Source organism: Lynx canadensis, chromosome C2 (genome assembly GCF_007474595.2).
Source record: "Lynx canadensis isolate LIC74 chromosome C2, mLynCan4.pri.v2, whole genome shotgun sequence".
Lineage (NCBI taxonomy): Eukaryota > Metazoa > Chordata > Mammalia > Carnivora > Felidae > Lynx > Lynx canadensis.
In genome coordinates, this window is record NC_044311.2 from 76,067,611 (window position 1) to 76,203,776 (window position 136,166).

At 49.6% G+C, this 136,166-nt stretch overlaps 9 protein-coding genes, 3 non-coding genes and 1 pseudogene across 23 annotated transcripts; 9 read left to right on the plus strand and 4 right to left on the minus strand.

Annotated features, from left to right (window-relative positions):
- Positions 1-4,705: 4,705 nt before the first annotated feature.
- Positions 4,706-13,885, plus strand: PSMD2 (proteasome 26S subunit, non-ATPase 2). The gene is made up of 21 exons (XM_030330276.2): positions 4,706-4,867; positions 5,327-5,383; positions 5,737-5,901; positions 6,798-6,919; positions 7,083-7,307; positions 7,596-7,754; positions 7,911-8,055; positions 8,241-8,301; positions 8,799-8,945; positions 9,114-9,220; positions 9,415-9,542; positions 9,767-9,854; positions 10,632-10,794; positions 10,914-11,015; positions 11,428-11,573; positions 11,828-11,911; positions 12,141-12,309; positions 12,397-12,491; positions 12,707-12,833; positions 13,273-13,391; positions 13,544-13,885. The coding sequence occupies exons 1-21, from the start codon at positions 4,733-4,735 to the stop codon at positions 13,724-13,726; spliced, it is 2,727 nt and encodes a 908-aa protein (XP_030186136.1). The 5' UTR covers positions 4,706-4,732; the 3' UTR covers positions 13,727-13,885.
- A 582-nt stretch (positions 13,886-14,467) lies between these two features.
- Positions 14,468-14,905, minus strand: LOC115523976 (ubiquitin-like protein FUBI). The gene is given in 2 exon segments (XM_032594720.1): positions 14,468-14,659; positions 14,662-14,905. Coding segments are annotated over 2 exon segments (432 nt in total). The 3' UTR covers positions 14,468-14,471.
- A 3,627-nt stretch (positions 14,906-18,532) lies between these two features.
- EIF4G1 (eukaryotic translation initiation factor 4 gamma 1) lies at positions 18,533-37,983 on the plus strand. Of its 7 annotated transcripts, none has more exons than XM_030330272.2 (33): positions 18,533-18,650; positions 19,470-19,526; positions 19,751-19,844; positions 20,143-20,229; positions 21,331-21,507; positions 21,731-21,830; positions 22,929-23,041; positions 23,862-23,954; positions 24,159-24,225; positions 24,505-25,332; positions 25,613-25,701; positions 25,797-25,983; positions 26,078-26,211; positions 26,336-26,494; positions 26,663-26,848; positions 27,282-27,479; positions 27,703-27,849; positions 28,075-28,311; positions 28,477-28,581; positions 28,704-28,863; positions 29,067-29,167; positions 29,769-29,871; positions 30,102-30,204; positions 30,435-30,667; positions 30,798-30,916; positions 31,047-31,219; positions 31,521-31,646; positions 31,794-31,875; positions 33,897-33,995; positions 34,110-34,244; positions 34,355-34,436; positions 34,578-34,718; positions 37,357-37,983. In XM_030330272.2, the coding sequence occupies exons 3-33, from the start codon at positions 19,785-19,787 to the stop codon at positions 37,539-37,541; spliced, it is 4,809 nt and encodes a 1,602-aa protein (XP_030186132.1). In that variant the 5' UTR covers positions 18,533-18,650; positions 19,470-19,526; positions 19,751-19,784; the 3' UTR covers positions 37,542-37,983. The 7 variants fall into 7 exon arrangements, with proteins under 7 accessions (XP_030186132.1, XP_030186128.1, XP_030186133.1 ...); XM_030330268.1 differs by having other exon boundaries at positions 18,546-18,650; positions 26,660-26,848; XM_030330273.1 differs by lacking the exon at positions 20,143-20,229 and having other exon boundaries at positions 18,546-18,650; positions 26,660-26,848.
- Positions 25,393-25,467, plus strand: LOC115524377. Its single transcript, XR_003972079.1, has one exon. It is a non-coding gene; the product is annotated as a small nucleolar RNA SNORD66 (small nucleolar RNA).
- LOC115524378 lies at positions 28,344-28,409 on the plus strand. Its single transcript, XR_003972080.1, has one exon. It is a non-coding gene; the product is annotated as a small nucleolar RNA SNORD66 (small nucleolar RNA).
- LOC115524376 lies at positions 28,913-28,988 on the plus strand. The gene has a single exon (XR_003972078.1). It is a non-coding gene; the product is annotated as a small nucleolar RNA SNORD66 (small nucleolar RNA).
- Positions 37,984-38,592: 609 nt separating the features above from the next.
- Positions 38,593-47,273, plus strand: FAM131A (family with sequence similarity 131 member A). Of its 5 annotated transcripts, none has more exons than XM_030330282.1 (6): positions 38,593-38,784; positions 39,987-40,047; positions 43,374-43,467; positions 43,716-43,898; positions 44,100-44,216; positions 45,529-47,273. In XM_030330282.1, the coding sequence occupies exons 3-6, from the start codon at positions 43,398-43,400 to the stop codon at positions 46,002-46,004; spliced, it is 846 nt and encodes a 281-aa protein (XP_030186142.1). In that variant the 5' UTR covers positions 38,593-38,784; positions 39,987-40,047; positions 43,374-43,397; the 3' UTR covers positions 46,005-47,273. The 5 variants fall into 5 exon arrangements, with proteins under 5 accessions (XP_030186142.1, XP_030186140.1, XP_030186141.1 ...); XM_030330280.1 differs by lacking the exon at positions 39,987-40,047 and adding an exon at positions 41,052-41,194; XM_030330279.1 differs by lacking the exons at positions 38,593-38,784; positions 39,987-40,047 and adding exons at positions 40,097-40,395; positions 41,052-41,194.
- An 87-nt stretch (positions 47,274-47,360) lies between these two features.
- CLCN2 (chloride voltage-gated channel 2) lies at positions 47,361-61,884 on the minus strand. Of its 2 annotated transcripts, XM_030330277.1 has the most exons (24): positions 61,747-61,884; positions 59,315-59,471; positions 58,998-59,129; positions 58,493-58,621; positions 58,272-58,405; positions 58,087-58,164; positions 57,925-58,003; positions 57,675-57,800; positions 57,490-57,574; positions 57,296-57,397; positions 55,700-55,784; positions 55,407-55,562; positions 54,960-55,029; positions 54,619-54,729; positions 54,154-54,367; positions 53,709-53,842; positions 53,300-53,472; positions 53,071-53,185; positions 52,782-52,855; positions 52,501-52,560; positions 52,321-52,359; positions 52,044-52,148; positions 47,955-48,041; positions 47,361-47,809 (listed from the first exon to the last, which is right to left on the minus strand). In XM_030330277.1, exons 1-24 carry the CDS (start codon positions 61,816-61,818, stop codon positions 47,615-47,617), a joined length of 2,712 nt encoding a protein of 903 aa, XP_030186137.1. In that variant the 5' UTR covers positions 61,819-61,884; the 3' UTR covers positions 47,361-47,614. The 2 variants fall into 2 exon arrangements, with proteins under 2 accessions (XP_030186137.1, XP_030186138.1); XM_030330278.1 differs by lacking the exon at positions 52,501-52,560.
- Positions 61,885-63,786: 1,902 nt separating this feature from the next.
- POLR2H (RNA polymerase II, I and III subunit H) lies at positions 63,787-67,632 on the plus strand. Its single transcript, XM_030330284.1, has 5 exons — positions 63,787-63,987; positions 64,954-65,037; positions 65,122-65,215; positions 65,761-65,844; positions 67,265-67,632. The coding sequence occupies exons 1-5, from the start codon at positions 63,915-63,917 to the stop codon at positions 67,380-67,382; spliced, it is 453 nt and encodes a 150-aa protein (XP_030186144.1). The 5' UTR covers positions 63,787-63,914; the 3' UTR covers positions 67,383-67,632.
- Positions 67,633-70,718: 3,086 nt separating this feature from the next.
- On the minus strand, positions 70,719-77,502 carry THPO (thrombopoietin). The gene is given in 10 exon segments (XM_030330309.1): positions 70,719-71,701; positions 71,945-72,112; positions 73,590-73,676; positions 73,976-74,103; positions 74,328-74,485; positions 75,839-75,945; positions 75,947-75,985; positions 75,988-76,038; positions 76,041-76,082; positions 76,085-77,502. Coding segments are annotated over 10 exon segments (1,503 nt in total). The 5' UTR covers positions 76,145-77,502; the 3' UTR covers positions 70,719-71,038.
- Positions 77,503-78,080: 578 nt separating this feature from the next.
- LOC116738293 (chordin-like) lies at positions 78,081-80,256 on the plus strand. Its single transcript, XM_032594582.1, has 6 exons — positions 78,081-78,228; positions 78,459-78,562; positions 79,095-79,224; positions 79,375-79,503; positions 79,593-79,692; positions 79,816-80,256. The coding sequence occupies exons 1-6, from the start codon at positions 78,081-78,083 to the stop codon at positions 79,910-79,912; spliced, it is 708 nt and encodes a 235-aa protein (XP_032450473.1). The 3' UTR covers positions 79,913-80,256.
- Positions 80,257-80,674: 418 nt separating this feature from the next.
- Positions 80,675-87,438, plus strand: LOC115523986 (chordin). Its single transcript, XM_032594721.1, has 15 exons — positions 80,675-80,827; positions 80,904-81,051; positions 81,200-81,306; positions 81,430-81,549; positions 82,763-82,919; positions 83,265-83,485; positions 83,936-84,049; positions 84,392-84,655; positions 84,739-84,832; positions 84,950-85,006; positions 85,293-85,396; positions 85,847-85,949; positions 86,370-86,524; positions 86,695-86,794; positions 87,020-87,438. Exons 1-15 carry the CDS (start codon positions 80,732-80,734, stop codon positions 87,073-87,075), a joined length of 1,896 nt encoding a protein of 631 aa, XP_032450612.1. The 5' UTR covers positions 80,675-80,731; the 3' UTR covers positions 87,076-87,438.
- Positions 87,439-134,212: 46,774 nt separating this feature from the next.
- Positions 134,213-134,731, minus strand: LOC115523945 (annotated as a pseudogene).
- Between the last annotated feature and the right edge of the window lie 1,435 nt (positions 134,732-136,166).

The window sequence follows — 136,166 nt, forward strand, 5'->3', positions numbered from 1 at the left end:
AACCAGAGAAAGACAGTGGAAAGAATCATCAGAGTTGCTTTTAAAACTCAGTGCTCTCCAAAGTCTAAACAGAGGTGTGTCTGTTGAGTTTGGAAGGGTAAGTGAAGCTCTGGCAGTGATTACTGCTGAGGCCCTGATCCCTGGGTATTGGCACATGTGCCTCACAGTCTGTGTCCTGTCCCCATAAAGAGCTGTATGTGGGCCCCTGTCATGTTACTTGGAGGTGCTGCCTTCTCAGAAAGGAAGACGGTGGCCTCAGGATCTCTAAGACCAAGGGAAAACATGGCTGAGCCTCTGAAAGCAGGACTCTGGGAGAGACAGCAAAGCGTATTGGAGAGAAGAGGGCCATCATGCCTGGAGACCTGGTTCTGGTTCCAGCTCTGCCACTTCTTAGCTGTGTGACACTAGGCATGGCTCATGCCTGCTTCAGGGCTCAGTTTCCTTAGCAGTCTGTAAAACAAGTGGGTTGGATGAGATGATCTGTGGGGACCAGTTCAGTATTAGTGTTTTAAGCAGTGAATTCATGGGCTTAGCAAATATTCAGAAATATTAGGAAGTAACATGTGAAGTTTGGGTATTGCACAGAGAATGAGATCTATAATGTCAGAGATCATAATGGGTGAGGAGAGAGGGTTGGCAGCTCTTCCCTTTACATCTGATTTCAGAGGCCAGTTTAGGATGCTGACTAGTGGGCCACTGTGGCAGTGAAGCTCCATATGTGCAAAAAGGCCAAAGGTCAGCTTTCATTTACTAAGTCCCTATTTTGCTAAGCTGGTTCTAAGTACTTTAAAATCATCTCATTAAATTCCCACAACAACTTATAAGAAGGTTCTGTAATTGTCTCTATTTTACAAGTGGAGAAACTAAGGAAAAAATTAGGTAATTTCCAATGTCAGATAAGACAGATTGCATTAAAGTCAGACTTGGAGCTCAGATGTTCTTAATCACCACCATTTAGTCTCCTAGGTCGTGACTGAGTTTAGACTCATGCGTAAACATCTGTCTTCTGGTCAATGTCACTGCACTTCTGTGTCAGACCATCACCAGCAGGTGCATTTCCATGCCATCTAGCTACCCTGGGCCAGGCATATGAGACAACCAGGCAGCTGCAGGGAACCTAAACACATGTTGAGTTGAAATTAAGCCAGGTAGCACCTGTTTGTTGAACACTCTGCAGGTGCTTGGTTCCAGAGGCAAGGCAAGGTGAACATCAGGTAACAGATGTAATCTTCACCCTTAGTGGCCCTGACAAATTGATGAATATGCATCTGTGATATGCTCTGATGTGTTAAGGCGGAAGGGGAAATAAAGTATACTGCTCCCAGGTGGACACATGAGAACAGTTGTTGGTAAGGTGCTAGGCCATCCCCTACACTGTCCCATTGAGAAGTCTGACTAATTCTCATGCCCGATAAGGCAACATATGCCAAACAATATGATTTCACACTTGGTAGCATTCTGAAAATTTTAGGTTGGAAGAGAGTCCCTGATAAAATAAGCAGTTTCAGTGGGCCTATCATGATTCACAAATGGAGAATCCAAACAATTTAAAAAAATTTTTTTAAATGTTTATTCTTTGAGAGAGAGAGCAGGGCAGAGAGAGATGGAGACATAGAATCTGAAGCAGGCTCCAGGCTCTGAGCTGTCAGCACAGAGCCCAACATGGGGCTTGAACCCATGAACCATGAGATCATGATCTGAGCCGAAGTTGGACGCTTAACCGACTGAGCCACCCAGGCGCCCCGCCAAACAGTTTCTTGATGTCCAGCTCTGAGCTCCAAAGAGACTCCTAATGGGCCATTATTTTACATAAAGATGACCTGAAGCTGAATGCAAAATGAATTCATTCATTCAATAAATATTTGTCAAGGCTTACCACAAGCCAGGCATTAGGTTGGTGCTAGGGGCAAAAGATGAATGAGAAGCAGTTCTTGTCTTCTAACAGCTCAAAATCTAGAGAAAGAGAGATATGTATCAAGCATGGTGGGGGGCAAGAAATGAAAAACTTGAAGAATAGAACAGGAAAAGCTTCTTACATAACATTGAGCTGGAGTACAGAGGATGGGAGGATTGCTAGCTGAAAAACAGTGAAGGGCATTCTATACAGAAAGAATAGCCATGTGAAAAGGCCAATCATCTTGAAGGGGCAGGGCATGTTCAGAAATGGTGAAAGGTTTAGGATGATCAGGTGAAAGGCACATGATGAAAGGTGAGAGTCGGGAGAAGGGAAGTTGTAACAGTGCTTATGAAAAGAGGAGGCTGTAACATCCACTGTCAGTCCTGGGAATTAAAAGTCAGAAGGGCCACAATGCAATCTATTTGAGAAATATCACACAAAGAATGTAGCAACCCAGTGGATACAGTGCAATGCAGTGTCCTGCCAGGAGCACTTCTGGTGTTATGTAAATCATGCTTTGGGTTGAATGGTTTTCAAAGGTGTGGAACCATACACAAGATGTGTAGCTCTATAGCTCAAGCCATGAGTTTGGGGGTAGTAGCATGGGTGGCTTATGGATGCAGTTTGAAGGAAGGTGGTAGGAAGGGACAGGTGATGGGATGCCCTTAATTAGAGAGCAATGTGGCCACAAGGCTGGGAGTTCGGCCAAATGATAGGAAGGAGTGTTTCTAAGAGGGCAATTTGACGGAAAAGAAGTTTGAGGCAGGACATCAATATTATCACGGGGCCTTGGAAATAATTGGCAGACATTTATATTTGGCTAGAGAGGATTGGAGGCTTGTGTAGTTGGAAGTGGGGAGCAGGGGACAACCATGTTTATTTCAGTCTTGAAGATTTGAGGTAGTTGGAAAATGACAATTGGCTCCTTTCCAGTTGCCAGGCACCCAGCTAGGCACTTTATATACATTGTCTTATTTCATTTTCAACACACAGCTTACAAGGGAGATACTTTATTACCCACATTTCATGGAGACAGAAACCTGTCTGAGAGAGGTTAGAGAGCTTGCCTAAGTATCACAGCTAGTGAAGGGCAGAATGTGGTTTTAAATACCAGGTCTGTTACTCTCTAAAGCTTATGTTCTCTTACCCCCTTCCCCCTGCCCCCTACAACTTTTTATTTTGAAACATGTCAAACCTATAAAAAAGTTGAAACATAGTACAATAAACATCCATTTAGTTTTCATCTGGAGGCACTAGCCATTAATGGCCTGTGCTTTGTGTGTATCACCCCATCTCCTCTAAGGTACTGGTTGGGATGTGACTGGTATAAAAGACAAAATCTGAGATCTGATAGAAGGAAGTCATGGAAAAAGGAGAGATTTAGGAGAAATACGTCTACAAATGACTGAAGAAAGCATGACAATGTATGGACATCTTGAAACCACAGATAGACTAGGCAGAACAGCTATGGACTGGCCAACTTCGTTCAGCAGACCAGAGCTAGTCATTGGTGATGGAAATGGAAGGTCATCCCCAGAATCCAACCACTGAGTGAAGAAAGCAATAGGTTTTAAAATAGGCTTCAGATCTTTACATTTATATCTATACAAATATTCAGCCAACATTCTTTCAGAGCTAGCATCATCCCCAGAATCCAACCACTGAGTGAAGAAAGCAATAGGTTTTAAAATAGGCTTCAGATCTTTACATTTATATCTATACAAATATTCAGCCAACATTCTTTCAGAGCTAGCCACACTGTGCTAGATGTTTTGTTTTGTTTTGTTTTTTAAACAAACATTTTCTGCATTCTTTAATGCCCCAGAACCCAGAATAAAGACCCCAGGCCAAATGGTAAGTGTTCCCACCAGATGAAGGGGGCTTCCTCTTCTTTCACCTTCTAGATGCATACACGTGGTCCAAGAAGAAGAAGAAACATGGAGGTTTGCTTGAAATAATTACCAGCTTGAAGACTGAATGATCAAGGTTCAAATCCTGATTCTACTACTTACTATATGATTTCTTCTGTAAAATGGACATAACCTTACCAAATTCAAAAGGCTGTGAGAACGTCATGTATCATTCAAAACCACTCCTGACATAAACAGTGACCTTCGCACACCTTCCAAATCGTAACAGAGGAAGACCAAAAGACTGCCTGAAGTTTGCGCAAAGACCTTGTCTTGATCTGGTTTTAGTTCCAGAATTTAGCATTGGAGTATAGGGCTATATTTATTGATTTCTACTCGAAATGGCTCCACAGGTGGATTTAAGATTTATCGTATTCTTAAGGTAATATTAGAACACTCTCCTTCAACCGGGGGGAGAATGTTATGAGGTTAATATTCCGCCATGGTGTGGGTGTGTGGGGAGGCAGTAGATACAGATTACAGATTTCACACAGTGCGGGATTTGAAGAATCTCGTCCGTCTGTCCCACTACGGGGCTAACTGGGGTGTCACTGTGTGTACTATTCACACCGCTATGAGGAGACCTATGAACGGTTTCGTCGGCTCTCAACTTGTTCAGCTCCTACCACAGCTAGCTGGCCCGGATCGAAGACCGCGGTCGCGTGGCGTTCAGGAAACTCCCGGTCCAAACCCAGGCCGCGCCTAAGACGCGCTGGGGGCTGGAAATTGTAGTTTTCGGGCGACTTCCGTGGGCGGGGTCCGAGGGCTGGGACTCCCACGCCGCGGGGGTGAGTGGGTTGTAGCGGCGTTTCCGGTCGCCTGCTAGCTCAGGAGGAGGAGCTCTGTGGGCCACCCGCGCAAGGCCGTATGGGAAACGGGGCGGTGCGAGCGGTGCGCGCGCAGCAGGCCGGTAGTGGCCGTGGAGATGGAGGAGGGTGGCCGGGATAAGGCTCCGCTGCAGCCTCAGCAGCCTCCGGCGACGGCACCGGGCATCGCGGACGAGAAGCCGGGCGGCAAGGAGCGGCGGGATGCTGGCGACAAGGACAAAGAGCAGGAGCTGGTGAGGCGCAGCCCTGGGAGCAGGCGGAGGAGGCCGCGGGGCTGAGTCACGGCGGCTCCGCAGGCCTTGGGCCCGACTCCCAACGGCCCCGCAGCGTCTGGGAGAGGGCGGATGGGGCGACCCTCGGGACTCCTGGCGCTCAGCCTCTCTGCCCCTCATCCTCCATTCCGCGCTGTGTCGCCTTCGCCGACGTCACCAATACTCACCACCGACTTGTGAGGTGGGACCGGGGAGGTCATGTCACCCCTATTTTTTAGTACTACATTCACGCAGCCTGGCCCAGAAGCCAGGTTGCCTTCTTTCCTGCCTTCCAGCCAGAGTGCCATTCCTCCTCTCTTTTCGTGCCCACCTGGTCCCTTCTAAGGAGGCAGGTTCACTCTCTACCTGCCCCAGGGTGAATGGGAGGAGGATGTGTTTGGGATTCCTTCTCTTGATGAACTTCTTCCCCCAACCCTTCAGTCTGAGGAGGACAAACAACTTCAGGATGAACTGGAGATGCTCGTGGAACGACTGGGGGTGAGTCATGATGTTGACACGAGTGGGTACATATTTGGATCTTTGCTGCATGTTGCTTCATTCCATTTTGGGGCAACAATTTCTATGTGAGGTATAGGGAAAGATGGACTGTTTAGGGTTAGCGTTATGGTGATGTTGTGAGAGAGGAGAATTACAAAGGATATTTGGAAGATTGTGTAGCTTACTACAAACTCTCAACTGGGATCATTTGTTTTTGTACCAGGCAGTGAGCAGGGAGTTGGGGAATCACAGATGAATAAGACAGTCACTTTCCTAGGGGAGTTGGTAAACACCTGTGTTTGACTTGAGAGATGTGGCTTCTTCTTGTCTGAGCCCTAACATCTCCTGAACAGGAGAAGGACACATCTCTGTACCGACCAGCCCTCGAGGAACTGCGGAGGCAAATCCGATCTTCTACAACTTCCATGACTTCAGTGCCCAAGCCTCTCAAATTTCTGCGTCCACACTATGGCAAACTGAAGGAAATCTATGAGAACATGCCCCCTGGGGAGAATAAGGTAAAACGGTTTCAGAAGCTGGTGGAGGTCTAGCTTAGGAATTCCTTTTCATCTAGACCATGGGGCTCATGGTGAGTCACAGGAAGCCTAAGGGATTTGAGATCTGAGCTAGTTGAACACAGTTGATCATGCCAGTATGTTTTTTACTGGGATAAAAGCTGACAGGAGGATTGCCTTCTCAGAATACACTGTTTTCTGTCATTTATGGTGGACCTTGGGATTTCTTTTTCATGATCTGTTGTTTTTCTTTAGAGTACTCTCTGTGCCCAGGGTGGGTCTCAAACTCACAACTCTGAGATCAAGAGTCACATGCTCTACTGACTGAGAGGCACCCCTCATGATCTATTTTTAACTTATATTTAACTTTGATCTTTCTGTTTCCTTCATATCCCATGTACATTCACTTGTTTTATTTCTAAAATAAACCCCTCGTTGAGTCACTTCTCTGTCTAATGGTGCAACCCTAATCCAGGAAATCTTCAGTTCTCACCTAGAGAACTGCAGCCGTCTAACTGGCTGCCTTCCTTTTGTTCGTGACTTATACAGTTTGTCTTTCGTATAGCAGCCACAATGGTCTTTCTAGATTGTGAAAATCTTTTCTTCTTAAAACCTTTTAATAGTTCATTATTGCAGCTAGAATAAACTTTAGAGCCTCCATCTTTTTCCATTCTCTCCTTGTTATCATTCTTCAGCCATGTTGGTTTAAAAGGGAGATAGCAACACTAACCTTAGGCTTATCTTGAGCCTTAGCTTAGATATAAAGTATGTAAATTTCTAATACAGAGATTGGTGAAGAGTTACAACTTAATTAGAGAGATAGTGACCTTAGCCTTGACTCCATAATGTCCCACTACTCTCACCCTGGACTTGACTTTAAAGCACTGGTTTCTTTGTAGCGTTTTGCTGCTGACATCATCTCTGTTCTGGCTATGACCATGAGTGGGGAACGTGAGTGTCTCAAGTATCGGCTGGTGGGCTCCCAAGAGGAATTGGCATCATGGGGTCATGAGTATGTGAGGTAAGACCTTTCTTTCTTGAGAATCTAAAAGCGTTTTGAGACACAATTCTGAGTTCTGTCTTGGAGTACCTGTGTATTGCGTTTCCCAAATACTGAATTCCTTGAACCATAGAAATGCTTCCTGTGAAGTTGTGCCCCCTTAATGGTCTGGGCCTATCCATAGGCATCTCGCAGGGGAAGTGGCTAAGGAGTGGCAGGAACTAGATGATGCGGAAAAGACACAACGGGAGCCACTGCTGACCCTGGTGAAGGAGATCGTCCCCTACAACATGGCCCACAACGCGGAGCACGAGGCCTGTGACCTGCTCATGGAAATTGAGCAGGTAGACATGCTGGAGAAGGACATTGATGAGAATGCATACGCCAAGGTCTGCCTCTATCTTACCAGGTAAGTGAACATGGTAGGGATGGGTAGTAGGCCTACCCTCCCCAGTATTTCTTTCTCAGTTGTGATTTCTCTGTTCTCTCAGAGCATCTTTAGCATCGGGCTGCTGTTGATTTGTTGATGTCTGTGAGCTTCTTGAGGACAGAGACTTATGTCTCTTTAGTAGTCTAGCATGTAGCATAATGCCTGGTATACAGTAGTCATTTAGTATTTATTTTGGATAAGTGAATTAAATGGGGTAAATGAATGTTCCAGAACTTCCTGACTCCTTTGTTATTTCTGTCTCTGTAGCTGTGTGAATTATGTGCCCGAGCCTGAGAATTCTGCACTACTGCGCTGTGCTTTGGGTGTGTTCCGAAAGTTCAGTCGCTTTCCTGAAGCTCTGAGATTGGCATTGATGCTCAATGACATGGAGCTGGTAGAAGATATCTTCACCTCCTGCAAGGACGTGTATGTAGAGAGGAAGTTGGCAAAGGAAGACATGAGCTCATGGATGGGGCATTTGTATGAAGAGCTGGGACTTGTAGTTTCTGGTTAAGGCTGGAGGGGCTTTTCAGTCCCCTTAGTGGACTAGGGCTGAGCTGATATGATGGCTCTCTCCCACAGGGTAGTACAGAAGCAGATGGCATTCATGCTTGGCCGTCATGGGGTGTTTCTGGAGCTTAGTGAAGACGTGGAGGAGTATGAGGACCTGACAGAGATCATGTCCAATGTGCAGCTCAACAGCAACTTCTTGGCATTAGCTCGGGAGGTGAGACCCTTTGCCCTTTTCCATCAAGGCTTTTTTTTGGTTGTGGTTCTACTCGTCATTTCACCTCCCTGACTATAACTTTAACTAGATTCTCATTGGTTAGAATTGCTATTCAGTGGGAAAGCAGAAGGGGACAGCTGGGGGAGTAGTGGGGGAACAGTTGTGACCCTCTGACTTCTCTTCAGCTGGATATTATGGAGCCCAAGGTGCCTGATGACATCTATAAAACCCATCTAGAGAACAACAGTGAGTAGCCATCTCCATGTGTGTGAGGACTGGAGAATTATTATTATTTTTAAATGCTTCTTTCTTTTCTTTTTTTTTCTTTCTTACAGAAAGAGCAAGCAAGGGAGGGGCAGAGAGAGAGGGAGACAGAATCCCAAGCAGGCTCCATGCTCTCAGCACAGAGCCTGATGTGGGGCTCAAACTCATGAACTGTGAAATCATGACTTGAGCCGAAACCAAGAGTCGGATGCTTAACTGGTTAGCTGAGTCACCCAGGCACCCCAGGACTGGAGGATTCTTAATTATGAACCTTGTATTTGGAGTGGTGGCTTGGTCCAATGTATTTATCCCTTAGAGCTAAGAGTTCCTACATAACCTTTTCTCCAGGTCACTGTTGGGGGCATAGACAGAGGATTCTGAGGGGCCGGTTCAGAGCCAGAGACCAGCCACCATGCTGTGTTCCTTTATTGTGCTACTCTAAACCTTTCTGCCTTTCCTTTCATTTCCCTCCTGTGCAGGATTTGGGGGCAGTGGCTCTCAAGTGGACTCTGCCCGCATGAACCTGGCCTCTTCTTTTGTGAATGGCTTTGTGAATGCAGCCTTTGGTCAGGACAAGCTGCTGACTGATGATGGCAACAAATGGCTTTACAAGAACAAAGACCATGGTATAACTTTATGCCTACTTTATCTTTGTTTTGCTTTGGTCGTTTCTTTTGTCCTAGTTTCATGTGTTAATGTGATGGGTCCCCAGCGTAGTTTTTTAGAGAGCTCTTTGTAACAATTTTCTTAGGGTAGGATCATTTTGAGATTGATAGATTTTTTCCTTGGTGTAGGAATGTTGAGTGCAGCTGCATCCCTTGGCATGATTCTGCTGTGGGATGTGGATGGTGGCCTCACGCAGATTGACAAGTACTTGTACTCCTCTGAGGACTACATCAAGGTTGGTCTGGGCATAGCCTGATAATGGGGACATTCTCCTACCATGTTCTAGGGCCTCAAGGCCTCCCTTTCACTGGTAAGATCTCTCTGTTTTCAACTCCAGTTAAGGTGGAAGCTACAATGAAGTCCATGTTGTATCCTTTGTGGTGAGGAAGGTACAGTAGCCTGAGGGAAGAATCTATTTGCATTTTGCAGTCAGGAGCCCTTCTGGCCTGTGGCATTGTGAACTCTGGAGTCCGGAATGAATGTGACCCCGCACTAGCACTGCTCTCAGACTATGTTCTCCACAACAGCAACACTATGAGACTTGGTTCCATTTTTGGGTAAGGCTTCTTGCTTCTTCTGGTAGTACTTAGCCTGTAAGCTTTGTGAAGACAGGAACTGGGTCCTTTTCATCTTTGTTTTGCCAAGACTACCACCATATCTGTTGAGTATTTGGCTCTTGGTGACTGTTGAAATGATGAATAAATGACCAGTCCTCTTTTTGTTCCTTCTTTGTCCTATCCTTGGTTGTGTGTCGGGGACTGCCTTTCCCTTGCTTTTGCAGGCTAGGCTTGGCTTACGCTGGCTCCAATCGTGAAGATGTGCTAACACTGCTGCTCCCTGTGATGGGAGATTCCAAGTCTAGTATGGAGGTGAGGAGAGGCTGTTGGACTTTTAGGGGAGGTAGGGAAGGTGCTCTGTGTCCTACCACTCTGTGATAAGTAATGAAAACTGTGTGTGTGTGTGTGTGTGTGTGTGTGTGTGTGTGTGTGAGTGTGCACGCACACACACGTGTTTATGGGGGTGATATGTGTCACTTCAATGGAATCTCTTGGAACTGGTGGTTCCACCTAGGTGGTGTTGAGGTTAAAGAGGTAACATTTTGGTATTGAGTTCCAGCCCTTGAGGTCCATGAGGAAGTACTCGGCTAGAGTGGGGAGTAGCTTAATCCAGCTTGGGGTGGCTGATTCTCATTCGTTGTTTTAGTCATTGGCCAACCTTAAGTTTTCTTAGTTGTGGAGAGTCATATTAGTAATAGATAAATTTAATATGGTGGCTAAAAGCATAGCTTTAGTCAGAAAGACCTCAGTTCAAATCTTGCCGCCTCTGCTTACAAGCAGTGTGATCTTGGACATGTTACCGAGTCTCTTTAGGTTACATTTTCTTCATCAATGAAAGAATAACAGTAGTAGGACCTGTTTCATGGGGTTATGAGAATTAAATGTTAATAGCGTACAGAGCAGTTGATGTGGCTGATAAATCATAAACATTCAGTGAATGGTTGCTCTTGTTATTTTGACATGCCATCAGAAAGGGATCACTACCTAGTGTGGTTACAGTGGCCTGAAGGAATTGGCTATCTTGAATCGAGGTAGGTATACAGCTACTTTAATAACTTACGTATATAATACTGATTCTCCTATTTCTAGGTGGCAGGTGTGACAGCTCTAGCCTGTGGAATGATAGCAGTGGGATCCTGCAATGGAGATGTTACTTCCACCATCCTTCAGACCATCATGGAGAAATCAGAGACTGAGCTCAAGGACACCTATGCCCGTTGGCTTCCTCTTGGACTGGGCCTCAACCACTTGGGTGAGGGGATATCTCTCTGGGCAAAGGCTGACAGTAACTGGATACAGCAGAGGTCTTATGTGTTAGGCTGTGCTGGATGGAAGGAAGTGTCCTCTTGACTCCTTGAATTTGTCCTGTAGGGAAGGGTGAGGCCATCGAGGCAATCCTGGCCGCGCTGGAGGTTGTGTCAGAGCCATTCCGCAGTTTTGCCAACACATTAGTGGATGTGTGTGCCTATGCAGGTCTGTGTCTTTGTGCCTCTCCAGTGACTCCTTACTTCTCTCTTGGACCTTTTTTCAGACTTTTTTCCTTTCTCAGTAGTCCTTTATTTATTTATTTGTTTATTTTTAAGTTTATTTATCCTGAGAGAGAGGGAATATGCGCATGTGCATAGGGGAGCAGCAGAGAGAGAGGGAGAGGGAGAATCCCAGGCAAGCTCCATGCTGTTAGCACTGATCCCCATGTAGCACTCAGTCACAACCGTAAGATCACGACATGAGCCCAAATCAAGAGTCAGAGGCTTAACTGACTGAGCCACCCAGGCGCCCTCTTTCTCTGGTTTGCTTTTGGATTCTTAACTTCTGTTACTGGAATAAACTTTTCTTTGGTGCCTTCTCCTTTCTACTCTTTCTCACCCTTACCACCATGCTGCAGGCTCTGGGAATGTACTGAAGGTGCAGCAGCTGCTCCACATTTGTAGTGAACACTTTGACTCCAAGGAAAAAGAGGAAGACAAGGACAAGAAGGAAAAGAAGGACAAGGACAAGAAGGAAGCCCCTGCCGACATGGGAGCACATCAGGTTCTGTGTGCAACTGGGCACTCTCTGAGTCAGGCTCTGAGAAAAGATACCTGTGCAGAGGAGCTGGGTTTGGGTTTGTTTTACAGACCCTGTGGGTGGTGCTGTGTATTGAGACAGGCATTAAGCAGGGTTCTATACATAAGGGTCAGGGTGTGCCCCCACAGGACAGTTTTTTTTTCTTACATGGGACTTGAGTCAAGGGTGAGCTTTTTGTTCCCTGAGCTTACTGGATTCTGGTGCCTCTTCGATTGCAGGGAGTGGCTGTGCTGGGGATTGCCCTTATTGCTATGGGGGAGGAGATTGGAGCAGAGATGGCATTACGAACCTTCGGCCACCTGGTGAGTATCACATGGAGGAGATTGGAATATCTACTGGTTTTGGTGCTTGGAGTTCCCCAGAGGAGACTTTGCTGATGGGTTTTCTCCTTTCTCCTGGTTGAGAAATAGTCTTTTTGCTATGCCCTTTCTGTAATATTTGATAAAGGCCTCTATTACCTATCAAGTCTCTTCCTATAACTGAGTTTGTACTGCTTTCTGCGATGCTCTTGTTACTCTCTTTTATCACCAGCTGAGATATGGGGAGCCAACACTCCGACGGGCTGTGCCTTTAGCACTGGCTCTAATCTCTGTTTCAAATCCACGACTCAACATCCTGGATACCCTAAGCAAATTCTCCCATGATGCTGACCCAGAAGTTTCCTACAACTCCATTTTTGCCATGGGCATGGTGGGCAGTGGTGAGTATCAGAAAAAGGTCAGAAAAAGAAGTAGCTTGAGGGAATGTTTGAGGCCCATTTTTCAACTCTAATGGTTAACATTTCCAGGTACCAATAATGCCCGTCTGGCTGCAATGCTGCGCCAGTTAGCCCAGTATCATGCCAAGGACCCCAACAACCTTTTTATGGTGCGCTTGGCACAGGTAAAGAATAGAACTGTTTTCCTTAAAGTGTGCCAAGGGAGGTATCCGTGGTGATGGAAGGGGGACATGTAGTGAATGACCTCAGGGGACTTTGAGTTCAGCCAGGAGGGAGTGTATGAATGAGTTGGGGTCTTTCTATATGGCCAGGTTAGGTGATGTCTCCTCAGATGTGACCTTCACTTCTCTCTCTGTTGTTGTTTTTTTTTTTCCCCCAGGGCCTGACACATTTAGGGAAGGGCACACTCACCCTCTGTCCCTACCACAGTGACCGGCAGCTTATGAGTCAAGTGGCAGTGGCGGGGCTGCTTACTGTGCTTGTCTCTTTCCTGGATGTCCGTAACAGTGAGTTCCTGTCAAGAGTCTCATACAGTGGCACATGACCCTGTCTCCACCCTTACCAGAGCCACCTTATAATTTAGGAGCAAGACTCCAAATTAGCTCTGTACCATTCTGGGTCCCAATGTTCTTTGGGCCTGTGATGGGCCTAATGGAGCTCATCTCCCACAGTTTTGATCTGGCTCAAAGAGATTGTTTTCAAGGATGAAGAGCTGATCCCAGTTTCTGCTCCAAAGTGACTGGGGGAAATTGATGATCAAGTCTGAAGGCTGTGGTAGAGTAAGGTGGGGGCATCTCTGGTTTGTAGTAGGGGTATATGAGGGGAGGAGTGTTGGTTCAGCTGAACGACTGAGGGATTAGAGAGTCAGAGCTGGAGTGGAGTCCCAGGGTTCAGGCCACGCCTGCCTTGATGCCTCTAACTGTTTGTCCCGTGTTCTTCCCTCAGTCATCCTAGGCAAATCACATTATGTATTGTATGGGCTGGTGGCTGCCATGCAGCCCCGAATGCTGGTTACATTCGATGAGGAGCTGCGGCCACTGCCGGTGTCTGTCCGTGTGGGCCAGGTGAGGGGTTGAACAGACGGGAGGGCTCTAGAACTTGGGGAACGCACACGTACCTGTTTCTCTGAAACTGGTATGGGCACTGGGTTGTTACTGCACTCCCATCTGCACACTCCCATCTGCTACACCCCCATTTCAATTTTCTCACCCTACAGGCAGTGGATGTGGTGGGCCAGGCTGGCAAGCCTAAGACTATCACAGGGTTCCAGACACACACAACCCCAGTATTGTTGGCCCACGGGGAGCGGGCAGAATTGGCCACTGAGGAATTTCTTCCTGTCACCCCCATTCTGGAAGGTTTTGTTATCCTTCGGAAGAACCCCAACTATGACCTCTAAGTAGCTACCAGGGACTCTGAGCTGCTACTGATAGGCCAGCGGGCCATGCTTCCTGTTGTCAGGCATGTGCACTGCTCTAGACCTTTGGGGGAATTGGTACCTCCTGTTATTTTGTTACTGAGTGAGATAACTTTGTTGAATAAAGACCTTTATCCCTGAGGTCCCTCTATGTCTGTTTTCTGGGGTGTTGTGGCCAGAGGCCAGACTGGGGTGGGGAGTGGATGTGAAAAGGCATTGTTTATAGCAACTCTGAGCCGAGGCTAGCAGGGAAGCTGCCCTGAATGGAACAAATTAAACTCCATGCCTTTTTCCCCTCTTTCTTAATCATCCTAAAATAGTGATTCATCTTTAGGGGCATGGACCCCTAAGAAGCTGATAAGTGCAATGGATTGTCCTTCTAGGAAGATTTTAATACCAAAGTTTAATACATTTAATACATTTTAATACTGTTACAAATAATATTTTGATACAAACTGTTACAAATAACTTTCTGAGGGGCTGTGTATCCCATCCCCACCCCCACTCCCACCCTGCCAATGCACATCCACCTCAAGCCCATCATTCACTGACTTTGGGTGAAGAATCCCTGTTCTAAGCAGCAGCAGAGTCGGCCTTACTTTCTAACTTCTCTGCTGCTAAATGAAAGGGATATATATATATATATATATGTATATATATATATATATATACATGTATATGTATATGTATGTATATGTATATACACATTTTTTCTTTTTTGACTGGACTATGTGGCTTTATTGGGGAAAGCCAGGATTACAATGGATTTAAGAGTTGGCATTGGGCCCTTCTTGCCAAAGGAGGGCACAACATTGACTAAGCTCTGGTTGTACTGCATCCACTGCTTGGCTCGGCTTGTCTTCTTTTTCTCCTGTTTGACCACTTTGGAAGTCTGCTCTCTTACTTTCCCAACATGGCCAGGAGACCATGGACTTTACCTCCAAGCATGTGGCCAGCTACTTCCAGGGTGGTCAGAGCCTTCAGTCCACACTGATCTAGGGTAGCCTCATCCTCTAGGGGCATGCCTGCCAGAAGTACGACTTGATCTTCTGAAGCGATGCCCTCCAGAGAGGCTACATGAGCCTTGATCTGAGCAACCGTCTGTCTCCTGTCTGGTGACCTTGAGGTGTATAGCTCCCAGGCACAGACAAAGAGCTGCATGTCTGTGACTGAGCAGCCAGGGACATTTTTATCTCCTGTGATCCTCTGTGCCTCTTGGAAGGCTTCTATTGGAGAGGTTTAGTCATGTTCACATCTACTGGGCTATCTTTGCAGAAACTGGATGTAAGAAAGCTTGACCCTGACTTTCCTCTTAGTGTAGCAATGGGATAAAGGAGTGGCCTCCTTCCTGGGGTGTAATCACTTTTGATCTTTGTGGGGTTGGTATGAATATAGCTATGCTGCCAATTGGGGCTCGGACCCCTGTGGATGCAGTGCAGAAGAACATATGGCCCTGCCAGATAATCATAGCTAGCTAACCAACGCTTTCTGTAGGTTTAGTTTACAAGCAGTGCCTGGCACTTAATAGGTCTATAAATGTCGAAAGAATAATCGTTCTATATACCTCAGATACCTCACAACAGCTCTAAGGGGTAGGTATTATCTCCGTGTTTTGGTGAGGGATATAAAGTTTGAAAAGAGATTCACCCAATTTATCCAAGATCACATAGTAAGTGGTGGAGCCAGGATGGGAATCTAAATTTGTTTGACTCCAAATCTGTCTCTGTAGCCTTGGAAACTTGTGGACGCTATCGTAGTCCAAGGTTTTGAGTAGCTGGAGAGTAGTAACTTTGGATTAGTGTCTCTATTATCTTCTTTCTGTTCTTATTTGGCAGCCTGTATAAAACCTGTATTAAAAGTTAAAGTACTGGACCTGGGAGTCAGTAGACCTACCTGTCATACCCCTTTAATGGAATTTTCTGTAGTACTGGGCAAATCAGCATGTCTGATGAGCCTCTGTTATCTGTAAAATGGGAATATGGTAATTGCTTTCTCTGATATGCAATGGTGGTGATATAAAGATAAATTAGAAAGTGATTTTTAGGGGTGCCTGGCTGGCTCAGTGGAGCATGCAACTCTTTACCTCAGGGTTGTGAGTCTGAACCCCATGTTGGGTGTGGAGTCTACTTAAAAAATGATTTGTAAACTGCAAAACACTCTAAATAAAAGGATAATTCTTTGGCAAATCAGTGATTGTGCTTTAGGGTAAATTTTCATAATGACTCTTAACCTTTCGCTTTCAGTCATTCATTCAGCAACAAATATCAATGGAGCCTTTTATTCTGCATTGGACATTATTTTAGTTTGTGGGGATACAAACATGAGGGAAAAAAGCCAAACCCTATCCTCAAAAAGCTTATTTAATGGAAAAGAAAACAAAGGTGATATATTGTTACCAATACCATACTGGAGTGTGAAGAAGCTACCCTGGGATCCTTAATGTGGAGCCTTAATGCCTATGTAAGTCAGGGGAGAATTTTGCAGTAAATGGGACCTAGAGGAAGAGGAGTTTGTCCAGAAAAAAAGAGGGTAGAATATATCTAAGGGAGTAGGGAAAGGAGGAAGGCGGAAAAGCTATTTATTTTCAGAAACCATGGATAGTTTGCTTTGGTTAAGTGTACAGGGCCAGGAAAAGTGTGGTAGGAGATACAGTAAAGAGACCCAAGCTCAGATCGGGTTTGGAAGAGCTTTGTTGTGTTACGAAGTTCACAGTATCTCTCAATAGAGACCACTGAAAGAGAGCAGGGAAGTGACATCAGTTATCTGGGTGAGAAAGCTCACCATGAAGGCTGGGAGACCAGGCAAAGGAAATAAATGCCTGAACTAGGGCATTAGAAATGGGGAAGGGCAGGAGAAAGATTTTTTTTAAAGATAGTCAATAGGACTTGAATTTGATCCAAATACCGAGGGGACCTGGTGTCTGATTACAGGTAGTATGTGGATGGGAAGGAATGGAGTATTAATCCCAGATTTTCAGCTTGGGTGCTATTCATGGGTAAAGAACACAGGGGCACTTGGGTGGCTCAGTCAGTTAAGCTTCCAACTTTGGCTCAGGTCATGATCTCATGGTTTGTGAGTTTGAGCCCTGCATCGGGCTCTCTGCTGTCATCACAGAGCCTGCTTTGGATCCTCTGTCCCCCCCACCCTCCCTATGCTCTTTGTCTCTTTCTCTCAAAAATAAAGTTGGGACGCCTGGGTGTCTTGGTTAAGCATCCGACTTCTGCTCAGATCATGATCTCGCCGTTCGTGGGTTTGAGCCCTGCGTCAGGCTTTGTGCTGATAGCTCAGAGCCTGGAGCCTGCTTCAGATTCTGTGTCTCCCTCTCTCTCTGCCCCTCCCCCGCTTGCACTCTCTCTTTCTGTCAAAAATAAATAAACATTAAAAAAAATTAAAAACAGTAAACTTAAAAAAAAATCTTAAAAAATAAAAATACACAGGCACCAACATGTATGGGGTTGAGGTGGAGGACTCTTGCATAAGGAGAGATGATAAGTTCCTATCTGGGCATACACAATTTGAGATACCTGTGGGATGATTAGGTGGAGATGTCTTTTAGGTGGTACCTTATTCTAACTGGAGTTCGAGAGAGAGGTTTCTGAGTTGGAAAACAGATTGGCATGTAGGTAGTAATTGAATTTTATTTATTAGTTGGCTTAGGGAGGAAGAGAAATGAGAAGAGTAGAGGAAGGGGTCATACATGATCGAGTCAGAACACTAGATCTACATATTCACTCTCACTATAGTTCCTCTGCCATGTGTCTGTCTACTTTGCTGCTTTGGAGCTTCAGTTCCTCATATACAATGGGAAGAATAATACAATCTGTTTTATAGGAAATTGTGAAGATTGAGATCAGATAGGCCATATATATTGAACCACCACTCTATCCTTGGTACAGAGAAAATTTTTTCTTACCTTCTGAGATTACATGTGTACACATACACACACCTACACCCCAGATCACACATGGGTGAGTGAGAGCAAGTGTGTCTTTGCTAGGTACATAGGCACTGAAGCCCTTTCACATGAATTAACTCCTTTAATCTTCATAATCCAATAGAGTGAGTGGATGTTGTCATTGGTAAAGAAAGCAGGGTGGTTAAAAGTTTAGATTTGAGTCAGACTGCCTGGTTTCAAATCTTCCCATTTTTACAACAGTTATTAAGTAGGTGGGTAGTAGGTACATGGCCAGGAAGCAGCAGAGTTTGGATTAAAACCCAGGCCATCTGAGTACGTGTATTTGGCTCTAGGACGGTTCCTCCTGGTGCCAAGTCTTTTGGCTGCAGGGAAGGGGTTTTGGGATTACTTCTTTCGTCATTATTCTGAACTTTCCATGATTGACTTTTGTCCCTCCCTGGGAGTGGCTGATCTTTGGGAGGCAAATCTACTCATACTAATTTCTTAGAATGTTTCAATCTTTCTGGCCTAACATTCAGTTTAATAAGTATTTCAATCACCTTATCTTCAAAGGTTGCATAATTTTTATTTTCCTATTTGTATCATGATTTATTTAGGCAGGACTGAGTCTTTAATGAATTTCGCTACTCTCAGCCCCTGGCCAGCACTTCGCCTCGTACTTAGTATGCACTCAATAAATGCTCTAAGTATGAATGAACTAAAGAACCGCGGAACGGAGACGCAGATGGGGGTCAGTCTGGAAGTTCCAAAGTTCGGGAGGGGACACGGGGGCGGGCAGTGACTGTCACATGACCAGGCGGGGCAAATCTTCTGTGCTCCGCGGCGCCGGGCGTAGCTCCTCCCTCTGCGCCGGTCACGTGGGGGCGCCGGCTGCGCCTGCGGAGAAGCGGTGGCCGCCGAGCGGGATCTGTGCGGGGAGCCGGAAATGGTTGTGGACTACGTCTGTGCGGCTGCGTGGGGCTCGGCCGCGCGGACTGAAGGAGACTGAAGGTAAAGCCGCCATGTCCGGGCCCGACCCGGCCCCCCCACCCCCTCCCCCCGCATCCGCCGCCATCCGGGCCGGGACCGGCCACCCTGCGCCGCCGCCCCGGCGCCCTGGCCCCGCGGCCCAAGCCCGGGCCCCGGCCCGCCAGGGCCCGATCCCTGGCCCACGTGTGCCCGGCCTGGCCCGGCCTGGCTGCTGGGTGGGGGTGGGGGAGCGCAGGGACGGAATATGCGGTCCCCGCTGGCTGGGAGGGCGCCGGGTTCGCCGGCCGCGAAGTGCCACCTCGGTCTGACCCGAGGGGCCCCCGCGGGCGCAGGCACCGCGGCTCCCGGCCCGCCGCCCCCTCCCCCCTTTGCGGCCCGGCCGCCGGGAAGTGACACGTTGTTCTTTGGCACTGGCCGGCGCTGCGCAGGGAGGGCGCAGGGGAGGGAGGCGGCAGCGGCGGGCAGGGAGGAGCCCCCGGCCCCGCCCGCCCTCCGGGCCGACCCTCACTTACTAGAAACCGGCTCCTCTTCGGCCGCCGCCCGCCTGGCCTTTTACGGCCCGACTCCCGCCCTTCCTGGTCTCCACTCCTGGGCGGCGGCAGGCCTCGCGTCTGGCCCCGCGCGGGTGCCCCTGCGGCCACCCGCAGCAGGCGTGCCTTGGTGCCCCTGGGCCTGGCCCCGAACCCGGTGTCCCCAGGTGGGGGGTGGGGACACCACGGCCGAAGCTGCTAGCTCCGTTTGTGATCCGGGAGCCTGGTGCCAGCGAGACCTGGAATTTCCGGTCTGGTTGGTCTTGGGCCCCGCGGAGCCAGGTTGATACCCCTCACCTCCCAACCCCAGGCCCTCGGATGCCCAGAACCTGTAGGCCGCACCGTGGACTTATTCTTAACCGAGGGGGTGAGTGAGGGGGCTGTTTCAGCAGATCAGGGGGGTGGTTGGAGGTGATGCTGGTTTGACAACGTGTTGGTGGGGACATAAGCTGGATCTTTTCTGCTCTTTCAACCCCTTCGCGCCTCCGGGACTCGGTGTGGAACCCGGCCCTTGCTTCACCCCCTCCCCCCACTCCATTTGCCTTAAGCTTGGGTCCCTTCTCCTTTCCGAGCTCCACTCTTTCCCAACAGGTGCTGGGGGGACCCTGATGTGGCACCAAATGAAATGAACAAAGCTCCACAGCCCACAGGCCCCCCACCTGCCCCATCCCCTGGACTCCCACAGGTAATTAGGGAGGAATTAGCAGAGACTGGGGTGGGGGTGGGGGAGACCAGGCAGCTGGTCAGGAACAGGTTCCAACCTCTGGATTTTCCCACCCCCATCTGTGTCAGGGCAAAGTGCAGCTTCCTGCTGCCAAATTGAGACAGGGCCCCTGGGCTGTTCCCAGGGGCTGTCATGGGGAAGAGGGGGCATGTGGACTGCTAAAGCTCTTGCCACAGGTCTGCTCCCCTTACTTTACCAGCTTGGGTTTCTGCCCCACCCGGGTTTCCCCTCTTGCTGAACTCTGGTCTCCCCCCTTCAGCCAGCGTTTCCCCCGGGGCAGACAGCACCGGTGGTGTTCAGTACGCCACAAGCGACACAAATGAACACGCCTTCTCAGCCCCGCCAGGTGAGGGGCTGTGGGGAGGGGAGTAGGGTGCCTGGGTGGGAGCCATGGAAACCTTAGGCCAGTTTGGGCCTCGCATGGAAACTGTGGAGACCCTGTATCTGCCCCAATTTCCTGATAGTTGCTCTGTGTTCTTTCATGTGTCTCTGCACTTTGTGCTGTTGATTACTTACGGTGACTGGCCCCTTGGGGAGTATGTAGTCTGTGGGGTGGCATTAGTAGGGGTCCTGGTGCCTTGAGAATTGGGAGCAGTGCTTTGGGCCCCGCTGCCAACTCCTGTTTTCTTTCCTATTTCCTTCTTTTACTGGGAGGTAGTGGTTGCTCCATTTCCCTTCCCTTCTTTCTCTTTGGACTATGGCAAAGTAAACACTCCAGCTGGTTCTTGCCTTTCTCTGTTCCCTAAATTCTTTCTCACTAAGTGGCAGCATTCTTGTCCTACTTCCTTCATTTTTCCCCCTCATCACCTTGGAGATAATTCTCTTCTTTCCTGTCCCCATGTGCTCTCAGGGAGGATTCAGGTCTCTGCAGGTAATACCCCTTTGCTAATCCTGGACCCTCTCATAGTCTCACCATTATCCTCCGCCCTAGTCGAGGACTAGATACAGGGACTGGGGGTCTTCAGGGTGGGGACATGTTTGCTGTTAAGGTCCTCAGTCTGAGACTGACCGATGCATGTTAGAGGCTAAGTCTTGCAGAGTGCATATCTGGGAACTGGGAGACTGTTGCATGTTAGTGGTTAGTTTCTCAGTACCTTAGGGTGGAGCAATGCATGCTGGGGAGTATGTTGCCCAAAAGGGCTTCACTTAGGCATGATGCATCTGGGTGTTAGGAAGCCTCTGCAGAGGGTAGCCTGGTGGAAGTGACGTGAGTATGCACGGCAGTGAGGGAGTATATTCATGGAGTGCAAAGTGTATACCTGAATGTGGAGAGTATGTGTGAGTACAAGAGGCCACTTAATCATTAGTTGGTCAAGTGAGTTAGGATTGGTCCCTGTGCTCCAAAGCCCCCAGTATTTCTCTCCAGAGTAGAGACATTGTGGAGTGGCCATTTTGCTGTCCACTTCCTTCCTTTCCCAATGCCAACTGCCTTCCTCGCTCTTGACAGCACTTCTACCCTAGCCGGGCCCAGCCCCCGAGCAGTGCAGCCTCCCGAGTGCAGAGTGCAGCCCCCGCCCGCCCTGGCCCAGCTGCTCATGTCTACCCTGCTGGATCCCAAGTAATGATGATCCCTTCCCAGATTTCCTACTCAGCCTCCCAAGGGGCCTACTACATCCCTGGACAGGTGAGGTTGGAGGCTTGGGGACTGGAAGCCATGGAACCTTAAACCCGAACCCCCACCTCCCCTACCCTGACCCTCCAGTCCCATCTCTTTTCCAGAGGTGGGACTTCGTTTTGGTCATTGCCCATAGTTGACCTGTCCTGTCTTGCCCTATGTTCTCTTTGTAGTTTGATATGGTACTCATAGCTCCCTCAACTGCTCTCCCCTCCTCCCCCTTCCCCACCAGGGGCGTTCCACATATGTTGTCCCGACACAGCAGTATCCTGTACAGCCAGGAGCCCCAAGCTTCTATCCGGGTGCAAGCCCTACAGAGTTTGGAACTTATGGTAAGCAGGGGAAGGAGTCAGGTTGAGAGTGAGTCCCACGGAGCATCTAAACTCACCTATAAATTCCTAGACCCTTCCTAGGCTCATTCCTTGGTCTAAAAATGATAGGGTTAAGTAGGGATTGGTGCTTAATATGTAACTTGTTGGGTGAGGGGCAGGTAGTGTTTTATCCTATTGCTGAGAGTTAGGAGTCCTTCTCAGGTCAAAGAATATAGGGTCATGCACAAGTTTGAGGGCCTGTTAGTAAACATTTCCTGTGACACTTGTTCTGTGGTTGGTGGGAGCCCATGTAATGTGGATTTGAGAGGATTTTGTAGCTGCTTTTCACTTATATTCTAGGAAAGGATTAGTCTTTTTTATCGCAGTCGTTTCCAAAATTTTCTGATCATCTCAGGAAATATTTTGAGTGTGTACCTCTAATATGTGTGTTTTGTTTGTTTATACATATGCATCATTTAAACAAATAACATGTTTGTCAAAAACAAACAAGTGGATATTATGGATGAGATTAAAGAATGCATCCCATTTTAGAGACCATTGCTTTAAGGAATTAATTTTTCCACTTCCTGGGCCTGGTTCATAATGTTACTCTTTGTTTCCTTGCCCCTTAGTAAAGGGCTGGAGACTGGAACTGGACTCAGGTTGAGTGGGACAGGGTTGGCAAATCTGTTTTTCTCATTCCCAGCCAAAGACCTGATTCTGTTTCAGGTTAAGTAGTTGCTGCTCCCTCAGAATACATGTGTGTGTGTGTTGCTGGGGGTCGGAGGCATACATTATATCTTATAGGGTAGAAGAGAAACAGAAGTTCCTGGTAGTGGTAGCTGGTGTGGAGGGGAAGGAGTGTGCGCCTATAAGGTGTGTGTGTCAGTGTCAGGAATTCTTGTAAACGCAGTTCAGACTGGTTCCCCAGCTTTGATAGACACCTAACTCCCTTGGGGAGGTGGGTGGGGCAGGGCGAGGGGCCGGCCGTGGGTGATGAGAGGTTCTGGGGATGGGAGGTGTTCAAGCAGGCATTTGTACATGGTTGGGCCCTGACACTGCCACCATTCTTCCTTTCTGTGTCCCTTCTATCCCCCTTCGCCCATCCCCCCTCCCAAGCTGGCGCCTACTACCCAGCCCAGGGTGTGCAGCAGTTTCCCACTGGTGTGGCCCCCGCCCCAGTTTTGATGAACCAGCCACCCCAGATTGCTCCCAAGAGGGAGCGGAAGACCGTGAGTAGCAGCAAGGGGCTCTGGGACATCTGGGAAAGGGAGAATCAAGGTCAGACATATTGTGGGTCAGGGAGCAGAAAGTTGAGGAAGGAGATCTTCAGCCGGGAGCGGTTAGAGAATGGGGATCTGAAGTGCTCAGGTTCTCTGTAAAGTATAAGGTACTAAGACTTCAGTGTAGAAGCAGCTCATGGGAAGAACTGAAGTGGCTAGTGCAGGAGTTCCTGAGAGACCAAGGTTCTGGGGTCTATAAGATATACGTTCGGTTTTGGGTTTCTGGTGGCTTGTCTTGGAAATGGTTTGTTTTCTGTGGCCCCACCCCCCACCTCCCAGTCCTGGAAGCTCTTGAGGCCTCCGCCTCTGCTCAATCCTCAAGCCCTGGGCGTGGTGCCCAGAATAGGGTGCCAGGGCTGGGGAAGCCGCTGAGTCACCCTGGCTCCACCCACTGGATCTGGGCCCTGCCCCCAGAGATCAGGCAGACTAGCCACAAGTGAGCCGGATGGGTGCTAGATGGGGGTCCTGGGCTCTAGGGTGTGCAGCCAATTGACTTGGGGACTGCTGGTGGGGCAGGGATGAGGGAGGGAGGGGCATTGTGATGTACGAGATTGCTCTGTGAGGTCAAGGGTCTCTTAGGGGTGGGGGCCAGGGCAGGGAATACAAGATGAGCTGGATGGGTTGACAGTAGAACTCATGGGGTTTCTGGCACTCACCCACCCGCTTCCCAGTGGGGAGTGGGGGGTTGGTGTGGAGTCTTAGGAGTGGGACAGGGTGGAAAGGTGGGCTCCCCTTGCTTCCCACTCATCCCGGAGCTTTCTTTCCCCAGATCCGAATTCGAGATCCAAACCAAGGAGGGAAGGATATCACAGAGGAGATCATGTCTGGGGCCCGCACCGCCTCCACACCCACCCCTCCCCAGGTACTGTCTGCTCTTTGAGTGAGGCCCTGGCTACGATGGCTGTTCTGACCTGGACTCTCAAGTCCTTTGATCTTTTTTTCCAACTAAGCGATTTGTTTTCCTGTTTTCCTGGATTTTTAGGCAGACTTAAAGTAGAAATGGCTCTAGTAGAGAAGGGTTGTGGGCCTCTTCAGGGCAAACTTGGTAACTCTTTGTGTCTTGCAGACGGGAGGCGGTCTGGAGCCTCAAGCTAATGGGGAGACACCCCAGGTTGCTGTTGTTGTCCGGCCAGGTAGGTAAGCAGGTGGGGCAGAGCTTTTATGGTGAAAAGGAGTGTGACAGTTTCAAATGCTGAGGAGGTGGAGTGACTTGACCTGGGTGCCAGGGAAGAATGACTTAGGGTTTAGGTAGTGGGATTTTGCGGGTGGATCAGATTTTAGGTGAGAAGGGAAAAGGCTTAGATAGGAGAAGATTGCGGGGGTGATTTAGGCCGGGAATGTCTTAGCTGGGAGGAGGAGGAACAACAGCACTGAAGACCTGCTTTTAATTACTTGTCTTTTTTGTGGTGCAGATGACCGGTCCCAGGGAGCAGTCATTGGGAGCCGGCCGGGGCTGCCTGGCCCAGAGCACAGCCCTTCAGAATCCCAGCCTTCGTCACCTTGTCCGACCCCATCACCACCCCCAATCTTGGAACCGGGGTCTGAGCCTAATCTTGCAGTCCTCTCCATTCCTGGGGACACTGTGACAACGGGGATGATCCAGATGTCTGTAGAAGAATCCACCCCCATGCCCCGTGAAACTAGGGAGCCATATTGCCTCTCTCCAGAACCCACTCCCCTCGCCGAACCCATACTGGAAGTAGAAGTGACACTTAGCAAACCGATTCCAGAATCTGAGTTCTCTTCCAGTCCTCTCCAGGTTCCCACCCCCCTTGCATCTCACAAAGTGGAAATTCTGCCTGAACCTAACGGCATGGTCTCATCTGAGGATCTGGAACCAGAGGTTGAGTCGAGCCCAGAGATTGCTCCTCTCCCTCCGCCAGCTTGTCCTTCTGAATCCCCCGTGCCCATTGCTCCAACTGCCCAACCTGAGGAACTGCTCAACGGAGCCCCCTCGCCACCAGCTGTGGACTTAAGCCCAGTCAGTGAGCCACAGGAGCAGGCCAAGGAGGTTACAGCATCAGTGGCTCCCCCCGCCGTCCTCTCTGCCACTCCAGCTATGGCTCCTCCAGCTGCTTCCCCCGCCCAGGAGGAGGAAATGGAGGAAGAGGAAGAAGATGAAGAAGGAGAAACAGGAGATGCTGAGGGTGAGAAAGGAGGAGAGGAACTTCTTCCCCAAGAGAGCACCCCTGTTGCAGCCCACCTGCCTCAGAATTTGGAGGCAGCAGCAGCCACCCAAGGTAAGGTGTGATGGGATGGTAGAAGTGGGGCGGACTGAAAGGTGTGGTTTTTTTTTTTCTCTTTATTGATGACCTCTCATTTGTGCCACTGTGTCTGGGTCATAGAAGCCTTGTCATGGACCCTAAGAGCTAAAATTCCGAGATTAAGGAATTTTAAGTCCACAGTGGGTATGTTGGAAAGAGGAAGTACTATACAGTAGCTGCTTTGTATTTCCCCAGTTATTCCCACTTTTGTTCCCCATATAAGTTATTCCCACTTTTTCCCCCCCTAAATAAATAGTGGCAGTGTCTGTGCCAAAGAGGAGACGGAAAATTAAGGAGCTCAATAAGAAGGAGGCTGTAGGAGACCTTCTAGATGCCTTCAAGGAGGTAAGGGAGCAGAAAGTAATGGAGGGGAGAGGGCAGAGTGTGGGTATGGAACAGTGATCATACTGTAACCAAAATGGGGTGTCCTGTGGTTACAGGTGAGCCCAGGAGTACCAGAGGTGGAAAATCAGCCTCCTGTAGGCACCAGCCCTGGTCTGGAGCCTGAGGGCAGCAGTGTGCCCCCCCGGCCTGAGGAAGCAGATGAGACCTGGGACTCAAAGGAAGACAAAATTCACAATGCTGAGAACATCCAGCCAGGGGAGCAGAAGTATGAGTATAAGTCAGGTATGCTGAGGGAAAAGTTGAGAAGGGTTGTATATTCTTGCCAGGCCCTCAGGAGACCAGTGTATATGATTGGTTCATCTTGTCTTCCTCGTAGATCAGTGGAAGCCTCTAAACCTTGAGGAGAAAAAGCGTTATGACCGTGAGTTCCTGCTTGGCTTTCAGTTTATCTTTGCCAGTATGCAGAAGCCAGAGGGATTGCCCCATATCAGCGATGTGGTGTTGGATAAGGTTGGTAGGCTTGAGGGGGAGGGTCAGTTTGGGCTGGCGGGCTTGCTGGGGGAGGTGCCTGAGGTCCTGAGAGAGTAGTCAAGAGCCATAACTGTTTCTCATGCCTTCTGCATCCTCTTCACAGGCCAATAAAACACCACTACGGCCACTGGACCCCGCTAGACTTCAAGGCATAAATTGCGGCCCAGACTTCACTCCTTCCTTTGCCAACCTTGGCCGACCAGCCCTTAGCAACCGTGGGCCCCCAAGGGGTGGGCCAGGTGGGGAGCTGCCCCGAGGGCCGGTGAGTGGGACTGGCTAGAGGGACAGATGGTCAAGGGGGTTTGGGGGATGGCTCCCTTGTCTTGTTGAGAGATGGGGAGAAAACTGCCCTGGAGATGCGTGGTGGCAGTGTCACAGGTTGTGCTGATTGGCTTTGTGTCTTCACTTGTTCTTGCCCCTTGCTTAGCAGGCTGGTCTGGGACCCCGGCGCTCTCAGCAGGGCCCCCGAAAGGAACCACGCAAGATCATTGCCACGGTGTTAATGACTGAAGATATAAAGTTGAACAAAGCAGAGAAAGCCTGGAAACCCAGCAGCAAGCGGACAGCTGCTGATAAGGATCGAGGGGAAGAGGATGCTGATGGCAGCAAAACCCAGGTACTGACAAGTGCTGTTTTTGGTCTCCAATTTTTCTTTTCAAGGTCTGCCCTCTGAGTCAACTTTGCCCTCTCTGTTTCTGTTCTTTTGTTTGTTTGTTTAAATGTTTATCTGTCTTGAGAGAGAGAGGGAGAGTGCATGTGCATTTGGGGAGGGGCAGAGAGAAAGGGAGACCGAGAGAATCCCAACCAGGCTCCTCACGGAAAGTGGAGAGCTCGGCGTGGAGCTCTGTCTCATGAACTGTGAGATCAGACCTGAGCTGAAATCCAGAGTCAGATGCCTAACTGACTGAGCCACCCAGCTGCTCCTGTTTCTGTCATTCTTATCACTAGTGTCTACCTGAGTCCCTACCACCCTCTACTGTTCCTCCCAGCGACCTCTGTTCTTCTGAGAACCTCACTGGATCCTGTGTCTTCTCTGTCCCCTCTGCCAGGACCTGTTCCGCAGGGTGCGCTCCATACTGAATAAGCTGACACCCCAGATGTTCCAGCAGCTGATGAAGCAGGTGACACAGCTGGCCATCGACACTGAGGAACGCCTCAAAGGGGTCATTGACCTCATCTTCGAGAAGGCCATTTCAGAGCCCAACTTCTCTGTGGCCTATGCCAACATGTGCCGCTGCCTCATGGCGGTTAGTTTCCACTGTTACTAAACCTTGTGGTCTAGTTCCCTACTTCTCTTCCTGAGACTCCTTGAGTCCAGCTTCTTGGTTCTCTTCCAGCCTGTGCCGTTGATGGCAGCCAGAAGGAGGCAGATTGGGGACCAGAGGTCTTCCTGGGTTAGGTAGTTAAAGACTCTTGGAGGGCCTTCCCACTTGGGACCAGTGTAAATGTGACATTCTCTTTGACATACAGCTGAAAGTGCCCACTACAGAAAAGCCAACAGTGACTGTGAACTTCCGAAAACTGTTGTTGAATCGATGTCAGAAGGAGTTTGAGAAAGACAAAGATGATGATGAGGTTTTTGAGAAGAAGCAAAAAGAAATGGATGAAGCTGCTACGGTGAGAGAAAACCCACCAACCCACTATCCATCCGGTTGCTACTCTGCTATGGAATTGGGGGTGGGGATAAGGGAGGGGTGGGGGTTCATGGTGTTTTGGAGGTTTCTCTGCCTTAAGGCATGAGTAGTTGCTGCTACATTTAGGAATCCAAATGCAGTGGAGGAGAGACGTTTTAGCCCAGTGGCTGGGTACCTTTTTGATGGATTTCTATCCTATAAATGGCAGGCAGAAGAACGAGGACGCCTGAAGGAAGAGTTGGAAGAGGCTCGAGACATAGCCCGGCGGCGCTCTTTAGGGAATATCAAGTTTATTGGGGAATTGTTTAAGCTGAAGATGTTAACGGAGGCAATAATGCATGACTGTGTGGTTAAACTACTTAAGAACCATGATGAAGAGTCTCTTGAATGCCTTTGTCGTCTGCTCACTACCATTGGCAAAGATCTGGACTTTGAAAAAGCCAAGGTAGGGTTCCTGGGATGTGGAAGGGACGACAGATCCCTTGTTGGGCTGTCATTGTGTGGGCCACTGAGCCACAATGATGGAGCTGAAGGTCTGAGGAGGGGCCAGGCCTACAGTTGGAGGTGAGGTATTACAAGTTCCTGACCTGATGCCTTTGCTTCTTCCTAGCCCCGGATGGATCAGTATTTCAACCAGATGGAAAAAATCATTAAGGAAAAGAAGACTTCATCCCGAATCCGCTTTATGCTGCAAGACGTGCTGGATCTGCGACGGGTGTGTGTCCGCTCCTTCCCACTGCTGGTCTGCTTCCTGTACCCCACAGTCCCCAGTTCCCAACACGGCTTTGTCTGGCCATCTGATGTAATTACTTTGTGACTGGCCTTCTCTACCCACAGAGCAATTGGGTGCCACGTCGTGGGGACCAGGGTCCCAAGACCATTGACCAGATCCACAAGGAGGCTGAGATGGAGGAGCACTGGGAACATGTAAAAGTGCAGCAGCTAATGGCCAAGGGCAGCGACAAGCGTCGGGGTGGCCCTCCAGGCCCACCTATTAGTGAGTTTGAGGCTCAGATTAAGGAGGGGGCAGAGTAAGGGGTTAAGCTTTCCGTTGATGACTTCTTGTTAGTGCCACGTGTCTGGGCCACTGAGACCATGTGATGGAACTGAGGATCTGAGGAAGGGAGGCTGGGCTGGCCCCAGGTGATATGGCTGCTAGGAGTTACTCATTATTGCAATATGCCCTCTTCTTTGTCCCAGGCCGAGGCCTCCCCCTTGTGGATGATGGTGGCTGGAACACAGTCCCCATCAGCAAGGGCAGCCGCCCTATCGACACCTCACGGCTCACCAAGATCACAAAGGTAGGGGTGTGTGTATTGGAGGGAGGGGTGGTGGTCATGGGAGGGTGAAGAGGGATCAAACAGACATTGAGCATAGGTTTGGATCTCAGTCCCCTCATTTTCTGAGGTTGGGAAGGCGACGGCTGAATTTTCCCTCTTAGACTATCTAGTTAGATTGCTAGTGACAGGGCTGCCAGATCTAGCCGGGGTTGTATTCACATCCGTCTGGGCCAGTGTCAGCAAACTCCCAGCAAATCTGGCCCATTCCTTGCTTCTCTACATTTCACAGCTAAGAAATGGCCTTCGTGTTTTTTTAACGGTTGAGAAAAATAAAGCAGGTATTATGTAATATGAAATTATTCAAAATGTAAATTTCAGTATCCGTGGTTTTATTGGGATATAACTATTCTCATTTCCCTGAAGTATTGTGCATGACTGCTTTTGTGCTACAGTGGCCGAGTGGAGTAGTTGAAATAGCAACTATATGGCCTACAAAGCCTAAAATATTTACTATTTGGCCTTTTACAGGAAAAGTTTCCCCTGGTCTAGGCAATTTGCTACCTTGTGGCTGCGGGCTTTGGCCAGATTAGACTCATGACTCCACTCCCCTTTCCTTCCTCAGCCCGGCTCCATTGATTCTAACAACCAGCTCTTTGCACCTGGTGGGCGATTGAGCTGGGGCAAGGGCAGCAGTGGAGGCTCAGGAGCCAAGCCCTCTGATGCAGGTATGGAGGCCGTTGTAAGGAGCTGGGTGGCTATTCTCTCTTGAGGGCAGAGCCTTGTCTATAAGGGAGGTTTTTGGTACAAAGTGGTTAGGTAGTAATGGGAGGCGTATGTTTGGGGCTGGGGAATAAACTGTGTTCTTTTCGGGACTAGGACCAAGTGTCCTAAACAGTAGGAGATAGAATGGAAGACAGTAGCAAGAGATTCTGATCCGGGCTTTTTGCCTCCCCAGCATCAGAAGCTGCTCGTCCAGCTACTAGTACCTTGAACCGCTTCTCAGCCCTTCAACAAGCAGTACCTACAGAAAATACAGATAGCAGACGTGTGGTACAGAGGTGAGGTTTCCTGGATGTTTTTCTTCTTTATGCTGTGAGAGTGCTGTGATTGGACTTTGGTGGTTGCTATAGGAATCCTCACACCTGTAATGCTCAGAACCTCTGGCTAGATGGGGCACATTCCTGACGCCAGGAACTAGGCCCTGCAGTTGCTCGGCATGTTGGATAGTTAATACAAGAGAGCAGCTAGGCATATAGGTGAGAGGTGACGTGCCTGCTTTTTTCTCCAGGAGTAGCTTGAGCCGGGAAAGAGGTGAGAAAGCCGGGGACCGGGGAGACCGCCTAGAGCGGAGTGAACGGGGAAGTGAGCGTGGAGACCGGCTCGATCGCTCTCGGACACCTGCCACCAAGCGGAGCTTCAGCAAGGAAGTGGAAGAACGGAGTAGAGAGCGGCCCTCCCAGCCTGAGGGACTGCGCAAGGCAGCTAGCCTCACGGAGGATCGGGACCGTGGGCGGGATGCTGGTAAGGGGCTGGAAGAGGAAGGGAAGGGTATGTTTGGGACTAGGCAGTCCCCAGACCATCTTCAGAGCTCTGGGCCCTTCTTTCTAGGAAAATTAGAACTGAAGTCCTCAATCTGTTTTTTCCCTTTCAGTGAAGCGAGAAGCCACCCTGCCCCCGGTGAGTCCCCCAAAGGCTGCACTCTCTGAGGAAGAGCTGGAAAAGAAATCCAAAGCCATTATCGAAGAATATCTCCATCTCAATGACATGAAGGTAGGCATTGGGAGGGGTCTGAGTGACAGCAGAGTGGGCAGGGAAGGACGTGTGTGGACAGGCATGGAATATGGGGTCTGGACCAGACAGACGGTGACTGCCCTCTCCCTCCTGCCCCGCACACCTGCAGGAGGCAGTGCAGTGCGTACAGGAGCTGGCCTCACCCTCCCTGCTCTTCATCTTTGTGCGGCATGGCATCGAGTCAACACTGGAGCGCAGCACTATCGCTCGTGAGCATATGGGGCGGCTGCTGCACCAGCTGCTCTTTGCCGGGCACCTCTCCACTGCTCAGTACTACCAAGGGTATGCCTTCTTAGGGCCTCCTATTTTTCCATACCCACAGACTTCCCTCCTTTATAGGACCCATGGAACCTTGGAGTTCCTCAACTGTCCTGGTTAACAGATCTTTTGGCAGGGATAGGGGTGTACCATGTAAGGACCGGAGTGTGGCTTTAGCTTGAGATAATTGCCCCGTGCCTAGGAAGTGCTCCCCAGGGGCTCCACAGTTGATCCTTTAACAATGCCGTGATGCCCCAGATGGAGGGTGGGAGGTCTGGCTGGTCTTTCCTAGAAGGCCCTGACTTTGAATTCATTTCATCTGCAGTTTGTATGAAATCCTAGAATTGGCTGAAGACATGGAAATTGACATCCCCCATGTGTGGCTCTACCTAGCAGAACTCATAACGCCCATTCTGCAGGAAGGTGGAGTACCTATGGGGGAACTGTTCAGGTAAGCCCCTTGAGTGGGATTCAAGAGAGGTAACGTATGGCAAGAGAGGGACGTATGGCAAGTTTGATGCCTGGGTTTAGGGAGGGATGGGGTAGTGTGTTGAGAGGGCTTTGGAGGTTATCAACACTCCCTGTAATTTTCTTGTAGGGAGATTACAAAACCTCTGAGACCCATGGGCAAAGCTGCTTCTCTGTTGCTGGAGATCCTGGGGCTTCTGTGTAAAAGCATGGTGAGTGAGAGCCTTTTGGGGGTGATGTGTCAGGACTTCCCTTCCCACCATCCGGTTTTGGCTCCTTGCTGTGACCCTGAAACCTCATGGTCCTTTGGTGGGATGGGGTTAATGGTGATGGTAGTTGTGTGTTGGTACCTGGGAGAGGAAATGTTGAGACTGGCACTGACCAGTTCCTGTTGAGTTCTCGCCAAGGCTGGAGGAGAATGGGAATCTAAGACCCGAAGCCCTTGATTGATTGATTTGTTCAGCTAGCATTCTTTTTTTTTTTTTTTTTAATTTTTTTTTTCTTTTAATGTTTGTTTATCTTTGAGAGAGAGACAGAGTGTGAGCAGGGGCGGGGCAGAGTGAGACAGAGACACAGAATCCGAAGCAGGCCCACGCTCTGAGCTGTCAGCACAGAGCCTAACGTGGGGCTCGAACTCACGAACTGAACCGTGAGATCATGGCTTGAGCTGAGGTCAGTCGCCCAACCAACTGAGCCACCCAGGTGCCCCGGTTAAGCTAGCATTCTTTAAAAACATTTACTAATCACATACTAGGCACTGGAGATACCACCGTGAATAAAACATAGGAAACCAGCTGGAAGAGAAAAGTAAGAAATGACAGCTTAATAAAAACAGCGTTAAGTAAAGCGTGAAATAAAATAGTCAAAATGGAGTGTCTTGAGTACTGTGAGGTTGGTAATGTTCATGACAGAAAGCCTTTCCAGAAGGGCGCTGGGACTGCTTTGTGAAAGTTAAGTGGTGACTATAAAATGTCATAGTGGAGAGATGGGAAAGGCAAGTTGGGCAGGGTACTCTGGTAGTGAGAGCTGGGAAGGGCACTTTTAAGAGTTTAGCTTCCCAGGGCGCCTGGGTGGCTCAGTCCATTAAGCTTTCGACTTCAACTTCGGCTCAGGTCATGACCTCACGGTTTGTGAGTTTGAGCCCTGCTCAGGCTCTGTGCTGATGGCTCAGAGCCTGGAGCCTGCTTTGGGTTCTGTGTCTCCTCTCTCTGCCCCGCCTCCTGCTCGCACTCTCTTTCTCTCAAAAATAAATAAACGCTAAAAAAAAAAAAAAAAAAGTCTAGCTCCCCTGGGACCTGGACAAATGAGACTTTAGTGGAAAGGACTTGCTCTTTCAGCGTCCTATTAATCCTTTTGGGTAGAAATGTGTAGCAGGGTAGTTTGTGTTTAAAAAGAGAGAAAAGTAGTTTGAACTACCGCGTTCATTAAATCTGGTGTATTAGGTTATAGGATGTGTTATTCATGCACTGTTAATAAAGAAAAAAACTTATGGTCATTTGTTTAAATGTAATATATCAACTGTGAGGCAGTTCAATTTTAGTGGTGTTGGAGGCAATTCAATTTTAGTGGTGTTGGAATGAGTATCTTTAAAATTCGTGAAGTATAATCATCTTATTTAGGATTAATGTCATCATTTTGAGTGTCGGTTATTTTAAGAGTAATGTCTTCAGAATGCCTTGTTCCCTAACAGAAAATGGGTTCAGACTATTGTTTATGTGAGGATTTCTGATTTGCCTTGGGGGCTGTGGGAGGGATAGATCTGTATCTAAAATTTTCTGGACTTAATAACTAAAAAGGCATATTTGTTAGAAGTTGTCCTCTCCCATGAGCGTTTGGTAAGTTGGAATAATGGAAAACTAAGCAATTTTAGAAAAAGAAACATCGAGGAATGTAGAAGTCTGGGATGAGGTATTTGGATTTGGTTGTTTACCTTTTTCAGTAAAGGCGGTCTTGTGAAAGCTAATTGATGTCTTTCATAGAGGCTGTTAGGCTATTCTCCCCACCGCACCCTACCCCCCGCCTCAGTTTCCTAGCACTGTGGTAGATGAGTTCTTGTGTCTTTGGGTGGTAGTACCAGTCTGTAGGCATGGAGAGACTGTGCCTGTTGGTATCTCTGTAACAATTTGAAACCTTAGGCACCTAATGGGCTTTCAGTACATATTTGCTAGATGACATTTGTGGAACTATGTCTTAGAGGGAGAGAGGGTTACTGAATTGGTCTTACATTTTCTAGGGTCCCAAAAAGGTGGGGATGCTGTGGCGAGAAGCTGGACTCAGCTGGAAAGAATTTCTACCTGAAGGCCAGGACGTCAGTGCGTTTGTCGCTGAACAGGTTTGCGGCTGGAGTTAGGTTAATTCTAGCATTTGGGACTGGCCATTCGTCTCCCTCTTCCCTCAGTGACTCACATGGTATACTTACCTCCTATTTGGGTCTTTTCATTTGTAGAAGGTGGAGTATACCTTGGGCGAGGAGTCTGAAGCCCCCGGCCAGAGGATGCTGTCCTCTGAGGAGCTGAGCAAACAGTTGGAGAAGCTGCTGAAGGAGGGCAGCAGTAACCAACGGGTGTTTGACTGGATAGAGGTATGTGTCTCCTGGATATTGGGAGAGAGGCATACAGGAGAGGCAGTTTTTGGTGTGCGGGTAGGGACAGAATTCAGAACATATAGGCCATTTGTTTCTCTTCTGCACAGGCCAACCTGAGTGAGCAGCAGGTAGCATCCAACACACTAGTTCGGGCCCTCATGACAGCTGTCTGCTATTCTGCAATTATCTGTAAGAGGAGCCAGGGAGATGGAGGGGCAAGGGTGGGCCCAGCAGATGGAGGGAGGAAGGTTTTGGTCTTTGCCTCCTAGTTGTGGACTGGACCAGGCTGAGGGTGCATTGTTCTGCTTAACCCCGTCTGTCTTCCTGTAGTTGAGACGCCCCTCCGAGTGGATGTCGCGGTGCTGAAAGCTCGAGCGAAACTGCTACAGAAATACTTATGTGATGAACAGAAGGAGTTGCAAGCGCTCTACGCCCTCCAGGCCCTTGTAGTGACCTTAGAACAGCCCGCCAGTAAGAGCCGGGCTGCAGGGGTGGGGTGGAGGAGCTGCCAGAGAACAGGAGGCAGTAATTGCAAAGGGTCTCAACCCAAGAAAGGGGGCTGGTCATAGGAGAGCAAAATGCCCTGGTGATTGATTCCTTCCCCCTGCACTGCTTATTTCTTTGCCTACAAATGGAAGAAGTTAGACTCATCGTGAAGATTACTTGACTACTGTTCTGTGCCAGGAGCATGGAGGTGAAAAGTGATAACAGTTTCTAAATACTGAGTGCTCTGGCATCCTGGCATGGGGTTGAGATGATTTTCTTTTTTTGCCTTATTTAATCTTCACAACTACTGTTTAAGGCCGATGCTGTTATCCCCTTTTTCTTACTGGGAGACTGAGGCTCAGGTTAATATGCCTGAGATTATGCATTCAGCAGATAGGTATGTGCCAGAGCACTGGGACATTGGCAGTGATAAAGTCCAGTACAGTTCTGTGTTGGCATAGAGTAACACAGTGGTGATGAGTGTTGGAAGATGGGTCCTGTGGGGTGCTCTCTGGGGACACCTAGTCTAAAGGATAATGAGTGGGAAGTGACAAATGGTAGCTAAATGACCAGTTGGAGGGGGAGATTTGAAGGAACTGTGTGTGTAAAGGAAGACCCTGAGGCAGAAAGTACTTGATACAAAGTAACAGAACTGTTCAAGAAAGGCCAGTGTGGGCGAGCACAGCAGCCAGTCCTATGTGAGGCAAGATGGGGCTGGAGAGATGGATGTGGGCTAGGTCATGCAGGGCTGTCTAAGCCGTGGGACAAGTTTTGGCCTTCAGCCTAAGGACAGGAAAAGGCTTTGTGAGATTTTAGTTTTTAGCTCATCTGGGCCTTTGGTAGGAAGAATGGTTTGGAATGGGTTAAGTGTGAACATGGCAAGAGCAGCAAATTAGGAGTGGGTTGTGTTGCTGGTGGCAGTGAAGCTGGGAGGGGTGTAACTACAGTTAAGACATAACACTGGCCTAAGGGGGAAGAGGTGATGAGACAGGTTAAGTTAATGTATGACTCTCAGGATGCTTTGAGTGAGGTGATAGTGTGGTATACTGTTCACTCTGGGTGTTGGGAACACTGGGTCAAGTTGATTTTGGTCATAATTGGGTTTGTGGTCCCTGGGTGGGGGTGATCAGAGATGTCAGGTAGACAGTTGAGTATGGGAATTCATTTGGAGAGGAAGAGGTCAGGGTTGGTGGCTGATCTGTGAGAAGCTGACACAGGGCAACACATGTGCAAGTCCTCAGAGGATATGGGATTGCCCAAGGGAGAGCAATGAGAATATGGAGTAGAGCCTTGAGGAAGTAGAGGACCCACAGGGAGGGACCAGAGGAGGACAGGGCCCTGTGAACAAAGGACAAAGTAATTTTAAGAGGGGGAAGTGGTCAGTAATGCTAGATGCTGCTTGAGAGTTCCATAGGAGCAGAGCTGACGGTTTAGGGCCTTTGGAGTATAAAAACATGGAGGCCGCTCTGGCATAAACAATATTTAGTAGAGCAGGGGACACTCTGGATTGGAAAGGACTGAGGAATACTTGAGTGAGATAGGAAAAAAGGAAAACAGCAAGTGTAGACAAAGTGTTTAATGTCTCGTCCAAAGACAAAAATCTTTTGTTTGACTGTAAGAGATTGTGGTTGTGATGGAGGCCTTTTGTGTTTAGATGGGAGAAACTTGGGTTTGAAGATGCAGGGCAGAGTGGATAATTGATTGTGTAGGGTCCCCAGGGTGGGATGCACTGGATTTGGAGCACAAGTTTGGGACGAATGCTCTGCTGCCATAGGATGGGGCTGGGGGGCTGTCCACAGGTGGTGGTTGTGGATTTGAGGGTGTGTGCGCCCTGAGGAACATCCTGGTTTGCAGCTTCTCATAGATGGCTGTCAGCGTTTCACCCAGGCCTGGACTCTAGAACCTATGCTTTATTTCTTTATTCAGAAGAAATGTTTCACTACTTGGCCTCCATTTGCTTTTGGAAAGATTGGCAGTATAGTATGGGGAATGGGACAGGTTGTGTTCAGGCCTGATAGGACAAGCGCTCGGGAGGGCTTCACTAGAAGCCAGGTTGGGGAGAAAGAGGGTCAGAGGAAGGGGTGCTGGAATTGAACCTAAAAGAATTCATTAGGAAGGTGACAAGAGAAAGATGATCCTGGCAAAGGATGTGGCACACGTAAAAATGTCAAGGCTAGAGAGGATGTGTATGTTCAGATGTATGGAAAATAAGGGGAAATGGGGATCCAGTTTGTCAGAATCTGTAATGGTGGCCAGTGAATGTTCCAGGTTATAAACCCTTGACTTTGGTGAGTGATATATCTGGGACTTTTGTGATTCCCAAATTTAGGAGTACGAGTTCTGTATATAGTTTTCCTCATTAAATATATCATGAATGGAGAAGCTGCCAAGGTAAGGCAGGTTTGTAAGGTTCTGCTGTGATTTGTTCCTGTGCGTGCAGCAGTCTTAGATCGTAAAGTAAGATTAACACCTTGTTAGAGACCTACCTAGTCACTCTAATCAATGGTCAGACACACAAATGTCAGGATGATGGGTCAGGGCCTTGATTTTTAACAGTGGAGCTTGGGAGTGGGTTGGGTGGTTGTGGGCAGCACTCCTTAACTGCTGTCCTGCCTGCTTGCAGACCTGCTTCGGATGTTCTTTGATGCGCTGTATGACGAGGATGTGGTGAAAGAGGATGCCTTCTACAGCTGGGAGAGTAGCAAGGACCCCGCTGAGCAACAGGGCAAGGGCGTAGCCCTTAAATCTGTCACAGCCTTCTTCAAGTGGCTTCGTGAAGCGGAGGAGGAGGAGTCTGACCACAACTGAGGGCGGGTGGGGCCGGGGACTTGGAGCCCCATGGACACTCGGATGACCCGGCCAGCCGCCCGGACTGCAGGGGGGGGCGGCAGCAGCGGCGGTGGCAGTGGGTGCCTGTAGTGCGATGTGTCTGAGCTAATAAAATGGCTGAAGAGGCAGGATGGCGTGGGGCTGCCTGGGGCCCCCCTCCAGGATGCTGCCAGGTGTCCCTCTCCTCCCCCTGGGGCACAGAGATATATTATATATAAAGTCTTGAAATTTGGTGTGTCTTGGGGGGGGGCACCACCGCCTGCCCCTGGGGTCCTTTTTTATTTTCTGAAAATCACTCATGGGACTGCCGTCCTCGCTGCTGGGGGCATATGCCCCAGCCCCTGCACCACCCCTGCTGCTGCCTGGGCAGGGGGAAGGGGGGGGCACGGTGCCTGTAATTATTAAATATGAATTCAATTAAGCTCACTGCCTCCCTGCTTTATGGCCTACTCCCTCTGGAGAAGGGATATGGATAGGTGGGCAGTCTCCTTTCCAGAGCTGGCACTGTAACAGTTCCTGTACCTGGCACCCCTCTTGCCTCTTCCCCTGTCCAAGATTGTGGGAGTTGGAGGGTTACTTCGCTGGAGGATTGGACCCTTGAAGCAGACATGGTGGGATGTCCTGTTGCTTGGTAGGGGAGAAGAGAGAGACAAATAGCTGTGGGGTACCTTTAGACACACTGAACTCCTGGAAGAATGTGATCTAGACCCCAATAACGTGGAGGAGGCCTTGGGTTTCAAACTGTTTATAGCCGGAGAAGTCCTTTATGGTTTCAAGGTCTCATCTGTGAAAGGATGGGGCTGGATGCAACGACTTTGACCGTCCTCATTCTGTGTACCTGGCAGCCCGGGCCCAGAGCGTTCCCTCCCACCCTTGCCTTTCGGGGTCGCTGCGCAGTATGGCCTGGGAGGAGGGGACGAGGTGTTTCCGGACTCGGCCCCGGGCCGCCTCTGCGTGGCTGTGACGTGTTTCGCCCCGCCTGCCTTGGGTGGTGACGCGAGTGGCCACGCCCCCGTGCTGACGTCACCGGCCCGGTTCCCTCTCCGGGGAGCGGCGGCGGACGCTCGGCTCCCACCCCCTCCCCTCTCTCGGGCTCTCCCCTCCCCGGTGGCGGCCGCGGCCCGACCCTCTGCAAGGCGATGGCCCGAGCCCCGAGCGCGGGCTAGCGTGCCTGGGTTCCCGGCCATGGGCTGTATCGGCTCTCGGAGTCCGGCGGGTCAGGGTAAGAGGCGGAGGCCGGGCACGGGTTGGAGAATCGGGTTGCGGCTGCCCGGTGCGCGGGCCGCGGGTGGGTGGGGGCCTTGAGGAAGGGGCCGGTGTCGGGAGGGGGAGGAGCTTGTACCGGGGAGGCGGGCCTGTTAAGAGGAGGGAGCGGAAAGGAGCGGGGAGGGGGCTAAAGCGACTCGGCTTCGCTCCCACGGCCTGCCTGCTTCTGGGTTTTGCAGGGTAGACTCGTGGTCTTTCCGCCTGGATTCCCACCGCTGAAGGTGGCAGGAGGTGCACAGCCTTGGGAGGGGCAAGTTGTCCATGGCAACTGGCCATCCACGCCCACACACTCGCCGCCCCCCAGCCTACACCTCTCCTCTCACTGTCCTGGGAGTGGCTCTCTGCTGGGAACCTGCCTCTTCTAGCTGCGTCCCAATACCCTTAAGGAGGTAGCCTGCAAAGGCTGTCAAGCACCCCAGCACGGAGTTTTTGTACTCCCCCGCCCAGAGTCGGCTAGTTTATGAAGGAGACTGAGGCCCCATTTGGGGCACCTGTGAGCACCTGATCACCTCTCACCTCGTAACTACTATTTTAGTTCCTTTTCCCCACTCCCCACAAAAACATTATCCTACCTTGTGTAGAGAAAGAGGAGCCAGGAGAGAGGCCGTCAGGGCTTCCTACAACTGCTGATCCCTGCTGCTTGGGCCTTGGTTCCCATGGATGGTGGGTGGTGCATGCTGTGGCCTGGCCATAGTCCTATGCATCTGAGGTCCAGCAGCCAACTTAAGTGTCCTGGGTGTCTCCAAGCCCAAAGCCAGGCAGCGTTGTTGTTGTTGTTTTTTTTCCCGTGAAGTTGAAGGCTAGGTTTTGGAATGGGTCCTGGGCTTTCAGGGCAGGTGGTCAGTCATACAGGCCTTAGAGTGGTTGGTACTTGAGATGTTTTGAAGCTAAGACTAGCTGAGATTTGTACTTTCCTTGGTTCCCATGAGGAATTCTGGGATTTGTAGTCCTAAATTAACCTCATGGCTTTTGAAGCTGAGAAGCAGCAGGCTGCTCTGATCCCTCTGGCCCTGCTAAGGCTTGGGGTTCAGGAAGTCATTCCTCCTGTAGTCAGGGGAGAATTTGGCTGACCTTAGGACTGGCTTTGAGAGCCCTGATTAGGTACCAGCCTGGGGCCAGGGATGGCCTGTAACCTTGTGTCTTCCTTCTGGTTGGTAGCATTTCTGGGGACCACCAGCTGGCTGAGGCTCAGGGACAGAGACGGCTACTCCAGCTAAAGGTCAGTTGTGATGTACATTGCCTATTGGCACTGTCTAGGGGATGGGCCTCAGCTCCCTGAGCTTCAGAGAGCTCTGCTGGGCCCCTGGCACTCCCACCTCCTCAAAGCCATGAAGCAGGAGTGTTCTCCTTCTGTGACTAGGCACAGGTTCCAAGTGGGGAGGGGACTGGCTCAGCATCCGGAGCCAAAATAAGAATAGAACTGGGAGCTGAGCCTGGAGCAGTTCTGGGCTTTTGGTTCTCTGCATCAACACAGCCAGCATGCCTATGATTTCTGTGCTGGGCAAAATGTTTCTATGGCAGCGTGAAGGGCCTGGAGGACGATGGACTTGTCAGACGAGTCGCAGAGGTGAGACCAGGGACTGTAGATGTGATCTGGGAGGTAAGGGGAAGCTGAGGAATTGGGTGCTCAGGTGGCAAAAGGAAAATTACTCTGGTTTAGATAGTGGGAACCAGGATGATACAAGAACAACCAGGCTGGGGCCAGACAGGGCATCAGGAAAAAAGCCTTAGGGGACTGGGATGAAAGTAAGAAAAAATCATGGGTTTGTCAGAAGAGAAGAGTAAAGAGCTGCATACCAGCTGATGCTGGCGAGAGGAAAGAACCAAGAGAAGGAAGGCAGCAAGGCTGTAAAGGGTCCAAGGTGGTAGTGGGGAGGAGGATGGCGATGGTGGTGGAAGATTGCGGTGTGCTTTCCAAGAGGAATGGGTAGGCCGAGAAACCCAAGATTCAGAATTTATGAAAGTGTAGGTTTCATCCCTAGGGTTCTGACGGTAAAATGTATCCAGAGGAGGAAGGGGGCCAGTGGGCTGCCACAAAGTGGTCCCAGGGGCCTGAAGGTCAGGAATGTGGGATAGGGGCTTTCAGAATTGTGGAGAGCACCAGGTGGTTGCTGATATTGGGAAGGGGAGAGGGGTGAGGAAAAATGATATGGCAGCGCGATAAAAATGAGGATTTTGGCACAAGTGAGAGCCCAGGTGAACAGCCTTTCCCCCACCCCTCAGTGGCCTCGGACCCGGCTTGGGCTGTGGAGTGGATCGAACTTCCTCGGGGCCTCTCTCTATCTTCCTTGGGATCTGCTCGGACCCTCCGAGGCTGGAGCCGATCCTCCCGCCCTTCCTCCGTGGACAGCCAGGACTTGCCAGAGGTGCTGGGCCCCTGGTGTTGGTAGGGGGAAGGGGGGCCGCATTCACATGAAGGGGATCTGTATCCCCCACCTCCGCCTCGACAGCCTGCTTCTGGCTCTCTTTTCCTGCGAGCGGAGGCGCTATCCGGCCGGCGGGGCCCGAGGCCGCCCCCGCGCCGGTCTGCTCTGCTCGGCGTGGTGCCAGCGGGCGGGCTTTGCTCGCGCCTTGGGCGCTGACGTCAGCGCATCCCAGGCCGTATCCCGGGAGATCCTGTTGCATGGTGATGGGTTGCCAGGGAGACACACACCTTTTCTCTGGGCCTGGGCCGCAGCTGCGCGCAGCGCAGCGCCGGGCACGGATGGCGGTGGCTGGGGGCAGTGAGGGGAGGGAGGGAGAGCCAGCCAGGAAACACCCAGCAGGTGCTCCTCCCCCCAGGCCTGGCCGGAAGCTAACGGCGCCACCCTGGGGCCCATGTAAGCCAGGTACTGACGCCGGGGAGGGGGGGGGGCGGGGGGGGCGCGGTGCGGACAGAGGGTGGGCCTGAGGTCAAGGGAGGAGGTGGAGTCCCTCTTGTGAGGGGTGGGAGCTAGGCAATGCCAGGGAGGGGTCATGTGCTTCCAACTTCATTCATTCATTGAGGGAAACATTTGACGGGGCTTGCCGAGGAGCACTGAACCAGGTGTAGGGTGGAGGTAGGAACCTAGGTGAATCAGTCAGGCCCTGCCATCCTGAGATCCCTCAGGAGAGATGGAAGGGCAATGCTGAGGTGGGTGTGGGGGCGGGGAGGGGGGGTATCTAAGAAGAAACAGAGAGAAGACTGGACTGAAAATATAATAGGAGGTGACACTTGAGTCAGGCCTTAAATGGTAGGGAGCATTTTGTCAGGCAAGGATGGCGTTCTTAGCCCAGGGGAAAGCCAGGTTCCTTTGCCTGGTGGCAGGAGGGATGCTTGCTGACAGGGAAGGTGAAAGTGGGGTTTTATTGGGCAGAGGAGATCTGTCATGGATTCCAAGGCCTGGAAGGAGGCAGGGGGCTCACAGAGTGGGCTCATTCTGTGCCTTGCTGTGAAACTAGGACTTCATTGGACAGCAGAGGAGCCCAGAAAAGATTTTAAATAGGGACACGTGACCAGTTGCATTCCAGGAAAATTATTTGTTTACATTTATACTTTGCCTCATTCACTCAGCCTATGTGTTTAGAAAGGTTACTGTGTACCAGGCACTGTGCTAAAACACTGGGGTGCAGCAGTGACAAAAGAGACCAAATTCCTTCAAGAGCTAAAGATCAGTGAGGGAGACCAGCGACAAATAAGGAAACACACAAAGTGGGCCATGATTACACACACAGGGTACGTTTATAGAGGATGGTGACTTGTTACAGAAGGAGGATGGAAAACTGGTTGGGTGGCCAGGAAGACCCTTCTGAGGGAATGATGTTTCAGCCAAGACAAAAGATGAGAAGGAGCTAGCCAGCCATGGGGAGGAGGGAGAGGAACACTTACACAACATCCTAGGCTAAGAAAATAGCATGGAATTGGAGGAGCTCATGGGTGTCCAACTATGCTAATCTGGACACGGAGTATTGAGGGCTTCAGGAAGGGAAGGCAGGGGCAGTGGGAGCCGAAAGGATGAGCAAAGCATAGGGGAGAGTTGACGGTCATGCTGAGGCTTGGAGCCAGACTGAATGGGCAAATGCGTGATGCCGAGTAAAGAAGCTGGGGAGCAGGGCCAGATGTGGGCAAAGGTGTTGGGTTTGGTTTGGGTCATGCTGAGTCTGTGGCCCTGGTAGCCTGTAAAAACAGCTGGAGGATTGAGAGGAGATGGTCAAAGAGGAGAGGACCTGGAGGAAGTCCTTGATGCCATAGCTTTCTCCCTTCCTCTTTTTCCTTGTCAAAGGTTCTTGACTTCCCAGATTGCCTCCTTCCCCTTTGGGAGCTGAGAAGGTGGGGCAGGGGTGATAGCTACAGTTCTGCTCCTTTGGGTCCGCCTGGATCTCTGTTGCTCCTTGGGAGCACATAGCTTGCTGATCCTGGCTTCTTAGCCTCTCTCTTACGTGTCTCAGCAGCCACTGAGACATATGTGCTGCCCTGGCGTCTCTTCCCAGCTCCCATATTCCCTTGACAACTTGGGTGGGTTATGGGCATGTAGGGATGCTACAGAGTGTCAGAGGGGCACTGACTCTCTGATGCTGTCACCCAAGGTGAATGTTGGAGACACAGTCGCGATGCTGCCCAAGTCCCGGAGAGCCCTAACTATCCAGGAGATTGCTGCGCTGGCCAGATCTTCCCTGCATGGTACGCACCCCCTTCCCATACCTTTGGCCACTCTGTCCTTCCTTCTTCCTTTTGCACATACACATTGGGGACTGTATCCTGTGAGCTCTTGCTGGGATCTCTCTTTTCCTCCCCTTCTCAGATGAATCCCAGCTTCCTCCTCCCATCCAAAGGCACATGTGGACCCAAACTACCACCACCCTTCCACTCCCCTCTCAGATGCTCCCTGGCCTGTGCCCTAACCAGGCCTCCCTCTGCCCCACCTGCAGGTATTTCCCAGGTGGTAAAGGACCACGTGACCAAGCCCACCGCTATGGCCCAGGGCCGAGTGGCTCACCTCATTGAATGGAAGGGCTGGAGCAAGCCAAGCGACTCACCTGCTGCCCTGGAATCAGCCTTTTCCTCCTATTCGGACCTCAGCGAGGGTGAACAAGAGGCTCGCTTTGCAGCAGGTGGGGATGGGAAGGGGTCAGCCACACATTTGTCATAGGGATGCTCCCATTGCCTCACACCTGATGTGGAGGTTGGAGTCTTTCCATACCCCTCTCTCTTTCCTCTCCTGTCTCCAAGCTGAGCCCTAGTCTTAATTCTTCCTCTAATGTATTCTGCTAACGAACCTTCTCCGCTAATGAATTCCGTGTCCTCCCCGACAGGAGTGGCCGAGCAGTTTGCCATTGCAGAAGCCAAGCTCCGGGCGTGGTCTTCGGTGGATGGTGAGGATTCCACCGATGAATCCTATGATGAAGACTACCCTGGAGGAACTGACTCAGGTGAGGGGCAGTCCATGCTCGTGCCCCTAGCTGGGGTGGGACTGAATGAGAGGCCTTGTGATTCAGAGGCTTTTGGAAGGGGTGGGGTGCAGACCCTGTCCAGGCAGTCCTTGACATTTCCAGGGGCAAGAGGGCTGTCCACGCTCATGGGGGGGCAGTCAGCACCTGGAAATGGAGTAGTTCCTTTCCCATAGGTGCGGAGCCTTCTCTGCCTGTGCCGTTGGGCCTTGTAGTCCAGAGACCTCACCGATACCTTCTGTGCAACTGTGTCTCTGGGAGGGTCTGCTGTGCCTCACCTTTCCCTCTCAGGGCAGCCTTCTGGCCAGCTGTGGCAGCACAGATGAGCCACAGCAGCGTAGCACCTCACAGGGCCGTGGCCCCAGACAAACAGGAAGGCGTGCTGGGCCTGGACCGCCCACAGGGCCATGCTGGCTCATGCTCAGCATCCTCAAATTCCATCTGAGACCTGCCTGTCGGCCTTTCTCTGGGCCAGTGCTTCCAGAGGGGACCCTGCGGGGCTGTGCAGCTGTGCACAGCCCTCCTTTCATCTTCCAATCCCCAGACCACATGGCTGACTTTCTCTGTAGCTTCTAGGCTCATGCCTCACAACACTCCCCCCACCCCTACTTCTTTGCCTTTGAAGATTGCCTCCACCAGCCCCCACCCCTCCAGCTAATTAACAGATTCTCCAAGAGCAATACATTCGAGCAGACTAGCAATACATTAGAGTTCTGCTGTGGTCCAGAGGTGACTGATTTGGTTGCCTGAGGCCAAGATGGAGCCCGAAACCATAAATGCTCTCGTTTGATTGAGTTGCAGGCCTGCTTTTTGATCCTTGGTGTAATGATAGTAACATTTATCCGAGGCCACCACAACCCCACGTAGAACCTTCGTGCAAATTCAAAAAAGCACCTCTCTCTCTGGTGGGCACGGTCCCATGCTAGGGCATGCTGCTTGATGAGCAGAGGGTGGGCTGAACTTCAGTCCACACTCACTGCCTTGGATAGGCTCCCCTCGTGCAATGGACCACTGGCACAACCATGTGTGGTAGCCCTGCATTTATTACTTTCTTACTTTGTGCTACATTCTTTTGTTCTCTCAGCAACCCCATAAGTAGGTATATTAGACTCTCCAATTTGCCGTTAAGGAAACCGAGGCACCAAGAGGTTAAGTGACTTGCGCAGTTACCCAGCTCCTACCCACTCTCCCCAGAGCTAGGGGTGCCAAGGGTGGAGTGGGGAGAAATGTGGCTTCCAGGTTGGTCAATTGACATGGGGCTAGTAGGGCTTAATTCTTTTTTCTCCCCCTGCAGATATGGCTGGGCAGCTGCCCCTGGGGCCCCACCTCCAGGACCTCTTCACTGGCCACCGATTCTCCAGGCCTATGCGCCAGGGCTCTGTGGAGCCTGAGAGCGACTGCTCGCAGACCGTGTCCCCAGAGACCCTGTGCTCTAGTCTGTGCAGCCTGGAGGATGGGTTGCTGGGCTCCCCAGCCCGCCTGGCCTCCCAGCTGCTGGGTGACGAGCTGCTCCTCGCCAAACTGCCCCCCAGCCGGGAAAGTGCCTTCCGTAGCCTGGGCCCATTGGAGGCCCAGGACTCGCTCTACAACTCGCCCCTCATGGAGTCCTGCCTTTCCCCCGCCGAGGAGGAGCCAGCCCCCTGCAAGGACTGCCAGCCTCTCTGCCCGCCACCAGTGGGCAGCTGGGAACGGCAGCGGCAAGCCTCTGATGTAGCTTCTTCTGGGGTGGTGTCCTTAGACGCGGATGAGGCAGAGCCAGAGGAACAGTGACCCAAATCATGCCTGGTGGTGGCATGCGTCCCCTGGCTGCTGCTGGGGGCAGAGCCTCTGTGCCCAAGTGCGGGCTGGAGGCCTCCAGCAGAGCTCCAAAGCCTAGAGGGCTCCTGGGAGCACTCACTCCTCCGTTGTGTGTTTTGCATGAAAGTGTTTGGAGAGGAGGCAGGGGCCAGGCTGGGGGCGCATGTCCTGCCCCCACTCCTGGGGTTTGCCGGGGGTTGCCCGGGGCCCCTGGGGCATGGCTACAGCTGTGGCAGACAGTGATGTTCATGTTCTTAAATCAAAAATGCCACATACACATTTCCTCCTTGGATGATGTGAACCCCTAAGGGGGTGGTTGTGACTGGGCCCTGTGGGGTGGAACGGGAGGGAGCCCGGCCCCCTCTCCCCCTTCCCCGTGCCTCTCTCTTTGCTTCTCTCCACCTCTGAGTCCATGTGCAGTGCTTGACAGACTCCTCCCCCATCCCAGGGCGGGCTGGCTCTTACCCTCCTGGAGCCTAGGATTGAGCCGTTTCCCCCAAGGGCCCCTCGCCCAGCTGGGCTCGTGCTGTGCTTTGCCTCTCCATCATCTCTAAATCTTCTTCTATTTCCTAAAGAGGGGTTTTGGTCTGTTCTTTCAGTCGGATATTCTCTGGGAGGCACTGGATTGATGAAGGCATGTACCCTCTGCCCTTTTCCTGGCCCCTTGTAGGATGTGTGGGCAGGATCCCAGCGGCTCACAGCCTGCCTGGCTGCCCTATTCACCTAGTTCTTGTCAGAGTGGAGTTGGGAGAAGGGATGGCTCCACTTGCTACGGAGCTGTGACTTCAATGTTCTTCCAGAGAGGGCCACAAGGGGGCCACGTGGGTGGCTGGGCAGTTGTCTGTGGGGGCCTGAGCCAGGCAGGAATTGTGCCAACAAGTGACAGTCATGTGGGAGTGTCTCTCCTTGGGGAGGGAGGAGGGTAGTGCCTTTCTCGGCTGAATGAAAGGCCAAAGCTATAGCACTGCGGGCCTCTGCCCCAGCTAGCGTGTTGATAACTAAGCAGCGGAGGCCTCTGTGGATCCTGTGTTCCACAGACCGTGAGCTCTGGAGTTTTATGGCTGTGGGGGGTTTGGGTGGCTGCAGAATTCCGAGCCTTGTAGGCTTTGGCAGGTAAGAGGGCCCAAGGTAAGAACAAGAGCTGATGGGCACAGGCATTCTATATATAAGTGGCTCATTAGGTGTTTATTTTGTTCTATTTAAGAATTTGTTTTATTAAATTAATATAAAAATCTTTGTAAATCTCTATATACATCTGGTCATTGGAGGTTCCAGTATAAACCCATCTTAGTTCTACCCGTTTCCCCCTCAAAGGGGGAGCAGGGGTCAAGTGACTCCACCCCTGTCCTGCCAGGGGGATGCTGATCTTCCTGCCCGTGGAACACTTGCTACAGGTGGGCACTGGGTCGGATTCCAGGTAGGATGAACCAGGAGGAGCTTGGCACCCCAGGACTGGAAGGGAGGCTAGGGCTCCAGCCTTTAGTGCAGGCGCCTCCTTTCCCAAGGCAGACGGGACAGGAGAGCTTCACGGTCTAGACCAACAGCCACAGCCACTGCCATCCTAGGCCACCCACTGAGGGGGTTCATTGGCACTTGTCATCGCTGTCAGAAGGGCTCCCCTCCCGGGGGAGGCCATGATGGGAGCGGGGCCCCCAGAGTGCATGCACCTCTGTGGTCTCTGTGTCACTGCTGCTGGTGGCACTGTCACGGAAGCTGGCCAGGGGCGGCCGGACTTTGACGCCCTGTGCTGTGACAGAGCCCTCGATAGCCTTCCGGAGCTAGAAAGGGTAGAGGGTCAGATGTGTGGACTCTGAGCTCCCTGCTCAGACTCCACCCCAACACTTACCCCAGGTGAACTGGACACAAACAAGCCTGCATGCCTGTTTGGAAGCAGAAATGGTTTGATGGCCATTATCGTCTCACCTCCTTTAGGGTGACGATCCCAATGAGTCGGCCAATACTGGTGACATAAGCATGGTCCACTCCCAGTAGTGAGAAGATGGTGTGAGTCTGCAGGGTGGGGAGAAAATACACTGGACATCATGTACACCATCTACAGGCCAGAGGGCCCCAGGACAAGGCCGGGGTGGGGAATAGGAGTGGTGCCATACATAGATGGGGGGTGGGGAAGGGAGGGCCACCAGAGGGAAAAGAATAATGAGGACATTTCTGCAGCCAGGCCTCAGAAACTTGATAGAGGGAATCTTTAGGTTGCTTATTTGGTGGAGAAACAGAGGAAGGATTCTTCATCCCATGTTAGAAAGAGGATGATGGAGGACAGAACAACTGTTCAAATGTGACATGTAATGATTGGCCATGCACTGAGATCTTTCTGAAATTAGTAACTTCAGTACTGTTCTGAGATACCGATTCTACAGGAGAGGCAGTATGAGGCTCAGTGGTGAAGTGACTTTGCAGCTCCAGAAGTTTTCATCCCTCTATAGAAGGATAGTTTTCATCCCTCTACAGCCCCGCTCCTGTGCAGATGTCCAATCAGTCACAGAGGTATCTGGCAGGGAGGTTCCATATCCTTTAGGGGTACTGGCCCTGAATTTTGTGCCTCTCACCCCACTTTAGTAGCTGACGCATGCTTCCCCTTTGCCTCCAGCAGGCTGGCAGTTAAAATGTCCTTTACCGTGGCTCTGACATTTCAATCATGGCCTGAAGCACTCTACGTCTCGCATACAGTTTGCCTTTTCTGGGGCCCAAGTAGCATCCCAGGTGCTGTTGAGATGTAGCTTGAAGTCCAGGGAAACAACAGTCAACCACAAACTCCCATGTCTTTCTGGCTTTGGACTCTCCCCCCAACTTTCAAATGTAATCACCAAGAGCTCAGGAATTGTCAACCAGTTCTCCTTGTGTTCTAAGTAGATTTTCTTGGGCCAGATGTCTTGAAAAACACTACTGACACAGCAGTTCCTGGAATTTTTGGCCTATCACTTATCGCAGTGTTTTCAGTTTACTTGTAAAGTCTCTTGGCTTAATGTTTGAATCAAAATGGGCATTAATAACCCAGCTTTTTGAATACTAGTTACTCAGAACTCATTATAGCCATCTGAAAGCTTCAAAAATATTTTCTTATACAGTTGCTAAATCATTAGAGGGCTTCCAGAGCTTTCCTAACTCTCCATTTAAGGCATGACAGTACTTATAAAGCAGTTAGAAGTTCAGTTTTAGAATAAGCTTCTCTACGTTCCTTCAATACGTTTATCATAACTTGTTGGGGTTACCAAGTTCTTCCTCATATCTAACTTGAATCCTACATGCTACATGTTACCTTTTAGTTTCCTCATCTGACTTCAAAGGGAAACCTATATTATCAGATTTTCTGTTTTAATAATCCACTAGCTTTGTCTTCTTATGGTTTAATAATCCCTCTATCTTCTCCCAAGGATCCTATTAAATTGTTCCCCTGGATTTTCTTTTTCTCCACAATCTTAATTAGAATGAGCTTCTGGTGGACTCTATGCCTTTTAGGTTTGCAAACCACTGGTCCCGGGCAGTCACCAAGCCTTGCTGATCTGCTTCCTGAACATCTTGGCCATGCTGATTCCCTCACTATCCTTACCAGGACCAGGCCACAACATCCTCATGGGTTCTGCTTTTGGTCTCCCTTCCCTTCAGCATGGCTCTGCCATCCTATGAGCTTTCTCAAACTTGAGTTAGAGCCCATACTCCCCAGAATAGCCCACAAGACTCTGCCTAAGGCCATCCCAGCTGGTCTCAGATTCTGCTAGACACTCTAGCTTCCAGCCTCACATAATCACTCATCTTCTTCTGAAAACACCAATTTCTTGGACACTTCAACCCTTCCCTCAAGTCCCCCGCTGTCTGCCTCTTAGTATAAGCAGTAGTAGAAGTCATTCCTCACATATATTGAACTCTTACTATGGCCAGGCACTGTTCTAAGTATCCCATATCAAGTCCTTTATCCAAAGAAAAACCTATGATGTAGGTACTCCGAGCCCCATTCTACAGATAAGGAAAGCGAAGCACAGAGAGGCTAAGAAATTTGCCAAGGCTACACAGCTAGCTAACACATGGCAGGCTGAGGATTTAGGGAAAGCCGGGCTGGCTTAGCTTTGGCATCCTAGCCTCCCCTGCCCCTGCTTGTCTGCAGGTGGCTTCAGAATGAATGTGGCAAGTAGCTGGTATGGCTGGCAAGCTCTAGTCTCATAGGTCCCTAAATAGTCTCCAGTGGATTCCCTCTCCCTGTGAATGTTCGCCTCCTGAACTTGACTGGGCTACTACTAATTGATTCTTCAGGCCTACAAGGCCATTTTGAATTCTCATCTTTTATGTTCTTATCACTTCCAGTTCTTTGTACTTTTGTTAGTCGGTTTCTCAAAGGCTTCTTCTCTTCCTCTGATTTTTAAGTTTGTAACAAACACCTACTTTGTTCTTTTTCATTTTAATTTAATTAGACACCAGGGAGCCCATTGGAGGGCCTGTACATCTTGGGCTTGGGAACAGTGAATTGACAGGGAGAGGGACAGCGTGGCCTTCTGAAAGAATCCTGGGATTGTGGCCAGGGAATCTGGGCTCTGGGCCTGGCTCTGCTGTACTGACTCAGGCAAGTGACCTCTTCACTGCCTCAGTCTCCCCATGTATTAAAATGGTTAAATCCCCAGGCTTTTGGGTCAAACCATCTTGGATTCCAGTCTGATTGCGCTGCTTACTAGCTGTGTGACCTTAGGCAACTTGCTTAACTTCTCTGAATTTCAATGTCCTCATCTATAAAAACTGGAATATCACAGTATCCATTTTACAGTCCAGTTGTGAGGATTAAATTAAACGTGTGTAGAGCTTAGCAAGTGGCTGGCACATAGTGGACACTATAAAAAATGGCAACACGATAGAAAAGCTTTAGAGTTCTTAGGAAGAAAGGCTTTAAATAAAAACTCAGTGTATTCTCAGGTCTATATATATTTTTCTTGCAACTGTACTGTAGTTCCCCAGTCATTTTCATCTGATGTCTTTACCCAAAGGCTTTTTAAGTTCCTTTATTACCTTTTGCTTTTTTTTTTTTAAATTACCTTTTGCTTTTCTCTTTCTTTGTGCCCTGTCCTTCCTGGCCCAGCCCCTGCTTGTCTGGGCTCTTAGGCTCAGCTTGCACCTCGGCTAGCTGCTGGAGCTGCAGACCTTGGGAGTATTCCTCCACTGCCTGCATCCCCATGCCCTGGAGGCTTGCACGTTTAAATCTGTCAACAATTTGGCTAAAATGCTCCGCTCGGTTTCTACCCCAGCACACTGCTGGGTGTGCCTGCACTTCCTGCCTTCGCTTAGAAGCCTGAAGATGCCCAATGAGGCCACTGTCCATGCTGGGGAGGCCCCGAGAAAGTCCTCCACAGAGAGCCCCAGCCCTCCTTGAGTGTCAGCCTCACCCTCCACCAACCTGTCTGCACTCAAGTTTTCTCCCCTTGTCTGCAGGCCATTTTGCCCTTCTACTGAGCTATCTTCCTGTGTACCTACCAGTTTTCCTTTGGCCTACATTATTAAGTCAGACTTTCTGGGGTCTGACATTCCAAGCCCCCCACTGGGCGTTTCTCATCTTTGTTTATCTCTTCTCTGCAGTGTCCCCACCCCTACTTGGACATTTGCTAGCTTGTTTATTAGAGTTTCTTATCCTGCCTGTTTCTCACCAATTTTTTTTTCAGTTGTGGGTGTATCAGCTTTGTTGGGTGCTGGCAGTCTCCTGCCTGGCTCTGACCCTGGCCTGGCCCTCTGGCTTCCACCCAGCTCAAACCCTGTCTTTGTTGCTGCTTTGGCCCAGAGTTCCCTGGGGGCAAGGCTGAGCAGAGGAAAAATGATGCCTGCGGTAGGCAGGAACAGGCTAAGGGGCCCTGACTCCGGGCCTCCCATCCTTTAAGGCAATATGTTTGAAACACAGCACAGAGCCCACCCTCTGCTACCCTGTTTCCCCCCACCTGCCTGAGTCCAAACTGTGGGAGGACCTAGATCCCCACCCTGTGCTCCTGAGAGCTCAGGGCAGCCCCTGGCGACTGACCCTACCTTGTGCAAAGAGGTCCGCTCCACCAGCTGGAAGGGGGCAGGGTCAATTTTGCAGTCGCTGAAGTTGACAGGTTCATCTAGTTGCTGTTCCTCCCACTCCAGAATCTGAGAGGATGAGACAGAGGATTAGGGGGAAGGTGCCAATAGCTGCTCTCACCTTCCTGAAAGCTGGCTCCCCCTTTTCCCACCCAATGGTCCCTCCCATGGGGACAGCAGCCAAGATGATGACTGAACACTCCCAGGAAGAAACAGGGTCCAGAGTCCAGTCACACCTTACCTCCTCAGGGGTCATCTCGCCTTCCAAGTCTGAGTCACTCTAGGAGAGAGGGACAGAGGTTGGCAGCTAGTGGCTGGGGGGAGGTAGGTGTACCCCCCCCGCTTGGGGAGGCTTATCCCGCTAGCCCACAGCCCTCCCTGTCCAGTGCTCCTGAGCTGCAGGAAGAAAGTGAACACTTACCGCCAGGGAGATTCGGACCCGCTTCAGCTTGCGCTTGTCACATGATTCGGACTTCTCCAACTTTGTTAGAGCCAGAGAGAAGAGGAGTTGATGTTACAGGGAGGGAGGTGAGGGTTAAGTGGTGGAGCTGAGAGGAAGAGCACACAGCAGGGACAGAGCTGACATCTAGGAGGGCAGAAGAGCAGGGACAATGGAGGCAGGCTCTGTAGGGTTAATGGAGGGGTGGTCTCAGTGTCAGAGAGAGAGCTGGAAAGAAAGAGACAGAGACTCTGACTACTCACCTCTGAAGCAGCCTCGGGGGGTGGACTGCCACAGAAGAGGCTCCTGAGGGCGATGCCTGCCTGCTCCATGTTCCCTGTGTTCCCAAACACAAGGCCCCGGGGGCAATGTCATCTTTGAGGGCGAGGACCAGGAGAGGTGAGGAGGGCAAGAGGAGAGGTGTCCTGGTTCTACCCCTGGCCCATCTGGGCAGCCTCTTAGCTGGGATGTGCTCAAGCAAAAAGGTTGGGTAGGGCTCCCACTGGATCTCAGGGGCCGTACTCTGGCTCTGCCAGTGGGAGAGAGGCCCACCTGTGGGACTCTCCCCGAGGTTCATGGTGTTGCTGGGCCCCCTCTTGAGAGCAGGCTTCAGGGGCTTGTGAGTCTCCCCCCGGGCTGCAGGGAAACCTGAGTCCTCTGTGTTCACCTGCAGAGGCAGGAAGGGGCTGGTGAGGCTATGGCCCCAGATCACTTCTGTATTGCCCTCCCAGTCTACGTGACATCTGGGAAGATTGTGCGGTTGTGGGGTTCCCCTGCTCACCTGGAAGCGGACGGAGGTCTCAGGGCTAGGGGGACTCTCCTGATCGGACGGTGGAGAGGTCTGGGCATTTCGATGCTCCTGCATGTACTGCCGTCGGCGGGCTGGGCTCAGCTGCGCCCCCAGCAATGCCACCACCTGTGAGCGCTCAATGGAGCCCAGGAGGATCATGGACTCTGGGTAGAGCAGGTGGGAGGACTCAGGAGCTGGGGGTGAGGCCCTCCTACTCACCCCCGGCCTTCTTTCACACCCAGAGTGGGGTCTTGGACACAGACCACGCACCAGAGGGAACCCCTGGCTGGCAAATGCTGGCCCAACCAAGGAGACTGGTTCTGAGCTCCTGTTCCCTCCCTCTTCCTGAGCAGCAACCCTGGGAGATGCCCCTAGCACCAGGGATCCCTCCTGGTCTCACCAGGGGATTCCACTAGGGCCAGCATGCGGCCCTTGGTCCTGTGCAGTGCTAATCGAAGGTCCCGGAAGGTGCAGCTGAGGGCCACGTGGGGAACATCCCGCACCATGATGTCCTCCACTCGCATCCGGTACTGCCTGAGGGTAGAGAAAGGCACTTAGTTTGTGATCATGATGGGGAAGGGATCCCAGAGCACTACCATCAGGGCCATAAGAAGGCCCCAGAGCCCATGGGGACAAGGGCTAAGAGCCAAGGAGTATTTCTGCCTTCATTTGATCAGGTGGGGCTAGCTGCGGCTTCCCCAGGATGTGGACAGGGCAGCTCTGGCCAGGAGAGAGCAAGGTGGCTGGTCTCCCAGCTTCACTGTCTGAGGACTTTGCTGGAGGTGGGTCTGAGGGGGTCCTTCTGACCCTCACCCGCACCCCCCTTGTCGCCCAGCCCTCCATACTGGTGGCGGCCCCAGCCCAGTTCAGGCAAATAGGGCAGTTTCTTGATCCGGATGATGCTGTCATAAAGTGAGGGCTGTAGGCTCTGGGCAACGGCGTTGGCCAGGATGACGGCAATCATGACGGGTAGGATGTGGGCAATCTGGCCTGTGAGCTCGAACACGATCACAGCCGTGGACACTGTGTGTGTCACTGCTCCTGCCAGTGCAGCTGCCCCTGGAGGTAGCCATCTTCAGTCACCTCAGGGTGCTCAGGTCCCAGATGACCCTCCCCATCCAGGGATGGTCCTCTGGGGGCCTTTCAGGTCGCCCAGTACACTACCGGGGACCTGCCAGGCCGCCCAGTACACTACTGGGGACTGGCTTCTGCATCTGAGCGAAGCCGGGTTCCTGCCAGCAGGGGGCACCAGAACCTCAGACCCTGTGGCCAGGGGTCTTGGGAGACAGATGGGGACCTGGAGCACTTACCCACCACTGCATAGCCACCAGGCACAATCCGGTAGGTGCTGCCGTCAGTGTGAATCCCATCTGGAAACCAGGCAGCCATGCTTTCGCCCACCAGACGCCCAAATGCTGCTCCTTCAGGGAGGGGGGTGGGAAGAGAAACAGGTAGTGGAGGGGGAGGGTGGGGGCACTAGGAAGAGAGAGGGTCAGAAGGTGGGGGAGGGGCCAGTGGGTCATTCAGTACAGGGGACAGTCAGGGGGTGGGGTTGGGGCTGAGGCTGGACCAAAACCCACTCCCAGGCAGAGAGGGGACGGCGAGTGGGTGGGAAGGTTGAGGCTAGGAGAATAGGCAGCTGAAGACTCACCAATGACAAAGACCGGCATGAAGGCCCCACAGGGCACTGGGATGGTGGTGGCCAGTGCAGACATCCAGAACTGCAGGCAGGAGGTGGTTCAAACAGGTAGAGGCACTGCCAGGCCCCAGGCAGCCCCCAGCTTCACCCTGGGGCGTCTACCTTCCTTATCAATCAGGCACAAGCTCCCAGCTATCCCAGAATCCCCCAGGATCAAAGAAAGGAAGACTCCAGAACCAGATGGCTTGGGTTCAAATCTTACTCTGTGGTCTAGCTCTGGGACAATTATGTAACCTCTTTGTGCCTTGACTTTCCATCTTAAAAAAAGGTCTACTGATAGTACCTTTCTCATAGTGTTGTGAGACTTAAAAGGAATGACTATATGGAAAGTGCTTAGAACAATGTCTGGCACCTAGGAAGCCCAGGTTGGCATTAGCTCTACACATGTAAGAGCCCTACCTTCATGAGAATGAAGATGACCAGGGTGAGGAAGACGTTGGCACGTGGTGGGCTCCAGGCCTGTGAGGTTCCCGGTGGCTCTAGCTCCTCTACCAGGCCCTGGCGGACCCACGTCCGGTTGTCAAACAGGGTGACCAGAGTCTCTTTCTGTGAGAGCTGTAGGCGAACACGGTGCCTCAGGCTGGGGAACAGCCAGGGTGAAGGGAAGGGGCCCAAAGGAGAGCAGAGACTATTGGCTTTCGAGGGGATATATCCCAAGGGAAAGCACAAGTGCCTGTTCTGCCTGGAGTTACCTGTCCGGCCATGAACTGTCCAAACCCAGGGGGGAAGGTCAGAGTGGAGATGAGCAGGGTCACCAGAGCTGGGAAGAGCAGGCGCCTAGAGATATAGGTTTCACAGCATCAAACATGGGTGGTGTACCTACTACAGACTGGTAACAGTCTGGGTGCCCTCACATACCTCAGGGCTGAGGTCGCAGCAGAGCCTCGTGCTTACATAAAAGCACACAGTTCTGAGAGAAGGTCCCTTTTGCTGTTCGTGATATGATGGACCCAAGGGTGATGGCTGTCTGGGGTTATTATAAGCCCAAATGCCTTTCTGTTGGCCCTCAATTCCCCAAGTAGGTAGCAGAAATCCAACCCATTCCAGCCCTCTCTTGGACACTTCTGAGCTGTGACTCCTCTCTATGCTCTCAGAAGCCCAGCCAAAGGGCACACTGTGTGACAGTATGGAGAAGTTTATGCCTTTGTTTCTCTCTGGTGACTTAGAGTGAAGGTCAGTGTTGGGAAAAGCTACGGTCACTCATGAAGTTGACCAAAGGTGCCAGAGGGAACAGGTTTAGTGGGCTGCCCTTTCTCTGAAAGACGTCAGTCCCAAAAGTCCCGTCTCGGGCCTTCCCGCTCCCGATCCTCAAGTTCACAAATGAGAGAGTTAAGCTCTGGAGATTAAAAAATCTCACCCATTTCCGTGCTTCAATGGCGGGGGGGGGGGGGGAACTAAGGCTCAAACACTCTCCAGGGAGCAGTGCCATCTGTCCAGGCCAAGGGCCTAAGGAAGCCTTAGGGTTTTTGTTGTTGTTGTTTAATGTTTATTTTTTTTGAGAGAGAGTGTGACTGGAAAGGGCAGAGAGAGATGGAGACACAGAATCTGAAGCAGGATGGAGACACAGAATCTGAAGCAGGCTCCAGGCTCTGAGTTGTCAGCACAGAGTCCAATGTGAGGCTCAAATTCACGAGCTGTGAGATCATGACCTGAGCCGAAATCAGACGCTTAACTGACTGAGCCACCCAGGTGTCCCGGAAGCCTTAGTCTTTTCAAAAAAAAAAAAAGAAAAAAAAAGAAAAAAAATATTTAAATATTTACTTATCTGTTTATTTTTAAGAGACAGAGCACGAGTAAGTGAGGGGCAGAGAGAGAGAGAGAGAGGGAGAGAGAGTATGGAGCCTGGAGTGGGGCTTGAGCTCATCTGATGCGGGACTCGAACTCAAGAACCATGAGATCGTGACCTGAGCTGAAGTAGGATTCTTAACCGACTGAGCCACCTAGGTGCCCCTTTAAATTTTATTTTTAAATACTCCCTACACTCAGTGTGGGGCTCAAACTTACAACCCCAAGATCAAGAGTCACATGCTCTCCCGACTGAGCTAGCCAGGTGCCCCATGGAAGTCTTAATCTTTGATGTGAAGTGCCTTGACTAAAAATTCAAAAGTGCCAATTTTGAGGTAATTCATATAAAAGGCAAAATGTTCAATCATTCCGGAAAACACCATTGGCTGATTTTCTCAATGAAGTGCTATCTTTAACTGGGCTACTCTTTGCCACAGTAGGGTGGCCCTCTCACCCTACTGTGACCATCGCACAACTCAGAGAGGAGCCCAGGTCCAACTCACTTCTTCATGAGGAAGCGGTTGATGGTTTTCTGCTTCCGCATCACCTGGACAATCTTCCGGTTCAGGTAGACAAAGAGCGCTCCCCCAAAGCCACTAGCAATACTAGAGAGGGGAGAAGTACCAGGGTGAAAGGGGGTCTTCCCTCTTCTACCTCCTCCTCTCCAATGCACCCCAGCTCCCTGAGCTCCCCTCACCCAATGACAGCAAAGGCCGGCAGCTCCTGGAGGTCAAAGGGGAAGTCAAGCCGGAATCGGGTTTTGAAGAGAGCCGTAATGGTCTCTGAAAGGAAAGCAGAGTAGCAGAGGGAGGCAGGTGTAGTGTTGAGGGCCCTCACCCGAGCCATCTCAGGGGCTCCTCTCGTCCCCCAGGTCTCCCCCACCTTCATCACGGTTCCAGACCGCCAGGACCCGGAAGATGAAGGCACTGAAGGTGGCAGCAAAGAAGCCTCGCCAGTAGTTCCGCACAGCGAAGAAGGTGGAGGTGACCTCAATGCTGAATAGGACGCCTGTGAGGGGGCAAAGCAGAGTGCCACATGAGGCCTGGGCCCTGCCTGAGGACTCAGACCCAGATGAGAGGGGCAAAGGAGGTGAGGCCAGGGGCAGGGCTGAGGGGCTGGACTGACCGCCTACCTCCAATAGGTGCTGCAAAGCAGCAGCCTACTCCCACGGCACAGGCAGCAGCCAGCATCTCTGTGTTCCGGGATTCATTCTGGCAAGAGTGGTGGAAATGGGTGTCAGCGTGGCCTCAGCAGCCTCCCCTCCCCCTCTGCTTTCCCCCAGGGTCTCCCTTACCTCATAGATGCCCCCAAAGAGGGAGAGGAACTTGCTGAGCAGGGCAGCACACATGCTGGCGATATGCACAAAAGGGCCCTGGGGGTGTGGGAGCAAATGGTGAGTGGGGAAGGGGCACACCTTGACCTTGGCCTATCTTCTTCCCCCACTGGGTCAGACTCCTTCTATCCCCAATCTGGAGTTACCTCTTTGCCAAGGGGCATCCCGCTGCCCAGGGCACAGGTCAGTCCAATGACCTTAGCTACAAAGGTCTTCAGGGTGAGGTATTCCTTCAGCACCACTCCTCGCAAGATGGTCTTCATCTCAGGGATGCCAGACCCTGGAGAAGTTATGGTCCCAGGAGAGTCATTTGATGTGCCCGTTTCAGGAGGTCCCATCACTGCCCTCCCCTTCTTTCTTACTGTACCGACAGCCTGAGGAGCCAGGATCTGTGTGAATCCAGCTGAGAAAGTGATGAGAACGATGGGGTAGGTGACCCAGGCCAGGTACTGGAGCAAGAGGCTGGTGTTCAAGCCTCGGGACATCCACTGTTGAGCTGTGGGGAGAAGATGAGCTGCTGGACCCTAGATGCACACACCCAGTCCCCACCTAGCCACTGGGACACACTGATATGACAAGCTGTCCCAGGGAGAATCGATCCATCACAGACAGCCTGGGCAAGAGGGGTAGGGAGGCGGCCTTACAGGGCATTCATTGGGACAAAGATCACAACAGGGAAGAGGGGCAGTTCGAGAAGGGAGGCAAGAAGTTGTGGCCTATGGGAGTGGCAGTCATTATGCCTGAAGAGGAGGCAGTCAGGCTGGCTGGGGAAAGTGGTCAGTGGCCAAGTAGCCAAGATGCTTGGACAAGTGTGGCATGGAGAGAGCAGGTTGGTTCTTCCCAGCCTTCCCCTTGCCAGCCCTTGTCCTTACCCTGCAGACAGGCAGCGATGGCATAGTCCATGGCCCAGCTGACCAGAGCCATGAGGAGCCCCAGCAGGACCAGGAAGATCCAGTCTTCACCAACCCTGGACACTAGGAACTTATGGCAGCGTACGGAACAGACTGGGAGCAGGGAAGGGAAGAATGGAGCGGGGAGGGGCGGGAGGCTAGCACCAAAGTATTCCCACCTCTGCCCCCCAACCCTCAACCTCCCAATGGGTAGCTCTAATGGCCTCTGTCCCCCTTAGCACAGCACAGCACAGCACAGCACAGCACAGCCAGGTCTCCTGCCCCAACCCAGGTCTCACTGCGGCATCGGGCGCAACGGCTCTGTCCATATTCCAGGATCTCTGGGGGAGCCCGAGGGGAAGGTGGACCCCTCCAGGTCTCGGGCCCTCCCAGGCGAATCCGAGCAGCTTCCTCTTTGGCAAAGGCCCCAAGGTCCTGAGTATACCGGCCATACATCTGAGGAACAGGGAATATGGGGACATTAGCAGATGTGCGCTGAGTGGGGACCCCTGCATCAATTCCCCTTCTCCCAGACTCTATATTGTATGCCCCTTCTTGAACCCACAGTTTCCACTTTGGCTTGGGGTGTGGAAACAATGCACATTACAGACCGTGGGGGCTGTCCTGGCCAGAGTAATGGGGACAGCCAAGGTACAGGGCACAGCACTGGGGGTGGCAGAATAATCGTCCTCTTCTCACAGGCCTGCCCAGGGAGCATGGAGGAGGAGGAGTGGGAGGGAAGGCCCCAGAGGAGGAAAAGATGGAAAAACCTAAGGCAGTCTGAAAGTGGGAGGAAGGAAGGTCAGAGAATAAGGGATGGTCAAGGACGGAAGGGTAACAATGAGGGCCTCATGGAGCTGGGGGCAGCTGAGTTGGGCCTAAGAGCAGGCGGGGCCTCAATCCTTATCACGTTCCCGCTTGGCCTCTAGCCTGTGACCAACTCAGCTGCACCCTTCCCATCCACCGTAATCCCCTTGTCCCCATTCTCCACCCCTAACCACCCCCCCCCCCAGCCTGCCAGCCCAGCTGGGAGTAGAAAGTCTCTGGGTGGGTGGAGAATGCTGGTGGCTTCAGTCCCACTCTGGAGCTGCCCTGAGTCCAGTGGTGGGTTGGGGCCGGCAGAAGCTGATGGCTGGGCTGTGACTGGGGATGTTGGGGTGCTGGGACGGGAGAGTGAGAGTCGCTGAGCCTCAGCTAGACCTGCCAAGCTGGGCGTGTGTTGGGGGGTGGGGAGGAGTAGATTCCGGCTGCCACCCGCAGAGCTTCGGGACACAAAGGGCTCCTGTTGGGGCTGGGGTTGGTGGTGGGGGGGGGGAGGGAGGGAAAGATAGAGACAGAGCAAGAGAGTGATAGAGAATGAGGAAAGGGAGGAGAGGGAAAGGGAAAAAGAGAAGCCAGGGGAAAGGCAGAGAAGAGAAAGGAGAAGAGAGGGGAAGAAGGAAGGAGGAAAAGAGAGAAAGAAAGTAGAGTACAAAGAGGCAGACACAGTGTAGGAGGGGGAGGTGAGTGTGTGTGAGAAAGACAAAGGGATTAGAAGGAGAAGGGGGAGAGGCTGGAGCAGAGAGTGTTCGGGAGACAGCATGACCCTGAGGATTCGTTCCAGAGATAGAGACCAGGCAAAGGAGGTGGAGATGTGGCTGGTGCAACAGATAGACACCATTTCAGAGGTCAGGTGCCTGGCTTCTTTGACCAAAGCCCCATTCTCAGCCAGGACAGATTGACAGACACCTCCCCCACAATGCGAAGGCTTGCCCCTCTCCCCTGGCTCCACCCCCGTCCCTGCCACCTCTCCCTGTCATCCTGTTTCATCCAGTCTCTCTCTTATAACAGGGCACCTCCCAGCCCCAGCTACAACCCAGGACCCCTCCTCCTGGAGAGGCTCCCTCCCAGCCTCCTTCCAGAGCAAATTCCAACCCAAGCTGGTAAGAAGGAGCCACCGGCCCACTCCCTTCCCTAGAGTTTGGGTCCTCCGCCTAGTGACACAAGAAGGGGCAAAAGGCTTCTCAAACACTAAGTTGTAATGGTAGCCATGAGTCAGCTCACAGCCCCAGGACCCCTGCTTTTAATGAGGTCAAGGGACACCCCTGAAGTGGGTGGGGGCTGGATACCCAGTCAGCATGGACAAAGGTCCCAATTCCCACACCCATTCTCGCTTGACCCATCCTCCCTAAAGCTCCTGTACCAAGAGTGGGGGGCGGTGTACAGGAAAAGCTCTTTCCCCCCAGAGAATCCCCTGAGGGCTTCTTGCCAATGCTGGGTTGCCAGTCCCCCAGGGGTAAGGGCTGGGGGCTAGGTTTGGGTCTGAGCCATCTTTCCACACAGTCTTGTTTCTAATTCTAGTACAGTGCCACACACTTAGTGGGGATAGAGGGAATGTCTTGGATGGTGGAGATAGGAGGGTAGAGAGAAAAAGTTCAATGGTGTGAGTGGTGCTGGGGAGGGGGTAGTGGGGTGCTGAGACTTCAGTCCAGGAGGAGCAGAGAAAACGTGTGTATGTGGGGGTGGTAAAGAGAAGGACACCTGGGACAAGCACCTGATGTCCTTGTCCTCTGCAGCCCCCTCCCCACTCCCCCCCCTTTAGCTCTCCAGCCTCTCAGGCCCTCGAGCCTCAGTTTCCCCAGCTCACTTCTGGGCGGGCTTAGGGTAGGCCCCCGGGCCTCGCGCTTCCAAGGAGAACCCAGAGCAGCGGTACCGGAGTGCACTCCTGAGGGTTTCGCTCGGCTTCACTTACCAGGGTCTGCTCGTACTGCAGCGCCCGCGGCTCCATCCCTTCCGCCACTGTCGCGGCCGACGCGGCCGCCATCTCCGCCCACAGTCCTCTGGCCTCCCGGTGCGGCTCGGGCTCGGGCCCGGACTCGGCTCCCGGCCGGCAGAGCCCGCGCCGGCACCCGTCCCGTCCCCGCCGCCCGGGCGGCCGAGTGCAGAGTGCGGCGGGCCCCGTGCAGGCGCTTCGGGCTCAACCTCCAGCTCGCGTCCCCTCCTCGGCGGGCGGGCCGAGGGCGGTGCCCTCTTGTGCTGCTCCGCCCGCCGGGCCATCCACAGGGGCCGGCCCAGCCGGGCGGGGGTCTGCGTTGCGGCCGCCTCCGAGGCTCCGGGGAGGCGGCAGGGGGCGCTTGGAACGTGCTAACCTGCGCTCCCTCTGCTCAAAGGCCAGGAACTGAGAGGGGCAATTGGGGCCAAGCGGGGGCGGGTCCGCTGGCACGTGGAAGGGCCGGGCCAGGCCCGCGGCGCCTAGTGCCGGAGCAGGAGGAGCCGGAGACGTTGGGGCTCAGCAGGGCCTGGGGCCGGCGTCTGCTGAACCGTTTAATCAGATTCTTTGCGCTCAATCTCTCAGGAGTGGCGCCCTCTCTTGCTTCTCCGGAGGGGCCAGACGGGCCTGGCAAGGCCCTTCTGCTTCGTCGAGGGTGAGAAGCAAAGCTGAAGGGACTCGTTGGGAGACGCTAGGCCCAGACAGCGGGCGTGAGGGGGTGATGCTCGGAATTGAGACTCTCGATCTCTTTCATCCTCTTTCCTCCTCCTTCCCTTACCTGCTGGTCCTCTTGGGAGTCGCACCTGGAGTAACCCGGCCTGTGGGGTGCACCAGGGTGGAGGTGGGGAGGGAAGGTGAAGGGCTGAGGCCGGAGGGAAGAGATGTCTAGGTGCCGGGAGGCCGCTCCTGGGAGGAGGGTGTGGGCGTACAGAGGTCGCTTTTCCTTGGCAGGTCCCAAGGAGAAACTCGAGTAGCTACTGACGTCTCACCACCATGGGGAACAGCCTGCTGGGGATCTGCATTCTCTACCAGGGTCTAAAGAAGGATAGAGCAGAGGGTGGGGTGAGCACAGAGTGTATGGGCAGTGTAAGAGATTGTGTCAGGGGAGAGGCTCGGGCCCAGGAAACAGGCAGTGTGCGGGAGAAGGCAGGATCAGGATGAGGGGGCATGTGGGAGGCACAGGCGGTGCCCAGGAGGGAGGACGGTGCCCAGGAAGGGGGCAGTGTGAGAGGAAGGGGCAGTATAAGGGAGGAGCTGGTATTCGTGGGAGAGGATAGCGCCAGGATGAAGGGGCATGTAGATCAGCGTCTGGAGGGAGAAGGCAGTGGTGGGGCAACAGGTAGTACCAAGCGGAAGGGGCAGTGCTCCGGAGGAGAGCAGTGTGATGAGGTTAATGCCAGGCTGAAGAGATCCTGTGGAAGAGAGTAGGTCCAGGGGAAGAGGGCAGTGGTAGGAAGGGTGCGGTACCAGTGGAGGGGACAAGTGCAGGCTTTCCTTTTCCCCATAGTGACATCATGGCAAATTCCCAAACTGTACAAACCCGGCTCAGGTGACATCCAGCAGGGCCAAGTCAGCCGGGGCCGGGCTGGGGGACCTCGGTGCCAGCTGGAGGGACTGGGCCCCGCGCTCTGCAGGGTCAGCGCGCTGGGGGCGGGGTTCTGTTCCTCCTGCCCTCCGCGAGGACTGTGCCCTCGGCGGGCACGCGGACCAGCAGGATAGGGCTAGGGCCGGGGTTCTCTGGGCCAAGGATCAAGGTCCCTGGCTGGGGTAGGCTCGCAAGCATTCTGGTCTTCCCAACCCGGACTCTCAAGAGGGCGCAGTAGAGCCTCCTCAGGGAGCGAGAAACCGCGCCACCACGGCCGGAGGTGGGACTAGTCGTGTCCCCGCCCTGGGGCGGAGTTATATGGCCCTGAGGCCCGCCCTAAATCCTGAGCACGCTCGGAAGCAATCGTTCGGGGCGGAAGTTAGGAAGCCCCGAGAGCCAGGCAGCGGAAGTGGTGGCATTACTCCTTGTCGGCGCGCATGCGTTATTCTAGTCACTTGCTGCCACTCCGTAGGCGCTTTTACCCTCCCTCCACGCGAGGGGAAGCGCGTACCCTTAGTCGTGGTAGCGGTCTCAGCCACTCTGCTACTCTCGTGGCTGTTTCACCATGGCGGGCATCCTGTTTGAGGATATTTTTGATGTGAAAGACATTGACCCGGAGGGCAAGAAGTTTGACCGAGGTAAGTGAGGTGTACGTAGGGGCGGTTTAGGGGAAGGGGCTAACCTCCTCGGGGACACGCCCCTGGGCCCCTTGTCCACCCCACCCACGTGGCCTGCCCCTACCGGCAGTTCCTGATAGAGGACTCTCCCTCGGGAAACATTTTATAGATGGACAACGGAGACTCGGAACTCTGCCTGGCTTCACATATGCTGTGCCCTGTGCCTGGCTGGCTTTTTCTCATGGTGCTGATAAACTCCTGGGCACCTTTCTAATCGCTCCTCACTCTGAGCTAGGCGCTGTATCGAGCACCTTACACACATTTTGTCCTACCTATTCCTTTCAAGAGCCTCCATGAGGTAGGTGGTGACTTACCCAGTTTGCTCCTAGAAGTTAAGTAACCTACCCAAGGCTACATTGTGAGTAATCAGACTTCAGAGCTTGTATTCTTGTAGTGCCCTAAGAATTTTTAGTTCTTTGTGACGTCCTCCCTTAGTCAGAATTGACTGATTGCTATACACGTCTTTATTCTGTTACTGATCAACAATTATTGAAGTGTTCCTCCTTGATGTCTCTTCCTTTGCTTGGAGACTGAGATGTTCTTCGAGACAAACACCAGTTCTTACAAGTCCCGATAATCCACTCAGCACAGCAGCCAGCACCGAAAGACAAACCTTTGGATGAACGAATAACTTGCCCAAAGTCAAGGTTGTTTCTTAAATCACCCAGGCAGGCCTAGAACCTGGATATTATTTATTGCCAGAGGACCTTTGTTTTTTTCTGGGATTCTGTCCACTTGCCATAGTTTTCTTCCCTTTCTTTCTGACATGTCTGGTTCTGCATTTCTCTGAGAGCAGATGAGAGGCTAGTGGATGCAGACTGGGTTAGACTGAGTGTTCAATTACACATAATCCCCCAAAGCGGGGTCTGTAGCGTTTGCTGGAGCCTGGCAATTACCTATGCCACTCTTTTCTCTGCTTCCCTCCAGTGTCTCGACTACATTGTGAGAGTGAATCTTTCAAGATGGACCTAATCTTAGATGTAAACATTCAGATTTACCCTGTAGACTTGGGTAAGTATTGAACACAGACAATAGCAGGAGGCTTTTTGACATTTTAGCCGTTCTTCACTCCCAGGTATTGCCATTTATTTTCAGGTGACAAGTTCCGGTTGGTCATAGCCAGTACCTTATATGAAGATGGTACCCTGGATGATGGTGAATACAACCCCACAGATGATAGGCCTTCCAGGTGAGGAAGTGAAGAAGGGAGCACTTGAAATATGCCTGAAGATTAAGTAGATAAGTAGTATGAAAAGACCCTTATTTAATTTGTGGAATAAATGATTATCAGCAGAATCTGAGTAACCTTAAGGAAATTGCACTTAAGAATTTGAACAGCCAGGTGTTTATGCAAACAGTAATTACGTGCTTGTGGGTTGTAGTTTATTGATGGCTAAGGAAATGACCACTGAGTGACCTAAGCTGTGTGAACCTTGCATCTTGGGAGAGAGTTTGGTGTGATGGAAAGGCTTTGGAATTCCACGGAGTTCAAATCTCAGCCCTACCACTTATTTGTTGAACAACCTAACCTCTTTCAGCCTCAGTTTCCTCACCAGTAAAGTATGGATGGTCCTGCTTTGCTCATTGGGTTGCTGTGAGGACTAAATGGCATTGTATCTGGAAGACGTCCGTTTTCATAATGTTGACGCTTAGTTATCAGTTACCATTATTGAAGGGCCTCTCGTTATTGTTAACTACTTTTTTAAGAATAACCTTGCTATTGTTGTTTCACAGGGCTGACCAATTTGAGTATGTAATGTATGGGAAAGTATACAGGATTGAGGGAGACGAAACTTCTACTGAGGCAGCAACGCGTCTGTAAGTTCCATGGTCTTGTGAGACCCTTGTCCCCCTGCCTTGGGCCATGCTCTGAAAATCTGGGCCGTGCTCATGTTTCCTGTGTCTCTCCCCAGGCACCTCAGACCTAGGCAGGACCCAGAAGGGGACTGTTCCGGGAACAGTTTCCAGTCTGAAATGTAGGCTGCTCACTTGGCCCTTTGTCAGGACCTCAGGGCCCAGGGGTCCAAGTGAGAAGCCGATGATCTTGCTATGTGAAGTGCAAAGGCAGGTTGCTTCCCCAGGAACTAAATGCAGCATTAAGTGATTAAACTGCTAGACTTTTTTGGTGTTGTTTATTTGTGTGTGTGTTTTGCTACTCTGCAATCCAATCCCTAGTTCTTTGGTTTCCCTGCCCAACTATTTTAGCTGTTCTTTAAAATCTTATTAAAACAATATGTGCTCTTGGTAAGAAATTTGAAAAGCCGAGAAGTAATGTGAGGAAGCAAAAAAAAAAAAAAAAAAAAAAAAAAAATCACCTATAATTCCATACCCAAAGGGAATCTTTTACATAAACATTTTTGAGTATTCTAGGTTTTTTCCTGTGTACTTTTTTTTTTTTGAGATCATGTTGTTTGTTCTCTCTCTTTTTTTTAAGTATTTATTTAGTTTTGAGAGAGAGAGTGCAAGCGGGGAAGGGGCAGAGAGAGAGAGAGAGAGAGAGAGGGAGAAACAGAATCCCAAGCAGGCTCTGTGCCATCAGTGCAGAGCCCAAGGTGCATCTCCACCTCATGAACCGTGAGATCATGACCTGAGCCGAGACCAAGAGTTGGACGCTTAACCGACTGAGCCATTCAGGCGCCCCTTCTTCTGCTCTTTTTGCTTCAAGTTATGTAAAATGGGTTTCCCTATGTCAGTTTAAGGCTTTTCCTAAACATTTTAATAGCAGCATAACATTCCCGTAAATGGATCTATCTTAGTTCATTTGATCATTTCCATTACTCTGGGCATGTAGCATTTTCCACCTTTGTTTGATATCCGGAATACTGCCATGCACATATCTGTGCATTCATCTTTGTCTGAATTTTGGTTCCTAATGACCAGACGCTAGAAGGGTGCCTCTCTTTCTTTTTTTTTTCTAAATTTTTTTTTTTCTAAATTTTTTTTTTCAACGTTTATTTATTTTTGCGACAGAGAGAGACAGAGCATGAACGGGGGAGGGGCAGAGAGAGAGGGAGACACAGAATCGGAAACAGGCTCCAGGCTCCGAGCCATCAGCCCAGAGCCTGACGCGGGGCTCGAACTCACGGACCGCGAGATCGTGACCTGGCTGAAGTCGGACGCTTAACCGACTGCGCCACCCAGGCGCCCCAGGGTGCCTCTCTTTCTTAAGCTGGGATGGGGAGCCACTGGGTAGCCGCTCCAGAGCTTAGACTCATGGGACTGGGGCCTTCCATTTCAGCTCTGCCTACGTGTCGTATGGGGGCCTGCTCATGAGGCTGCAGGGTGATGCCAACAACCTGCACGGATTTGAAGTGGACTCCAGAGTTTATCTGCTGATGAAGAAACTGGCCTTCTGAAGCACCCAGGAAGCCAACCTTGCTGCTTAGTCACTTAGGGCTTGGACATTCATTCATTCAAGCCTGAGGAGCGGTAACTGTTGACCACCTGTTCAGGAGGGGCTGTCTGTCTGCCCACTGTGGGTGCATCTTTAGGTGGTCTGGACTCCATGGGAAACTTGCCTGTGAAAGACCCAATGGGAGAGCTTAAAATGGATGAGAAGTTGTTTTGTGTGTATATGATTTTTAAATTAAACTTTACTTTTTCAGATCCGTTTCTGCCCCGCCCTTAAAAAAAAAGTCTTTTGCATTTACCCTAAAATCATTTTTTCTACTTTGCCTGTGGTATATTATATTTCTGGCCCACAGCCAGATGATCACATGTCAATGTAGGATCTATCCCAGCCTTTTGGTATCTGGGTTTAGGGTTATCTCAGCCTTCTGGGTAACTACCCCAACATTTATCCTCCAAAGTGATTTTTTGTCTGGGAGAGTGTTGTGCTTTTGGCTCCTGAGGGCACCCCAGCACCGGAAGATACCACCCATTTGGCATAGAATTTTGAATGGGCAAGGAGCCCTGCTTGTGTCCTTCCAACACTTTAAGTCTCTTTGGAAGTCAGATCACGTTGATTTAAATGAGTCACTTGCATATCCTGGAAATGTCCATCATTTTTGTGGAAGCTTTGGGTGGAAGCTTTTAGATACAGGCATGGGACATGACTATGAAGAGAATAGGAAGAACAGATTTGGTGGTTATAGGAACAGGTGGAGGAGCTAGGTGTCTGCTCTACATTGCATTACTGCAATGCAGGGAGGGAGGGTGAGTGGTGGGGGTTCTCACCAGTACCACTGAACAGGCAGCGGCTGCACAGACCAGTGAAGTGGACAAGGCAGCAATACCAATGAGGCTGGCAGTCCAGTTCTAGGACAATGGAGCAGCCTGACTGCAGTCCCTAACTTAAAACTGGGCAAAAACAAAATGGAGGAAATGGTGATGCTTGTAGAAGCACTCCAGAATATGAGCTGGCTTTTTAGCCTGGCATTTGAGGTCTCTGAGAAAGTCTCTGGACTCTTATTTCCCCTAGGAGATTCAGGGTAACAATCCAGAAAGATTGTGAGTGTGTATTAAGCAGTTTTCTCTTTTGATCTCCTGGTTTTGCCATGGGAGCTGGTCCCCCTGCTGGGATGCCTGGGGTATTTCCTTCCCTATCATTTTCAGGTCTTTACATGAGGTGTTAGAAATAGTATTTAGGGAAATGGGTTGAAAATGGATGGTCTCTGCAGGGGGGAGGAAAAGGTGTTTTGCTTTACCGTGGGGGGGGGGGATGGACAGAAGGTGCAATGGGGGTTGGAATGAATTTTCATGGACTCGTAGAACTTTTTTATGTGGAGTCAGATTTGGGGTTTTGGAGAAGGCTGGATTTAGGTTCGAGTGGGAAAACTTAATTACCAGTAATAGTTTGTGGGGTAGCATAGCAGACTATCCTGGCTATCCTGGGTAGCAGAAGAGAGAACTGGCATGCAGTTGAATAGAGAGAAGAGTGTTCTGGTTGTCACAGTTTTTTGCTTTTTGGGTAAAGGGAAGAAGGGATGGAATAAGTCTGACGATGTTTTGGGAAGGGTAGATTCTCAATATGGACAGATTAGTTCACATTGGAGAAGCCCAGGAGTTATTTGTATTTGCCCTGAAGTAAGTCCAATGCTGATACTGGATGCCTGGAACTTACTGGCTATATACTTCTTGCAGTTTTGCCAACCTTGTCTCTCATCTGACTGTGCTGAGAACCCTTATTAAGCCTTTGTCTTTGGTCCCTTCGGCATATCTTGTTCTGGGTGCTGACTCTTTCATGTGCCAGAAGGTTCTTCATTTTGATCATTACATTTAATCCAGGTTAGTATTTCAGTAAATTACAATTTCTACTTAACCATTCCCTTGACTGCATGCTGGAATTTGTAGTGTGGATGAACTGTTCTCTCCCATGCAAAAACTGACACCATCTGAGATGCGTACACTTTTGAGCTTTGTGCATTTGTTGATTCCTTCTCCATGGCAACTGTTCTATCCATGATGGGAGAGAAGGACACCTGGAGATGTCTAAGTTCGTCACCCCCTCCAAGAGCTTTTGGTTTTCTACTCAGAACTTTTTAATTGTTGGTCTGTTTACTCCCCCAAGACTTGGAAATCTTTCCTGATATATAGAATCACTGAATGATCTGTTGGACAGTACACCACACTGGGGACCATATGGGCTCTGGTCAGCCTAGGGTTTCTTCTTTTCTTGCTCACAGGGCTATGTAAGCATTGAGAAGATGCCTGGCTTCTCTGAGCCTCAGTTTCATTGTCTGCAAAGTAGAGATGATAATCCCAAGGTGATAGAGTTGTGTGAGCGGTATAAAAGGTAACACACGTAAGGTTCCCGGCATGCTGGCTTTCATTTCTTCTATTTTGGAATACCTCTAGTGATCCTGGGGTATCTGGCAGTGTTTGGAACTCTGGATTCCTGGCTGTTTTACCTACATGGTCGTCTTTCCTTTGGGGAGTTGCGGGGAGGGAAGAGGAAAAAGCTGCTATTAGTTTTCCTACAGGAGCCTCTGGAGGTAGTGTTGACCTGTGCAATGGAGTTTTTGTTTTGGGCAATAATAAACCTCTTCAGAGGCACCACAGCGGCATTTATTTGCAAGGCCCCATAAGCCTGGCTTCTCTAGAGAATCCTTAGCAGAGTTCATGGTGGTCACATAGGGCAGCTTCTTAGATACTGTGTGCTTCTGGGATTGGGAAATGAGCCTTCAACTTGTACTTGTCCCTCCTGCTGTGTGAGCCCTAGGAGACTGACTCTTGCCACTTCCTGCACTTCCCCCTGACCTCCACAGGAGGGAGGCAGGAACCCGTGCCTGGCAAAGCTTCCTGCTGAGCTGCTGAAGCTCTCGCTGTTTGCTCAGCTGTCACATCCAGGTTTTGTCTTGACTGAACTGTCTGCACAGCCTTACCTGGGGTGTGAGGCTCTCCAAGGCTTCCTGTTAACTTTTTGGGAGGGGAGGGAAGGGGGAGATCTATTGCCCCCTGAGAAGAACATCTCTTTCCTTTGCTTTTCTGTTAGCTCTTAGGTGTTCTTATTTATTCTTTATTTATATAGGCTCAGTTTTGTTGATTATGTAGAGACGGCCTTTCTGAGAGACAACTTCTCATTCATTTTTCAAGAGTAAGGATCTCCTAAGAAAAGGAGATCAGAGCCCTATTGAGAATGATAGTAAAGGGGAGAAAGACACTAACCTTAGTTCTGAGGAAAAAAAATCAAAGCTCTTTTTTCTCTGTTTTCTGACATAAGGTTAGTCTCTACCTCTGTTCAGAAGCCAGGCCAGACCAGCCCTTTGCATAATTACTGTATGAAAAAGAGCATGTAGAAAATTAGTAAGCTGTAAATTTGTGCAGAAAATAGACCAAAGATAACTAGACGCTCTAGTGAATATTATTGATAGCTTAAAAAAATAGCTTCTGAAGTTTTACATTATACAGTGAAAAATGATCCCCTTTTCTGTCCTGTGTATCCCGCTTTAGCAGGGCTTTGGGTTTCAGGTGAAAGCAGGAAATCTGGTATAACTTGATTCCCAGGGCTTCCCCTCCGGGTAAGGGAACTTTACATGGGAGACAGTGCTGAAGCTGGCAGGGCCCTAGTACCTTACTCCTCCTGAGACAGATTCTGGAAGTGAGGGTGGGGTGCAATTAGAAGAGGACTGGCAGAGTTGGGTGTGACAGAGGGGTCAGGAAGTGGAGGCTGGAGCTGGATCGGGGGAGTGGGTGAGGTGGGTGAAGGAGAGAAGAGTGTGTATTGCCCAGTAGGAGGATGGGTTGGGGAAGGAGAATATCCAGGCCAGAGGTCGGGTGGCAGGGAGCTCATGTCTGAAGTTCCTGGAAGGATGTCTGGGGCTCCTAGAGCCCTGGGTGAGGGTCCAGGAAAGAGTCCATGAGTTCCAGTCAAGGGTCCGTGTGTCCTGTTCACGTGTCCAGGGATTTGGTCTAGGTACCTGGAGGTTTGGTTCAGCCGACCAGGAATCTTGGCTCTGAATCCCTGCAGCCTCTTCAGAAGTCCAAAGCCAGTAGTTCTGGCTGAGACACGGGAGTCTGTCTCCAAAAATCCAGAAGTCCTGTTTGGGAGCTTGTGTAGTGTGAGGACTACAGAGATATTGCTTGGGCCAGCTGTAGTGGGCAGGGCCTGCTTGGCACAGAGAGTGGGCCCTACTACAATCAGCAGGAAGCGCACCTTTCCTCGGAGCAGTTGTTGGAAGCTCAGGAATATGGCATTGGGATCCTTGTGAGCTGTGGTCCTGCCCTGTGGAGGAAGCTGTGGGCAGAGGATGGGCCTGAGGCCAGAGATCTGGGCTAGATATCATGTCTCTCTCGTGTCTATAGGGAAAGATAAGGTGCCAGCACCCGGACTTTATGGCTCGGGGAAAGCACTCCTTAGTAGGTCAGCTCTGCTACCCTCAAGATTCCCAGAATTCTCCTTTCTTCCCTCAGGTCTTCCAAGGGGGCTAAGTCAGCAAAGGACAGTCTCTGTAGTCCCCTTGACTCAGGATTTACTTACCTGGGTTCCTAGGAGGCCCTGCAGGGCCCCAAGGAGGAGGCGGACCTGTCCAGAAAGCTGTCCCAGGAGGGATGAGAGGCAGGTGGGTCCCAGTTGTCCCCGTGCTGCCATTACTCCCTCCAGCAGAAGGGTCGTGGCTCCCAGAACGTCCTGTGCCTTGGTCTGCTCCTGCAAAAGAGATGGAAGGGAGAAGGGCCCGCTTCAAAGGGCATGCTAGTAGTGGGTGGGGAGCCCGAGGAGTAGCCAGGGGGATGAATCATAGGAGCTGAGAATTGGACAGGACCAAAGTCCCACCCAGCACAGGAATTCCTTCAGAGTCTCCCGACAATTGGTCATCGGCCTCTACTTGAGTAACTCCGGTGTCCAGTAACCCAGCCTGGTCTCACGCTTAATTTCAGTCAGAAAAGTTCTTTTTTCCCCTTATATGCTGAAATCTGAGCTGTTACAGCTTTTACCTCTGGGTTCTAGTGTTGCCAGTTCACTCTTTCTGCTACAAAATCTTAGGGTCATATGGTTTTTTAAAACTTAATGTAGAGATAAGGCCATCACAGAGATCATAAAAATGAAGGAAGGGGGCTTACTGATAAATGGCAGACACAGAACTGCAAGGGATCCCTAGGGACCACCCTTCATCCCTGGCCCAGTCCCCCTGGAAGACCTGAGGGAAGAGAGGGCATTCTGGGGATCTTGAGGATAGAAGAGCTTGATCTTAAAAGGCCTGCTCCCTCCCAGGTTTCCTGAGCCTCAGACTAAAGCACTTCCAGCCATACCACAAGACTACCACTTTCCTCCAAACTACTCAGACAGCCCCCCCCCCCCCCCACCGCCCTTTTTTAAGCCGTTCCTCACATAACCTGTTTTCTAGCTTCTCACTGTTCAGGTTGCTTCTTCCTTCTGGACACATGCTAGTTTAATATGGTCCCTCTGAATAAATTAGCATTTATCTTGAGGAGGATGTCTGGTACTCAGTCCAGTACTGTTAAGTGCAATCCATTTACTGTTTTTTAGGAGTATTTCCACAATGCGGATGCTAGACATCTAAAACCAGCTAGAATCACTAGCTTTTAAAATAGCTGCTGTTTGAGGTCAACTCCGTCCTCCCAGATCTTTTTCATAGTAAGTTCTAGGGCTGGAAGTTTATATAAAGGAAGTGGGGGCATCGTGGCCTGGAAGCTGGAATAGGACTTTATTTAATTACTTTGAGTAAATGTACAGTTTTATATATATCTCTGTTAAACTTTACCTTGTTTTTGACCTAGCCTTTCAGCAAGTTGAATCTTGATTCTGCCTTTTGTTATTTTAGCGGGGTTTCCCAGTTTTGTGTCATCTGAGGATGACAGATCAGTCTTCCTTCTTCATGCTAACTTAAGAAGGTTGCACGGGACTAGGTCAAAGGCATGGCCATAAGCGACTTTTATCCAGCTTTCCTTGGTGTTCAGCTTTGAATCTATTTTAACATACTAGGACTGTAAGTCACCTTGTCCAGAGGACAACATCATAGTGGAATGTAGATTAGGTTAGGGTGGCCAAGCTGAAAGTGAGATATTCTTAGGGGGCTCAAGAATTTTAAAGAATCCATGGGAAGCAGTACAAAACTGATGAAGACAGGATTTAGGGAAACTAAAGGAAGGAATGACTTTCTTACCTTCTGGGTTTTCCATTCTCCCAGGCTAAAGTCCACAGCAGGCAGCAGGACAGGTGTGGACAAGGGGTTAACGTCTGGGCACTGGCTCTATTGAAAAAGATGGGTGGTGGAGAGGTGGAGAAGGGAGCTCAGATAAAGGGGGGGGGTATGGTGCCCCCGTGACCAAGATAGACTTCCATGAGCAATATATATCCAGGCTAGAGCTTTTAAAATGGGCTAGATTGCAAATCGTAATCCTTGTCAAGGAGTGGTGATTGGGAGGCAGTGATCTCACCAAAGACAATATGGGGACAACAGTGCTTGGATCATGGAGTGAGAGGAAGTGATGGGAGTAAGGGCATCTAACCAGTTAATGGGTAGAGGGGTGAGTGCTGGGAGATTCTCACCAATTTGCTGTGAAGGACATGGGAATCACGAAGCAGTTTATTTAGGAGACGGGGGTCACAGGCTGGAGGAGCCGGAAGGCATAGATTCAGTCTTGCAGTTAGGAGAAGCATGACCACAAGGAGCAGTTCTTAGATGAGAAGTGAGGTTGAAAAAGAAGAAATCACTGTCAGGTGGTGGTCCAGAAATTCCCATTTAAGACCCAGACTTGAAATCCAGGGAATTTGCCTTTCAGAAGCCTTATTCCCAGGAGATTGGGTTCCCTCAGCCCTCCACCCCTGCAGCACATCTCCTTTGTCTTTCCTCTCTAACCATGTTCTGATTTGGCCCTAGGTCCCTCCAGTGTGTTCTTACCAGTCAGCTCCATTCTGGCCACGCTGTCTGGTTGGAGTGGCTCCCTGGATGGGGCCTCTCCCCTGAATCCTTCCTGGGGCCATGGAGGCGGCTTGGGCTCTTGCACTTCTTGCACTGTGGGGCACAGGTGGGCTGAGGAAGAGGGTCTGGAATCTATCCTGCAAGTGACAGGAATAATGAACATTTAATCAGGTGTCAAGGAAAAGACTGCCTGGCTGGGGGGAACAGCTGCTGGGAGGGTGTGAGCCGCCGACCAGCCTAGAACTGCTAGAGCTCTGACTGCTCCCAGGTTTCCGTGTGAGTGCAGCACATTGCGTCTCCTTTTTGTCAGGCTCCTTGGTGAATCTGCTGTGGGGCACCAGCCCCCTGCTGAGAGCAGGACAGAATCTGTATACACACACACACACACACACACACACACACACACACACACACACAAACATATCTTAACTGGCCTCAAATACTGAGCAACCTTGGTTGTTTGGTTGGAGACAATCTAGGACGGGGAAAGGGAACAGAAGTATTGTGGCATAAGCCCTGGAGAAGAGGTTGGAAAGCTGGATACAGGGTCAAGGTGAGGAGCTAGTAAACATGTGCAGTGTGTTGAGGGGTGGCTTGGGGAGTGGGGCTGAGGAGGTGAGTTGGGCAAAAACAAAACTGGACTACTAGGGGTTGGTGATTACAAGATTATGAGAAGGTGGTATGGGAGCAATGAACCTATCATTCTCTTTCCATTTACCCCCACCCAAAAGCCTCTTGGAGTTTTTCTTTACACTCCCAGTTCTGAAATACTGGGTTATCCAAGGTGAAGAGATGGGCTAACAGTCTTGGGACTTGCCACCTGAGGCAAGATGCCCAGGAATGGGCACCTGCTGAGTGAGGTACCCACCTTACATGGCTTACCTCGCCTTGGACACCCACCGTATCCATCTCATAGCCCATATCTTCCTCCCTGCCCCCTTTGCAGAACCCTTCCAGTTCCTTTGCAGGACCCCCCACATGGCCTCCTCCTTCTTTGACGAGTAGTGCAAAGAGGCCTGCACCTGATTCAATATTGGGATTTCCTGTAGGTCTGTCAACATGCATGAGCCCTCCTCCCATTACCCTCTCCTTCGTCCCAGCTTCTCCGGTCCCACAATTCAGAACCTTAAGCTAACTAGGAATGGCTGGGTAAGAATGGGGATTGGATCTGTGTCCAGCTTGATGCTATGTGTCCTAGGCCCTAAATGTGCCACCTTTCTTATTTTCTCCCTGAGCACATGTCCCCTTTCCTTAGGACCCGCCAGGACTGCTATATTCCTCCAAGTCTGAGATCAGTCCCTCAGAACCCAGCACCCCACCCCCTACCCCTGCTCTGTCCTGCTCCTCCCATTCTGGGAAGGCTACACTCTTCTCGACAAAGGTCAGTGCCTGTAGGTTCCAGTTTGCCTGCCCCTCCCCCAGCTGAAAGCCCAATTCCTCTTTCCTGTCCTTCTACCCTCACTTAACTCCAAAACCTGCTTGCCACTCACCGGGTGGAGAAGGGCTCCAGGACCCAGGTGCACAGCAGGCAGCCCTCTGGGGTGCAGATGGGTAGGAAGACATGTAGTGTTGGGGCACAGCCCCTCCACAGCAGTAGGGTCACACGCCTGCCCAGGCCACTTCTGCCCAATCAGAGAGCAGGGAGCTACCAGACACTGGCGAAGGCCCCCGGAAGTGACGCCTTCTCCTCCCACCCGCACTGAACATGGAGCCCCTGCCTGGACCATGGTCCACCAGCGGAGCCCAGCTCTTCCACCCACGCACACCACACAGAGGATTTGAACAGAGGGATCCATCTTTTTCTAGGAGATGGGAAACCTGGGACCTGGCTGGGGAAGGAGATGAGAGGGGAACGGGGTTTTTTTCTAGGAGGAATCGGGCAGGACATTTTTGTTCCTGGGGAAGAGTCACAAAGGTCTGGTTCTGGTTTTAGATATGTTGGTGGGTTTTTCAGTTCTTGACTGGCTAAATTTCTTTTCACCTGCTGTTGAAATCCATTAGGGCTCTTGCTTTTCTGCTTTTCTTTCCTATAACCCTCTCGGAGTCATGTCTTACTTCCCCTTTCCCAGTGGGAATGTGGGTATTGCCCATTTTAGAGAATGACGCTGTCATTGGTCAGTGTTGTGGGGAAAGCGTTTGGACAATTTGAGAGGACTGCATGGTGAGGGCTGTTTGTGGTGGTGGTGGTAGGGAGGGGGTGGGGGTGAGGCTGAGCTCAGGGCCCAGCAGCTCAGACAGCTAAGGCCACTTAACTCTGTGCCCAAGCTCTCCTGCACTTGCCCTGTCTTTCTCCCTCTTCCATCTCCTACCACTCCATATGTGACAAGAAGAATAACCAGGCCCATGTGTCCCTGTCTTAGGGAAGACAGCTGCTGAACCTCCCCCGCAAATACCTCCTGCTGGCCCCCCTCTTCCTTTGGCCCTGGCTCTAGTTCCTTTGCTTTCCCCGCAATCCCAGTCTCCTCGCAGTCTCTGTCCTCAGGGGCCTCCTGGCCTGACCTTGTTCCCATCACCCCCACCTCAGTTCTTCCCCTTCTGCTCCTCCTCCCAAGGATGGGGCTGTCAGCTAAGGAGGATGGCCTAGATCCCGGAATTCTCCAGTTCAGCCAGATGAGATGCCTCCCAAGATTAGGAAGGAGGGTGCTGGGATGGTTGGGAGGATGGTGGGCGAATGGGTGTGGGAGGGGACAGGGAGGCAGTCAAGACCAGGAAACCAAGACAAAGGAGGTTGGGGGTGGGGTGGAGAGGCAGAGGGTCCCCTGCGTGAAGGAAGAAGGTGAGAAAGGATGTGAGGCTGGGGATGAGGATGGTTAGATGGGCCTCCGGACAGGTTACCGTAGGGAGGGAAACACTGTCACCAGACAGAAATGAGACCCTGAAATGGGACTTCCTGGGGACCAGTAGAATGAGGACAGACCTCAGAGAAGAGATAGGGACACAAGCTAGACAGAGAGTGTGGGTAGTGTGGGGTTTGAGAGGTGCTGTGGGCCCACAGTAGGGGAGATCAGTTGACTGGCCTTTGGTGCACATTGTCATCCTTAAAAGACAAGTCTTCATCCTTCCGGCAGTTACCGACTACTAGCCCAGTGGCCGGCCCAGGCCTCAGGCCCAGCCTCTGCCCCTCCCTGGCCTGGGGCTCCCGTCCCGGGCTGGACACGCACCTCCCGGTGCAGCCGCCCTGTGGCCTCCGGCAGCGGGGGGCTCCAGACCCGCCTCTCCTCCCCTCTTCGCGCCCCCTGGTCTCTCCCCTCCCCCTACCCCCTCCGCTCCCCCTTCCCCTGCAGCCCCTCCCTCCTCCCCTGCCCCGTCCCAGCCCCTCCCTCCCCTCCCCCACTCGCGATCCGGGCCGCTGCTGCTGGGCCGGACCCCCCGGGCTCAGCCCGGCCCCTCGCCGAGCCGCCGCCGCCGCCCCGTTTGCTGAGGAGGAGGCCCCCGGCCGGGGCGCCGGGCGCGGGGCATAAAACGGGCCAGAGCCGGCGCCCAGGGCACTAGAGGCGCGTACGGCCCGGGTCAGCGCCCGCCCGCCCGCGCTCCTCCCGGCCGCTCCTCCCGCCCCGCCCGGCCCGGCCCGGCGCCGACTCCCGCCGCCCGACGAGCCCCTCGCCGCACTGCCCGGGCCCTGGCCCCGGCCCCCTCCCGCCGTACCGCCCCCGGCCCGGCCCTCCTCCCACCTCCCTCCTCCTTCTCCTGCTCCCTCCTCCCTCCCGCCTCCCCAGCTGTCCCGTTCGCGTCATGCCGAGCCTCCCGGCCCCGCCGGCCCCGCTGCTGCTCCTCGGGCTGCTTCTGCTCGGCTGCCGGCCGGCCCACGGCGCCGGCCCCGAGCCGCCCGCGCTGCCCATCCGGTCCGAGAAGGAGCCGCTGCCCATTCGGGGAGCGGCAGGTAGGTGGGCGCCTAGAGGGACGCGCAGGCAGAGTCCGGCTCGGGGCAAGTCTGCTCTCGCCCGGAGGGGGCGCCGGGCGCAGGTGGCTCAGCTCGGCAGGCTGCCTGGAGGGGTGGGCGCGGGTCGCGAGGCGCGTCGTGCGGGGGGACCCAGGGCCCGGCCGGCGGCGCCCGGGGCGGGCACACCGCAGGAGCGGGACAGCGGCCGCCAGCCAAGCCCGTCCCCGCAGGCTGCTCCTTCGGCGGGAAGGTCTATGCCTTGGACGAGACGTGGCACCCGGACCTGGGGGAGCCCTTCGGGGTGATGCGCTGCGTGCTGTGCGCCTGTGAGGCGGTGAGTGGACCAAGCGGCCGTAGCCGGGGGCCCTTGCGGGTGGGGGAGCGCTCGCGTCCCGGGATGTCGGGGTGCACTCGGAGCCGCTGAGGATAAAGAAGCGAGTCTGCAGGTATTTGGGAGATATATATATATATATATATATATATATATATATATATATATATAATATATAATATATAATTTTTTTTTCTCCTGGTGGGAGGCAGTGCCCCCTTCAAGTCTCAGGTGTTGACTGTTATTGATCACCCACTATGTGTCAGGCTCTTTGCCAACGGTTTCCTCTGTCTCTCACTTAACTCCTAGAACAACCCTGCTAGATACACACTATTATTTCCCCCATTTTCCAGATAGGGACCCTAAGTCCCAGAGAGGTTAAATAAATTGTCTAGGGTCACACATCTTGTAAGAAGCAGAGTGGTCTGACTCCATGGGATGACCTTGCTCTGGTCCTGACTCTCCCCTGCTCGCCCTGGCTCTCACCAATTGGCATCTTGCACTCACTTGGTTTTTGCATCTTCTCTGCAAGCAGCCTCAGTGGGGTCGCCGCTCAAGGGGCCCGGGCAGGGTCAGCTGCAAGAACATCAAACCTGAGTGCCCAACCCTGGCCTGCGTGCAGCCGCGGCAGTTGCCGGGACACTGCTGCCAGACCTGTCCCCAGGGTAAGGCCCGCTCTGCGGTGAGGGGAGGGCGGCAGGGCAGTGGTACTTGGTCCTGAGCCACAAGGATGGATGGGGCGGATGGAGCAGATGAAACCGCCGACTGCCTTCTCGGTGCCCAGCTGAAGCCCGTGTTTCCCACTCCTGGCTTAGAGCGCAGCGGTCCGGAGAGGCAGCCTACAGGCCTGGCCTTTGAGTATCCGCGGGATCCAGAGCACCGCAGCTACAGCGACCGCGGGGAACCAGGCTCTGAAGATCGGACGCGCGGAGACGGCCACACCGGTAGGTAGGGGCCAGGCAGGAGTTGGGGTTGTGATTGGGGCCGGGCTGCCCCAGTGGGTGACGATACTAGGGACATCTTTTCCTCACAGACTTCGTGGCGCTGCTGACGGGGCCGAGGTCGCAGGCCGTGGCACGGGCCCGAGTGTCTCTGCTGCGCTCTAGCTTGCGTTTCTCCATCTCCTACAGGCAGTGAGAAAGGGGAAGGTGGGAGGAGGGGCCAGCTGGGGACTGGGGAAGGAGAGTTGGGAGAGGCTGGAGGAGCTGCTCCTGGCCTAGGCTCAGAGCCCATACTCACCAGACCCTCATTCCCAGGCTGGACCGCCCTACTCGAATCCGCTTCTCAGACTCCACTGGCAGCGTCCTGTTTGAACACCCTGCGGCCCCCAGTCAAGATGGCCTGGTGAGATGATGCCATTTATGAGTGCTTCTCCAGTCTGGGCGCTATGCTGAGGGCGTGCTCTGCAATGCCTCCTTTGGTCCTCATAACAGCCCAGTGAGAGGAAAGCACTGACATTATGATGCCCATTTTACAGATGAGGGAACTGAGGCTTAGTAGCAGAATGTGATTTGCTCAAGGTCACACAGCTAGTAAGTGGTTGAGCCAGGATTTGGACCCCAGCCTCTGGCTCCAGGGCCCCTTCTTCAGCTTCCTAGGAGGGCTTGGGGGCTCCTTTGTACTCCTTCCTCACCAGAGCTAGGCCTCTCAGCTGGCCTGTCTTACATACTGTCTGAGTAGGACCTTCTTGTCTCTCTGCTCCAGGTCTGTGGGGTGTGGCGGGCAGTGCCTCGGTTGTCTCTGCGGCTCCTTAGGGCAGAACAGCTACATGTGGCACTTGTGACACCCACTAACCCTTCAGGGGAGGTCTGGGGGCCTCTCATCCGGCACCGGGCCCTGGCTGCAGGTGAGGGGAGCAGATGGCCCCTGGACATGAAGTTCTGAGTCTTCTCTATCCCCAGGAATGGAGTGGGCTGAAGAGGGGACTTTCTGATGGGCTCTCATGGTCTTCCTTCCCCCAGAGACCTTCAGTGCCATTCTGACTCTGGAAGGCCCCCCACAGCCTGGCACAGGGGGCATCACCCTACTCACTCTCAGTGACACAGAGGACTCCTTGCATTTTTTGCTGCTCTTCCGTGGGCTGCTGGAACCCAGGAGTGGGGGTAAGTGGGAGGGGGCAGGGCAAGTGAGGAGAGGAGGCAGAGCACCTGTCTGTCAGAGGCATCCATACGGATGGCTGTTGCAGGGCCAAGCCAGGTTCCCTTGCGGCTCCAGATTCTACATCAGGGGCAGCTGCTGCGAGAGCTCTACGCCAATGCCTCGGTCCAGGTGAGTGAGGGTCTGGCTCTTGCTGCCACCTGCTCCGGCCTCTTGCTGCCCCCACCATTCCTTGCTCTCCCTCCAGGAGCCAGGCTTTGCCGAGGTGCTGCCCAACCTGACAGCCCAGGAGATGGACTGGCTGGTGCAGGGGGAGCTGACGATGGCCCTGGAGAGGGCAGGTGGGCCAGGGCTGCGCATCAGTGGACACATTGCTGCCAGGCAGAGCTGCGATGGTGAGGCAGGGTGGGGCCTGGCACCCCGGGCACACACAACCAAGAGGCACAGACAAGTGGCCGGGGTGGGTATGGGAGGCATCGTGTGGGCTGGGCGTATGAATGGCTGTAGGACAAGCTGGCCTCCACCTATCTCGCCCCTCTGCAGTCCTGCAAAGCGTCCTTTGCGGGGCTGATGCCCTGATCCCAGTTCAGACGGGTGCAGCCGGCTCAGCCAGCCTTACACTACTAGGAAATGGCTCCCTGATCTACCAGGTAAGAGTCAGGGGCTGCAGGAGGTGGGAGGGCAGCAGGCCGGGGTCGGGCTTTGGCCTTCATGGTTCAGGCCCCAGGCCTTCTCTGCCACTTCACTTTGCCCTCCCCAACCCTGCCCACCAGGTACAAGTGGTAGGTACAGGCAGTGAGGTGGTGGCCATGACACTGGAGACCAAGCCTCAGCGGAGGAACCAGCGGACTGTCCTGTGCCGCATGGCTGGACTCCAGCTGGGAGGACACACAGTGAGTACTTCAGGCAGAGCTAGGCCACAGGGCCCACACCCCAGAGCTAACAATGCAGGGCTGTGGGAAGCCAGGTTGGATGAGCAGAGATGTTCAGAATCATTCACTCACTAACAGATTCTCTCACTGACACATTGACTCACTGGACATGTTTTTTTTTTTTTTAATTTTTTTTTCAACGTTTATTTATTTTTTTGGGGACAGAGAGAGACAGAGCATGAACGGGGGAGGGGCAGAGAGAGAGGGAGACACAGAATCGGAAACAGGCTCCAGGCTCTGAGCCATCAGCCCAGAGCCCGACGCGGGGCTCGAACTCACGGACCGCGAGATCGTGACCTGGCTGAAGTCGGGCGCTTAACCGACTGCGCCACCCAGGCACCCCTAACTGGACATGTTTTTAGTGAGCCTCGGGCTAGAGACTGGAATACAAAGAAAATCAGATGTGGCCCCTGTCCTCAGCAAGCTCACATCAAATGGGAGGAGGAGTTGGACAGGGAGACCATATAATTATAAATGTGATAGCAATGGCTGCCACTTACTGAATCCTTCTTTTTTTTTTCCCCTATAGTTAACATTTTCAAATTTTTAAAAAAGTTTTTGAAAATTTTTTAATTTATTTTGAGGGAGAGAGAGACAGAGAGAGAGCAGGAGAAGGGCTGAGAGAGGGAGACAGAATCCCACTGGCATGGAACCCAGTGTGGGGCTTGACGTGGGGTTTGATGTGGGGCCCGACGTGGGGCTTGTAGGGGGGGCCTGACACGGGGCTCGTAGCAGGGCTGGATGTGGGGCTCAAACTCACAAACCATGAGATCATGACCTGAGCTGAAATCAAGAGTCAGAGGCTTAAACAACTGAGCCACCCAGGTGCCCCTTACTGAGCCTTTCTACATGCTACATAGTGCACTGGTTGCCTTACTTATATTATTTTTGGCCCTTACAGTTCCCATTTTATAGATAATGAATCGAAGGATCAGACAGGTTAAATAACTCCTCAAGATTGTTACATAGGTAGGAAATGGCAGAGAAGGGACTGGAACCTGGGCTTTCAAGGTTCTTATCCAGTGTTATGCGTGTGTAGAAGTGTGTTGGGTGTAAGAAAACACGGAAGACATTCGGAACTTTGGGCTTATGTGAAAGCTGAGGAGGGGTTTGTCTGGAATCTGGCAGACTGCAGCTAGGGCATCTAAGTCTGGCATCCTTCCCTGTCCTCCAGGCTGTGGGTGTCTGCCCTGGACTGGGTGCCCGAGGGGCTCATATGCTGCTGCAGAATGAGCTGTTCCTGAATGTGGGCACCAAGGACTTCCCAGATGGAGAACTGAGGGGGCATGTGGCTGCCCTGCCCTATAGTGGACACAGCACCCGCCACGACAGTGAGTGCCCTGGGATCTGCCTGCCCTTTGGTGTCCTGTGATCTGTGACTCAAGCATGTGAGCATGGTGCCAGAGCCTGGTGTGTCTTTCTCTGTGCCTGAGCTCGAGGTTGGCATCTGGAGAAGGTGGGGATGTACAGGGTGGCCCTGCTGGGAGACCTTCTCTGTTGCCATGGTGCAGGGGTCTAAAACTTGCTGCTTGCCTCCCCCTCCACCCTGCCCTGGGCCTATGGACGGTGTCGGCCGATTTGTGGAATGCATGTTGGGGGAGGCCGGGGAGATGGGGAATACCGGGCTGCTCCCAGGCCACCTTTTCATCTGTCACCTGTCCTCTGTCTGGATCCAGCACTGCCCGTGCCCCTGGCAGGAGCCCTGGTGTTGCCCCCTGTGCAGAGCCAGGCAGCAGGACATGCCTGGCTCTCGCTGGATACCCACTGTCACCTGCACTATGAAGTGCTGCTGGCTGGGCTTGGTGGCTCAGAACAGGGCACAGTCACTGCCCACCTCCTAGGGCCTCCTGGGATGCCAGGGCCCCGGCGGCTGCTGAAGGGATTCTATGGCCCAGAGGTGAGGACATGATGGTGGAGGCAGCTTTGAAAGTATCTGCTTTTTAGCACGAAGGGCTGTGTGGGCCTGTGGCGGGGAAAGCAGAGAGCAGGTAGCTTGGTATGGCAGAGCTGACATGGGCTCGGGAGTCAGACAGACCTGGGTATGAATCTGACTCAGACTTTTGTTATCCATTCTCCTTCCTGTGTCCTTCTCTGGTGGGATCTCTTGGATAGCATGTAACATCCTGAACCTCCAAAGGAGCAGGTGGGGTGGAGCAAAACCCCTCAAATGGGGTGGACTTGGAATCAGAGAGGCCTGGCTTTCTGAGCTCCACACCACCATTAATGGGCTCACTTCCTTGAAGACTTTACTTAACCTCCTTGGGTCTCGGTTTCTCATCTGTGAATTAAGAAGGGAAGGTGCAGCCCTGGACGGCCTTGTTCCCATCCCTCATCCCGGCTCTTACAGGCCCAGGGCGTGGTGAAGGACCTGGAGCCTGAGCTGCTGCGGCACCTGGCTCAGGGCACTGCCTCCCTGCTGATCACCACCAAGGGTAGCCCCCACGGGGAGCTCCGGGGGCAGGTAGGCAGGCAGTGTGGGCCGCTGGGGATGTTTCAGAGTTGAGCCCTCACTGTGTGCTCTTGCCTGAGTCACTTTGCTCTCTCTGAGCCCTGAGGGGGTGGGGGTGGGGGGTAGTATCACATTCCCTGGCTGGTTGGGAGGATAAAGCCAGACAAGGTACATGACGAGGCTGGCAGCAGACCACCCTGTCTCTGGTCGCTGGGGTGACTGCTGGTGCTAATAGCATCCTCCTGGGACGCAGAGGTGCTCAGGGGTCGAGGTGTCTCGGGCAGGTGGGCTGGCCGAGGCTGGTGGAGACGCGGAGGGAGCCCGGGTGCTGCCTCAACTCGCCTCTTCTCCCAGGTGCACATCGCCAACCAGTGCGAGTTGGGCGGCCTGCGCCTGGAGGCGGCGGGGGCCGAAGGAGCGTGGGCGCCGGACTCAGCGGCCGCCGCGCTGCCCGCGCTGCCGGCTGTGCTTGGCCAGGACGCCCCCGCGCCAGCCAAACCCGGCGGCCCCGGGCGGCCGCGAGACCCCAACACCTGCTTCTTTGAGGGGCAGCAGCGCCCCCATGGGGCTCGCTGGGCGCCTAACTACGACCCGCTCTGCTCGCTTTGCACCTGTCAGGTAGGATGCCCCTGCGGAAGGGTGCACTGGGGTCTGGATTCTGGGGCAAGGGTCCCAGCCAACCGCCCCACCTCTCTTTGCAGAGACGCACGGTGATTTGTGACCCCGTGGTGTGCCCGCCGCCCAGCTGTCCGAGCCCAGTGCAGGCACCAGACCAGTGCTGTCCTGTGTGCCCCGGTGAGTGACCTGTCCCAGTGGGAGAGGGTAGTGGAAGGTCCACTGTAGGGGCTGAGGCCTCTAGGGAGGGAAGGGGGGCCGCCATCCTCTGCCTTCACTATTTCTTTGGCTCCACAGAGAAGCAAGATGTCAGAGACCTGTCGGGGCTGTCACGGAGCAGAGACCCTGGAGAGGGTGAGCTGGAAGTCTGTGTACAGGGATGAGGAATCCAGGGGAGCTGTTGGGTGGGACCAGGAGGGGCACAAAAGGGTGAGAATATATATGGGGGGGGGGACTGAAGGGCACAGGTTCTGAATGACACCTGGTAGGCTTCATTAGAGTCACTGGTCCACAAATGGGTCCTGGTGTTAGACTAGTATGGGGCTGGCCTGAGACTCCAGCCTTGATTGTGGGCCCAGCCAATGAGCTCAATACTCACGGCAGCTGGGCACTGTCCCCCCCCTTCCTCCCTGTCCCCCAGGCTGCTATTTTGATGGTGACCGGAGCTGGCGGGCAGCGGGCACCCGGTGGCACCCTGTCGTGCCCCCCTTTGGCTTAATTAAGTGTGCTGTCTGCACCTGCAAGGTATGGCTGCCCAATCCTCTCTGGTGCCATAACCCAGCAGGGTCTGCAGAGGTGGGGAGGGGGCTGCCAGAGGGAAAAGCCCAGCCTTGGTGAGGGAGGCTCAAGGATTAAAACACTGAAAAGTCCTTTGAGCTTTGAGAATCAGCTTCCTGCAGGAAAAGGGAAGGGCTGATGTGGGTGTGAATTCTGGCCTGCCAGCTGACCAGCTCCACATAGCCCTGGAACTTTCTGTACCTCCCTGAACTTCCTCTTCCACTCCTGCAAGCAGATACGATAGCAGTTATGTTGCAGGGCTACCGTGAGCATTTGAGTTCAGGTATATAAAGCACCAGCCCAGGGCCTCTGAGTGAAAGGCCATGGAAATACGACATTGGAGGGATGGAGAGGAGAGGGAGGAAGCAGGAGGCTCCCCTTCCTTTCTGACACCCATTCCTCAATGGATCCCTACAGGGGGGCACTGGAGAGGTGCACTGTGAGAAGGTGCAGTGTCCTCGGCTGGCCTGTGCCCAGCCTGTCCGTGCCAACCCCACTGACTGCTGCAAACAGTGTCCAGGTGAGGGGTTGGGCACTGAGGCCTCTTGGGGCGGTTGAGGTGCTTCACTGGCTTGTCATGGGTGAGGGGGTGCATAGTGAAGGTGGGTGGAAGGAACTTCTCAGCTAATTCAGCGTTTACTGAGCACTGCTCTGTGCCTAGGAGCTAGGGCTCTAAACGCACTGGAAAGAATGTGCATGTATTTATTAGTGGGCTATGATGGGTTCCAATTCCTACACGTCCCTCCCTTTCTTTCTCCCTCCCTCCCATCCATCTATCCATCCATCCATCCATCCATCCATCCATCCATCCATCCTCTCACCCAAATTTGTCACCTACTAAGTGCCAGAAACTGCTAGGTGTTGGAGATTCAAAAACAAATAAAACCTGGGTGGCCCTTACAGAGCTCACATCTGCTGATCTCTTCCTCCCTCCCAACAGTGGGGTCAGGGGCCCACCCCCAATTGGGGGACCCCATGCAGGCCGATGGGCCCCGGGGCTGCCGTTTTGCAGGGCAGTGGTTCCCAGAGAGCCAGAGCTGGCACCCCTCGGTGCCTCCCTTTGGGGAGATGAGCTGTATCACCTGCAGATGTGGAGTAAGTGGGGAATGGGCTCTGTGTGAGATGGGCATTGGGGACATGGCCTAGAGTGGGGAGACCTTTCCAGGGAGGGTAGGCTCCTGGGAGTGGGCTTCCCTGAAGAGGCTGGAGGCTGCTGTTCCCCTGTGCCTCTGGGTACCCTCAAAATCTACTCTGTCTGGCACCAGGCAGGGGTGCCCCACTGTGAGCGGGATGACTGTTCACTTCCACTGTCCTGTGGTCCAGGGAAGGAGAGTCGCTGCTGCTCCCACTGCTCACCCCGGCGATGTAAGTGAGGGGGCTGTATGTGGGGCACCCCGGGAGGGAAGGGGGCACCTGCTGCCTGCCAGGAGCAGTGCCATCTGCTTCACGGGTGACTGAGTCACACAGATTGTGTGTGCTGACTTGTTTAAAAGTTCTGACCTTTCTGGGCCTAGAACAGAGATGCTCCGCTGTGTCCTCCGTGCCGCCCAATTTCCTCTCTCTCCAAAATGTATTCCCTTTTGTCTCCAGCAGCCCCAGAGACCAGGACAGTTCCAGAGCCTGAGAAAGAAGCCGAAGTCTCCTAGGAAGCAGCCAGAAGGCCACATGACCAAGAGGACGGGGCCTGGGCTGGGAGAAGGAGTGGCGCCAAGGGCCCTGCATCCTCCTGTGGGAAATCAAGTGCCTTCGGCTCTTTTCTGCCTCTTCTCCCTCCCCCCACTACCTCTGGGAACCACAATTCCACAAGGGGAAGGGGCAGCCAGGGCAGGCCAGGGCCACGGCCATTCTGACTCCTGCCCAGTCACCCTCCAGCCTCTGCCTTAGAAGCCCAACCCCTTTCTTTCTGTACATAATGTCACTGGCTTATTGGGATTTTTAATTTATCCTCACTCAGCACCAAGGGTCCCTCCACTTCACTCCTGCTGCCCCTGAGCTGAGCAGAGTCATTATTGGAGATTTTTGTATTTATTAAAACTTTTTTTTTTTTTCAGTCTCAGGGCTAAAAGTTGTTTCTTTGTGGCCAGGGACCTGAGTGTGCCTCCATGGAGAAGGTCTGAGAGTGGGAGCCCTGACTCCAGGGGCTTCCCTCTGAGCCTTGGGGAGCAGGCTGGGCACTGGAGAAGGAGAGTGGAGGCATAGCTGTTGGCTGGCATTGTGGGATTCCACAGAGGGGCCTGGCAATGTCACTGAGATGGACCAGAGCCTCAAGAACTCAGGCAACCCGAAGCAGGATTTAGACACAAATGTGGTTTCCACTGGTTTACTCATGGTTGGCATTTTGCTGACCCCATGTTTTTTTTTTTTTTAAGTTTATTTATTTATTTTGAGAGAGAGAGAAAGAGTTGTGTGTGTGAGCAGGGGAGGGGTAGAGAGAGGGAGAGAGAGAATCCCAAGCGGCTTCTGTGTTATCAGTGCAGAGCCAGACGTTAGGCTTGAACTCACGAACCGTGAGATCATAACATGAGCCAAAATCAAGATGCCTAACTGACTGAGCCACCCAGCCACCCTGCTGACCCTATGTTTGAAGTGGCTCCAAAGAGGGAAACAAAAGTGCCACCAGCCTCTGTCTTGTTTGTTTAAAGTGAGGCAACCAAGCCCCTGTTATTCTTTTCTGGAAATGAATTGCATTCGGGACCAATTCTGGGGCAAATCTGGATCAGAGTAGACTGGAATCAGCCCCTGGCCCCGTTCTTGGCTGAGCTTATCTTGGTACCAAGTGGTATACAGAATAAGATAAGACCTCTCCCCGGTTCCTCCCCATTCCTGCCATCAGCAACTGGGCATTCCCACAGAGCTCAGGGGCACAAGGGAAAGAAGAGTGTCAGGGTAGAGAGCAGATACATGTACCTGCAGATCTACCTTTTGTATAAACAATGTGGGATAAAGTGAGGATGGAATTTTATGACCTGGTTGGGTAGTGGGAAAGAGCAATCATAGCCTTCGTGTGTAGGGTGAAGCACGGTGTGTGTCCTAAAGAAGTTATTGTCCTAGCCCCTTGGAGCTCCAGTTCTGCTGTCAGCTAGCTGAGTTATTTAACTTTCGGGAGTCAAGTCCCTGTTTCCTTTCTGTGAAACTGGTATCTCCCTCACAGGATCCGATCAGAACACGTGAACCCCGCAGCTCTGGGCCTGGCACACGTTAGTTGGAAAGGCACTCTGGCTGAGGTAGGATTCCTGGAGCTGGTTGGAAGTGAAAGGCAGGGGGAAGTCTGGGAAGTGTGGCGAAGGGTTTCCATTAATGAGATATTCTGCCGAATGCCCAGGGGGAGTGGGGAGGCTGGTTGGAGATGAAGGATGATAAGAACGGGGAAAACTGGACTTGGCCCAGAGCCCTGGCTGCCAGTAGGGGGATCGCGAGGGTCAGATAGGGAAGCCAAACAGCAGGATTGGCACAGGGCTAAAGGCAGAGAACGAAGTACAGGGCCAGGTGTGGTGAGATGGAGGATTTGGCCCAGGAACGGATGTGCTGACGGTATCGTCCTCCCTGGCAAGGGAACTTCATGGGAAGAAGCGTTGGTTGAAAAGGAAATTTTCATCCTCAGTTTAACACGAGTTTGCTACTGATGCTCACAAGACGACAGGAAGGGCAGGGGCAGTGAGCATCCACAGTCTGGCTCGATGGGTTTACCCCAGGGACCCTGACCCGCAGGACCCATCAGGACTTCAGAGCAGTGTCAGGGGATGTCAACTGAGCAAATGAATGGACAGCTAGTGACCCAGGCAGAGGAGGGCTCTCCTCAGACACCAGCCCCTGAAACACCTGTCATAGCCCGCGTCCCCACCAAAGCTGGTTGGTCCCCAGGCCCTGCGAGCCCCAGGAAGGTGGTGTGGTGACCACGGATGTCCAGCCCTGTGCAGCGTATGAGGAACACGTCAGACAAACTGGAAGCCCTGACCTGTAGAGACCTCAAGAGGGCACCCCAGCTGTTCCCCTTTAGGGAATCACAAAGACCCAGAGAGCTCTTTCCCTTTCTAAAAACACCACCACCTGAAAAGAAGCCCGTTTGCCCTGGGGTTGCGTATTTAAGTGTCTCGAAACAGTTGCTGGTGAGACTTAAAATCTGATGTCTAAAGTGTGTCAGTCAGGCCTTCTACTTCGCAGAGGCTTTGACAGAGCCTCCACACTTCTCCAGCAGAAAGAGATGGAAGGTAGGACACAGGGGCCCCGCTTGGCCAGAGGAGAAATGGGGGTGGTTCTGGCACAGCTGCTTTGTGAGAAGACAACTCCTCTGCGTGCAGCCCTCAGCCCTCTGCTCGGAGGCTTTCGACTCGTGAACCGCTGCGAGGCGGGCCGCGGTGACACCATTTGCAGGCATTTATACGGCACTTCCAGATTTCGGTGTCAGGTGATGGACAGCCACGTGAAGCCATCGCAAGGTGGCGCTGCCAGCACCCACCGGTTCAGGTTGGGCCACAACTCAGGGTAGCGTCTGTGCAGGTACTAGAATAATGGATGGTGATGACTTAAGCAGTCGTTTTCAGACCCTGAGACGGAGCGAGTGCCGGTGCCTCCCTCTGGGCAGAGGCAGCAATGGCACTGGGAGGAGGGGGGAGTAGCCGGGGCGCTTCCTCGGAGTGGGGAGTACAGGCCCCACTCTCCTTCCATTTGGCCACCACTTCTGTGAAGGCCTGCATTCCAGAGAAGAATTGGTTGCCTTGGAGAAAGTTTCAGAACAACTGTTCTGTTGCGTTCGGCTTCTGTTTACAAAGATCACGGGAAATAGAAAAAGTGTGACTCTTCTGGCACAACAAGAGTAACAGAGGGGGAGGTTTCATAAAGTAATAAAGTTGGGCCGAGGAGGGAGCTCACCAGGTGGGCCGGGAGGGACACATTTTCATTCACCATGTTCTAGGTAGTCAGAGACAATGTGTGAAGGAAAAAAAGCACAGAGAACATGTATGGGATACCGGAAATATTTTGTTGGTCTTTTATTTTTTATTTTTTTTAATGTTTATTTTTGAGAGAGAGAGAGAAAGAGAGGGAGGGGGGAGGGGCAGAGAGAGAGCGAGACACAGAATCCGAAGCAGGCTCCAGGCTCCCAGCTGCCAGCACAGAGCCTGACAGTGGGGCTCGAACCCACCAACCGTGGGATCATGACTTGAGCTGAAGTCGGATGGTCAACCGACTGAGCCACCCAGGCGCCCCCAGAAATACTTTGTTAAAGATGTCAAAAATATTGTATACCTGAAACTGATGTGATATTGTGTGTCAGTTATAACTCAACTAAAAAGAAGATGACAGATGAAGGAATTCTTAGGGATTGTGCAATGATTATGCACCGAGGATGGAGCCACCCCTTATGACATCGTTGGCCTTTGATATATGTTTTTATTTAAAAAAAGGAGCTGCCAGGATTACTTTTACTCATCACAGAAGTAAGTCATTGTGAACAATTATGGCAGTACACAGACGTGTGAGGAAGAAAGAAGTCACCTGTTAGAAAGAAAGAATTCCAACCCCTGGATAGCTGCTGTTTAAAAATCCCTGGGTACTGGGGCGCCTGGGTGGCTCAGTTGGTTGAGCGTCCGACTTCGGCTCAGGTCATGATCTCGCAGTTTGTGAGTTCGAGCCCCATGTCAGGCCCTGTGCTGACCACTCAGAGCCTGGACCCAGCTTCGGATTCTGTGTCTCCCTCTCTCTCTGCCCCTCCCATGCTTATACTCTCTCTCTCTCTGTGTCTCTCAATAATAAATAAACACTAAAAAAATAAAAAAAAAATCCCTGGGTATTTTCTAAGTTGTAGTCTGCCCTGCACCCCACTCTGGGTCCTGTCCCTGCAGCACCTCTGTTCCCACTTATGAAGTGAGTGATGTCTGTCCTTGACCCAGTGGAGGTATTTGTATACCTCTGGAGCTGGAGAACAAGTAAATTTGCACAAATAGGGAAAGCAGGGGATTGCATTTAAGGGAAATCTAACCCTTTGCATTTAAAATGCCAGTGGACGGGGCACCTGGGTGGCTCAGTCGGTTAAGCGGCTGACTTTGGCTCAGGTCATGATCTCACTGTTCGTGGGTTCGAACCCCACATTGGGCTCTGTGCTGAGAGCCTGGAGCCTGCTTTGGATTCTGTGTCTCCCTGTCTCTCTGCCCTTCCCCCGCCCCTCCCCCCCCCCCCCGCTTGTGCTTTGTCTTTGTCTCTCTCTCTCAAAAATAAACATTAAAAAATTTTTTTAAATGCCAGTGGAGGCAAAAACCCAGAAATTTTGAAAATGTCCTCACCAACTCAGAAAACTTGGCAAACTGGCATTGAGTGATTTGATTTTCAGCAAATTGACTAGAGCCAGTGGGGTCCCAGCTCCTCAGCTGATGGGTGCTGGGTGGGTCTGAAGGTCGTCCCATCCATGTGGGCAGCAGAGGTTGGCCAGCGGGGTTGTCTCCTGGCGGCCAGGGCCCCAGCTGTCCCTTGGGAGGAGTCATTCACCGTGTTCTCACGTTCGCATGCCTTGGCTGGCCTGGCTCCTTGGCTGAGACGCGGCTTCCTCCTCTTTGGCTTCCTCCTCTTTTGGAGTCCCACGTGCCTGGCTGAGTCCCTGGTCCTACTGCAGGGACAGAGACTCCTCACTCTCCAGTTGTGTGGTGGAACGAGAGGGGGGATGGGTGAAGGTAGCAAGTGACAGTGGAAGGGGAGCTGCCACTGAGCAGCCCACTGAGTCCTTCTCCACGCGGGGACGAGAGAGGCTGCTGTCTGCATTCAGCACAGGTTCTAGGAAGACAGCTCTGCCACGGACAGGTCCTTCCAGCCCAGGAACTGGTGGACCAGATGAGCCTGGCATGGCCGGTGAAGCAGCACCGGAGACTGGCACGGGTGGCTGTGGCTGTGACTTTGTACATGCATGGCAAGGACGCCCTGGGGAGCTATTGCACTTCCTGCTGCTGCCCCCGCTCTTCCTGGTGGCCCTGGTGCCCACTATGGAGGGCTGGGTCCTGACCAGCACCCTCTCTGAGGGGAGATGAAGGAAGATGACGGGGAAGTGGATGCAAGCTCGCATCTTTTTACGGTGCTTTTGGGGAGCATTGACATGTGTACACGCGTGCCCGCACACACGTCTGAAGTGTGTTCTGTGTGACAGAGTGAAGCTGTCCACGCTGCATTTGTCATTTACATCCATGTTTGTTTGAACACGGGGTTTTCCGTTTCCTTTATTTCTGGTTCACTGTCCCCTAACGTGAATCTAAAGAAGCAATGAACTTGTCCTTTAAAACCCAAAGGTTCTGTAGTCCTTTCTGCCTGCTAAGTGGGTAGCTATAGAGACCTATTCTATTTATTTTTATTTTTTTATTTTTTTAAAAAAAGTTTTAAATGTTTATTCATTTTTGAAAGACAGAGAGACAGCACAAGCAGGGGTGGGGTGGAGAGAGAGGGGGAAACAGAATCTGAAGCAGGCTCCAGGCTCTGAGCTGTCAGCACAGAGCCCGACGGGGTTGGGGGTGGTGCTCAAACTCATGAACCCGAACCCGTGAGATCACTACCTGAGGTGAAGTCGGAGGCTCAACTGAGTGAGCCACCCAGGTGCCCCTGTAGAGACCTATTCTTTACACTGATCTGGGGAGGGAGCTGGGGTAGGGGATGGTAAGCGGCAAGACAAGAGCCCACAGAGAAAGGAGGCCCCAGAGAGGTGTCCAAGGAGAAGTAACAGAAGGCCTTTAATTATGTACTCTATCTTACAACTAATCAATTTACTCACTTTTTTTTTTATTTTTATTTTTTTTAGGATGAACTTCTGCATTTATTTATTTATTTATTTATTTATTTATGTATGTATGTATTTTTTTTCAATATATGAAATTTGTTGTCAAATTGGTTTCCATACAAGACCTAGTGCTCATCCCAAAAGGTGCCCTCTTCAGTACCCATCACCCACCCTCCCCTCCCTCCCACCCCCCATCAACCCTCAGTTTGTTCTCAGTTTTTTTTTTTTTTTAATTTTTTTTTCAACGTTTATTTATTTTTGGGACAGAGAGAGACAGAGCATGAACGGGGGAGGGGCAGAGAGAGAGGGAGACACAGAATCGGAAACAGGCTCCAGGCTCTGAGCCATCAGCCCAGAGCCCGACGCGGGGCTCGAACTCACGGACCGCGAGATCGTGACCTGGCTGAAGTCGGACGCTTAACCGACTGCGCCACCCAGGCGCCCCTTGTTCTCAGTTTTTAACAGTCTCTTATGCTTTGGCTCTCTCCCACTCTAACCTCTTTTTTTTTTTTTTTTCTTCCCCTCCCCCATGGGTTTCTGTTAAGTTTCTCAAGATCCACATAAGAGTGAAACCATATGGTATCTGTCTTTCTCTGTATGGCTTATTTCACTTAGCATCACACTCTCCAGTTCCATCCATGTTGCTACAAAAGGCCGTATTTCTTTCTTTCTCATTGCCACGTAGTATTCCATTGTGTATATAAACCACAATTTCTTTCTCCATTCATCAGTTGATGGACATTTAGGCTCTTTCCACAATTTGGCTATTGTTGAGAGTGTTGCTATAAACATTGGGGTACAAGTGCCCCTATGCATCAGCACTCCTGTATCCCTTGGGTAAATTCCTAGCAGTGCTACTGCTGGGTCATAGGGTAGGTCTATTTTTAATTTTCTGAGGAACCTCCACACTGCTTTCCAGAGCGGGTGCACCAGTTTGCATTCCCACCAACAGTGCAAGAGGGTTCCCGTTTCTCCACATCCTGTCCAGCATCTGTAGTCTCCTGATTTGTTCATTTTGGCCACTCTGACTGGCGTGAGGTGATATCTGAGTGTGGTTTTGATTTGTATTTCCCTGATGAGGAGCGATGTTGAGCATCTTTTCATGTGCCTGTTGGCCATCCGGATGTCTTTTTTAGAGAAGTGTCTATTCATGTTTTCTGCCCATTTCTTCACTGGGTTATTTGTTTTTCGGGTGTGGAGTTTGGTGAATTTACTCACTTTTAAATAGATACTAATTGTATGCAAAAGACACAAAATGATTCCTAGGGAATAGTTTCTTCCTACCATCAACATTCCCCAGGCAACCTGGTTCCCTCCCCAGAGCCTTATTGTAACCTATTTCTTGCTTATAAGAAAGCCTTTTAAGAACAGAGATGTGTAAGATCCAAGTTTCAGTTGTTTGCATTGCTGTGATACAGGTCAGTGCTTTTCTTTTCTTTTTTTTTTTAATGTTTATTTACTTTTGAAGGAGAGAGAGAGACAGAGCCTGAGTGGGGGAGGGGCAGAGACAGAGGGAAACACAGAATTTGAAGCAGACTCCAGGCTCTGAGCTGTCAGCACAGAGTCCGATGAGAGCCGTGAGATCATGACCTGAGCCAACGTTGGATGCTTAACGGACTGAGCCACCCAAGTGCCCCAGACCAGTGCTTTTCAGTCTTTAATGTGCACATGAATCGTCCTCGGATCTTGCTTAAATGCAGAGTCTGATTCAGCAGGTCTGGTGTGAGGCCTGGGATTCAGTACTGCTGGCAAACTCCCAGGCCATTTGCTGCTGCTGCTGGTCCAGGACACTTTGTGAGTAGCAAGGATGTAGACAAGTCCATCACAGCACAGTTTCAACAAATTGGCCATGCCACCAATGCCTCATGGCAGTTTATTCACTCAACTAATATTTATTGAGCATCTTTATTATGCCAGTCACTACTCTAGGTGCTGGGGACTCAGCAGTGAATTACACTGACAAAAAGCCCTGCCTGTATGGAGTTTATAATCCAGTTGGGGAAGACGGTCAATAAATGCGATATATGTTAGGGGCGCCTGGGTGGCGCAGTCGGTTAAGCGTCCGACTTCAGCCAGGTCACGATCTCGCGGTCCGGGAGTTCAAGCCCCGCGTCAGGCTCTGGGCTGATGGCTCAGAGCCTGGAGCCTGTTTCTGATTCTGTGTCTCCCTCTCTCTCTGCCCCTCCCCCATTCATGCTCTGTCTCTCTCTGTCTTAAAAATAAAATAAACGTTGGAAGAAAAAAAAATTAAAAAAAAAATGCGATATATGTTAAACATACAGTGTGCCAGAAGAAGATGGTGCTATGGGAAAAAAAAAAAAATTACAGCAGGAGAAGGGAAAGTGGGGGAGGAGGATCTGAGGGTAATTTTGATAAGGATGGTCACAGAATTCTCTGGTAAGGTGACATTTGAATAAAGACTGAAGGAGGGGAGGGAATGAACCATGGGGCTATGTAATGATTTTTATAAAATTATGAATGGGGCTAAGTTCCTTATTAGGAGAGGAGAAGGGAAGAGACCTGCCACAACTGTGAGATACATGTGAAATCTGTGTCTGTAGATATCTAAACTCTGAGTGAGAGGGGATTCTAAGAAAAAGAGTCCCTTGGAATATTAGGGAGAGAGCTGGACCCCCACAAGAATAGGGAATGGACTCTTGATCAATAGTATTAAATCTCTTCTTCTAACATTTAAATTATATACTATATAAAAATGAAATATGAATAGAATAAGAGTTAAAGAAATATCTACTACCAGGTACAATGAGGTCACATGCATTAATGGGTCAGTTATGCCTGCATGAGTTTGCCTTCAAGATACAACCCACCCCAGGCATTTGTGAGTCTGGAAAAGGAGGGAGAGGAAGAAGGGAGGAGGTTCTATTCACAGCAGGAAAGGAACCTTACAGTAAAATCTCTACTGAGGCAGAGGTTGCAATTTAAGCGCATATTTTGTGGTTGGAAATGTTAGAGGCCAAAATGTCACATGAAACATAGAGAGGTTTCCAGGTTGGCAGACCAGGCAGGCTGGAGTTTGAAAATCTCACGGAAGGCCACCTAAAGAAGCTTCATGCCAGAAAACAGAAATGGACTCCTGGAAACTCTGATGCAAGGGGCTAACGTGAAAGAAGGGAGCAGAGGAAAGATGGGGGTGGGGAGGTACCAGGTGGATTCCTCCTGGCAGGGTGACTCCAGATGTTGGAGGACCCCAAATGCCTCATTCTCCCCCAGAAGCTCCAGCAGCTGGAGCCAGATCAGTGCTAGGGGAGTGTGGAACCCATCTGGGGAGAGGCACAGCACCTTTCCTTCTGATCACCCCATCAGGTCCCAAGAGGTCTCACTCAGATTTACTTCCAGGACATATCCCCCTCTTCCCTTGACACAAACATTAGTGCACCTGCTGGCTGATGCCTGAAATTCCTTTAGTAGATGTTTTTCTTTCCACAACTGGAAGATGAGAGTTTTAAAATGCCAACGACTGGTTAAGATATTAGGTCATCTACTAAAGTATAACCTACCAGTCAACAAATATAAATGCTTATGGTCAGATCCTGTCCCTTTTTGACAAGGAGAGGGTTAGAAAAGACTTAGAGGATGGATGACTGAGGGGTAAGGGGTGGGGAAATGAGGACTTGACAGCCAACCTTCCAGGCAGGGACACTGACCTGGGCTGGGGATATTTACCTTTAGCAGCTCCGCGGGGAACAGTTGCTGTGTGAGGGGGAATTTCTGTCCTGCACATCTGTGCACTCTTCCAGCTTAGCGGGAACTTCGCCACTCACACATATGATTCACATCAACTGTGTTTTTCATGAGTTTTAGAGGCTTTTTTTCTTTTTTTAAAGCAAGGCTGAGGTCATTACGAAGGAACTTTTTTCTCATAGGTTCCAACTGAGGTATCAATGGAAACGGCACCATCGAAGACCTTTAGAAGAAGCTTTTTTATTTTCCCTCCTCCCTCCAGAGATAGATGAATGAGGGGACTTCCTGATGGGATTAAAAAAAAAAAGTAGTGTTTTATTTTTGTCTAATTATAAATTTAATGATTCTTTTTTTTTTTTTTAAATTTTTTTTTTCAACGTTTTATTTATTTTTGGGACAGAGAGAGACAGAGCATGAACGGGGGAGGGGCAGAGAGAGAGGGAGACACAGAATCGGAAACAGGCTCCAGGCTCCGAGCCATAAGCCCAGAGCCTGACACGGGGCTCGAACTCACGGACCGCGAGATCGTGACCTGGCTGAAGTCGGACGCTTAACCAACTGCGCCACCCAGGTGCCCCTGTAATGATTCTTTACTGGAAAAGTTTTGGCAAACAAAACAGCCTAACATGAAGGAAATTTAATGTTAATTACTTAATAAAATTAAAATGCCAACTCAGAAGTAATCCTCATTTACCTTTATCATTTTTTTAAGTTTATTTATTTATTTTGAGAGAGAGAGAGAGAATCCCAAGCATGTTCTGCACTTTCAGTGAGGAGCCTCATGTGGGGCTCGAACTCACAGAATGTGAGATCATGACCTGAGCCGAAACCAAGAGTCCGACTCTTAACAGACTAAGCCACCCAGGCGCCCTAATCCTCATTTACCTTGGATTTTTTTCTCCTAATTTTTTTTTCTGAACGTTAATATACCATGATTTATTTGAAGATTTCAGATGGTGTTTCTAGTGAACCATCTTTTTTGATTATAAAAATAATGTTTGCCTGAAGTAGAAAAATTTGGTTGAAGAAAAGTCCAGGAAAAATCCTTTGTTGAGCATACAAAGTTTTCTGAAGTCTTTTATTCGTCCTTGTGTGTGTTTTGTTGAGTTTACCCTGTGTTTATATTTTTATATCCCTCTTTTCTTCTCTTGGCCCTATTATCACACATCTCATGAGCTTTGCTGTGGACTGTTGAAGTTTTGAGAAATGCCTGTTTTTCTACATCTGGGTGATGCTTGAAGTAGAGGCTGAGACCTAAGCGCCATCTTGGTGGGACAAACTGGGCCCTGGGTCCTTCTGGGTAAGGGCAGGCAGCTGCTTGGTGACAGCAGCTTGGATAAGGAAGGAATGGGTTGGGACACCTACAACTACAGTCAGGAGCAGCGGGGAGCCATGAGGAGCCTGGAAAGTGGCAGTCAGAGGGAGTCAGGATGCGAAGCCAAGCTGGACCAGTTCTCTCCACATAGCTGTGGTTACCTTAATAGTTTGCAATGTGTGTATTCATTTTGGTTGCCAAGAAGACTCAGCTGGGTGGATTTGGGCTCAGTAGATGACATTTTGTGAGGAGAAGGGAGGCAATTGTGGGAAGAAGGCACAGGAAGGAGGGACCCGAGGAGCAAGAAAAGCCTGTTTTGCTGGTGACCCTGTTGGTGTCTTGACCTCCATTACCTCAGGTTACTTGGGTATGAAAACTTCTTAGAAATATGGCGAGTCTTGAACTAGCAGCATCTTGGTATAGTGGCTTGAATCCAAGGCCTGCTGTGTTTGTTTGTTTGTTTGTTTGTTTTGTTTTTTAGGCCATGTGACCTTGGGCAGGTCATTAGACACTCAACCAAGCCTCAGTTCCTGCAAAACGGTGACAATAGCAGTTATCTGACTGATTGTTAAAAGGACTGTGGAAAGGTATGGAACCTGCTTGGTATAGAGTTGGCACTCAGTGACAACACTATGATTGGATCTGATGGGTGTGAGACTCTTTAGGGAGGTGTGAAGTGCTCTGCATGCCCATGAAAGGGTGAGGTTATTTTGGAGTAGAAGAAACTGAGTGCTCAGGGGTCCGTTATGTGAAGGGACAAAAAATATTACTGTGGGCGCTGACCACAGCCTTTCCTCTGTCAAAGAGAGTCCTTCATAGCCAACCTAATCCTCATTCCCTTTTCCAGCCCAGAGAGGAGGCATTCTTTGTTGCTGGGAGTGAGGCTAAGCCATTTGCATGGTGGGGAAATTAAGGTTCAGGGGTGAAGGCTCCAGGGCTGGAGTGGTGAATGTTGAAATTTGTATGTGGGTGAGAAGGAAGTGCACAGGAGAGCAGAGATTCGAACATGTTACTGTGGGCTGTGTTTATGGTTGTTCTTTCTTTCTTTCTTTCTTTCTTTCTTTCTTTCTTTCTTTCTTTCTTTCTTTCTTTCGAGAGACAGAAAGAGTGTGAGTGGGAGAGGGGAAGAGAGAGGGAGAGAGAGAATCCCAAGCAGGCTCCATGCTGCCAGCACAGAGCCCTACTCAGCACTTGATCTCATGAACCACGAGATCTTGACCTGAGCTGAAATCAAGAGTTAGTTTTTTAACCGACTGAGCTACCCAGGCACCCCTGGTTGTCCTTTAATATTTTTCAAGATGTGAATAAAAAATGGAATCCTTTTTTTGTGGTAAAATATAAATAACATAAAAATGTATCATTTAAACCACTTTCAAGTGTACAATTCAGTAGCATTAAGTACATTCACAGTGTTGTGCAACCATCACCACTGTCCATCTCCAGAACTTTTTCATCCTCCCAAATAGAAGCTTTGTACCCATTAAAAAATAACTCCCCATTTCACTCCCTAGTCCCTGATAACCTTAATTATACTTCTGTCTCTATGAATTTGCCTATTCTAGGCACCTTATAGAAGTGGAATCATACAATGTTTGCCTTTTGTGGGGGGCTTCTTTTACCTAGTGTAAAATTTATAAGGTTCATCTGTGTAGCAGCGTGTATCAGAATTTCATTTCTTTTTCAGACTGAATACTATTCCACTGTATGGATATTCCACATTTTGTTTATCCATTCACCTGTTGATGGATATTTGGATTGTTTCCAACTTTTGGCTACCATGAATAATGCTGTCATGAACCTTGATGTACAATATCCGGTTGAGTCCCTGCTTTCAATTCTTTGGATATATATCAGGAAGTGGATATGTGGATCATATGATAGTTCTGTGTTTGACTTTGGAATTCCTCTCTAAGTGCCTTTGGCTGAGTGTCTTTTGTTCTTGTTGTTTCTCAAATCCTTTCATTCTGTTTTAGTCCCTCCCTTTCTTTATTTCATTCCATCGATTTGTTGGGGAAACTGGATTATTTGTCTCTACAGAATGATCCACCTCTAGATTTACTTATTGCTTTCTTGTTAGTGCCTTTTAATTTGTTTCTCCATCCCCTATATTACCCATAAACTAAAAGCTAATTATAGAGTCTTGAATAGATTATGGTTCAGGCTTTCCGCAAGAATATTTCATAGGGGAGCTCTGTATTACCCTTTGGATCGCATCCAGAGGCACAAATTGTATTTCCTTCTTTTCTTTCTTTTTTTATTATTCTTGAGAGACAGAGTGAGCAGGGGAAGTGCAGAAAGAGAGGGGGACAGAGGATCCGAAGTGGGCTCTGCACTGACAGCAGTAAGCCTGATGAGTGGCTCAGACCCACGAACCTTGACGTCATGACCTGAGCTGGAGTTGGACGCTCAGCCAACTGAGTCACCCAAGCACCCACAAATTGTATTTCTTAAACATAAATCTCTGAGAAGGAACCCACCAGGTATCTTGGCTTGTTAAGATCGGACAGTTCTTGGACCTGCATTTCATCGCAAAGGAGTAGGGCCAGCAAATAAGTCAGTGGCTGCGGTCTCCTCCAGGTTCCCTGGGGAGAGCACAACCTCTCCCACCCAGACATCCTCGGGACCTGACGTGGCCCAAGGCTCTGCACCCTGGATAGAAGGGGAGAATAGAGAATGAGAAGGGAGGACCTCATGCCCATCTCTGGGTTTTGTACACAGCTGATGTCCAGGGAATGTTTGTCTGTAGGGATGATAGTCTATGGATGAAGTGAGGAAAGAAGAGAAAAGATGTTCTAGACAAATGCTGGTGGGGATGTGGAGCAACAGAAACTCTCATACATTACTGGTGGGAACAAAACAATGGAAACAGTCTGGTAGTTTCTTACTAAACATACATTTACCGTACAATGGGACAATTGCACCTGTAGGTATTTACCTAGCGAAATGAAAGCTGTTTGCACAAAACACTGCCTGAATGTTTTTGGAAGCTTCATTAATAACTGTAAACATCTGGGAACAACCCAAATGTTTTCACCAGATGAGTAGATGAACACATCATGGTCTGTCATTCAGTGGGACAATACTACTTGGCAATGAAAAGTAATGAACTGCTAATACCAACAGCAACTTGAATGAATCTCAAATTCATCATGCTCAGGAAAAAGAGCTAGACTGAAAAGGCTATGCACTGTGTGCTTCTCTACATATGTCATTGTATAATAGGCAAAATTATATGGACAGAAGAGAGATGAGTGGCTCTTAGGGACTGGGACTGGGGGAGAGGTTGACTACACAGGAGCACAGTAGAATTTTGAGAGGGTAAGGAAACAATTCTGAATCTTGATTGTGGTGGTATTTACTTGAATGTATACATTTGTCAAAATCTCTCAGAATGCAATACTAAAAAGGGTGAATTTTATTGTTTGCAAATTATGCCTTACTACAAATGGGAGGGTAGTGTGGTGATCACTTGTTATTTTGAGGATGCCAGGCAAATCTCCCAGCCCTCTTAGCTCCCGGATCACCTGGGTGATGATCCAGCTCAGAGATTACCCATCATCTCTGAGTTCCCCACTCAGAGAGGTCCTGATAAAAGGCATGCCCACAGTCCATTATGTCAACCAAAGGGACCACTTGTCCTTCTCTTTGGGACAGCTGTAAATGGGCAGGACAGCTGGGCTCAACCAACTGGATACCCTCTCCTGGGATTTTGAGTCTTGAGAATATGTGACTAAAGGTTTGAGGCTGCTGGCAGGTGAGTTTCATTGTGTCAATAGCAGTGGCACATGGACAGATGGTCTGTGCCTAAACCTTCACATTCTTCTTTCTGCTCTCCAGAGCGTCCCTGCTTCTTCCTCCTTATCCTAGCAATTCCTATGTTGCTTACAATGGCAAGACTTGATTTCTGTTGTTTACAACTCACAATACTTGATGATACAAAGTAGGGTAAGAGCAGATAGAAATGAGGAGAAGAAAATAGAAGTAAAGATGGAGAAAGAGGAACAAGAAGAGAAAGGTTAGTAGACGCGGGCAGTCAGAATTGAGTGATGAATCCAGGGCAAACCCATATTAGGGAGACCAGTCACTGGTACAAAGGATGGTGTCCAATCTAGTCTTGATAATGCTAAGTTGCAAGCAGTATTATCTGATTCCCCAACTGTTGTGTTTCTTGGGGTGGTGGTGTGTTTGGGGCTTTGCTGTGGTAGACGTGCTAATGTGCTCATTCTGTTCTTCCTGGTGTGAGATAAAAATACAATGAATTACAACAGCTGTCATTTGTTAGGTGCCTGTCCTGTGCCATGGTTTCTTCATTTCATCCACAATGCCCTGGGGTTGGCATTATCATTCCCACGTTATAGAAGAAGAAACTGAGGCATAGAGAGATTAGGCCAGGCATACAAAGACACATGGTTAGTAAGTGGCTGAGCAGGGGTTCAGATGCAGATGTGACTCATGGAACATGGATTCGAGGATCATTTCAGTTTTAAGGGATTTCAGTGCCCAGGATCCAGGTTGTTCCTACCCAACCCCCCCCCCCCAACCTCCAACCACTCCCCGGGAGGGCTTCACAGGGCTTCATCCAGTTTATGGCATTTTCTAGCAAGTCTTATCTGTTTCCCTGCAGGTCTGCAAGAGGTCTACAGATTATGTAGAGGGGTAGCTCTGACCTGGAGCTTTTACAAAACACCTATGCCCTGCCCCTAAACCAGAGTCTCTGGGTGGCAGGGGAGAGTCCCGGCAGCAACACTTTTAAAAGGGGATTGTGTTGCAGGTGAGGGATGAGAAAAAAGGCAGATCTCAGTGGCATGGTCAGGAGATGTGCTGGCCCTTCCTCAGAGCAGAGCTCTCCCAGAAGGAGCCAGCCAGGGAAGGGTGCAGCAACCTGGGTGCACCATGGTCAGGAGGAATGGTCGCACTCTGTTGTCTGTGCCCATGGGAAGATTGTCCTAGGCTGGTACCGGAGGGCTCAGGGATCGCCCACAGAAGCCTCCTAAACCCCCCATGGGGGATTCTTGTCAAGAACTTAACAAGTTCTTGACAAGAACTGTGGGTTCTTGTCAAGGCTGCTGGTTCATACCCCCAGTGTGCCAAGTCGGTTGCCATCACCTGCCAAAAGGTAGGGCCAAAGGCTTTCCCCTTATTGTTTCTCTTGGTGTCGAGGGTCAAGAAGGGCTGTGTGTGTGTGTGTGTGTGTGTGTGTGTGTGTGTGTGTGAGTAAAATTAGAACAGCCCCCTGCGGCTTGGCCTCCTGCTTCTCAGTTGCTGCTTCTATCATCTCTCTGTTCTGCTGTCCTCTGTCTCCCGCTTTCCGGCCATGGGTCCCTGTCCCTGCTGTTTGTCAGTCACCTCTGACCACTGGTCTCTGGCTCCTCCTGCACCTTGCCTTTGGTGCTGGCTGCCTGTGTGCAGGAGATGACCCACTCTCATCCTCTGTCTTTGGGTCGTGGGGCAATGCTCACTCTTCTGCCCATACTGAAGAGTATCTTGTCACCTATCCCCAGATCTCTGGGGCTCTCAGTCCCCCTATTTCAGTTTAGCATTTTTTTTAGCTTAGCATTTCTTTTTAATTGAGAGAGAGAGGGAGAGAGAGAATCTTAAGCAAGCTCCATGCTCAGCATGGAGCCCGACTTGGAGCTCGATCCCACAACCCTAAGATCATGACCTGAGTGGAAATCAAGAGTCAACGCTCAACTGACTGAGCCACCCAGGAGCTCCTCAGCTTAGCATTTTAAGGGGGAAGGGTATGTATGTGTCCCATGGTTGAGTTCCCAATGATGGCTTCCTCCCCCCACCTCCTGGCCCTGGTTTTACTCTGCAGTCTCTGGGATGAGGCATGCCTTCTTCTCCTCCATCCTCACCACTGTGACCATTTACTGAATGTTTATCATGAACTGAGGAGCACTATAAGAGCTTAACATACACGTGGTACTCCAAACAACCACATGAAGTCATTAATATTATTATCCCAACCCCCTTGTGCAGATGAGGAAAACAAGGTACATAGAAATAATTTTTCTTTTCTTTTTTATTTTTTTAATGTTTATTTTATTTTTGAGAGAGAGAGAGAGAAAGAGAAAGAGAATGAGCGGGGGAGGGGCAGAGAGAGAGGGAGACACAGAATCCATCCAAAGCAGCTCTGAGCTGCCAGCACAGAGTCTGACCCAGGGCTCGAACCCATGAACCGTGAGATCATGACCTGAGATGAAGTTGAGTGCTTAACCGACTGAGCCACCCCGGGTGCTCCCTACAAGTAATTTTTCAAAGTAACATAGCTGAGTAGGTTCCTCATGATATACCCCTCCTCCCCTCTTACCTCAGGTCTTTGCATGCCAGGAGGAGGGTTGGGAATATTCAGGAGCAGCCTCCCAGGCACCTTGGTCTCACTATGCACCTGACCTCACTGTGGTGTTGGAGTCTGGCCCTCTTCCTCCCTTGTGGTGATTTCTCTTCTGGGGTTCCACTTGGGGGCTTCTGTTGTTATGGGATCTCTTCACCACCCACCTATCTGTGAGTTATCACTGTCTATACACATGTAAACCCCAAATATGATTAGAGTTCAAGTCATTTCCCATGGGGTATAAAACACTTCTTTAAATGTCTCCAAGCATTTTGTGACAACTTTGTTGGCACAAGGGTACCTACAGGGTGGTCTCACTCCACAGGTCACAGAGTGTGTGTGTGTGCGCATGTGTGTAAGAAGCCAAAATGTTAATAATCATGATCCCTGAGCGTCAGGATTCCTGCTGAAAAACATCTGTTGTATTTATTTTTTGCTATATCAAATATTTAGTACTTATATAATAAAAGTCAAATAAATGTAATCTGGGAACAATTTTAAAGGCACATAAAGAAGAAAACTAAAATCACCTGTAATCTCAATATCCAGAAATAACTACTGTTGAGACTTTGGTAAAACCATGTAGACTTGGGGTGCTTGAGTGGCTCAGTCAGTTAAGCGTCCTACTCTTGGTTTCAGCTCAGGTCATGATCTCACAGTTTTGTGGGTTCAAGACCTGCATCTGGCTCTGTGCAGGCAGTGTGGAGGCTGCTTGGGATTCTCTCACTCTCTTCTCTCTCTCTCTCTCTGCCCCCTGCCCCCTCACACTGTCTCTTTCTCTCAAAATAAATTAATAAACTTAAAATAAACCCATCTAGACTTTTTCTTAAGCTGTTGTAGGTACATATGATTTGGGTTGTCTTGCTCTCCTGGTCACAAAGAACAGACACTATCCTCAGTAAGATTAACTGAAAGGAAAAGATGTATTTGGGGATGGAGGGGATTGCTTGGGCTCCCGAGGCTGTGAGGAGCCAGGCATCACTCTTCCTGCTCTGAACAGGACTGCGGTCAGTGGGCTTTGGACTGCTCACCTTGCTTGCCCAGACGCGACCCCTTCTCATGCCTGCAGGGTGATTCTGCCAGCCCCCTCCACTCCCAGATGCTCACGGACCTGTGGGGGAGGGTGGTGCACCAGCCTTCTCTGGCCCACCTCTCCACTCCAGGGCTGGTGGGAGGCCCCAGCAGCAGCAGTTGGTCTCCTCTGGGCAGATCTGTGGACATGAGGGGAGGAATTCTGATCTCCTTGCCACCTATAGGGGCCTCTGCACCTGTGATGGGGAAGAGCTGGAGCCAAATAGAGTCAAGAAGTGGAGAGAGGGACAAAGGCCTGCCACATGGACACAGCTGGGTCTGAAGCAAAGCACTCTTGCTTGGCACCTGATGAGCCAGAGCGTCCGTTTTACTCTGGCTGGTTTGAGCTGGGTTTCTGTCATTTGCTTCTGCATGAGACCTGACTGATACCCTGGTCCTGGCCAATCTGCTGCAATTCCTTCTTTTGGATACATGTGTTTGCTGCCTTTCTAAGTATGGGGTGGCATGCCCACAACCAGGGGCCTTGTAAATACTCAGTTCCAGCCATGCTCAGAGACTCGCCGGCTGTGTTTGAGCCCCAAATCACTGCAGAGGGAATATGGCCAGAGAATGGAGTCACACAGGAAAACTGTGGCTGTTCAGGATCTACCTCTGTGGGATTGGGTAACTAGGTGGGCAGAGGAATTCACAGACAGAAAGGACCAGAAGAGGCACCCTAGAGGTAATTCTTAGGGGCCAAAGAGTCCTTAAGCGATGGGCACATTTTTGTGCCTGATGACACCAGTGCCTTACTTTCTCTTGTCCTGCAGATGCCAGGATCTGTCTTTCACTGTGGGCCCTTCTTCCTGTCCCCTCCTCTGGGCCCTTTTGCTCCTGTCCTGGGCTCTTCCCCACCCTCCCTTCTAACCAACATGCTGCCCAGTAGAGACCTTGCCTTATGGGTTCTTATGATCTAGAGAGAGAGAGAGACTGGTAGTGTGCTTAAAGCCCCCATGGCATGGAGTAGGGAGTGATGAGGGCAGCACGTGAGGAGATCTGGGGACAGACATACTCCCAGCTGGGGCAACAAATCATACCTCAGAGGAGGTAGCATTTGAGCTGAGATTTGGAGGATCCCTAAGCTTTAGACATTGCAAGGGGAGGGAAGGTCTCACGGCCCTGAGGTGGAAAATTGCAAGAGGAGAGTGTGGGTTCAGTGGGGTTGGAGGAGGCATATGAGGTGGGGGGGATGAGGTTGGAGACAGACTGTGGCAGCCTGGCTTGGAGGTAAACTGTCTTCTTGGGCCAGTACTGCCCTTTGATGTCAGGAAGCAGGTCCTTGCCCCAGGCGGGGCCTCAGAGGGCCCGGTGCTTTTGAGTGCCTTCTTCAGAATGTTTCAATCCCCCCTTGGGTGTCTGGGCTGAGCTGGCCTGGGCTGGGTGCCCTGAGCGAGGACTAGGTCTGTATGGGTCATGTTATCCAGATGCCTGTTCCCCTCTGATAAAAGAGAGCTGCCATCCTGGTAGACCCCATGCTAGGACCAGGACCCAAAGGAGCCCTGGGTCCTATTACTCTCCTCTATGGTGTTTCTGGCCCTCTACTCAAGGTGTGGGTGAACCAGAGGCCCTGAAGAGCTTGAGAACTCATACCAAAGGTGTTGTCCTATGAGCCCCACTTCCAGGAAGGCAGCCTGGTGAGCAAATTGCTCCTGCCGGCCAGCACAGTTTTGTTTTTGTTTTTTTTTTTTTTTTGTGGGGTCACATGAGTTTGAGTCACTTGGGACACAGGACAAATTCAAGGCTCTGGGCTACCGATGGACAACTGCCAACCCTTGGGCTTTACCATGTGTGTGTCCTTGCTTTGGCTCTCACCCAGCAGCACACTGATCACAGCACTGTCTCGGGTCTGCAGCACCCTAGGGTGGTAGGGCAGCAGGAAGTGTTCCCTGGGCACCCTCCCCACCGTGACAACAGCACTAGGACATAACCCCAGCCCTCTGTCGCCTCCATACCACATCTCAGACAGCCTTCTGGGTGTCATTCATCTCCTCCAATGATTTTCAGCACCAGCCCACAACAAGGAGCCTTTCCTATGCAAGTCTTTACTTGCTGTGATGGTTATGGTGAGTGTGAATGAGACTGTTCTTTTCACTCTGGCCATGGGGTCCCTCGAGTTTCCTTCCCATGGTCTGTGAAAGGCAGGGGTGTGGTCAATCAGGAAAGAGAGATGACTCAAGGAATTCGGTGATTGTGGCCTGAAGAATTCTAGAGAAGTCATGGTTGTGAGATGAGCTGCTCTGTGTTTATGTTATAAAATCCCAATGGTATATTTAACATAACCTGAAAATAAATAATTGCTCACATATATGTAAATATATTTTGCATACTCTGGGTGAGACTTGTACTTGTGATCACTTTCCAGGAAGCACCATTACAACCTTTGAGAGAGTCACTGGTAGCCAGCACTCATGGCTGCACTGTGGTTAATGAAGCATCAAGGGTAGTGATGGAGCTGGCACTAAGTAAATGGCATAAGGGAATGGCAGAGGCAGGAAGGTTTATATTGTTTCACTATAAACAGGTTCTGAAGAGCCAAGGCATTGTGAGTAATAACAGCCTTGCTACCTTTTCTTCACAGTGAGATTCATGAAGTTGGCCGGGAATGACGACTTTGACCATGAACAACATGAACAGATGGTTCCTGGACTGGACAGGAAGAGCTGGCGCCTGTATATTATGGAGAATCTTTCTGTACTCTGACTGGATGATAATCAGTAGAGCTCACGTGAGTCCATAATTTTTCATAATACATTATAAAACCAAACTGTTTATGTTGACAGGAGCTCTACAAAAATTATTTGCGAAGGGCCTGCATACTGTAAGAGTGGTTTTGTCTTGGCAGTACTTGAGAGACCACAGGCCCTACCCCTCACCCCCATGGGCAGTTCCATCTATCTTGGCCTTGAATGGTCATTGCCCTCCTCTGGGACCCAAGTGCATGCTGTGCCTGTGTGCTGCCTGGCCCCATGCACTAGGGTGGACTGGAGGGCACGAGAAGCACAATGCCATAAGAGACCTGGAGTGAGGGAGGAAAAGGTCACAAGTCAGGAAGAAGAGATTGGTGAGGGAAGGCATGTGGTTAGTATCTTTTGGGAGCCAGGGTATCGTCTGGGCTTCTCAGGTCCCTGACCTCTTGTGGGGGTGTGGATATGGCCAGTGTGCGGCAAGCATTGCCAGAAGCTGGGCTGGTTGGGCTGCTTCATAGGGAGTGTGATTATCAGAATCTGTAGAGCTTTCTTCTCAGGTTGGTCAGATTCCCGCAGATGCTTTTCCAGAGTACTGGCTGGGGATTAGGAACATGGCCGCCAGTGTGGGGAGCAGATGGGTGAGGAGGCTGTGGATGGGGCATGTCTCAACAACATTCAACATGTAACCCTGCATTTGATGTGTGTTCATTGTGGTGCCCTGCCTGCACTGTGTGTGGCATGCCAGTGCAGAGACCCTCAATTTTACCCTTTCAGAAGAAAAACACCTCCAGTCTGTCAGAATGAGGGAAGGAGTAGGGGAGAGAAAGACTCAATCCTCAGTCCCCCTGTTTTTGGCTCCACCTTCACCAGCCTCCCTCCCCACTCTCCCCTTTCAGAGGCACCTGGTGACACCAATTCCATTTGGCATTTCAGGGGTATAAATAAAGATTTTTTCTTTACTTGCCCATAGCTTAGGGTTGAGCTTCTTTGGTTCTGCTACATTGGTTACCATTTCTCTAGTTGCTTTCCAACTTCCAAAATGTTGTTATTGACACCTCTCCTATTCTCTTTTCCCTTATGGACTTTTAATCTTTAAAGAAAAAAAAAAAGAATTTCGGGTAGTGGTGGAGATGAATGTGTGCGCCTAATCACCACTGTTAAGGTACCAGAATGATCTTTCTAACACTTAAATCTGATTACTTTTCCCTTCTGTTCAAGATATTTCCATGGTTCCCATTGGTAGCAAGATAAAAGAAATCTTGTGTATGGAATTTTTTAGGCTTTGCCCCAAATCAGGGACCAGACTGTATTTATTCTATTAGTTTTTTTGAATTAATTAATTTATTTTGAGAGAGAGAGAGAGAGAGAGAGAGAGAAATTCATGAGTGGGGGAGGGGCAGAGAGAGAGAGGGGAGAGAATACCAAGCAGGGTCTGCACTGTAAGTACACTTGAGCCTGATGCGGGGCTTGATCTCATGAACTGTGAGATCATGATGCGGGCCAAAATCAAGAGTCAAACCCTTAACCAACTGAGCCACACAGGTACCCCTATACTATTAATTTCAATGAAACAGAAATTTCAGAACATCTAGAGACAGAAAGAATCAAAAGGTCACTTTTGTTCTCAATTAAATGCCAATGCTAAAACAGTACTGGCTACCACCTCATCACTTTCAGTCCCTTTTCTCTGGGCAACTTTAATTGTTGAGTGGTCTTGAGCCCTGAACTGGCTAGGGTTGGGGCTCATTGATGGTGTGGTGTGGTGTGGTGTGTGTGTGTGTGTGTGTGTGTGTGTGTGTGTGTGTGTGTGTGTTTGTCTTCACACCTGTGGTCCACGGCCCTGAGCTACTGAAGGGAATTTCTAGTTTATGTTGCCAGTAACAGAAGGCAGACTCTTTTTTTTTGTATTCTTTCCAGAGCATAAATTGCAGCTGGTGATAAAATGTGTTCAATCTCCCTCACATTGGACCACACAAATGCTTGGCCTAGGTAATCCTATTAGACCTACACCAGTGGCACAGGTGAAGCAGGGAGACATACATCCACAGGGTGAGCTGACAGGATCACCCAAAAGGCCTGGGGATTGGCATCTATTTTCTCCTCTCCCTTGGTGGTAACATGAGGAGATCATCATGAACGGGTGGAATCCCTTTGGAGGCCTTGTTCAAAAAGAGAATGTATGGATCTGGTACCCTGTTACCATATTGTTATCTATTACTATAGCAAGGAAAAAATGCCATCATGACTTTCTCCAACAGAACATTAAGACTCTTTCAAAGAAGACAATGAAGGCTCTTCATTCTGTGCTTCCCTTGTACTTGTCCCTCTTCCCCAAAACAAAATGTATTGACTTTCTAGTTCAACAACATGGAACTACCCATACTTGCCAGGAAATGGCCTACTTTCTCTTACATGAATTTTCTCATGGTTTATTCCCTCTGCCTGGAGTGCCTACTCGGACTTTTCTACTCAGGCTGGATTGGCCTTCTTGCTATTTTCCAAATATGCCGGTCATATTGTCACCTTAGACCTTCTGCACTAGCACTTCTGTCTGCCTGGAATATTCTTCCTCCATGTCTCCATGTGACCTGCCCCTCATTTCATTGTCTTCACTCAGATCCTACCTCTTGGTCATCACTGTCGATGCCCTCCACCCAAAGACCACCAGGAACCTATCTGCAGTGAGCAAGTTGGATTTATGGCAGGTTGCAATGAAGGAGAACATACCCCATGGGGAATGTGAGCTTCTCAGCGTCGGGATGTCAGAAAGGGCTCATAGGGTTTTGGCTTGTTTTTGTCTAGATCCATCATGGTCACAGAGTGGCCTTGTCTGATGTTGATGTTCTGTGAAATTGTTTATATTCAGTAGGAGAACACCACAGCCTAGCTGTGAGTGCCAGGCCAGGATGTCAGGGACGGCTTTTTGCTTCATCGTCATCGAATCCTGGTGCATAGAACTGAAACTGGAGGAGAGGGCGGCAGGTGTTGAATACAAACATGTTGAATGACTTGGTTAAAGTTTGTTTTTGGCAAATTCTTGCTCCGCCTTCAAGTGCCTGGCCAGAAGCCCCTCTTCTGGGAAGCCGTCCCTGACTATCCCAGGCTGACCCTCATCTGTGCTCGCACTGAACGTTGTAGCTCTCTTTAAAGCAGTTATCACAGAGTCTTGCAAAGAGAGTCTGCAGGGCAGTCTTCCTCCCCTGCTGTGATGCCTTGAGGGCAGGGATCACTTCCTTCCCTTCAGAGCCCCAGTGCCCAGCACAGGACAGGTGCCTAATAACTTACTGACTGACCTATTGAATGCCCAGCTTGGCTGTGCTTGAATTGTGCCTCTGGCAGGGGCTCCGGAATTCCATGTGTAATTCTCTGACAGAATGGTCTGCAGTCTGCTGAGTGGGAAAGAGTTAAACAGGAAACACCTAGGCACCAGCAGCCAGGGGTATGTTTATGAGTTTGTGATTCTCAGGGACAGCTTTAGGCTGGAGGACTCTGGCCCTTCTGTAGGGCCTCTGCAGTGTGGACTCCATCTGGGCCTGGCTCCTCCTCAAAAACTCCCCCCTTTCCTGGGGTGCCTGGGTGGCTCAGTTGGTTAAGCATTTGAATTTGGCTCAGGTCCTGATCTCACGGTTCATGGGTTCGAGCCCTGCGTCGGGCTCTCTGCTGACAGCTCAGAGCCTGGAGCCTGCTTCTGATTCTGTGTCTCCCTCTCTCCCTGCCCCACCCCAACTCGTGCTCTGTCTCTGTCTGTCTCTCAAAAGTGAATAAATGTTAAAAAAAAAACTCCCCCCCTTTCCTGCTACCCAAGACTCAGAGGTGGCTGATCCAAGCCTGCAGGTCTCAGGGTTGGGATAGGAAGGAGATATAAGAGCTCAGGCATCTCCAGGCTGCATATGAGGAGACGGGGAGTTATCTGATTATCTGACTCTATTCTCACAGCAGCCCATTAAAGTACATACAGTATTACCCTTATTTTACAGATGAAGAAATAGAGGCACAGAGAGGTTAAGTAAGTTGCCTGGAGACACACAGCTAGTGAGTAACAGAGGTGGGATTCAGATTCAGGTCTGTCTAATTCCCAAACCCATGTTTTGGACCACTGTACACACTGTACTCCCACAGTCCTCTGTGTGGCCTTGATGGTGGGGGGTGGGGTTGTGGTGGATCTGGACATTTGAGATAAGGAACACGTTTAAAGAGCTCTCTGGACCAAGTGGCCCCTAGAGTCAAGGTTCTCATACTCTGAAGGGCCAGGCAGGAAGTGGCCCTCTTCACAGAACGGGATGTAGGATGGGCTTTGTTCTGGCACAGCAGGGAAAGAGTAGAGAGGGAATCCACCCTGAGACCTACCTAAGTGAGACATTTGGGCTGCTTGGCCATCTCCGCAGGTCCCAGGTCTGCCTGGATAGGATGTGGGTGGAAAACTAACTCCTGTGGGTATTTCCTTGGCTGCAGACACTGCAGCTTCCACTTGGGGCCATCAGGAAAGGTGCACCTCAGACCCCCTTCAGTGGTCTGCTGGTCCCACAGCCACTCCCAGCTGTTATCCTTAGGCCCGGTTCTGCTCTGAGGAGAGAGAAGTGGATGCTGAAGAGGCCTCATCTGCATCCTGTGGCCTCCCCTTTCAAAAAACAACTTGCAGGGGCCGCTGGGTGGCTCAGTCAGTTAAGCATCACACTTTGGCTCAGGTCGTGATCTCGCGGTTTGTGGGTTTGAGCACCGTGTTGGGTTCTGTGCTGACAGCTCAGAACCTGGAGCCTGCTTAGTATTCTGTGTCTCCTTCCCTCTCTGTCCTTCTCCTGCTCATGCTCTGTCTCTCTCTCTCTCTCAAAAATAAATAAAGGTCAAAGAACAACTTGCAGAGTGTGTATGTGGAGCGGGCATATGAGCAACTCAGGAACACGTGGACTCTACCTCCTTTATTCTGAGGAAGAAATGTGTTTTTTCAGAACCACTGGCTTCAGACAGTATTCCTTGCAAAGTTCATGTATAAAAAGCCTACTGAATTTTTATAATGATCTCTCCTCTTTTACATTTAAAAGAAGGAAACATGGGACTTCTCTAAAGGTATGGCCACCACATAGTTCAGTTCTCAATTTCCAGCCAAGATGGCATGGTGAGTTCATGCTGTGGCCTGCTCCCTCTGTTCTAAACACATAGCAATAATAAATAAAATGGAAAAAATGATAAACAAAAGGACATAGTTGGGCCCCAAACCAAGATGGATATCTCTTTATACCAGAAGCAGGTCAGAACTGTGAAGTGGTGAGTGGGGTTTGAGGGCCTGGTGGACTTGGGGTCTAGAAGCAGCAATAGTTGCCAAAGGCATAGCTCCTGGTAACGAGCTCAAATGCTCCATGCAAGACAGGACAACAGCCATCTTCCTTGAAACCAGGGGTTGGGTAAGACTGCCTCTGCTTGTGAAAAGAAGCAAGGGGAAAAAAAAAAAAAAGCAGCTGTCCATGTATAGCCTGGGGCTTGAAATGTGGGAAGACTAAGACAGACTCTTGACTAGGAACTGAGCCAAGCCACCCTCTGGCTATGTGCCTGGATCTGTGATCTCATACCACAACAGAGTGGGAGCCCTGAAGTGCTATTATAAGACCTGGTTTTCAATTGGGCCTGGGGTCCCAGCTCAGGATAGAAACAGAGCAAAAATTTGATATAAAAACAAAATTAAAAAATTCTCCAACTAGCTGAGGTTGTAAACCAAAATATATGAAAAATACTTATGGTAAGAAAATCAGTCAACAGAATCAACATTTGGAATATGAATTCATTCTACATCATTTTTGTGAAAGTCTTATAAATAATTAAAAATAATGTTTAGGAAGCCTAAAAAGGCAAATGAAGGCTCCACATCCTTTGGAAATTAACAAGAAATGAAGGGGGCAGATAGAAATGAAATGAGAATAAGTAGATATAAAAAGAATCAATTGGAATCTTGGAAATCAAAACTTTGATCACCAAAAAACATAGTAGACAGAGTAAACTGTAGACTAGACACAATGAATTTGTGAGTTAGAAAACATTATTTAAGAATTGCCACTAACACAGTACACGGAAATAAGGATTAAAAATATATAAGAGCAGTTATGAAACATGAAGGATAGTTTGTATGAAAGACAATGTATGCCCAATAGGAGCTTCCAAAGAAGAAAATAAATGGAACCACAGTGAAGCATTATGGGGAAGTAGTAACAGAGAAATTTCCTTGGGGAAATTGCAGAACATCAAAGGTAAAGAGTAAAAAACCTTACAATAGACCCCAGGGAAAAGATAGATTGCTTACAAAGGAACTTTTGGCCTCAGCAAAAACCAAGACCAGAGATGTTGGAGAAGTATCTTCAAAATGCCAAGCAGACTTTTATACCCAGCTAACTTATAGTTAAAATTAAAGGTAAAAGGGACATTCCATGCATACAAAGTAAAGACCTTCATTGAAGGAATTATTATAGGATTATTATAGGAATTATTATAGGATGTACTTCAAGAAGAAAAATGGACCCAGAAAGAAAAGGAAGAATACAAGAAATGGTGTTAAGTACAGAAATTGATAAAAATATGTTGATAAATATAAATGAACATAGATTATAAACAAAAATGTAACAAATTTCTGTTTTTATTAAAGATATACATATTTTTAAAAATTTTTAATGTTTATTTTTTTGAGAGAGAGAGCACATGTGAGTTGGGGAGGGGCAGAGAGAGAGGGAGACACAGAATTGGAAGCAATCTCCAGGCTCTGAGCTTGTCAGCACAGAGCCTGACACGGGGCTCGAACTCATGAACTATATGAGACCATGACCTGAGCTGAAGTCCAGCGTTTAAATGGCTGAACCACCCATATGCCCCAAAGGTATACATATTTTTAAAAGAAACTTAGTTCTCTAAGGCTCTGAGGATGGCCCCCAGTGATCCTTGCCTCCTAGTAGTCATGCCCTTGTGTTGTACCTCTCACACTGAATAAGGCTGGCCTGTGTGATCCTATTGCAGAACATATTGCTTATTGCATTTCACAGGTGTGTGACATCTGAGGTTAAATGATGAAAGACATTGCAGCTTCCACCTGGTTTTCTCTAGGCTCACTTGCCCTGAGGGAAAGCAGTTGCCAGGTGGTGAGAGCTCACAAGCAGCTCCAAGGAGAGGTCTGTAAGGAACTGAGGCCTCATGCTAACAACCAGCACTCACTGTTAGGTATGTTAGTAGACCACTTCAGAAGGGGGTTCTCCAGCCTCTATCAGGCTTTCAGATGATTACAGCCCTGGAAATCTTAGCTACCTAACTAAACCCCTGAATTTCTTTTTTTAATGTTTTATTTATTTTTGAGAGAGAGGGAGAAAGAGAGAGAGAGAGAGAGCGAGAGCATGAGTGGGGGAAGGGCAGAGAAAGAAGGAGGCAGAAGGTCCCAAGTAGGCTCTGCACTGACAGCAGAGAGCATGATAAGGGGGCTTGAACTCACAAACTGTGAGATCATGACCTGAGCTGAAGTCAGATGCTTAGCCACTGAGCCATCCAGGCACCTGAAACCCTGGATTTCTCACACAGAAACTAAGTGAGATAACAAATGTTTATCGTTATTTTAAGCTGATTAGTTTGGGGGTTTTGTTGTATAACAACAGATGATTAATACAGCTTATAATGAAAGATTGTAGCTCCCTGTCCTATCTTAACCCACTTCAGTTCCCAACCCCCAAAGGCCAACACTTTCAAATCTTTAGTATTTTGTTGTTATTTGCCTCTATATTTCTATATACCTTATTTATATTTTTCCTATTATTTCATTTTATATATTATATATTTATTTCCTATTATGGAAGATGATATTTTTCTCTCACCCCTCCCACAAATCCCCCACCCCTTCGCTTTCAAGGTACTTACTTCATACTTTCTAGTTATTCAGTGCTTGTATTGGTATTACCATATCAATACTATTTGTAAACCTTGTATTGTGTTATGATTACATTTCTTTTCTTGCATAACTTTGTTTTCTCTGGTGATAATAATGGTCTATGTTTTTTCTTTTTAAGTTTATTTATTTATTTTGAGAGACAGAGAAAGTGTGTGTGTGTTCCTGGGTGCACATTTGTGTGAGTCAGAGAGGGGCAGAGAGAGGGAGAGACAGAATCCCAAGCAGGATCCACACCATCAGCACAGAGCCCAACACGGGGCTTGATCCCATGAACCATGAGATCATGACCTGAGGTGAAATCAAGAGTCAGACACTTAGCAGACTGAGCCACCCAAGTGTCCCAATAATGGTCTTTTTGTTTGTTTAGATTTCATGAGTAATTCATCTCCTTTCAGTATTTCTGAACATGTCAGGTAATGTATTAATTTCCTCTTTTTCTTGGGGACATCTTCTAGAACCTTCTGTTCTGTTTCTGTCCAGGCTGGCTTCATTCTAGGTCCACTGTACAGATGTCTTACTGGAACATCCATTCTCTATCACCCTAGGGAATCTCTTAGCCTATATCCTGTGTCTCATGTCTTCCTGTTTGTTGGTTTATTCCCTCATTTTGATGGAGTATATTCCCCAGTGGCTTTCTGAGCAAGGGTGCATAAAACCTAGGCATATGTTTTAAGAGCTTTCATCTTTGAAAATGTCTATTCTACTGTAGTACTTGAGTGATGATTAAGCTGTAAATGTAATTTTGAGTCAGAAATAATTCTCAGAATTTGAAGACATTGCTCCATTATCTTTTAGTCTGATGTTACTGTTTAGACATCTGTTGCTATTTTGATTCCAGATTTTCTATGTAGGACTTTTTTTTTTCCTCCTGGAAAAATTCCAGGCTCTTTCTTTTATTCCTATTGTTTTTATATGTAATGATTATAAGCTTTGGTGGGGTCTTTTTGAAATTGATTGTCCTGAGAGCATGGGGACTCTTACTCTAGAAACTCCCATTCTTAGGATGCCTGGGTGGCTCAGTCAGTTAAGCTTCTGACTTCAGCTCAGGTCATGATCTCGCAGTTTGTGAGTTCGAGCTCTGCACTGACAGTGCTGCACTGACAGCTCTGCTTGGAATTCTCTCTCTCTCTCTCTCTCTCTCTCTCTCTGCCCCTCCCCTGCTTGCACTCTTTTTCTCTCAAAATAAATAAATAAACTTAAAAAAAAGAAAGAAACTCATGTTCTTTCTTCTTAAAAGTTTTACTTAAATTCCTTCTTTGATGTTTTTCTCTCTCTATTTTCTCTTTGTAAATTTCTTATTTGGATATTGGATCTTCTGGATTGATCATTTAAAGATCTTCTGGGCTGTGTGCTGACAGCTCAGAGCCGGGAGCCTGCAGCCTGCTTCAGATTTTGTGTGTGTGTGTGTGTGTGTGTGTGTGTGTGTGTGTCTTTTCCCCTCTCCCACTCAGACTCTGTCTCTCAAAAATAAATAAATGTTTAAAAAATTTAAAAAAGGGGGGGCGCCTGGGTGGCTCAGTTGGTTGAGCGTCCAACCTCAGCTCAGGTCACAATCTCAGTTTGTGGGTTCGAGTCCTGCTTAGGGCTCTGTGCTGACAGCTCAGAGCCTGGATTGTGCTTCAGATTCTGTCTCTCTCTCTCTCTCTCTGTCCCTCCCCTGCTCATGCTCTGTCTTTCTGTGTCTCTCTAAAATAAATAAATGTTAAAAAAAATTTTTTTAAATGAAGATCTTATTTTTCTCTTCTATTTTTAATCTCTGTCTCTCTGTTCTACTTTCAGGCTGATTTCAGGGAGATTCCTTGGCTTTATTTCCAAACCTCCTTCTAAATTTTTCATTTTTTCTCTTATATTTTTGTTACCTATATATCTCTGCTTATCTCTCTAAGGATATTAAGTATAGATTTATAAAGCAGTCCCCCCCCCGTTCCCAATTGTCTTTATTTCCTCAAATTCCATGTATGTATATATATGTATGTATGCATGTCTCTTCACAGAGGAAGCTCAAATGTCTGGCAATCCTTCCTTGTTAATATTTAGGATAAAGCACTAAACAGCTGACTGGAGGCTCTGTGTACATGGGCGGGTTTGTCTAGGTGGGTATCACTCTAGAATGTCTGGCTGGGCCATTTTCCCATAGGCCCACAAATATCAATACATGTCTTTTCTTGGGTTGGGCAGCTTCCCCAGAGAGGCATCTTCCAGGGGTCGGCTGCCTGCCATGTTCTGGGAGCTCACTGGGATAATTCTTCTCATACAGATTTTAAACGATCATCCTGTATTTAGTCCCACCCACATCCCTACTCTCAAAGATGCCTAGTGTCCCCAGCTTCTATGACTTTTCAGGATTGTGCACACTGTTTCAGTTTTCCCTTGCATTTCCCATGCAGTTGGCTTTGGTGTCCACTTCTGGTCTATTGGGCCTGCTACTCCTGTCCATCTGCTCTTCAGCTTCTAAATTATTGATGTCTTTTTGTCTCCCTACTTTTGTGATTCTATGCTCTTAAAAAATAATTTTAGAAAGTTCTAAAATTGAGATTTGGAAAGGAGCTGAGGTCATTGGAAATCTGCATTATTTTTTTTTTTTCCCTAAATAATAGTTAAAACTAAAACCAAGACTGGGGCACCTGGGTGGCTCAGTCGGTTGGGCGGCCGACTTCAGCTCAGGTCATGATCTCACCGTCCATGAGTTCGAGCCCCGCATGGGGCTCTGTGCTGACAGCTCAGAGCCTGGACCCCGCTTCAGATTCTGTTTCCCTCTCTCTCTGCCCCCCTCCCCTTGTTCATGCTCTGTCTCAAAAATAAATAAAAACATTTAAAATTTTTTAAATTAAAAAAAAAACAAAAACCTAAAGCCAGGACCTTCACTATTCAGTATAGTAGCTACTAGCTACATGCAATTGAAATGTGGCTACTCAAAAATGAAATGTATTATACTTACAGTGCAGTACACATTGGATTTCTAAGACTTAGAATGAAAGAAAGAATGTAAGGGGCGCCTGGGTGGCGCAGTCGGTTAAGCGTCCGACTTCAGCCAGGTCACGATCTCGCGGTCCGTGAGTTCGAGCCCCGCGTTGGGCTCTGGGCTGATGGCTCAGAGCCTGGAGCCTGTTTCCGATTCTGTGTCTCCCTCTCTCTCTGCCCCTCCCCCGTTCATGCTCTGTCTCTCTCTGTCCCAAAAATAAATAAACATTGGAAAAAAAGAAAAAGAAACCACTATTTATATAAACAGATTAAGTTGACCAATTAAATTCAGAGATGATCAGAATGGGTAAAAGCAGATGAACCAAACATAAGCTGCTTATAAGACTCACATTTAAAACAGAGTCAGACGGAAAGGTTAAAAATGATATGATGAACAAACATGTACTATGCAAATATTATTCAAAAGGAAGTTGGTATAGCCAGGCTAATATCAGACAAAATCAAGGCAAAGAGCATAATTAGGAAATGACTAAAAGGACATTCTATTTTACTATTATACAATAAGAAAAGAAACAATTCACCAAGCAGATATGATAATAATGAACCTCTGTGCTCTTAACAATACAGCAAAAATTGATGGAATTATGAAGAGAAATGAAAAATTCCCATAATAGATTTTATTTTATTCTATTTTATTTTGTTTTTGCTTTTTCTTTTCTTTTAAAAAAAATTTTTTTTAACGTTTTTTATTTATTTTTGGGACAGAGAGAGACAGAGCATGAACGGGGGAGGGGCAGAGAGAGAGGGAGACACAGAATCGGAAACAGGCTCCAGGCTCCGAGCCATCAGCCCAGAGCCCGACGCGGGGCTCGAACTCCCGGACCGCGAGATCGTGACCTGGCTGAAGTTGGACGCTTAACCGACTGCGCCACCCAGGCGCCCCATAAAATTTTTTAAAATTTAAATTTTTATTATTTTTTCCTCTTTCTTTTTGTTCAAAACAGGAGATTTGAACACATCTCTCTCAGACACTGATGAATCTAGTAGGCAAAAATGTAATTGTATTTAGGTGATTTTCCCCACAAAATTATTAAGCTTAGTCTAATATGTGCAACAAATTCAGAGCATGTATTTTAAAAGTACTCATGGAACAATTATGAAATATTAACTGCATACCATATGAAAAAGGATGTCATTCAATATCAAATTAGGAATTAACAATAAAAATAGCATGAAATCTCCAACATGTTTAGAACTATAAAAAGTCACACCTAAATAAATGAGTTAAGAGAGATAGCATCACATTAGAAATGACCAAATATTTACGACTAAATGATAACAAACATACTACATATCAAAACTTGTAGGATGAAATAAAAGTAATTCTAAATTTTGAGGCATTTATTACAAGCAAGACAGATTTAGAATTAATTAAGCAATCAGTTCAAGAAGCTAGAAAAGTATAACAAGAGTAAGCCTAAGGAAAGTGGGGAGAATAGTAAAAATAATGGAAGTTAATGAAATAGAAAACAAAGAAACAAAATCTAAATAGTAGGTCACTGAAAAAAAATAACAAAAGATAAACTTCTAGCAGGACTTATCAAGGAAGAAAAGGAAAAAATCACAAATAAACAATATTAGAAACAAAAATTGGCACTAGAAATACAGTAAAATTTTTAAAAATGTGAATAATCAAACTTGACCCAAGCATAAATAGAAGGTTTGAAATAGGGGCGCCTAGGTGGCTCAGTTGGAAGAGAGTGCGACTCTTGACCTTGAGGTCATGAGTGTGAGCATCACATTGAGTGTTGAGTTTACTTAAATAAATAAATTAAAAGAAAGCTTGAAACAATAGTTATTGTATAATTAACCAAACATCTCCCCCTTCAGAAGACATGAGTTTTATGGGAAGTAAAAGTTTTATTGAAGCTTCAGATAACTGGTCAGGGAATTAAAACAGGGATTTTAATTTTTGAAGCTAGTATATTTAAAATTTTTTTTTCCACGTTTATTTATTTTTGGGACAGAGAGAGACAGAGCATGAACAGGGGAGGGGCAGAGAGAGAGGGAGACACAGAATCGGAAACAGGCTCCAGGCTCTGAGCCATCAGCCCAGAGCGGGATGCGGGGCTCGAACTCACGGACCGCGAGATCGTGACCTGGCTGAAGTCGGACGCTTAACCGACTGCGCCACCCAGACGCCCTGAAGCTAGTATATTTAGATACTAACCAAACAAAGGTCAAGAAAAAATTATAAACCAATGTCGCTGGTAGCCAGCCTCCAAGATGGTTCCCAGTGACCCTTACCTCCTGGTATTCATATCCGTCTTTAAAAAAAAAATTTTTTTTTAACATTTATTTATTTATTTTTGAGACAGAGATAGACAGAGCATGAATGGGGGAGGGTCAGAGAGAGAGGGAGACACAGAATCCGAAACAGGCTCCAGGCTCTGAGCTGTCAGCACAGAGCCCGATGCGGGGCTTGAACTCACGGACCACGAGATCATGACCTGAGCTGAAGTTGGACGCTTAACTGACTGAGCCACCCAGGCGTCCCTCATAGCCTTCTATAGTACTCCACCATGCTGAATCATGGCTTGTCTGTGTGTTCAATAGGACATGACAGAGGTGACACAGTGTAACTTTGGAGGCTAGTTCATAAAAAAACATTACATCCTCTCTGTCTTGCCTTCTTGGATAGCTCACTCTAGAGGTTGCCAGTTCATGTCATGAACATATTCCAATTTCCCTGTAGAGAGAGTCACAGGGTGAGGAACTGGGCCTTTTGCCAACAGCCAACACCAATTTGCTATTCATGTGAATGAGTCATCTTAGAAGTGGATCCTGTAGCCATAGTCAAGCCTCCAGATGACTGCAGCACTGGGCAGTGGTCTTAACTGCAACCTCATGAGAGGCTCCAAGACAGAACCACCCAGCTAGGTTGTTCCATATTCCTGACCCACAGAAACTGAGAAATAATAAATGTGTATTGTTTTTGTCAGCTAGTTTGGAAAAACTGCTATGCAGTGACAGAGAACTGATATAATCACTTAAGAACCTGGAGGCAAAAGTCATAAACAAAATACTAGCAAAATGAATTAAGTAAATATAGAGTTTGTCCCAGAATGTAAGAATGTTTAACTCAGAAAAGTTCATTAATGTGATTCACCATATCAAAAAACTAAAAGAGAAAAATATATGATCACCTTAACAGATACAGAGAAAGCATTTGATAAAATTTTACATCCATTCATGATAAAACTTACCAAGTTGGGAATAGAAGGAAACTTTGAACATGATAAAGTTTATCTAGCAACAATCAACAGCAAGCACACTCACATGGCACACTTTCAGAAGCATTTTTTTTAGTGTTTATTTTTGAGAGAGAGAGAGAGAGAAAATGCAAGTGGGGGAGGGGCAGAGAGAAAGTGGGACAGAGGATCTGAAGCTGGCTCTGTGCTGACAGCAGAAAGTCTGATGTGGGGCTTGAACTCACGAACTGTGAGATCATGACCTGAGTCGAAGTTGGACGCTTAACTGAGCCACCCAGGTGCCCCCCAGAAGGCTTTCTTTTAAACCCAGGAATAAACAAGGATGCCTGCTTTCATCACTCCTTTTCCACATTGGAGAACCTAGCCTATGCAACAGGAAAAGAAAAAAAAGAAGGGGTATAAGGATTGAAAAGGAAGAAATGCAAGTGTTCCCTTATGCAGACTACAATTATCTGCAGAGATAATTCCAAAAAATTTACAGGTAAACTATTAGAAGTATTACATGAATTCGTGAATATTGCTGCACACAAGGTCAACCGAGAAAAATTACTAGTCTTCCTACTCATCAATCATGACCAGCTAGAAAATATAAAGGGAAAAACAAAGATCTTATTCATAATGGGAAGATAAAGTATGAGATGCCCAGTAATTAATCTAATGGAAGATAGGAGAATTTTTAGGGAGAGAATTATAAAGCCTTGTGGGAAGAATACAAGAGATGACCTGAAAATAAACCAAGAGACATATGTTCATGGATCAGAAGACTCCGTATCCTAAATATTCCAAAGTCTCCCAAATAATCTATAAATTCAACTGAATTTTAATTAAAATCCCAATGAAGTTTTTTTTATTGTACTTGACAAACTGATCTCTAAATTCATATGAAGAACAAGAACTAGATAATTTTGGAAAAGAACACAAGGAGGTGGGATGGAAGGAAGCCTTAACCTACAAGATACAAGACTTAGTGGTGTTACAAGGGAATAGTAATTAGAGAGTGGGGTGGTGATCAGAACAGAGAGCCCAGGAAGAGACCCACGCACATATGGAAATACTAGCTGGCATTTCAAATCCGCAGGAGAAAGAAATTACTTTTAAAAATAAGTGATGCTTGGAAAATTGGGTATCCACAAGGAAGAACAAATTAGATTCCTACTTCCATACCCCAAAATAAATAACCAAAAAGCTAATCTTTAAAACTTTTAGAAGAAATATGGAGAGCTCTTTATGACCTTTGGGCAGATAATGATTTCTTAAATAGGAAGCAAAAATAAATCATAAAAAGAATGACATTTTACCTGTTTTATTTAAAAAATTTTTTTGATGTTTATTTATTTTTGAGAAAGAGAGAGACAGAGTGCAAACAGGGAGAGAGGCAGAGAGAGGGAAACACAGAATCTGAAGGAGGCTCCAGGCTCTGAGCTGTCAGCAAAGAGCCCAATGTGGGGCTTGAACCCACGGAGCCATGAGATCATGACTTGAGCCAAAGTCGGATGGACACTTAACCAGCTGAGCCACCCAGGGACCCCACATTTTACCTGTTTTAAATGAATGAACACTGTCTTTTCAAAAAAGACATCATAAATTCACTTGAAGAAAAGGCTCAGACTAAGGGAGTATTTGCCACACAAAGAACTGACAAAAGATTAGTATCTACAATTTGTTTTTTAAATTTTTTAAATGTTTATTTATTTTTGAGAGACAGATCATGAGGGGGAGAGGGGCAGAGAGAGAGGGAGACACAGAATCCGAAACAGGTTCCAGTCTCTGAGCTGTCAGCACGGTGCCTGATGCAGGGCTCGAACCCACAAACTGTGAGATCACGACCTGAGCCGAAGTCGGGCGCTTAACCTACTGAGCCACCTGGGTGCCCCTAGTATCTATAATTTGTAAAGAAAGCATACAAATCATATAGGAAAGAGGTTAACAGCGAAATAGAAAAATATGCCTAGAGTATGAAGAGGCAGTTAAAAGAAAAGGAGATCCGAATGGGCAATTTCACTAATAAGCAAGGAAATAAAAGTTTAAACTACATGAGATACCATTACACATCTATTAGACTGGCAACAATAGAAAAGGGATACTGCCAAGTATTTACAAGGACATAGAGTAGATAAACTGAAATTCTCACAGGCTGCTGGAGGGAGAATAAATTGGTGCAATCACTGTGAAGAACAATTTGGCAATGTCTAATAAACTTCAGATGTGCTTGTCCTTCAGCTCTTCAATTTCTAGAGAAATCCTCACATGTGAACAAGGAGGCATGTATAATACATGGGTAAGAATTCATTACAACAATGTTCATATTAGGGAAAAAGTGGAAATCTATATATCCCTCAACTGGGGAATGAATAAATAAATGGAACACGACAGAGCAGTGAAAATGCTACATGTGTAAACATGGAAAACTTTAAAAAATGTAATGCTGAGAAAAAACCGCTTTGTAAAAGGACGTATAAAGTGGGATACATTTTACATGAAGTTGAAAACATGGATATTATATATAGTACATATATATTATGCAATATTAGCATACAAGGGAATGATAAATATTAGAATTCCACAGAGCTGGGTGTTGGGGGCTTAAATGTAAGATATGTTAGTGTCTTTACTTCTTTGTTGAAATATTATAGTAAAAATCATAATAATCCAGATCTATGTGACTGTCAGATCAGATAAGATGACTCCTAGTTTCCTTATGCATGCATATTTCATGACACAGCGGCTCCCCCTACATCCTGAGCTCCCTCAGGGGCATTATCTTCCTCCTTTCTATATTCCTAGGGCCTAGCACAGTGTGGATATTCAACCATGTTTGTTGACTGAATGACTGATGGATGGACTGAATGTGGAAATGGGTCAGAGGGGAATGCAAAAGGAAGAAGGTTAGGAGGAGGATGGATGGAGAGACTGACAATACTTTGCCTGAATGTGATGTGGGCTCCTAGGAAAGGAAGTAGATGGACTTCAGAAAAGCCAGGGAAAGGAACCTAGCTGGGCTTGAGCATGACTGGAGAGAGAAGTCAAGGATGTTTCCCTGAACCTCTCACTTGGGGGCTGGAGATAGTGAGTCACCACCTGACATTTTATGTGTCTAGAAAGGGAACCCTGAAGGACACATAGACTTAAGATGATAAGTTTAATTTAAGACTGCTGTGAGACCTCCAGGCATAATTATCCAGCTTGTACTAGGATATTTAGGTCTACAGTTTAGGAGAGAGGCCAGGACTAGAGGTGTTGATTTGGTTGTGTTGGAGAAAGAGGGTAAGTAAGGGCGGTTCATAAGGTTCCCTAGGGCAGTACACAAGGTTCCCCGGGAGGGCGGGTAGAATGAGGAGGGCTGGTGACTGCAGACAGACCCTTGGGAGCATCAAAGATTTAAGGGCTGAGTGGAGAGAGAGAACCTAGGCAAGGAGGCTGAGACAAGAGTCCAGAGAAGGGAGGGAACAAGAGAGGCAAGGCAACAAGTTTTAGGAAAGGGAGTGGGTTCAGTGGGGTCAGATAAGGAAGAAAGGTACAGAAAGATAAAAACTGAACAGGGTCCTTTGAATTTGGTGAGAGAAGGCCATTTGTGGTCACTGGAGAGGTGAGCGGGAAAGAAGACTGCATTGTACTGTGAATCATGATGAGCTGAATATAAGCAAATGTAGAAGAGTGACTCTTGAAACCCACTTTTTTTCCAGATGCCTGGACTTAAAGGGTGGGAAAAGATAGGTCGCTGAAATCACAGGCCGGGTTGGGAGTTTGGACATAGCTGGCTCTGAATAAACTCAGGGAAGGAATCTGAAGAAAGAGAGGTTTAATATGTGGGAGAGAGAGGAGATAATTGATGAACCAAGATTTTGGCAGAAATGTAGGAATGCGCTAATACTAATACCAACGGTACTAATTAGTAGTGGTACTACTAACACGAGCAAACATTTACAGAGTACCTACTATGTACCAGATGCTCTTCTAAGTGCTTAACATAACTGTAACCCATTTAATTCTTACAGCAATTCTATGAGGTAAGTGCTATCATGACCCCATTTCACAGACGAGGAAACTGAGATACTGAAAAGCAAAACAATGTCATCACTACCACTTGTTGATCTATTTTTATTTATCAGGAATATTGCTGCTGATAACAGCTCCCTAATGTGTTAGTAGATCAGTTTTACATAGTAGGTATAATAAGAACACAGAAGCAGTAAGGACACAGAAGGACAGTTTGCCTTGGTCTCTGACTTTGGAGGGAAGTGGGCGAAGGATGGGTGTGGACACAGAGACGGGTGTGGACTTCGAGGAGGGGTGGAGAGAAGGCAACAGGAGTTGAAGGTGGTTCAGGCTAACGACTTTGATTTCTTTGGCTAAGTAGAGGAGGAACACACTTGCTGTGGAAAACATAGGTAACAATAAAAGAAAATTAAAATTCCAAGCCCTTGCCATAACTACTTTTAGAGTTTTTGTTGTGTTTCCTTCCAAAATTTTCTCTAAGCCTATGTATACAGGCATAAATACATATCTGGGGAAGTCAGTCCTTCCTTCTGATGGAGAGAATAAGAGTCAAAATAAACAAACCCAGCAGAATCCAAACCCTATAATTTTGGAGCTACAAGCAGAACAGTTCTGTGTAGGGGAGATAGCTATTTGACCTCTTTCCCTTCTCCCAAGAAATCTCCCTCCAGGTTTTTAGTTATGTGAGCCCTACAAAGACCCTCTTCTGGAGTGCAAAGGTTTGTGACCAGAGGAAGCCAACCTATCTTGCACAAAGTATTGAAAGATCACCTCCGTAGTGAGGCAGTAGAGATGCATTTCTGCAGAGAGTTTCCTTGGAGAAATGTTTCAGACCTAAGTATGAATTAAGCTCAATCCTAGTGGCAGAGTAACATACCTATTATGAGCCAATTGCATGTAAAAACAAAAACAAAAAAAACAAAACAATATTTATATGTGTGTATTTGTTTTTGTTTCAAGGTAGATTGCCCTAGTTTAAACAAGTGTGTGTGTGTGTGTGTGTGTGTGTGTGTGTGTGTGTGTTCTCTTCATTGAGGAAGTGTCAAAACACATTCTGGCCTCAGGGATGTAGTTCCCAACAGAAACTGGGGGTGGGATTGGATGGGGCTTCCTGGAATCACCGAAGGGAAAATCCAAGCAATGGGTGCCCAGTGAGTGGCCCAGTTGTCTGGGGAAATGGTGTGGGGTACGACAACCCTCTTTGTATCTGGAGGGTGTAGAAGACTAGCCAACAGATCCTTGGGAGAGGTTGTAGGGGAGATGAAGGTGAGTGGCTCTGACTCTGGGGAGTGGAAGGGACTGGACCCTGTCCTGATCCTACACTTTGGGTCAGCCTGAGGACAAATAGGGAAAGTGATCGATGGAGACAAGAACCCAAACTGCACCTTTCCAGCCTGTCCTCCAGAAATACTTGTTCAAGTAAGAATGATGCTTCTATAAAGGTAGGATCCTGCTCTACACAGTTTTCACTTAATGATATATTGTAAATATCTTTCCATTTTATTCAGGGTTCTATGTCACAGTGTTCAGTCTCCACTTCATTGTGAATGGACCATGGCTTATTAACTCACCCTTTTTGTTGGAAACTCCAATCAGACTGAATCTCCTTAGAGACCAAACGAAGCCCATCTTGGGAGCTGGCCAGTGCTTTATCTTCCTGCTCTTATAAGGACCAGCTAAGTCAGTTCCTCCCTCGCTCACCTCTCAACACCTTTCTGTGTGGTTCCGGACCACCTGTTGAAGCCCCAGCATGCCTGGCTCTGAGTCTCACAGAATTATTGGGAAAAGGAGGCCCAAGCACACTGAGAAAACACCGAGGCAAAGGCATGGCTGGGATCCCAGCACAGAGCCCTGTCCTCCCGCAGTTAAGTCTTGGCTGAGCTGAGCCCTTTCCTCATAGTGTTTGGCTTGGATGCTAGACTAGGTGAGTCAGCGCTCCTGGCACCCTACTTTGAGTCAAAGTCACATTGAGATGGGGTAGTTGCCAGATCAGTATAATTATCAGTCTCTCCAACAACCCGAGTCCTCTCAGCCCTCTCTCTGAAACTAGGTCCCAGGATGTCCTATGAGGATGTAGGCATGGCCAGGCCACAGGAGCTGACCTCCATCAACTCTATAGTAGACAAGAGCCTCTTGAGACCTGGGTCCTGGTTCCTAAATGAAAGACACACTTCCCTCTGTGTCTCCAAATTCTTCATCTGGGCTTGAGGCCAGTGAGCACACACCTCCCAGATGACACCAGTCAGACCCGGTTGGAATCCCAGCTCCATCGCTGACTGGTTGGGTGATCTCTTTAAGTCCTCAGAGATGATTTTTCCTTATCTTTAAATTGGAAAATGTTATCTGTACTTATGAACATAAAGAGTCAATGCATATCAATGTAATAGGGACTTAAAAGTATATTTTTCACCAGGCACTAATACTGTATTATGGTTGTGAAAATCCAAAGTGAGATGCCAAGTCACCTAATGGAGAGATTTTCTAAGGAAATAGCAAAAATCTGTCCCAAGACTTTTGAAACCCCTTGTTCATGTTGAGACTCTGAGAAGGTAGAGATAGAGGAGACACGAGGATTTCCTTGAAGAAAGCTGTGTTGGTCGGGAGTGCCATCTTGGACAGGGTGAATTCCTGCTCTCACACTTTAAATTTAGTGAGGGTTTGTCCAAGAACAGAATGTGTGACCCCTGCAGCTGGGGTGGTTGCCTGGGCTCTTGTCCACCCGGGAAGTGTGGAAGGTGCTCTCACTAGCAGCTTTGGTGGGGCCGTTCTTACCACACTGGGGCCAGCTTACTACCCAGAATTTTGGGGGATACAGGAAGCATGGGGTATGGGACTAGCTAAAGGCTGGAGCTGCACAGCCCAGGAGCTGAGGAAAGGGTCTCAGATGACCACCTGAAATGAGACTGAACTTGAGAGGCAGCCACAGGTTAGAGAGAGCTTCAAGAGAAAGAGGCCGAGTGGGGAAGCTGTGGAAAGGGCATTAAAGCACTTGGTGAGAAACAGTCAGAACTTAACATCTGTCTGGCAAGAATGCCTAAAGTCAACGTCCAGCCAGCTGCCCCTTCCCCGACTGCTCCCACAGACTGCCAGTTGTAGCCATGGCAACTGGCTGGGGAGGCCCGGGTGGAAAAAGAGAGAAGAAGCCAGATCCTTTACATTGTCCCCACCTCGGGCTCCCAGTTGGGCAGGGCTTGGCTGGGGGAGGAGAGGATTTAAGGTAAAAATAAGTCCAGAGTTTTAATGAATACCTTGCATTAATATTCTCATTTCTGAACTGACACTGTGTCTGCGCCCCAAAGTGACCACAGACCCTATCCTAAAAAGAAACACACAACCATCTCCCCCCACTCCCACTCACCGAGGGGGTCTGGTTCACAGTCCTCTCTTGCCCTGACATACTTCTCCAGCTCCTATGCTACGCCTGAAGCATGTTGTCAGAATGTCAGGACCAACTTCTCTCGGCTAAAGCCATTTCTCACCACTGATTAACTTGAGCCTAATCTCTTTAGAAGAGAGATGGCTTCTGTGATAGGCCCAATCTTGCTGGGGGAGAGGACATGAAGTGTTTTTCCCATTGCCAGATGGGGGCAGTGCTGCCAGAGTCCGGCCAGCTGGCAGGATGGAGCAAGGCAGACTAACTTGGGCCATTTAGGTGTTATACTGGTGGGGGGGGGGGCCCTTTGGCAGACTTAAACTCCTTGCCCCACTGGTTGCTTATCTGTAGAAACAAGTTAATAATAATGTATATCTCAGAGCGTTAAGAGTATGAAAGGAAATCGTGTATTAGGCCGAATCCTAGGAAATAGCCACTGTTTTCAATCGTTCTCTACTGTCCAAAAATGGCAATTTCAGATGGTTCATCCTAATATGTAAACAATGTTTTGCGAGCTCTAAGTTGTTAGTTATTGTGTTAAACAAAACAAAAGCCTTCCATCCACATTCCCTAATGAGTCTCCAGAATTCTGTTTGCAGGAACATCTCAAAGGCTCTGGTGATTTGTAAGGTAGCTACAACCCACAGCTCGACAGCTTGAGACCAGCCAATGCACAAGATCTCAGCTCCTTGCCAACTTCTCTGGTACCCAGAGGACTCCTTCTCACTCCTCTGGTCTCACCGCAAACACTAGTACAAACCACAAACCCTTCCCACCCCAAATATGAACACCCTTCTACAATCACATCTGGAAGTTTCACTACAATGTGCCCAACTACATGGGCATTTATTATATTCATCCTGCTTAGTGCCCAGTGTATCCTTGCAATTCTGAGGATTTGAGTTTTTCAGGTTTGACAAATACTCATCCATTCTTTAAAAAAGATCGCTTGCATCAGATTGAAAAATCTGACTATATTAAAATTAGAAACTTTTGTATGAAAAAACCCCACTATAAGTGGAATTGAAAAATGATTCAGGGGGCTGAGTAGTGGAAGGAAAAAATGGGTGAAGGTGGTCAAAAGGCACAAACTTCCAGTTATAAGATAAATGAGTCTGGGATGTAATGTACAGCATGGTGACCACAGTTAATAATACTGTACTGAGTACTTGAGCCCCACGTCGGGCTCTGTGCTGACAGCTCAGACCCTGGAGCCTGCTTTGGATCCTGTGTCTCCCTCTCTCTCTCCCCCTCCCCCGCTTGTGCTCTCTCTCTTTCTCTCAAAAATAAAATAAACATAAACAAAATTTTTAAGTAAAATTTAAAGCCAGGCATAAAAGCATCATATATGTTACATATACAGTAGGCTGGAAAGAAATATACGAATTCATCATGGCGATGGCTGCCTTAAAGAAAAAGGAGGAGGCAAGGAATTTGGGTCAGAAAGACCATCAGCTTTATCTGTAGTTTTATTTCTTTGAAAAAATTACTTGAAGCACATCTGGTAAAACATTATAAATTGCCAGTTCTGACTGACAGGAACACAATATTACATTATTTTTCAGTTCCATTTTGTAGTTTTAACATTTCTTTAAAAATTCCCCTCTCTCTTCTATTTTCTTCTTCTGGAACATCTATTAAAGGGATATTGGAACTTCAGAATTTATTTTCCCAATTTCTGAAATAGATTAATTTGTATTTTTCTTCTTCCCAAAGAATCCTTCAGCCCAATTTTCCAGTTCAGTAATTCTTGTAAACTGTAATTATTTTGTTATCAGTTCATTGGCTTAATTTTTTCATTTCCATTGTTGTATATTTACTTTTTAAGAGTTCTCATTGGTTCCTTTCCCTCGTAGCCTGTCTATTCTTGTTTCTTGGATGCCTCACTTATTCCCCTGAGGATTTGGATTTTATTTAAGTCTTACACTTTGCTTCTGTAAATTCTTTTTCTATTGTGCGTTCAATTTCTTTCAGGGTGCTGGCCTTACTCAAATGTTTTGCTGATTGTCGCCTGTGCTCGCCATTGGGGTTGAGAGGCCACGCTGGGCTCTGTTTGTGCTCCTTGCCTGGGGTGGGAGTGCGAGGGAGTAAGGGTGGGCGAGGGGAGGGTGGGCAGCTGGAGCAAGGTGTGGCAGAGGCTGGTCTGGTGGGTGTGGGCTTCCTGGGTGGCATGGCACACTGCCTTGTCTCTCAGACCTAAGCCCATGTACACTGCATTGCCTGGAGGGAGATGCCCCAGTGGCCTCTGACTGGTGGGGTGTTTGTACTAATGTGGGCAGGGGTTGGTTTATAGACACCAAACACTACTCTTCTTGGTAGTTCTCTATTTGGGTAGCCCTGGCCCCATCCAACCTCCGGGCATCCTGTCCTCTGGCGCTCTCCTCTCCACGATTTGTTGTTTTCTTTCTTCCATCGACCCCATCAGCATTGCGTCTTCAGCAGTTCTCCAGTTTCTGATCCACCAAGGGACCCCTTCGTGATTCTGAGTTGCAGGTTGAGAAGAATATTTTGTCCTTCATTTCTTGGGAATGTATCTTGTTTATAATCCATCATCTGTGAATCTCAAGCAAGAAAGAGAGTTTAGGGTTAGCCCTGTAGATTTGGGAGTCATTTGAATAACATAAAGCTTGAAGCAGGGGAGGGAAAAAGATAGAACCTATGCAAGAGAGAGGGAAAGCCAACCGAGGAGAGAATTTAGGAAGCTGCCCATACTTACCGGGTTGGGATAAAACAAGAAACCCATGGGAAGGAGACTTGGAGAAGGGCAGAGGAGAGAGGAAGGTGTAGGGTGAAGACTGCAGAGGGGTGGCAGGACCTGCCCTGCAATAAGGTCCGGAGGGCAACACTGAGGCAGCAGGTGGCTCCGGCGAGCTACCTCCCTGGAGGGGTGGGGCCAAAGCCTGATGGGGCGGGGTGGGGGCTGGGGGAGGAGGAAGCAGAAGTCCTGGCTGTGGAAGAAAGCGCAGGGTGTGGAGGGGAACTTGCAGAGGGTGAAAAACAGCCAGGAGGGGGCTGTGGTAGACTTTGGGAAATCTCCATTGACTTGAGGCCTGCTGATATCCACATGCGCGGAATCTTTCCTTTTTATAAGGACTCAAATGGAATTATCAGACTTGATCGTTGTTTCTATTTGTAATGCATACCGCAAGAGGTATATTGGAAATGTGATTCCCGGTTACGAATCCATCTTTGTTTAGGAGCAATATCTTTGTTTTTTGGTTTTCTTTTCATGAGTAGGGGGCATTTTTCCATCTGACACTGAATGATGCAAGAAATGTACAATTAGGTGTCACAATTTTCGTCCTGGGGAAAGTAGTAACAGGTGTAGTAGCACTTTCTGCGGTTGGAACAGGTATATGGCTGCTGTTCAGAGCTTGACCATACTCTCCAGAAAAGAGTCCTTTCTGTTTATTCTGTCACCAGGAGAGCCGTCCCAGCTCTGAGATCCACAACTGCCTAGACTAGCAAAGAAATCACACCTTTGGCATACGGCCAAATTGATGAGGTTACTACCTGGGTACTGCTTGGTACTATGAGAAGACGTGCAGGGTGTGTGAACCCTGTGACCGGTCTTTGAGTCCTAAACAGTCATCTCATTGCCGTACCGTGAAAGAAGGACATTACTGCCCTGCCCAGAGAGAGGAGTCCTGCCTGACTTAGGCAGATTACTGAAATTGAAGGAGAGATAGAACCGAAAAGGGAGAAACTTCAAAAACAAGGCCGGAAACACAAGGTCCCAAGAGGAAAAGGGGGACAGGTGTAGTGGCTATTAGGGGTCCTTCTTCTTTTCTTTTCAAAGTGTAGATATAGCTGACATATTATATTAGTTTCAAGTGTATAACATGATTCCATATGTGTGTATATTGTGAAATGATCACCACAATAAGTCTAATTAACATCCATCACTACACACAGTTACAAATTCTGCGTGTTTGTGTGTGTGACGAGAACTTTTAAGATCTCCTCTCTTAGCAACCTTCGAGTATTCAATACAATATTATTAACTATGGTCACCATGCTGTACATGTCATCACCATGACTTATGTACTTTATAGTTGGAAATATTACCCTTTCACCCATTTTCGTTCTTGGGGTTCTTTTTTAAATGAACAGCTTTATTGAGGTGTAATAGTCAATGAACTTCGTGTTTAAAGTGTACAATTTGATACATTTTTTTTTTTTTGCCACTTTAGTCTGAATAAAATCCAGCATAATTGTCTTACTTTGTTCTGTTGTGGAAATAATGGCTCGGTGTCTTTGTTCTGACAGGTCCCTAAGGGCAAACCACAGTTTGAAGCTGTCATTTTGGGTTTAAACTGCACAGAAAGTAGAGACAGTGAAACGTGCTTTTTTGTTTTTGTTTCTAAGTCTCCAGATCTTGCTAGGACACTTGTCCGAAGAGAGCTGTGGTACGCGATCCTGTTTGAGTTAGAGGTGGTTTAAACAATATCAGCCAAACTTAGTGATCTGGAGGTCCCCATGTATCTTTATGGTGTCAGCTGCAGATAGCATTTGAATGTGGTGGTAAAAATAAAAAAAATTGGTGTCCATCCACAAACGCTCTGAAACATGGGTGCTCACAAAGAATTTCCACCCTGAATAGCTGGTCTGGGATGAATGGGAAGTAAGGTATCGCAGACTGCCCTTCACCTCTTTCCCCAGATATACAAGAATTTCTGAGTCGTTGCCAGTCTGTGAACCCAGCTTTGAGTTCAATTGCCACATTGGCAGAAGGGTCTTCAGAGTCACCCCAGGTCAAGCTGATGGCAAAGCTCTCTGGGTTGAAGTCTACGATGCCCCCACCACCAACAGCTTCTTGCCTGGTTTCATGCCACCTGTCATGTGCCCACAAAATGGAACTATCAGTCTTGGGAAATTCATGGCTTGAACTGGGGAGCCCAGGGAGTTGTTTAAATGCCCATCATTTAGTTTCACCGTGGGAGCGCTGTCCACCACGGATCCTGCCATCCTCCCACATGGTGCATGGGGGTCCTTGGCCAGCAGCGCTGGGGAGGCGGGGGACATGGGGCACGGAGCTCCGGTGGGATTCAGGGGGATCCTGCACTGAGTGGGGACACGATCCGGGGCTGGCTTGGGTGCACGCTATAGTTTGATAAGTTTTGATATATGGAAGTACTTGTGATACCATCACCACTATCAAGATAATGAATGTATCCATTACCTTCCAAATTTCCTTGTGGACCTTTGTGATTTTTCCCTCCCCTGGCCCCTGCACCTAGACAACCATGGTGCTTTCTGTCACTATAGAGAAGCTTGAATTTTCTAAAATTTTATATAAATGAAATTATACAGTATATACTCTTTTTCTGACTGACTTATTTCACTCAGGATTATTATTTTGAGATTCATTCATGCTGTTGTGTGTATTCGTAGTTACAAACCGAATACTAAGAATAGTATTCTTTCATTTGTTGATAGACATCTGGGTTACTTCCAGTTTTTAGCTATCACAAATAAAGGTGCTATGCATATTTACGTACAAGTATTTGTCTGGACACGTGCTTTCGTTTCTCCAGTGTAGATACCTGGGAGTGAAATGGCTGGATCATATAGTACGTGTATGTTTAATTAATTTTTTACTTTTTTATTTTATTAAAACATTTTTAAGGTTTATTTTTGAAGGAGAGAGAGACAGCATGAGTGGGAGAAGGGCAGAGAGAGAGGGAGACACAGAATTTGAAGCAGGCTCCAGGCTCTGAGCCTGATGTGGGGCTCAAACTCATAAACTGTGAGATCATGACTTGAGCCAAAGTTGGATGCTTAACCAACTGAGCCACCCAGGTGCCCCTATTTTATTTTATTTTATTATTTTATTTTATTTTATCTTTTTTTTTTCCAACGTTTTTATTTATTTTGGGGACAGAGAGAGACAGAGCATGAACGGGGGAGGGGCAGAGAGAGAGGGAGACACAGAATCGGAAACAGGCTCCAGGCTCTGAGCCATCAGCCCAGAGCCTGACGCGGGGCTCGAACTCAGGGACCGTGAGATCGTGACCTGGCTGAAGTCGGACGCTTAACCGACTGCGCCACCCAGGCGCCCCTATTTTATCTTTTAGAGAGAGAGAGAGAGTGAGTGGGGTAGAGAGGCAGAGGGAGGGAGACAGAGAAAGATTGAGAGAGAGAGAGAGAGAGAGAGAGAGAGAGAGAATCTTTTTTTTTTTTTTTAATTTTTTTAATGTTTATGTATTTTTGAGACCGAGAGAGACAGAGCATGAGCAGGGGAGGGGCAGAGGGAGAGGGAGACACAGAATCAGAAGCAGGCTCCAGGCTCTGAGTTGTCAGCACAGAGCCCGATGTGGGGCTCGAACTCACAGACTGCGAGATCATGACCTGAGCCGAAGTCGGTCGCTCAACCGACTGAGCCACCCAGGCGCCCCGAGAG

Excerpts from the sequence above, each read along its gene's own strand:
- EIF4G1 (XM_030330268.1), top strand. The coding sequence starts at position 19,785 with ATGAACAAAGCTCCACAGCCCACAGGCCCCCCACCTGCCCCATCCCCT. Across the intron at positions 28,312-28,476 it reads TGGACTTTGAAAAAGCCAAG|CCCCGGATGGATCAGTATTT; the intron begins GTAGGGTTCCTG and ends GCTTCTTCCTAG. Across the intron at positions 31,876-33,896 it reads GGCTTCTGTGTAAAAGCATG|GGTCCCAAAAAGGTGGGGAT; the intron begins GTGAGTGAGAGC and ends TACATTTTCTAG.
- CLCN2 (XM_030330277.1), bottom strand. The coding sequence starts at position 61,818 with ATGGCGGCCGCGTCGGCCGCGACAGTGGCGGAAGGGATGGAGCCGCGG. Across the intron at positions 57,575-57,674 it reads GGTCTGGAACCGTGATGAAG|AGACCATTACGGCTCTCTTC; the intron begins GTGGGGGAGACC and ends CTTTCCTTTCAG. Across the intron at positions 55,563-55,699 it reads GACAGTTCATGGCCGGACAG|CTCTCACAGAAAGAGACTCT; the intron begins GTAACTCCAGGC and ends GTTCGCCTACAG.
- LOC116738293 (XM_032594582.1), top strand. The coding sequence starts at position 78,081 with ATGCCGAGCCTCCCGGCCCCGCCGGCCCCGCTGCTGCTCCTCGGGCTG. Across the intron at positions 78,229-78,458 it reads GCCCATTCGGGGAGCGGCAG|GCTGCTCCTTCGGCGGGAAG; the intron begins GTAGGTGGGCGC and ends CCGTCCCCGCAG. Across the intron at positions 79,693-79,815 it reads TTCTCCATCTCCTACAGGCA|GCTGGACCGCCCTACTCGAA; the intron begins GTGAGAAAGGGG and ends CCTCATTCCCAG.
- POLR2H (XM_030330284.1), top strand. The coding sequence starts at position 63,915 with ATGGCGGGCATCCTGTTTGAGGATATTTTTGATGTGAAAGACATTGAC. Across the intron at positions 63,988-64,953 it reads GGGCAAGAAGTTTGACCGAG|TGTCTCGACTACATTGTGAG; the intron begins GTAAGTGAGGTG and ends GCTTCCCTCCAG. Across the intron at positions 65,216-65,760 it reads ACAGATGATAGGCCTTCCAG|GGCTGACCAATTTGAGTATG; the intron begins GTGAGGAAGTGA and ends GTTGTTTCACAG.
- LOC115523986 (XM_032594721.1), top strand. The coding sequence starts at position 80,732 with ATGGCTGTTGCAGGGCCAAGCCAGGTTCCCTTGCGGCTCCAGATTCTA. Across the intron at positions 85,007-85,292 it reads GAGCAGAGACCCTGGAGAGG|GCTGCTATTTTGATGGTGAC; the intron begins GTGAGCTGGAAG and ends CCTGTCCCCCAG. Across the intron at positions 85,950-86,369 it reads CTGCTGCAAACAGTGTCCAG|TGGGGTCAGGGGCCCACCCC; the intron begins GTGAGGGGTTGG and ends CCCTCCCAACAG.
- PSMD2 (XM_030330276.2), top strand. The coding sequence starts at position 4,733 with ATGGAGGAGGGTGGCCGGGATAAGGCTCCGCTGCAGCCTCAGCAGCCT. Across the intron at positions 7,308-7,595 it reads GTCTGCCTCTATCTTACCAG|CTGTGTGAATTATGTGCCCG; the intron begins GTAAGTGAACAT and ends CTGTCTCTGTAG. Across the intron at positions 8,946-9,113 it reads TTACAAGAACAAAGACCATG|GAATGTTGAGTGCAGCTGCA; the intron begins GTATAACTTTAT and ends TCCTTGGTGTAG.
- FAM131A (XM_030330279.1), top strand. The coding sequence starts at position 40,308 with ATGCCTATGATTTCTGTGCTGGGCAAAATGTTTCTATGGCAGCGTGAA. Across the intron at positions 41,195-43,373 it reads ACAGCCAGGACTTGCCAGAG|GTGAATGTTGGAGACACAGT; the intron begins GTGCTGGGCCCC and ends CTGTCACCCAAG. Across the intron at positions 43,468-43,715 it reads GGCCAGATCTTCCCTGCATG|GTATTTCCCAGGTGGTAAAG; the intron begins GTACGCACCCCC and ends CCCCACCTGCAG.